This window comes from Centroberyx gerrardi, chromosome 12, assembly GCF_048128805.1.
Source record: "Centroberyx gerrardi isolate f3 chromosome 12, fCenGer3.hap1.cur.20231027, whole genome shotgun sequence".
Classification (NCBI taxonomy): domain Eukaryota; kingdom Metazoa; phylum Chordata; class Actinopteri; order Beryciformes; family Berycidae; genus Centroberyx; species Centroberyx gerrardi.
Window position 1 is genome coordinate 18,657,014 of NC_136008.1, and position 108,194 is coordinate 18,765,207.

The 108,194-nt window shown below is 41.9% G+C and overlaps 6 protein-coding genes and 1 long non-coding RNA gene across 8 annotated transcripts; 3 read left to right on the plus strand and 4 right to left on the minus strand.

The window, feature by feature from the left end:
- Nucleotides 1-22,749: 22,749 nt before the first annotated feature.
- zhx2a (zinc fingers and homeoboxes 2a) lies at nucleotides 22,750-53,098 on the plus strand. 2 transcript variants are annotated; one of them, XM_071895856.2, is made up of 13 exons: nucleotides 22,750-23,152; nucleotides 39,376-40,017; nucleotides 40,512-41,231; nucleotides 41,728-41,940; nucleotides 42,433-42,684; nucleotides 43,282-43,497; nucleotides 43,701-43,785; nucleotides 44,445-44,630; nucleotides 45,294-45,709; nucleotides 46,809-47,058; nucleotides 48,482-48,641; nucleotides 49,796-49,915; nucleotides 51,156-53,098. In XM_071895856.2, the coding sequence occupies exons 2-12, from the start codon at nucleotides 39,919-39,921 to the stop codon at nucleotides 49,911-49,913; spliced, it is 2,715 nt and encodes a 904-aa protein (XP_071751957.1). In that variant the 5' UTR covers nucleotides 22,750-23,152; nucleotides 39,376-39,918; the 3' UTR covers nucleotides 49,914-49,915; nucleotides 51,156-53,098. The 2 variants fall into 2 exon arrangements, with proteins under 2 accessions (XP_071751957.1, XP_071751958.1); XM_071895857.2 differs by lacking the exon at nucleotides 22,750-23,152 and adding an exon at nucleotides 23,559-23,689.
- Nucleotides 53,099-53,171: 73 nt separating this feature from the next.
- Nucleotides 53,172-62,641, minus strand: derl1 (derlin 1). Its single transcript, XM_071895858.2, has 8 exons — nucleotides 62,333-62,641; nucleotides 58,943-59,054; nucleotides 58,771-58,835; nucleotides 57,758-57,784; nucleotides 57,257-57,352; nucleotides 56,759-56,811; nucleotides 56,525-56,635; nucleotides 53,172-56,242 (listed from the first exon to the last, which is right to left on the minus strand). Exons 1-8 carry the CDS (start codon nucleotides 62,483-62,485, stop codon nucleotides 56,059-56,061), a joined length of 801 nt encoding a protein of 266 aa, XP_071751959.1. The 5' UTR covers nucleotides 62,486-62,641; the 3' UTR covers nucleotides 53,172-56,058.
- A 1,004-nt stretch (nucleotides 62,642-63,645) lies between these two features.
- tbc1d31 (TBC1 domain family, member 31) lies at nucleotides 63,646-78,659 on the plus strand. The gene is made up of 23 exons (XM_071895855.2): nucleotides 63,646-63,716; nucleotides 64,495-64,635; nucleotides 64,955-65,070; nucleotides 65,771-65,949; nucleotides 66,535-66,686; nucleotides 67,792-67,951; nucleotides 68,257-68,457; nucleotides 68,728-68,901; nucleotides 69,991-70,070; nucleotides 70,494-70,640; nucleotides 70,830-70,963; nucleotides 71,716-71,849; nucleotides 72,627-72,806; nucleotides 73,045-73,277; nucleotides 73,479-73,551; nucleotides 73,827-73,906; nucleotides 74,019-74,154; nucleotides 74,392-74,484; nucleotides 74,782-74,910; nucleotides 75,186-75,380; nucleotides 76,566-76,635; nucleotides 77,215-77,448; nucleotides 77,970-78,659. Exons 1-23 carry the CDS (start codon nucleotides 63,646-63,648, stop codon nucleotides 78,122-78,124), a joined length of 3,267 nt encoding a protein of 1,088 aa, XP_071751956.2. The 3' UTR covers nucleotides 78,125-78,659.
- A 2,609-nt stretch (nucleotides 78,660-81,268) lies between these two features.
- Nucleotides 81,269-86,438, plus strand: fam83a (family with sequence similarity 83 member A). The gene is made up of 8 exons (XM_078287100.1): nucleotides 81,269-81,575; nucleotides 82,003-82,056; nucleotides 82,542-82,660; nucleotides 82,888-83,055; nucleotides 84,512-84,636; nucleotides 84,966-85,162; nucleotides 86,079-86,156; nucleotides 86,254-86,438. The coding sequence occupies exons 1-8, from the start codon at nucleotides 81,269-81,271 to the stop codon at nucleotides 86,436-86,438; spliced, it is 1,233 nt and encodes a 410-aa protein (XP_078143226.1).
- A 3,974-nt stretch (nucleotides 86,439-90,412) lies between these two features.
- Nucleotides 90,413-96,563, minus strand: c12h8orf76 (chromosome 12 C8orf76 homolog). Its single transcript, XM_071905007.2, has 8 exons — nucleotides 96,394-96,563; nucleotides 95,568-95,669; nucleotides 94,441-94,584; nucleotides 93,885-93,935; nucleotides 93,574-93,718; nucleotides 92,402-92,561; nucleotides 91,693-91,825; nucleotides 90,413-91,541 (listed from the first exon to the last, which is right to left on the minus strand). Exons 1-8 carry the CDS (start codon nucleotides 96,496-96,498, stop codon nucleotides 91,365-91,367), a joined length of 1,017 nt encoding a protein of 338 aa, XP_071761108.2. The 5' UTR covers nucleotides 96,499-96,563; the 3' UTR covers nucleotides 90,413-91,364.
- A 504-nt stretch (nucleotides 96,564-97,067) lies between these two features.
- Nucleotides 97,068-101,430, minus strand: LOC139916206 (uncharacterized). Its single transcript, XM_071905008.2, has 5 exons — nucleotides 101,347-101,430; nucleotides 100,314-100,468; nucleotides 98,748-99,115; nucleotides 98,615-98,648; nucleotides 97,068-97,542 (listed from the first exon to the last, which is right to left on the minus strand). The coding sequence occupies exons 1-4, from the start codon at nucleotides 101,409-101,411 to the stop codon at nucleotides 98,637-98,639; spliced, it is 600 nt and encodes a 199-aa protein (XP_071761109.2). The 5' UTR covers nucleotides 101,412-101,430; the 3' UTR covers nucleotides 97,068-97,542; nucleotides 98,615-98,636.
- Nucleotides 101,431-101,606: 176 nt separating this feature from the next.
- On the minus strand, nucleotides 101,607-103,268 carry LOC139916202 (uncharacterized). Its single transcript, XR_011784846.2, has 3 exons — nucleotides 103,215-103,268; nucleotides 102,917-102,957; nucleotides 101,607-101,671 (listed from the first exon to the last, which is right to left on the minus strand). It is a non-coding gene; the product is annotated as an uncharacterized LOC139916202 (long non-coding RNA).
- Between the last annotated feature and the right edge of the window lie 4,926 nt (nucleotides 103,269-108,194).

Genomic DNA, 108,194 nt, shown 5'->3' on the forward strand with positions numbered 1-108,194 from the left:
TGTGTTTGGGGTATCTACACTGCAAAACTGGTCTATGTTTTGATCCCTGTTATAAGCCAGAAGTATTGCAACATCACCATGTAAGGCACACAATACACACACGTGCACAGTATCAGTTTCTTCACCAGTAATCCATCACTTATTGAATGTAGTTGAAGCCTCAGAGAAGAAGTGTTCCCACAAGAGGTTGATTTATCTGCCAGAAACACTCAATTTCTAACTTGGCTCCAATGTCCGAATGAACGTACATTATACTTCTGATTTACATGCCAGAGTCTGTCATGACTTCAACATTCAGTAGGTCAGCATATGGAAAACAATAGATATTCTTTTAGACGCTTTGGTTTTCTCACCATAATGCTGATAGACTGATAAACTTAAACAGGATGTCTTTTCTCCAACAAAAGAGAGATTGACAAATGCAAAACTCTGACGATGTCTGTATTTCATTTAGAGCTTACAATGTTTTATCATGTGTTGTATATTATTTTAAATAGTACACAATGAATGCCAAGAGCTGGAAAGTTGTACACGAATCATTGGCAGCGTTCTGGCCATTACCTTTGCTACTGTTTTGTAACTGATTTCAGCGCTAGTATTAGGAATATATCCCATATGTTGAAGCTGCATCCAACAGTTGCAGTGCAGGAGGGATAGGTCATTTAATATGTTACTTCTACTGATCAAACCTGTCAGAGGAGTACTTTTTGGCAAAAACTCTATTTTGCAACAAGAAGAGTGACATCAGTTCACCTCCGTATGGTTAGTATTCAGTACATTATGGTGCAATATGAAGCTAGTTTGTATCATAAACTGCACACAGATGGTTTGCAAACAGAGGTAACACTGCTATCAGTCTTTTCATTGCATGGCAGCAAGTTGATCAAAGAACTTATTTACGTTGGGGTACTCCTTTGAATCTGCCCCACATTCTATGATAGTTGCACAATAGAATCTGTGAAGCCATCGTGGAAATGCAGTTGACAGCATTTGAGACCCTGAAGGTACATTATGACTCACCTTCAAGACACTTAACACAGCTGCTTACACACTCAAGTTTCTTTTACCTATCTTTTATATGATTTTGATATTTTTTATACAGCCATAGTAGGGTATTTTGTTTTGTTTGATTTAGGCACTGTACTCTTCACCTGGATCATGAGACAAGCATAACAGGTATGCGTGCCTCACAGAAATCACTCAGGATTCACCTGCTGTGTGTGCATGTCTGTTGCTTCAAGTGTGTGTGTGTGTGTGTGTGTGTGTGTGTGTGTGTGTGTGTGTGTGTGTTTTCTGATTGTGTGCGTGTCAGCGATGTTAGCATTGTTGCCCGTTCCCCCCCATTACACAGGGGCCACTAGCATTAAGAGCTAGCAGGCTAATTAGTGTTTGGCTCTTGGTTGTTCTCTAACGACCCCCTGGCGCACTCTGTCCTGATTGGCTCTGACATGGCAGGCCAACAGCTAATTGGATCAACAGAATTACTCACATTCTTACCATGTTTAAAGTTGCTCTTGATGTATTGATTTGGGGCAAAATGTTACGGCACACTCCTGCACATACCCACACACAAACTTATGTACATACAGTATATCCAAATGCATATACCCAACTTTATATACAGTGAAACATACCTGTGTATTGTTGCATATGTCCACACAAAGGCTATTTTTTCTGTTATTTCTGAGTTCAATCTCATTATCAGTGGTCATACTATCAGGTGATGATAAGGTAAGTGGTTGGCAGTGAGTGGAAAACAGTTGTAATTTCATATGTTGAGCAAGTAGGGAGTTAAGATCAAGAGTCAGCTAAGTGTAGTGTTGACAGTTGGAGCTTATAGGAAATCTTGTTTCAACTCCAGTTTCATAACAGGAAAACCGACATGTCAAATATTTCAGTACCTCTCGCTCTTGACTGTTTTTACAACCCCTCACTTAGAACTTCTATTTAGCACTCTCCCCCCTCAGCTTCCTTTCTTCTCTCCTCTACAATTTCATGTTTTTGTTTTCACTCTTCCTCAATTTCTTTCTCTTGTACAAACATGTTTTCTCTTTCTTGCCCTACCTCTTGCACCTCTCTGTTTGTGTTTTAAGAATTATGATTTCAAAAGCAGTCTGAAGTTAAATCCATTCAAACTGTCACTGGAAGAGGAACTCTGTCACTTCCTCTCTGCTGCTGTTTACAGTCTGTTAGTCCTCCCTCGATATTAGTGGTTTGCAAACATTATTTTCTGGGGTTTCATGATTCCAAGTTATGTTTTAGGATACTAACCTTCTAGCTCAGTGTCTTATTCATACTTTACATCGTAAGGACCTGGGAAGCTGACAATATAACATCTTTAGGCTCCAGTTTCTTGAAGATAATTTGGAGACCCACTTTAATTTTTCTGCAGCCGACCCACCATGCTGCTTCATTGGAGTTATTAAACTTCTCATTTAAAATTAATATCTTGCTAGGGGGAAAAAAAACCCTCTGGACATAAGAGAAGTTAAAGACAACAATAACATATTTACCACATGATTTATATTTTCAACAACAACTCATGAGGGACAACGTTTGGGTTCAATTTGGGATTATTGATTGCAACCCATGGCACTTGTAGCGAGTTAAAGTATGTATTGAATTGAACAAAATTGAGCTCAGCATGAAATACTTTCATGGAGCTGTGAAATGAGTCAATACATCATGTGGAGAGAGTCAGGGAGATAAAAAAAACAAAAAAAAACAGCTAGATATAATAATAAAAAGACAGACAGAGAGGGAAACACTGAGAAAGAGAGAGAAAGAGAGTGTGTATGAGAGAGCTGTCCAATATATGTAGCAAACCACTCCAGTTCATCTGCTGTCCATTTGGCTCCAATTAGCAACCAGCCCCCCTAGTCCCAGCTTCCTCTTTCTCTACCTCCCTCCTTACCTCCTCTGTTCCCCCTTTCCATCTCCCCCCTTCCCTCTGCTTCCTACGCCACACATCTCCTCTGACACAATTACCTCCAGTAGCCTCTCTGCTCAGCCTCTGTGTATGGTTTCTATGTGTGTGTGTGTAAGAGAACAGAGGGAGAAAGTGCATGGATACACATGTGTATCTGCTTCCGTTTGTGGGTACGAACGTGTGTGTACCTAGCCTCCCGCTGCCTTTTTCCATAATAGGCCACCACCAAGGCAGACCCCCAGTCTCTTTTAAGGCACACACACACACATAAGCACACACACACACAGAATGAACAAAGCCCCCTCAGTGAGCCCGTCCATTGGACTGCGGAGGGGTTGGGGAGTGTAAATGGTTACATATTCCCTTAGCTGCATGGGTATAATGACCACTTCTGGGGATTTCAACATCTCAGATCAAAGATGGCTTTCTGGTGATGCTTTTTTTTCACAGGAAAGAAATGGAATTAGCGTTTGCCGTGCCGCAGAATGGTAAAATCTTACCACTGCAATAGTATTTCATTGCATCAGTGCTTCCTTTATGTTTATTCAGCAGTTTTAGGCCAAGACAGCAAGATATTTACCACTACTGCTAAAAGAAGTGAGTGTTAAATCACTAACAAAACAGGTCCAATATGCAGGACTGGTGCTTTTATCATAACAAAGTATCTAAATAACAACAGTTCTACGTACCTGTCAACCTAACAGTAATTGAAACAGGGAAATGGGTGTAACCTGGGTAACCCAACCCAATGTCACGCAGACACTGAAGCTGAAACATAACAGTAAATAACTTGGATAATCAGAAATGTGTGTAATTGAAAATATTATTTTCTTTAACATGTCAGTGTTGAAAAATTTGCAAATCCACTCTCAAGTCACATGTTTATGCACGTGGTCCATCGTTACGTCATCACGCTCAATTAAAATTTCACATGCTTTTCTCCACATGTGTGTGTGAGTGTTTATGTTACAGAACATGACTCCTGAAGTGATGCATCAGTTGGTTATTTTAACCGCGGTGACCCTCCATATCAAGGTGACATCACCCACGCGCACACACACACCATCATCCAGTCATTAATTCAGGTTGTCTCTTGGTCCCTGGTGTTTGTGCTCACTCTTGATTGGCTGGGGTCCCCTCAGGACGAGCTCTCATTGGGTAATTTGGAGTCCCTGTAGTTGAAGACCACCCAGGAGTGGTCCGTGCCCCAGTGGGTTGAGGTCCACACCAGTTAATGGTGACACACCACATGTGAGTCCAACTCCTGGCTTATGTCGCACTCCTGTATCTCTTCCCCATTCATTATTTAATTTAAAAAAGCCCCAAAACACTTGTTTTACATGTGGAGCACATATCACATCATATGGAGCATACACTCCAACCAGTAATACACAGTAAGCTTTCCACTGAGGTCTTCCACATCATGTCTAGTGTATAACCAACAATCTGGTTATATCCCTAAAGATCTTCAGTGGCCCATTCACTCTGTCCTCAACTAACAGACATGAAAAACAAACACATTTATTGATACATTTTTAGTGGATGTAAAAAATATGGTGTTGGCTCAGTAGCTTGGACAACTCTGCAGAACAAAGTCACATAGTTTTTCTGTAAAGGCTCAGTCTCTAGGAAGTTTTTAATTCCCGGGGAACAAACCTGAACATCCTCACTCAATTGACTGTAACTTCTCGCTCTGTATGTATAACTACAGACAAAGTTCATCTGACCCTCTGAACCTTCGAGGTCATTAGTGAGAAATCTGTTATCATTTAGATCCAAGATGAGTCAGTTTGAGTTGAGAAACTTGAATCCCCTGTTAGCAAAACATCCTCAAAGGACTCACTGGCAGCTAATGTAAGTGTTGTAGAGGCGATCCTAATGGTACTATATAATATCAACAGCTCACCTCACCTCCGTCCCAAGAGCTGAAGAGTTACTGATGAGACCACAGCTGATCTCCTCTGACTCATCTGCTTGTCACTGAGGACTCTCTAAGTTTTTGTCACAGAGCAGCAGGACTTTTTTTGTTAAACCTCTTTGCAGCACCTCAGAAATTATGGGTAATCTGAGATGCATTAGCAAATAAACTTGACCTTTTGCGCTTGAGCTTATTTGCCATTTGCAGAATATGCTTAACGGCCATCCTTTTGTTAGCCACTGAGCTTGTTTTACAATCCACTCATCAGAAGGTTTGCGGCTTTGTAAAAATCAGGAGAGCACAGGATCAGTAAGTGAATCACATTAGGCCCTTCCTAGACTGTGCAGTGAGGGAGTTTGTTAGCTGTACTGCGGTTGTGGATGAGTTGGGCGCATCCTGAGGACGTGGTCACATGAGTCCGTGGCAGCATCAGGGCTTAAGGCTGTAAGAGTTTGGTTTTCTGTCCACCTTAAGAAGTGAAGAGAAACCAGAGATCAACCACACAGATCTACTGTACAGATGTTCTACAAATGATTCCTTTGCTCCATGTCATTCTCCCAGCTATCCTTCCCTCCTCCCTTCATCCCCGCTCATCTTCTTTCAATGTTCTCGTCATTTTTTTTTGTCTGTTATTAATGTATTGTCTGTGGCTTCAGAAGTGGTCTGTGGTCTATAGGGGCTTTCACGCCATTGATATGTGTTCATGTCAGCACACTACTGATCCCCCTTTTTACAATGTGAAAAGGGGTGTGTGATCTGGATGTATGTAAAAAAAAAAAGAAATCATGATGGTTGCAAGTAGATGATTGTGGACACCTTGGAATTGTTATTGTACATCACCATGGTAAAAAAAAAAAAAACAATCTGACAATATATCACTGTGGAAATGGATTGTTCTATTGTTGCCATTCATTCTCAGTACAGTTGAATACATCATGTATGTGGATTATGACTGTAGAATGTAGGTAGTTGACAAGCTGCAAATGCTAGTGTGAAGGATGAGTTCCCTGGATACAGAGCCATATGGATTACGTCCACCTAGAGCATAGTGGGCTAGTGATATAGAGCCTGAGGAGCCACGAGGACGGAAAGGATGAGGAACAGATGAGGAAGTTTGGATCTACACCCATGTGATGATTGGAGGTCCTCGCTGAATTAAACTCGGAGGTAAACCCACTAAAGTTCAGTACTAAGTGATTCATCCTATAACTCTTTACTGTTGAGATTCCACAGAGTAAAAAGCCTTCGACCTATACCATGTTTACTCACAACTACAGTTTTCCCACAGTTCACATGGCTATGGTGTGTTAGTGTTATTATTGATCAGTGTTACAAGGCATTTAAAGCCAACAGCTTAAAACCGCCAGTGTGTCTCTGCTTGGTGTTTTGTCTATAGTGATGTCTTTACTTGTGTCTTGTTTGGGACAGAGCAGCTGTGGAGGAAGTGAAGGGAGTCAGCAGTGTCCAGCTGGCGAATTCCACCTAACAACAAGAGGAACAGGCGCTAAACAAAACCCCACTTTAGCTGGTCGGACACAGGTGGGACCTGGTCAGTCTGGTTTGGGGACAAGTCAGTCACAAGTCAAGTTTATTTATATAGCCCGACATCACAAGTATGTCTCATACCATATCATATATATGTCATATACCATACTACATCAAACACACTCACGGGCAATTTAGAGTCTCCTATTCATCTGACCTGCTTGTCTTTGGACTGTGGGAGGAAACTGGATCCCTTGGAGGAAACCCACGCAAACTCAGGGAGAACATGTAAACTTCACAAAAAGAAAGAAAGAACCAGAGCCTAAAACCCAAATCAGGTCTGTAGTTCTGATGTTGAGCAACAGGTAGAGAGCAGTTCGGCACAAATCCAGTTGATAAATTAGACTTTCTTCTCTCAAAATTAACGGAATGCAGCAAAGAAATATTAAGAGAAAAAACCCCATTTGAAAGAAAGGAAGGATCGGATTTGATTAGTCACAGGTGTCCCACTGGAGGATCCAAGCAAATCCCAACAAACAGTTAACTACTACAGGAAATCAGTGACATTTCTGCAATAGGAGCCACGTCAATTTTGTATCGACACTGACGTCATATGGTTTTCACCAGAAACAGATCCAAAGTAGCGTGTGTTCTGCTGGGGGCCAAGGCCATAATGAGGACAATGCCCAGAAGGCTTCCAGAGGCTGTCCATGATGGGTTTTACCAAATAAGGACCTGAATCACTCTTCTTCAACATTCACAAAGTGTAGTTAATTCAATGGTGAGTAAGCGCTTTGGATGAAAGAGCCCATCAACTGGCATAAACTGCTATGGCTCACAGATGGTGAAGGTAAAGCCGTGGTTCACCTTCTCAAAGCTGGCACAGATGTCCAGCGGTTTTTATTTCGGGTTAGAGTGGGGACAGAGGCTAACCAACTGACAGTTAACAAATGGTCCCCAGCTTTTATAGAGCCGTGGAAAGGAAACGAGAATGCCAGTCTGCTTCCTCTGGTTGCACCGCACACACACACACACACACACACACACACATACACACAGTACAGGCAGGCCACTAAAAAGTGATGAGGAGGGGACTGACTGCGGTCACATTTACAAGAAGAACGAACTCTACTCGACTGCAGCCTACAGTCTCAGTTTCCCATGCAGATTTATAAAGATTTATTGTTACATTTTGGGTAGTCAAACTTCTATTAGTACACACAAACAGTTTAGGACTAAGATAAACTCTATTCCAATCTTATCAGATCCTGTTACAGATTTGTGGTAAATGTCACAGTGACATCAGATATTAATGGCCATTCACTGATTTTTTTTCATTTTGTGTTACAAGGCTTGCTGAGTCATAAAAATCATATCATGTTATGATGGTGCCAACTGGATCAGGAGGCAAGAGATTTGAGTTCCTTAACTTTCCCACAATGGACTGTCGACTGTCCATTTCGACCACCGCAAACGAGCATGGACCCGCTCCGATCTTGATAATCAGTCATGATGGACAAACCTTTAGCCTTTTAGTTTTTCTGTGATAAGAAACATGATTAGAGACCAAAGACAGCTGCAACAGAAAAGCATTTTGCTGAACTTGTAGTGTAGTCAGTGTGTTATACAGGTATTTTGGAGTGTACTTTTTCTCTGTGGCATTCAAAGTGTACACACCTATCAGCCGAACTGCACTATACAAGCGGCTCAGGTCAACAGTAGAGGGTATCCCCCCCTCTAAGCAGTGTGGCCACCTCCTAAATGACCAGCCAAAACTGAACTTGTTACAAAACACCAAGAGGAAACAGCGTGAAACCAGGTAGCACTCCAAATCCCAAACTGGACATCAAACAATGTTCTGAGGGTTATGGCCAAGAGTTCAAACTATTTTCCCCTTCAGTGGCCACATCCATTCACTCCATGTTCTTTTCCATTATTCAGCGATTCTGTTCAACCTGAATCAGTGACCATGGGTCAGTCATTCAATTAAACCAGTAAATCTGAGTGAATCAAGCTGGAATAAATCCTGCTTCCCAGGTGAGTCCAATTCAAGTTGACCAGCTCAGGCTGGGGCCGCAGCAGTGCCCTGATGCACTCGTTTGCTGGGTTTGGTTCACTTGGCTGTAAACGGACACCATTAGCCGGTAGGGTCGTTAAGCCACTTTAGGCCAATTAACTTTCCTTTACACGCAACACGCCCAGCTGGAGGGCTCATGTTTGGGCTTTTGCAAAGAGAAGGAGAAAAGGGAAATACAGAAGTAGAGGGAAAGGAGAACAGGATGGGAAAATTATTACTGAATGCCGGACTGATATACTGATTCTCATGAACATGCTGAGGTGCTGAGGTGGACGCTTACTATGGTCCAATGCTGAGGTGTGGATGAGGAAAGGGTCGGGAGAGAAGGGAGGGATGGGGAAAGGGGGAGGAACAGAGGAGGAGAAAGGTCAGGTGGGGTGAGATGGAGAGAGGTGAAGCGAGGTGAGGAGGAGGAGGATTTTTTGGCACCCCAACATGCCTGAATTGACTTAATGTAAACCAGCGTTGTTCATCCAATATCTGCAAGATATAGAGAAGAGAAGAGAAGAGAAGAGAAGAGAAGAGAAGAGAAGAGAAGAGAAGAGAAGAGAAAAAACAGAATGAAGAGCTGCAAAGAGGAAAGGCAGGCATCTAGATAGGCCCATTAACTATAATGGCAGATAATACGATAGAGCCAGTGTTTACATACAGGCACGGTAGAAGCTTTGTGGGATGCCACTGAACCATAGGAGAACAGACGAATGGCGCGCGTGTGTGTGTGTGTGTGTGTGTGGGTGTGTGCGTCCTTATGTATTTAATTATACGTCATTAGCGCGGTCATGTTGAAATATTGCAGTCTGATAAATGTTGTTAATGCCTCAGTGAGTGCAGGCGCAGAAGTGAGAGAAGAGAGATAATACAGATGGCCTTTCAGCCATGTGTCTGCCTAGTAACGCTGGATCTTTTCCACTCTCCCCCTGCCCAGCTGAAAGTGTCCTTGCATCTCGTCGGCTGACATCACTGAAATCAGTTGTGAAAGTTGAAACTGTAAAAACAGACTCAAGACATCTGTAATCAGGGACCGAAAATGATGAGAGAGACTGACGGACAAAGTGCTGTAAAGTGCTGCGGCTTCCTAATAACAGAGGAGCGAGAAAGAGAGAGAGAGAGAGAGAGAGAGACTTTAATGATCAAATGAGAAATATATACAAAGAGAGAGCGAGAGAGGAAGAAGCGGCGAGAGAGAAAGGAAGATGCCGTGATGACGTAGCACTCTGTAGGAGATTATAGCCTTGCTGCCGAGCCCTGCAATAAAACCCTCATCTAAACCATTGAGCTCTTTATTTACTAAATGTATCCGCGGCACTGTTTACAGCTCTGTCCTCATTCCGCCGCTGCATGCATGTTAAGTTCCTACCAGACAAGCAAGGAGAGGCTTTCCGAAACTCTATATTCACAGAAATGAAAGGGGAAACATGACCCGTAATAGCCAGCACATTGCAACAGATTACACGTAGTCGGTCTTGTGTACTTGGATTACAGACCGAGGGCCCTAAGTGCATCGTGCATATGTAAACCACGGGATACACACACAAACCAAGGGAAGAGAGTGATATATGCACTTCCAAATGTCTTAATTAGATTCAGGAAACAAAGCATCAAACAATGACAGAGAGGATACATGCACAACAGAATAACGTGCCCCCTTTTGACTTCATTCAACACAATATTTCAACCGATGACTGGGTTTCGTCATGCATGTGTGTGGAGCTGCATTGACTAAACCACAGAGGGAGCACTACGGTGTGCAGGTTCGTTTCCTCCTATGCTGGGAACCACAATGAGGTAAACCTACTGCCTCATTTGGTACTGTCTACTACTACTGTCTATCTCTGCACTAAATACTGTCTACACAGGAAAATTAAGGTGCGAACCGGATCCGAAAATGGTTCTTTGGAGTGATGCCATAGAAGAACCAGAAAAACCTGCATTGTTTGCGTTTTTGTTTATCTGCCCTTGTATAGCCTCATTTGCAATTGCACAATATATACTATGGAGCGGTTTGGTTATTTTCCAAATTTATGGAACCACCGTCCAATAACTAACAATTAAGAACCTTTTAATATTAAAAACATTCTTGAAAGGTTCATGTACTGTATGTCTAAACACAAATTACACCATATAATGTCATATATATAGTGTCATATATCTCACGGACTGGGTGATTAAAAGTGATGCCAAAAACCCCACTGTCTGTTTGATGTGAGCTTATCTTTGTTGCTGTTGTTTTTGTTGCTGTTCATCATTGTCTTCTTCTTACTCTTCTCCCCTTTCATCTCCTTGGTTTCTTTTGACATGACAGCCTTATTTGCAGGTAAATAAAGTAGCAGCAATGGACAAAATCTTGACAAAATCTTGAGACCTTGGCAAGTTGTTTCATAGTGAATAAATACTCAAGAAAACAGTTTGTAAAGCGCTAAAGAAATGCAGACACACACCTTGAGTGCCAAACAGTTAAAAGACTAGGAAATAGATGACACCGTTACACTTTATTGCTGACAACTGAGAGCCTTAATAATTATAGAGGATTTTAAAAAGAAGCTACCTAGAAACAACTCTTTCTCTCTCTCTTCCCCTCTCTGTCCCTCTATCTCTCTTTAACTTTCCTCTTCTTTCTTTCCTCCCTTTAAAACATTTTTTCTCTCCTCTCTCTCCTCTCTTTTATTCTATCTCTCTATCTCTCTCTGCCCCCTGTTTCTTTATCTCTATCTCCCTCTCCATCTGTCTTTCTTTCCCTCTCTCCTGCCCCTCTCAATCTGTCTCTCTCACTCTATATGCCTCTTTTACTTTCTCCACACTCCCCCCTTTTTGCTCTGTCTCCACTATCTCTCCCTCCTTTCTCTCTCTTTCTTGAAGCCATATGGTCTAACTGTAACCATGTGTGTGTTTGATGATTACAGTGGTAGCTCTGTCAGACTCTGAGAAACTTTACTATAACACATAGAGGTGGCACAGGCAGACACACACACATGCTCACACACACACACACACACACATATTTAAATACAGGCATGCGTGCACACACACACACATGTGCGCACGTGTGCAGAAACAGAGACTCATACTTGCGTCACACCAGCAATGGCTCCAGAAAAACACCCGCTCTTTACACACAAAGAGGAAGTAACCTCCTCCCAATTCATGTCATTGTGGTAAATATTTTCATATCATGGTTTCGTGAAGTGACAATACGCTGAACCACATGGATAAGTGTTTCACAGAAATGCGGTGATGAATCGTGGGGTAAATGGCCCTCTTCCTCTTTCTGTGTGCCTTGGGGAAAACACAAAACAGCCAAGCTTTGTGCATTGTATTGCTGCTTCGCTTGATTAGAAAATATGCTGTTGTGTCTTGCAAAACAAAAGACATGTCTCGATGCGGACTCAAAGAAAGCCAAGACCGAGAGGAAGGAGTAGGAGAAGAAGAAGAACATTGATCTGGTGTGTGACTTCTAGGATTTCCAGGCCCCCGGACAAGAAGTGATACAGCAGATATCAGACTGTAGAACAATAAGAAAAGCTAAGCTGAGCTGTGGCATTTCTGCTCTTATTGCTTTGTTTCCCAAGCTTTCTGATTCACAGCCTCCTAACACGCTGTGACGCCTAATTGTCGTGATTTGTTGCAATCGTAAACATCCAGGCTGCTGAACACCATCCCAAAGATTTTTATTCACTTAATTATTGGAGGGAGCTTGGAGGTTTCAAGACTACAGTCATAGTGATTAATTTCTACAGAAGAAATACGTGTTTTCACATTCCATAAATCATTTTGCAACCCCAGAAACTCATCTCCCAGGGGGTCCTGACCCCCAGTTTGAGAACCGCTGCTCTTATTGAACAGTGTACAGAACAGTGAGGGGGAAGACATTGGACTGAGAATGGGATGACATGCCAAAGGTTGAGACCTGGATTGAAACTCCTCTGCTGAGCCAAGAAGACACTTAACAGGATTTCTTAAAAAGGAGAACTCCGTTGAAAAAAAGAACTTGGTCCAAGACTAGACCTGAGCATTTTCTGTGAAACTGGCCCTCAGTGATTCAGTGTATTTGCTAAATCTACCAGGCCTGTGAACTTAATTGACCTACAGAATGTCTGGTCTTAATTATGTCTTCCACATCTGTCTGTTGAGTGAGAGAGGGTTTGTGCAGCAGCCTTCTGCAGAAATCTACTCTGCTGTAGTCTAGTTGACTATGACTTTTCTTTTCTCTGCTCAAATTCATCCTGTTCTCAGTTCGGTATCTAGCTCAAGGACGCTTGATACTTTGCCAGGACGCAAAAAAGAAAAATCATAATTGCAGTATTTCTATGATGCTTGATGTGAATCCTCTCTTCTCTCATCGCTTCTTCACTCCTCCTCTCCAGTTTGCTCTTCTTTCCTTCCTACCCTTTCCCCTCCTCTTCCACTGCTATATCAAACAGCTGTGTCATGGTTGAACCTGAGCGTGGGAAGGGAAGTCAGTCTGAGGTTGCTGTGGTGATAACAGGATTTACAAAACCACAAGAAGAACTGTCTGTGAATCCATCTTTACCAAAACAGCTTCTTGAACACAATCCAGTCTACTGTCTGAATGGGCCAAGACTGCTGACCGGGGATATACGTGCACGCTATGCAGATAAGTGCGCTCATGTGCGCGCACACACACACACACACACACACACACACACACACAGACACACACACACACACAGAGTTTGTTGCCAAAGCTCATTTGAGCTACTTATCTTCTATTACATGGTGCACTCTACTGGCCTGTCAAACAAGGAAACAGTAAACCTGTCGTCCTCCACTAATGCTGCAGTTCCTTTCATGGCCAGTCAGTAACAGATATGTCACCTTGTTTTACCTGTAATTGTAGCACCCCCCTTTGGCCAATCAGTGCATATTTGAAGATGCTGGACTGCTGTGGTGAGATGCATAATTTCGTTTCGTCAAAATCTGATCAGTGGTGTCTGAGATATTGTGAATGACATGTGGACAAATTAATGAACGAACAATGTAGCGCCCCCCTTTGGGCCAGTCAGAGTTATTCTGAAAGAATTTGCAGAAATTCAATGGTGAGATGCATCATTCTCTCAACTGTCGTCAAAATCCGATCAGCGGTGTCTGAGATATCGCATGTGATGGACGAACGAATGAATGAACTAATGAACGGAAGCAGACCAATCCAGAGTGCTCCACCAGATTTCATCACGGGGACAAATATATATTAAAATTCCTCACTGTTTAATGAGGAGGAGAGGAGAGGAGAGGAGAGGAGAGGAGAGGTATTCCCTGTGTGTGTGTGTGTGTGTGTGTGTGTGTGTGTGTGTGCATGACACCAGTTCCAGTATGGGCCTAGCTAGCTTACTTCTGACCGCATGCCGACATTTATCTCTCAATAAACCACTGAGTCAGCATCCCTTCTACTTTAATCTACCTGCTTTGATTCTGCCTCTGTCCTTCCCTCCATCTCTCTCTCTCTTTCTCTCTCTCTCTCATTCTCTCACTCTCACACACACATCCCCTCACTCCCCTAACCCTCTTTCTCTCGATTCAGTCTTTTCAACTCTTCAAAATCAGCAATTAATTTTATTTCTCTGGCATAATTTTATAATGAATCATAATGAAGGGTGTTAAGAGGGAAAGGTTCATACATAAATTAAAAAATGTATTCCAAAATGAGATATCCACCATATGAAAATGTGACTCATACTCTTAAAACATTTTTGTTCGCACCAACTTTAAACACATTATGGCACTTTTTAAAAGCTAACCTATAGGCCTGTGGATGGTTGACAAAATCATTGACAGACTAAAGACTAAATCCTCTTTGTTTTATTGATGGTAGTTATTCATCTGCCTCATGATTATATAGATGCACTGAATGTCAAAATTACATGTAAAGTACAACAACTCAGTCATCAGTCAGGTTTAGGAGGTTGTTTGAGCGTCATACAGGAGTGATTATACAGCCATTTGGCGCCATCTAGTGCCACTTTATTTCAAGCACATCTGTCTTGAGGAAAAGTAATTCAATATGTTCCTACTATGATCTTGAACAGTTCAGCCTAGAATTGTGAACAAGTCTTTCCCAAAGCTACAAAACGAGCGATGAGTTGCAGGATAACTTAGTGGACACTGTGACAGTACCAAGGGTGACTCTCGGATATGGTTATGTTTTGTTTTTGTTTTTTTTATCATTACAAGACAAATCTCATTTGGATGGAAAAGCAGTCTGAGTCAACAAAGACAGACCTTTAAACTGTCTCTTTGCAGTCACTTCACAGATTAAGTGAGAATCGGGTAAGATCAGACACCTTTTACATTTTGTGCTACTATGGCATAAGATAAGATAAGATTGCACTTTATTGCTCCCCTGGAGAAAATTCAGGAACATAACATAACAATATAACAATAATTGTTGTGTGTACTTAAGGATGTTGGGCATCCAGGGAAATTAAAACATTTTCTATATCTAATACAGTTTTAGAGGTTAGAGGTTTAACACATTTTTTTTTAAATTGTCCTTCTGGCTCAATTTACTCCAGGGTGGGTTTAAGTTGAGACAGGGCAAGTTGAGTCCTGGTGGTAAAACATTACACAACTTAAAACCTTGATTTTTACATTGATTTTTAACTCTTTGACTAGAGCCTAACCATCATGCCACTAGTTTGGTTTCAGTAGTAGACAATCTTTCTCCATTCTGTCTCTGAGAATGCCGATAATGGTGATAATGTCTCTTATTTTTGAAAGGATAATAACACACAACTTGACTCAACACAACTGTCAACACAATGTTTGTGCTGTGTGTGTGTAGGTGTGGGTGTGTCTGTCATAGCCTGTACCTGGTACTTCTTTGTCGATTTTCTCAGTATATCTCTTCAGTGTCATTCTGTCTGTCTTCTGTTCCCTTTCCACTGATCAAATCGAGTTCCTTGGCTGCTCTTTTTTTAGATCCCGTGAGACGGCCGAACCCCTCTTTGTTTTGCATTCGTTGGCTTGGCATAATGATTATTGCTCTGTAATATTAGAAAATACCTCTTGAGCACATATGTGTTTAAATTAACTACATTTTAAGTCGAGAATATGAATGCAATTAGATTCAGATAAGCTGAGTGTTTTTTGTAAAACTGCTTCAATCACACAGGCTAGTCAGGCCTACAGTTATGCTAATTTTATGACTCCATATTTTACTTCATGAAGCCTTGAACTGATATATAAAAAAGCCTCAAACGTACAGTATATACTTCCATTTAGATACAAGAATCATGACATCTTTACCATGATGAAATAATTTGACATAGCAAAAATCAAATTTTTGACCTGGCTCTGCTTCCACTTTCTCCATTATGCTCTCCTCCGTCACATTTTAAGGGAAATGAATTGTTCTTCCCACATCTGTGATTACATAATTAATTTTGTGTATGGTTGCCTAGATACAAGGAGTGGCTCCTCTTACCCACAGGCTAAACTTAGCCCGTTCTCCCCTACAGTCACGCTTCTCTGGGTTCTAGCTTTGGAAGAGATTTGTCCATGTACACAAATATTACAATATTAATAATATCACATTTTATTTATAAAGCATTTTTCATGATACTATACTGGGCAACTGTCATCGGGTGGATTTCCACTTGAAAGATTTCACTGGTACTTTATAGGAAAAAAACTCTAGCTAACCTGAGGCACTGCAGTGACTCAGCAGGCAGAGGAATACACCATGCTATCAGGAGGTCAAGGATTCAATCCCAGCCTGTGACCTTTTGTTACCTTTCTTCCTCGAACCTCCAGTCCAAAAAAAAGCAGAAGACCCATAGAAATAACCTTTTATACTGCAGTAGATGTACACAACGCACCACAGCTGACTTGGCATTTGCCTCCGATTGTCATTTCTCACATATAGTTTATTCTAATATTAATATCTAAAACTATAGATGTGTCAATTACACTTTTTCTTATTTTGAAAGTTTGATATCAAATCATTAAGTCTCAAAATAAGATCAACCGGATTTGGATTGTTAAGTGACACAGGTTAACCTAATACTTTAAAAGATAGACCTATCTGTTCCATTAAATGATAAGAATCAAATATATATGTTCACTTTACATTCGGCATTTCAGGATATATCTAACTGCTAAGTTATTGCTACAAGTAGCAAAACTCACTGCAGGCAACATTTCAGTGACTGCTATATAACTGGCTAGCATCCAACTTTACAATGGCAACAATATGGGAGGATAGAGAATATGTCCCACCTCCTTGGCTTGGATATACCTGCTGGATAGAGTACATCCACTAAAAGGCAGGACACTTTTATTAGGCTTTACAGACAGTGATGCAGTAGTAGTTGTGCTTGTCTTGTACTTAAGAGGGCTGCAGTGGAAATGAGTCTCTTGACTTTTCTGTGTATTTATTGCTGAAGGTGATGCACTGTGGTTGTATAACTGTCATTGTTCTTGTCTGCCCTTTCATGAACTACATTTCAACTTTCAAATATATCTAATGGAATATTAACAACAATCTAAAGGAAGAAACACAGACTAAAAGGTATAGTTTTACAGTATACCATTAAGTCCTGGTGCGGTTTCAACATCACTTCCCTTTAGTTCTGTCTCACTGTCTTCTTCAGACGTTTATTTTCCATTTCTAGATACTTCTGGCATTACATGTAAGAACTGTGTGCTTATATGTTGTATTTGACATGACTGAAATTGTTGTTTTGATACTCTTAACTAATCTTGTTGTAACAATGTGGGCTAATATTGTTTTGAGTGTTGCCCACTCTACAGGCAGAGAGGGCATTAAAGCCAAGGTGAAGAGGGGCAGCGGTGTGGCTGATTTGCAGCACACAGCTTTTTATACAGCTTGATTGCTCTTACCTTTTCTTTGTTTGAGAATAGTGTTGATTATTTTCACTGTTCAACGCCATGTAAAGCCTGGAATAAATCATTCCCTGTCATTTTTTAAACCTCAATTCTGGACAGCAACATTGTCAGTCATAATCCCCCAGTCACCACAGTTACTTGAATATTAGACTAGGAGTTCCTGCCAAGAAAAGTCAATTCATTACATCATACAACACACATAAGCAGTAAGTGACCCTAGTCTGCATTTGCTAAATCACAGCACTAACTGACATTGTCCTCTCAAGTGTTGTTGTCATTTTGGGGCTTTCGGATTCTATCCGGATCCAATTTTTTTTTTCGCCTATGGTGAAAACAAATGGGATTTTTGGATCCTGTTTGCCAATGAGTTACTACATATTGTAACACATTCAAATATATTTTGTGTGGAATATTTTGTGTGGATGTTGCATTATTGTCACTTCACAAAGCCACAAAATGCTAAGTCTGGTTAGCGTTTGTTTTTTTTAATTGCAGCTTCAAAACCCATTAGAATCCACCTCAATATGTAAAGAAATGCATAATAGAAGGACCCTAGAAGTCAAAAATAATCAATAGTCAAGATCAGCATCAGACACTAGCGTTAAAGGCACTCATTTTATACCCCTATTCATTTTCACATTAGACTGAAAGGGGGGCGGAATCCGGAATGCCTTATTTGGGCCAAAAAATGATGTCACACTTGAGAGGACAATTCACAGACCAATTAACATACTGTATAGGCCTTTTCCAACGTGGAGTCAAGCATAGTTAAGAGTAGGGTACGACAAAATGGTCTGACAAAATCATATATGGTGTAAAGATAAGCCTTCTCTCCAATTTTGTACTGTGCCTGTCTGACTGCTAATGCCTTGTTGCTGTGAGCTGCGGAGATGAAGTCTGACCTCCTTGGCTGGCCTCAGCTATAGAGTGATGATGGTGTTTTTGCCTGTCTAGTCTCAGATGAAGAATTTATTTGGCTCTCACCGGCCTCCGGTAGGGAGCTGCTCTGTCCTGTCTGGCCTCAGTTCTGCTGAAAAGGAGCTTTGGACTGAGTGTGAGGATTGTAGATGACTTTTTTCATAGGTGGTGAAGGCTTGTGACACCTTGTAAGCTCCTTTGCCTTCCCCCACCTCTGAAAGAATATTCACAATGGGTGTAGTTTGTGTTTAAAAACAAAATAAAAATGGTCTACACTGCAAAAAAAACAGTCAATCTTAAGTCATTTAGTCTCATATTAAGCCATCAAATCATTTGTATTTTTCGTAAACCAAGAGAAAAATTCTGCCAGTGAGGTGCGATCACTCCACTTGTTTCCTGTGCAGGTTCACTTGTTTCAGGAATTTTCTAGAAGTGAGTGTCAATATCTTGAAACAAGTCCGAATAAGGCAGATCACTGCACTACTATCAAGAAAATGACATTTGATTCTACAAAATTCTTGAAAACAAATTGATTTGCATTGTAAACATGTGAAATTATCTAACGCCATTGGCAGATTTTTTCACTTTTTTTTAAGAAAATTATGATTTTAGGACTCAATAACAGACTAAGAATCCCTGGCCCTTTGGCGTCAAGGCAGATGCTCCTATTGCTTATGCTATACACTGTGGTTTGAAATGGTTTCATATAGGCCCTAGAGCTGGATAGATAAAGTATAGAAAGGAAGAGAATAGAACCAAAGACAATAGAATAGACAGATAGAGAGATATCCTGGAGGGAATTCAGTAACAGCAACAACCTTGAGAGAAATTTGGCTCACATGTTTTTCTTTCACATGATCTGCCAATTTAGAAATCACCAGTATAGATAATATATATGATAATGTGATGATCAGATAATATATATATAGATAATAGATAAAATACTTGCACTGATTGATTTGGATACCTCTTTGGGAAACAACATCTAGGGGACAGGTGGAGGACTTCATGCAAGACACAACTGTTTCCAGGACCAGGGGAGAAATGGCTTCAAAACAGCTGATCACAGCCAAATTACCAACAGTGATAGATAGGCCCTGTCAGTGAGAGGAACCTAATATGCTCTACTTATTTGGTAAAGAATACTAAAACATATTCACACTTTTCAGAGGAGGCATCAATACAGTGACAAGAGGAATTTCAGTTTCGGTGATGTTGAAAAGCAGCCTAGAGTTATGATGGTTCTTAGAAATCAGGCCAGAGAAATAAGCTGCTTGATCTTAACCACTTTCTGACATTTCAGCATTGCGTCCTTCATAATATTGTTGGGAGTTTATCATGTCTCTGTTTATGCTTTTCTACATCCTCTCTTCATGGCCTGAGCGTTATCATCTAGCCATGGCAGGAGGATTTTTCTGGATTTTTCTGGCCGTAAAGGGAGCAACAGCATTAGGAATACTCATGCAGAATATCAACGAAGTGCTTCCGCTCAACCCTTTCCTCTGACCCAAGCAATTTCTCTTTGTTAACATTCACCCTGCCGCATGGCACAAGGGATAGTTACACTAAATCCTGCATATCAGAAACTAAATAAATAATAGAAGATGGGATACACAATGACTACAAATCACATTCAAACACGTCGTTCAGAATCGACACAATTTAATTTCCCCACAGAGAAATGAACTTCTTATCTTCTAATTGTGCATTTATTGTAAATGGGAGCTGACATTGCCCATCACAATGCAGCAAACAATTCATGACCTTGGGATCATGATCCACATTTTAAAATCCATTGTAAAGTGACAACAATGTACGGACATCAACTGGAATATCAACCAGTACTGCTCAATTCCTGAAAAGTTATTTTTGGGGGATAATGAAAGCCTGTACAACTCTGATTGCATGCACAAAATGATTTGCATTTCAAATGAACCCAAACTCCCCAGCAGCCAGTAGTGGCTAGCTCAGCTAATGAATAATGGATTGACTGGAGATCAGTTGGCATTGCGGCACTGGTGACTGTATGCTGTTTGGACTCCACTTTAGACTAGACTAGACTAGACTACACTGGGCTAGACTAGACTAGACTGGGCTAGGTTAGGATTAGGTTAGACGAGACAAGATGAAATCAGAGGAGATTAGAAGAGAAGAGAAGAGAAGAGAAGAGAAGAGAAGAGAAGAGAAGAGAACTGTAGAATAGAATAGAATAGAATAGAATTCAACTTCATTACCTATTCCAATACACATTTTAGACTGGAGGTCAAGGTAATCAGAAAAGACAGGACATATATCATTATGCTGACTGACTAGAAATATCATTGTCCCTGTATAGTTAAGAAGACTGCTACCAACCTCCTATATACAGTAGCTATATATGACTTCAATTAGAAAGGTTAGTCAGACCTTGGCCTATAAACACAATACAACATTTTTGCAACACCTTCCTAATATTGCGTTTGTGCAAGTGACGTCTCAGTTATCTCAGTTGTCTCATTAGTCACAAGGCTTAAAAAGCCTTGTTTAATCTGTCTAATGTTTAATGAATCCTACTTTTCACCTGGATTCACCCGATATTCATTCTGTTTGAGGTTAAGAGTCAAGAGCAGGTATTTTTAATATTTTTTTTATACATATCAAGGACATGCTTTACTGAATCTGGGCTCCCTACCTCCACACACACACACACACACACACACACACACACACACACACACAATTAGAGCAGCATCACACTCAAAAATGGAATTCGGGTTTATATACTGTCATTTTAACAGTTTTAGTACAAAATGCACTACGGAAAGTCACTTGCACCAAAATAGAGATGGGTGCTGAACCCAATTGTGTATATATCAATTTCAATTAAATTCAGTTTCATCTTTGTTGCAGACTCATGGTCCATAGAAAAGAAAAGAAAAGAAAGAAATAAACAGTGTTTTACCAGTGTTTTATCAGGGTCTACACTGCAATATAGTATCTAATGGTCACGGTCAGTCCTAAAGGCCTACTCTGGTACAAACAGAAAGATCAATGAGTTAAAACAGTAATAATTTAAAAGAAAAATAAAATAAAATAAGGTAAAATAAATAAAAATAGAAACTTTGCATCTCCAAAAAAATCGTCCTCTAGCGAATTTAGGGAAACCAGCTGATTTTTTTCCACTGACATGCATGTATTTACAGGCGGGTTAGAGAAGCTGTCCAAAATCCAGAGGAGCTCGTCCGTCCTGCTGAAGTGTCCTTGAGCAAGACACTGAATCCCTACCAGCCCCAGAGCCACCGCTGTGTAACTGAACACCTTGATCTCCCTGTGGAGGAGAACAAATGAGAAGAGAGTTTCCCTGCAGGGATCAATAAAGTATCAAATTATCATCGGGGGTCATGAAACATTTCCTATTCACGAGAGACACTGAGAGACAGTTTTCATGGATAGTAAAGGCAAAATTGGAGATACAAATTTCCTGCATGACACCACCAATAGTATGATGTGTGCATGGGCCAAGGTCAGAATCAGTTGTTCTGAATTGGAGCCAGCGGAGGTCACTGTTGCGTGTGAGCTGTCAGACTCTGTGACTTCTGTGGTAGTTTCTCTCTCCAATATAAAGTTGAATGGATCTGCTGACCCAAGAGTCACCTCTGAAGATCCTGTCACGTGTTTGGTAGTGGTGGAAGAAAGAAAGGGAGGAGATGCAGGGAGAGAGACAGACAGAGAGAGAGAGAGAGAGAGAGAGAGAGAGAGTCAATGTGTGTGTGAGTGTGTCTGAGAGAGAGAGAGAGAGAGGTATATGGGTCTCAGTTTTCCCCTCTGCATAGGACAGTTTTCACCTGAGAAAGCACTGCAGCAACTCCACCTCGCCTCCTACGCACATACAGATAGGAGAGAGAGAGAGAGAGAGAGAGAGAGAGAGAGTGAGTGTGTTTACACAGTTCTCACTTATTTGTATTTATATGTTTTAACTGCAATGTCCACATTTTTCTATTTTTATTTTAAGTTATCTTTACTTATCTGTATATATATATATATATATATATATATATATTTTTTTTTTTTTTTTTTTTTAACAGCAAAAGCACAATGTTTCTGTTTGTATTTTTAAGGTAATTTTACCTATTCTTATTTATATATTTGATTGCAATGTTGCAATGTTACACAGCTCTGTTTACACATTTCTAGTATATCTTTAATTGTACGTACATTTTTATTTTTATTTCACACTTGCTTTGGCAATGTAAATGTATGTTTCCCAAGCCCCTTTGAATTGAATTGATTTGTGAGAGAGAGAGAGAGAGAGAGAGAGAGAGAGAGAGAGAGAGAGAGAGAGAGAGAGAGAGAGGAGAGAGAGAGAGAGAGAAGGGGGGGGGGGGGGGGGGGGGTGACAGTGAGACGGGGTGGGAGGGGCAGGGAGGGACTTCAGGGTAACAAACGCCCCCACTTTCCCTCTGTTCATTTAATATTCAATTAGCTCCAAGCAGAGAGAGAGAGAGAGCGAGAGAGAGAGAGAGAGAGAGAGAGAGAGAGAGCGAGGGAGGGAGAGAGAGAGCGAGCGCGAGCGATATCAACACAGGCACAACTTGACAGCAAGACGCAGTTCATTCATTTTTAAATCAGAAAGCATGGTTCCTAGACTAGCGCCCAGCACTCACCCAGCCGTGTGCACGGGGAGTTGGGTCACTTCCCCGAGCCTGTCTCTCAACTTTTCCGGGCTGTAACACCATGGACCCGCTGTGGACGGACACCGGCGCTCCGGTATGGCATGCAAATACGTACTCTGACGTCGGCGATCATGTGGCTTTTGGCGTAGATCCTCCTTGTGATCGCCAGTTTTTTCTTTCCTGTCGTCTGTTGTCTGGTCGGATATTGGACCGTCTCTAGAATATTACACGCGATTTGGCTTATTTTGTCGGTAAGCAGTCGGTTGGGGATTTACCGCGCCACCTGAGCATCGCACCAAATCGGCGGGCAGGTAAGAATTAGATAAACTCTTCCTCTGTTATTGCAGCGGCTAACACCCCCCCCCCCTTAAAAAAAACACAAGTCCCCTCAAGTTAAAACTGCATGTAGTTGTTTGTTTTCGCTCCTCTCCTGACGTACTACCTCTGCGTGGCTCACAAACAGCCACACGCCTCCGTATAAATATTTTAACTTGTCTAGCCGCATGAACTTTGCTTGCCCCTGTCGTTTACACCTGCGTACTGAGACAATGTGTCCGCCAAGTTGATAATTGGACGTTTTCGCCCCCGTGTTAAGTTTCACTTGAATACATTGTAACCGTGGTGGGGGAAGGCAGAGAGGGAGAACATCGTGTCTACTTTTCCTCCTCCCCGTGTCGACATAACCAGCAAAACATGGCCGTCCTTTGCCGACATGTTGTTACGTCGATGGCGAGAGGGGGAACATTTGGGAGAGTGTTTTTCTGCGCCCCTCTGTCACATCTCGGCTTGACCGGTGGAAATAACCACTAAACTCCGGTCGACGCCGGTGTACGCGTTCACCTTGACCGGTACGTTGTTTTGAGTGCAACTTTTTCAGTCCGACGTTGTTTATAGACTTTGATTTCTGTGACTATGTGATGTAGGCGTAACGTTACCCCAAGTGACGCCGCCTCCCCTCCGCGGCCACGGCCGTTATACTGCAGACAGACAGACAGGCAGACAGACAGGCAACGCTGACTGAGCGACAGACCGTGTATCCATTCGTCGCAGTAGGCCTATACTGTGGCTGTAACTGCTGTAAAAGTCAGGCGTGGTTGTTTTTAATTCAGAATTGCAACTTTGGTTGTGAGCCCAGTACCCTTCCTGCGCTGCCTGGCTGCCTGCATGGAGGCAGACTGAGTGCAGCACTGTACTGCACTGGAGTCAGTACACACACTTTGTTTCAACCAGGGTGTCTGCTTGTACGTGTGCCCTTGTGGGGAAGAAAAATAACTCTATCAGTCTAATAATACATTTTGGAAGGATACTCATTTGACTGATTGGTTTATTTCAGTGTCTTGCATCCAAAATGGTGCTTCTGAGACTCTGTTTATCCCTGAAGTCATTGAGAACAGGTACATACACAAACAGATATGGGGCAAGCATCAAACATAACGCATGGCACAACAATATACACATGATGCATAAACAATTACATTATTGGGTCCCATAATCCAAACAAATAATTCAGCTTGCCTTCGAATCCATTGCCTCAGCAACAAAACTGAAAGTCCAATGTACGTCACTTAATACTATGTATTGTAGTTTAACTCCATCATCAATATATGGTGATACACCAATCAAATATAACATATTTTATATCGTATAGGAATATTATAGGCAGACCATGGGAGAGAAAAAATGCCATAAAGGTCTTCTAAGGTAACTCACTATAGTAGACACAGTAGTCCCTCTAGGAATATTATAGTGATTTTTCACGAGGGTGGGACTTGCACGCAGCCATGATGATGACGACGATGATGATGATGAGCAAGGAAAAAGTAACACTTACAGGACTATCTGGCACTACCAAAACTGGATACACTCCAGGATGTTACACAGTAACACCAGCTGGACACCGATGCCAGTTACTATTAGATATCGACTCTGTCAGCATGGAGGTTAGGGGTAGAGTGCCACTTTGTATCTAACATGGTGTAGGTTATATAAAAGCTTTGACACTCAATTCACTGTGCAGCAGTTAAATGCACCTGCTAACTAGCATTAGCAGTCTGACCTCTGACAGGTCAAAACACTCAGTACCCGCTAGTGGCCCAAATAATAGAAAGAAACGAGTGTGTGTTATGGACATTGCTTTTTTTGTATAGCTGTCACCCAATCATTTTGAGATATTGTCTGTACTCAAACACATGTGTGATAAATACCTTGTTCATTACATTACATTCCCTTCACATTATTATGACTTTGCATTATTGAAAGCCTGCAAAGAGCTGTTAATGGCCTACTGTATGTCAAAGCACCTGGGACAACTTCTTATTTTACGGTTATAAACATTCTCCGATGAAGAGTGCCAGCGCTCCTGTAACAGATACGAGTCCGTGTCTGATCACAATGTGATTGCCCCTCCTGCAGTACCCGCTACCCAGAATGCCCCTGGGTATAAACTTGGCTACAGTCACTAAGCCACACATTCTTGCTTTTTCCATGTGGAGAGAAATTTGGCTCACATGTTTTTCCTTCATATGACTGCCACTCATGATCTGCCAATTTAGAGATCACCGATCAAATAATTTGTAATGACAACTGACTGATTTTGATTGGTGGCTGAGCAATCAGAGTATACCTGCTATTGATAAACATCACCTTTCAAATCATACACACAGTTACTTAGTTTATTGCGTAGCAAAGCTTAGAGAAAATGTATGGACACAGTACAGCCAAAGTTAGAGGACTTGGGCCCACAACTATTTAGAGTGTACTTGCCTTACACAGTGTGCACAATTTATTATATTTATCTTCTTCTTGAGAAGTTGTAAAACTCTTTGCCTGCCCATCATCCTCCTTGTTAAATATGAGCAAATCAACCACTGTATTTACCAAGTGTCTCAGCATGCTAGAGCAAACAGGTGAACGTAAGGGCAACAATTTACAATCCCTTTTGTTGTTGTCCAGTATCAGATATCATAAGACAGTATGATTCTATTGTTTTTACTGTGTGACAGATGCAAGATTAAGTCTGTGTTTAAATATTTTTTTGGAAATTATTCTCATTATTTCTATTGCTCAAGGGATTAGAGAAATGCGCAGATGTCACCATCCTATCATGTTCACAATATCAGTCTGTCCCATCATCGCTACTCAGTGATGACAGTGGAGAGAAAGGACACTTTAGCAGGGAGAGATTTTATACACATCCAAAGTTCATTTGGTTTATTTACAGTAAAGCGCTTTGCAAATGTTATTTTTGGAAAAGCAGGCTCTTACAAAAAATTAACTCTCCCCTCATTCAGTTACCTGTTTTCTCAGTCTTGCCGAACCACGCAGAGTTTCTCAACATACTGTGACCTCCTAGAATAACACAGCCAAAACATCCAAATGTGAGATGATTCGCTATATTTGTTCTTAGAGGCGTTAAGTTGTTTACTGTAGTCAGATGGTGGAAAATTAACAAGACTCAGTCTGTTAAATTCATTTAAATTGAAAATCACAATGCATCAAGAATTGTGATATTAAATTGTAACCCACAGGAATCAAATCAAAACATGAAGGTCTTAATTTCTGCAAGTTTATTGTGCACTTTGGCTTTGGATTGTACCAAATCAAAGCCAGTGGTTTGATTTTGAAGGTTATCTTGATGTCAGATTTAATGATTTATATTGATTTCCTCAAACTTTTCATAATACCAAAACCTATAACTAATCACCCGCCTCATTAGTGGCTGATTCTTTGAGACAAAACATTCTTCTGCGCTTCTACGATCGCATATGATTACAAATGTAATTGTAGCACTGGACGACTGACAGCCAATACATGATTATGTTACTCGACAGCCAAGACTGTCACAAATCTTGCTGTCAGTCAGCAATCACATTTCCAATCATTGTCTGCATGGAGGCGCTGTCAGCAAACGTTACCACCCACTATTCTCTCTTTGCACCCACAGTCCGCCACCACACTCAGTACATCTCATGTCATGTAGTACTCATACAGTAAGCTCACACTATTTGGAAAGCAAGTACCGGTCCTCTAAATGTGCCGACTCTTGCCTGGGGTGAACAAGCCATAGGAGAAGAGAGCAAATAAGTTTGGCCGTTGATGAAATTCAATATACTGCTGACTGAAGAAATAAGCACATTTTCTGACTATCTAAATCTCAAATGTGACTTTATAAGCAAATAAATAACTGGGACATAATGCTTGTTCAAGCCAAATTAGAAAAAATGTGACTGATGAATAATAAATGCAATGTTATGAGCATTTTAAGGACTGATTTGAATGTTTTCTGCATGGTTTTGTGCCTCAGTTATTATGGTGCAAAGAAGTGGCTGGTCAGTTTTTTCATCTACCTGCCGCTGTGGCTGGTGGAGAAAAAAGTTAATTTCAGACCCTTGTAAGTGGTCATGTTGGGATATTGTAGGAATAAGAAAATCTGTTAATGGATAATATCAGTGTTTTTGTGCCAGTCGTCTAGGTTGCCCCTCTCCTTTACATTATTCCTTGTGGTGTCTACACAAAGTCAGTGTAGTTGGATCAGAGCTTTTTTCCCTACCTCCAGAAGAAGCCTTTTGCTGCCATTCATTCTTGTAAGGTGTGAAAATCAACTTCCATGTTAGCGCTGAAAATTGGACCCGCTTATTCACAACAAGACAACAAGGCTGGATAGCTAGCTGTCGCAGCTAAAGGCCCTGACACACCAAACCGACTTCAAAGAACCAGCGGCGACGAAGGCTGACTGTTGCGTCGCCTCACGTCGCCTGCGTCTGGTCCAAAAAGTTGCACTTGAACACACCACAAAGACTACACCCGACGGCCAACTAGCACGTACGTTCTGCGCCTGCGTGAGGGGAAATAACTCTCCATACCTTATGTCTGATAAGAAGTTGCAAATGGCACTGGCGTTGTCAGCCCTTGGTCTTTTGGTTGTGGAAGAAGAAAGGAAGAGGCGGAGGCGAAAAATAAGGAGAAACCGCACTAGATGGGTGAAATCATGAATAACGTTACTCCAGCGACAGGCTCAAGGGGCTTTCCCGAACCTGTGTCGAGAGCTGGAGATAAATGAAACCTCCGATTAAAAAAATTTCGCTCGGCTCTTTCCTGTTCAGTTCCACATGTTGAAGGAATTTATCAGTCCAATCATCCAGAGGCAAAACACGAACTACCAATCAGAGTGATCTCTCTCACCGACGGCTCTGACGCCGATTCAACATGCTCAATCGGCCGAAAAGACGCCGACAGGGTCCGACTAGTGCCGACGGTGCGGGACACACCGCAAAAACTAGGGACACCGACGCTTACCGACGGCCCGACATTGCCCGATGGCCGACCGTCGGCCTGGTGTGTCAGGGCCTTTAACATTACCTCAAACCAGCCTACTCAGATGTTACATGATGCAGAGGTGCAAGGTGGTGAGTGTGATGCTAATATTAAAGCTGTTGATAATGGACTTTAGGAGATTTTAGGAGATAATACAGTGAATCCTAAGAAGCCATATCCCTTTTGATTATTACTCGTTTAGGCTACACTGACAGCCATAAGCTGCATGTGGCACAAAACCAGCCACGTATTGATCTTATAATTTCAGTGTATTCATCTTTTGCTCGCACTTATCCAGCTTACTTCACAATGTATTGCGGCTATTGCTGCAGCCATACCAGCCAGCCCGTGGTGGCTTTCAAACATGGCTGCGTCAGCGTGAGTCACAGGATGGCGGAAGGTGGAGGGAGGATGTTTTTATATTGTTCACATTTACAAGGAACTTCCAGCACTTCCAAACTACACATTACACCACCACATTCATCCCCAAGCTATTATAACGGCTGTCCATTCTCTTTGTGAAACATTGGTATGAGTCATCATGGGTTGGAGGACGGAGGATGTTGTCATCACGGCCTGGCGCGCTCAGCCTGGCTCTGTGATGATGTCACTAACATCTACGCCGTGCTTCGTTCGGTCCAGGTCCTCTCTGCTCTGCTCTGCTGCCTTCCTAGACGTGTTGTTAGGTGACTAAGGCAACCGAAGAGATGAGCTCATCACCTGTAGGTGGGACTGAGAGGGAGAGCGAGGGAGAGCGAGAGAGAGAGCGTGATGGAGGGGAAAGAGACAATTGGAGTGACAGAAGGAGAGGGACTATAAAATTTTGATTGCGTGAGAGTGAGTGTGAATGAGTCTGTGAGAGGGAGAGAGAAAGAGAGGGCAGAGTGAAAGAGTGGCAGAGCAAGAGCGATACAGAGGAAGAGGGAGAATGAGTGACAATGCGTGAGAGAGAGAGTGATATGAGTCAGGGAGAAAGAAGTGAGAAAGTGAGAGGCTGGCGGAGGCTGAGAGGGAGATTAACGGGAGACAGAGAAAGCGAGCGACAGTGTGAGAGCTAGAGAGGGAGAGTTACAAAGAAGAGACGAGAGAAAGGAGAGAGACAGAATGTCTGAGTGTGTGCGAACGGGAAACAAGAGACACCCTAAGAGTGAGAGAGTGCAAAAAAAAGTGTGTGTGGGGGGGGGTATGTTAATGAGTCTTACAGCATGACCTTGTTAACACCAGACCCCTCCATTAGTAGTGTATCTGCAGTCAGTCAATTCATAAGCAGTGGATCACTATGGATTTTAAAGACTTCACTGCTTCATTGCTGCATTGATTTTTTTTTTTCGTTCAGTGTCGCTGCATAGCAGTTTGTGCAGTAGTGTGCTTCTGCATGTATAAGCCTACTTGTCCGTGTACGCATGTGTATGTATACATATTAGGGCTTGAAATTTACACCATCCACCAGCCAAATCTTAATCCTAGTTAGTCTTTCAATTCTAATGGCCTCTTCAGTCTTTTATATGCTTAAAACTACTTTGGCGGCTGAGAAATTGTCTGGTGAAATTCTGAATACACTAGCCACTGCGGCCAATTGATGCAAAAGTTTGTTTCAGAAGCTAGTACACAGTAAGTGTCTGTGTGTCATTTTAGGTCATTCATGCCTGTGTTACTGTGTGTGTGTACAGTGGCTCCTCTTTTCTACCCATCCCACTGCGTCCTCCGTGTCTCAGGTTTGGGAAAAGGGGAAAGAGGGAGAGAGAGGGGGGGGGGGGAGGAAAGGAGAGAGAGCTTACTAAAGGCCTTTCTCCTCTGCACCACATCAACCAATCACAGAGTCAAGATACACCCTCCCCTCCCACCCCCTCTGTCAGCTTTGGACCAATCAGGAGAACCCAGAGACAATCCACAAGCCACACCCACTGCAGGAAAGGCAGAGATTGACAGGTGGGAAATCTGGTACCTCAGGGATACAGTATGTGCGCTGACACACAAAACAGAACTCCAAAGTCACCAGGATTTCTCAGTTGGACTCAACAAGATAATAAAAACATAGATCTCTCTCTCTCTCACACACATAAAGGAGACATGGAACAATATAAATGAATAATTCTCTATGTAAAGCATATGTCGCAATGCATTACAATGTGGTATCATTTGGAATTATTATAATGCGGTAACTGTTGGACTGACTTTTTGGCAGAACAGAGCCAGAATCCCCCCATGTCCCCTGTCATTATTGACCTAAGCTGCAGGTGGCTGGTTGTGTGCAAGATGACCCTTACCCTACTCATTGCTGTCCCGTAGAAACCTTGCATCTCCAGTTTGGTTTATTTACCTTAACTGACAACTGATATTTCCCCCGTCTGGTAAAACGTCCCCAACGACAAAACTGAATCATTGATAAAACATTAAACAGTGTTTCTCCGTTCCTGAAAAGTTGACCTTTTTGGAGTGCAGAATTTCTATGGGAGAGTGATGTGCTGTTATCAGTGTGGCACAACACCCTGGGTACAAGGCCATGAGGGGGGGAGAGAGAGAGAGAGAGGAGCGTAAAGCTGGACGGGGAGTGAAAAAGGAATATATATAGCATGTCAAGGGGGCCCATTATCAAGCAAGCTACACAAAAACACAAGTACAAAGTAGACAGCGTTGGGAATATTGGGGATACATTTTGTGTGTTGTAAAATGCCAAACATGTAGAAATGGTGATGCAGAGAGAGAGAAAAGTAGTGAAAGCCAGGTAGTAGAAGCTGTTGGAGTTTATTCTTGTAGTGTGTTACTCACTACGCTAGGTGAGATTTTTATGTAAAAAATACGCCTGTCTTATCAGCCTAAATCATAATGTGGGGCTCCAACAGAGAAAAATGTCTCGTCCCCGCTGATTGAGACCCATAGTTTCACCCTATTCGCCCACACAAAATGCTGTTATCGTAATTTCTCCGCCCACAGAAAGTGACGAATCAAAACCTAAGAGGGAAATACAAACCGTCTCCTGAACAGCAGCAAGTGAGCGCTCCGTCCAGAGAAAGCTGGACTCACCGACGTTAGGTCTTTAGCTTCTTTCTTTGGTATCCTTTGGTATGAAGTGATCACAGACCCGCCGGGTTAATAAACACGAGAGTGTCGTGTGCAGTTTATTCACGTCACGTCATATGATTTCTGTTTCTATTAGTTAGGTTTAGGTAGAGTATTTGCTGTAGTTTGAAACCTTATATACTGTGTAGCTGCACAGGTATTATAGCACAATTGCTCATATCTACTGCACTTAATGTTAAATGAACATAGAGATTCTGAGGGGTCTGATGACATCAAATATGTCACAGCAGATATGTGGCTAATATGGGAAATATTCAAGACGTCCCTATCAATGACGATGTAATGGGGCTGCCATCACAAAGTGGTGGCTCAACTTTGAATGTGTCATTCAGTTTCGACATGCTAATAGCGTAAAATAATTGTTAGAATCAGCAGATAGATTTTAAACATTTTGTGCACTGCTGTCGTGACTGATCGACCCCTGCTTGGTTTCCACTCCTAGATGCACACACACATGCACGCTTACTGTCTGTTGGCTACCTTGTTACCATAGTAACACAACCACCAGCCCGCACAGTTGGTGACGCTTGGATATTTTTATAGCATGCCCTGTGTGTGTGAGCGTGTGTCTGTGTCTGTGTGTCTGTGTGTGTTTAATGTCAAGTGAACCAGAATATTTGGAAGGCAGGCAACTTGATTGAATGCAGCATGGCTTACATGACAAAATGTCCACTCTATATAAACAACAAAGTCCTTTACAAGGTCTCTACATTGAAGAAGGTCAAGGCAATGATAACCAGTCTTGTTTCCTGGAACTTCCTTTTGAAAGTTTGCCAACTTCTTTGCCACAAAAGTTGATAGATTTGTGATATTGCAAAAACCCTCCAGAGTCCTTGCAGCTTCCAGTGGGCTGAATAAAATACTGCAGGCTAAAATGTTAGAAATCTAAAAAGGTGAAATGTTGCTAGACACACTACACAATAGCTAGAAAATCAATTTTGTGAAAATCTTTGTCTGATAGGGAGCAACGCAGAAATGTGTTTTGGTCACATTCTTTTCTGATGGACATGCTTGGTTTTCTTCTATTCCCCCATATTTCTTGATGTGGTGAAATAACTATCTTCATTATTTCCCCACTTTTTTATTATTTTGCCTTGATCCCAACCCTGCAAAAGTACCGCTGGCCTGTTGCTATGCAGACTAAATCACGCACTCTAACACAGTGCAGCACTTTGCTTTGCTCTAGAGGAGCCGGTTGATGAGATTTAAATTAATTCTGCGACGGTCCGAAATTCAGCCCCCGCCCTCCCTCTCTCACACACACACACCCCTGATGGGACGTGCTGTATAAGTAGTGGTGCCTCTCCGCCCCCACACAATTCTCTCTCACACACACACACACATTGTCCTCCAGATCACTGCAGTGGCTGACTTGTGGAACAAGCAGTCGAGAGTGAAAACAAACTCAAAACAGACGGACGCACGCAGGGCAACACACACCCACACACAACAATGCCAGCAAAAGCAGTGCGTGCCTTCCCTCCGTGCAATATGTTTGTATGTGTGTTTTTGTTACTTCTTGTGATTTAAAATTAAACGTGATGGCGTTTTCAAAGAGTCTCTCAGCTATTTCACTGTTGTAGTTGCATTGTAGTTTTGTACTGTTGCATTTGTTGATAGTGTTAATTTTATGCTGTTGTCGATGCAGTTCTTGTTGTTTTAGTGGTGATGTTGTCATTGCACTACTGCACTCTTGGTGCTGTTGATGCTGATGTGTAGTTATATTGATGTTGATGCTGCTCTTGTCATTGTTGTTGATGCAGTTGTTGTAGTCCTGCTGTTTTGATTTGTTTTCTGCTATAGATACACACAGGCCATCCGGGGAGTTGATACCAGTCTCTGTTAAAGCCTGTTAGCATGACAATGTTATTCATTTGTATCATGTCACAGTCTGTTAACAGCAGAGACAGCCGAATATGTGAAAGTGGACATGGTAAAAAATCATGACTGGCTGATAAAAATGCAACATAAGAGTCACTGACGATCTAAAATATGTAATATTGATCGGAATCTATGCTTTCCTGCTTATCTCACAACTTTTCCATTATTGCCAGTTCATTGAGATCAGACTGATCTATAATTTTTCCCCGCCGCACTTCGAGATGACGTTAGCTGTACCCAGAAATAGGGACTGACTGGAAACTCTGCTTCTTCCTGCTCTCAGTCTGTACTGTTCTGCTGTCCTGATCGTTTGTTCAGTGTCATCCTCCTCCCATTGCTGTTGGATAGATGTCCTTCCTAGCACCAGTATGTTTCTGTTTTATATATGTTATCCATCTGTCTTTATACATTAGACAGGCTCAATGGTACTGAGGAATTATATTGATCTCTCTGTATTCTTTCCAATATGTACTCCAGTATGTAGTCTAAATTGATTACTAGCTGATAAATGTATTTGCTGCCCGGCAGCATTAAACATAACTCTTTCAGAAAGATGGCTCCAGTGATATAATGCACCACACAGACAGACAGCCAGACAACAGGCGAGTACAGACAGACGGGCAGACAACTGGCTGCCAGGAGACTTCATACAAGTTTAATGAGCTTCCAGACAGTAGGGAGTTTTGGCTCCGGCACACAGCTCAGTCTCCAGACAGAAGCTAACTGGCTGACTAGGTTAGACACTAACTAACTGGGTGTAGAGACGCTAGTGAGTGTAGTTGCTGGAGAAGCTGAGTATACAAGGGCCACAATTAGTGCACGTTTTTCATATGTGGCAATGAAGTGACATTATAGAGATAAGGTGTGAAAATAAGTTATTTAAACAACTCAGAGGCTGACATGGGTCCAGCTCTCTGGAACATAAGTTTAGTTTGAGCGCATAGTGCTTTCTTTCACTTGTACTGCTGTGATGTTTGAAGCAAAACCGCTGAGCAGCAGCTCCCGGCACAAAGAATTCCTGTCCCAAGGTCACCGAACTTGTGTTTTTTTGTCCAAGAAACTTGACCCCGTTCAATTCAACATCGTACAACAGGGAAGCTTCAGTATGGGCCACTCTGTCTATTTAAGGTTGGGCTATATGTTGTATCACAGATATCCTAGTCTATCCCTAAAATGATTACTTTTTCAAGGAAATAAGCATTCTCGGAAAGTTCGAGTGTTTCACAAGATTGGCTGTTGAATGAAATTATACTTTGCCATGGTAACTCATCAGTCTCATGCACTGTACCAGGGCTCTTTTCCATGACGCCATTCAGTGCTCCCATGTAGCCAGTCGAGGCAGCAGAAGCACGGCCCATCCCTCCTCCACTGAAAATGATAGAGGAGAGAGAGGAAGGGCCTGCTGACACCAGTGGATCCTCAGTTTCCAGCACCCTTGACACGGGCCTTTCCCTTTCTAGTCTTTCAGCCAGTCAACTAACGCCAATTAAATCAACTTCAGTTTTGCCAGCAGTTTAGTCTGCAATTCAGCCTGCAAGTGTACAACTAATTAGTTTGTGATTATATGGCGGAAGATACCACCAGTTCCATAGCTTTGTTAGTTTCATTTTGTACACTCTTTTCACTAATTAATATGCAAACTTATGTATGATATCATCCAGTGACTTGTAGAAACGTTTTTAGGAGACAGTGGCAGCCTTTATGGGGAAAGCATTGGCAGCACTGACAACAGTAGCAAAAGTTCTATAGCAGTTATGTTGAGTGTACCAGCTGACTATTTACTAATGTTGATTAAAAATAGAGAGGAGAGAAGCCAGATCTGACCCGGTATGTTTTCTGTACAAATGAAAGCCGGAGAATACCAGGAGCAAATACCATGGTAACCATCTCGCACTACTCAGGCGTTCCATCACCAGCCTAGACCTAATGGTAAAGTCGAGTTTGAAGTATCAAGAGCCACTTGAGTTATTTCTCCACCTCGCCTCCTCAGTGTAAAGATGAAAAGCCAGGTTAAAGGCGAATAAATGTCAATGTAAACTGATTATGAAAAATAACCCGGCTCTCCCCCGGCTTTTCACCCCGGGTTTACTTCTTGCTCTGTGTAAAGACGGCTTTATTTAATAGATGTATCTTTTGCTTACTGGCTACAGCAGACTCACTGGAAGAATCGAAGAATTCTGGGCAAGGGCAGACTTTGTGTGTGCGTGTGTGTGTGTGTGTGTGTGTGTGTGTCTGTGTGCCTCCCCTTAGCAAAGGTTTTCATCTGGCCAAGCAGACACCTTTCTGTAACCCCTCCTACTCCCAGACATTGCTATGCGCTTTCCACGACTACTTGGGACTATTTTGGAAAATGGAACGTCTCCTTGTGACTGTTCCTTGCCCTTCTCCGTCGACAGTCTATGAGTGAGGCTGAGGAAACCTTACAAGTAAGGCATCACTCTAAGCAGCCTGCAGGGATGGGATTTATTTCAGGATTTTTGGACACACAGCCTGTCAGCTATTTGTAGAAGATTCCTATTTGCTTGAAGATTTCTGTTTTCCTGCCCCAGCCTTTAGTTCTTACTTCAAGTGCTGTCCTGATCACACGCCTGCCATCAGACCAAATGCAGTCCCGCATGCAGTTTGGTCATCACTGTATATACTCTGTATCAGTGACACTGATGCAGCAGCTACTTGACTACAGCGCTACGTCCACGGTTGCCATAGCGACACCATGGTAATGAGTCTGCATTCTAATGATGCCTCAGTGGGTTGTTTAAGGAGTTGAGATATCTTGGGACAATGAGTAGCCCAGCGAATGATGACCTTCAAGCCCTCAAAAGGTGTCAGTCGATACATATGTAGCTGTGGTAGAGGTCCAACTTTTTAAATGGCTTTTTGTGACGTTTCTGCTTTATTACAAAGTGTAGTCCAAGCCTGTCGAGCGGACAGAACGCCCTAAAGTCTCACTTTTCACTTGCTTGCTGAGCTGCTGCTGCTGAACTGTTGCCCCACCCTATTGCAGTGTCGAGTATTGTAGTCGGCAGCCTATTTTATTGCATTTCTGACTGTACAGTGCTTGGCACAAAAATATTTGTCTGAGCGTACTGCCAGATAGCATATTAGAGCTTCTTTGTTTGGTGAGGTTAAACCTATTATCTTCTTTCAATATTTACTCATAAACATCACATTATATTTATATAGCGTCTTACAAGGGAGATTTTAATTTAAAAGTGCAGGAAAAAGAGTTCCCCTCTGTCCCCCTTGCTGACTTGGAGCAGCCTATTGGTTTTATAGAGCCTCATTATGTCTTGATAGAAGAGCACTGCTGCTGCATAGACTCATTTAATTTTTTACTCGTGTGAATATGGGTATGAAGCTTCTGCATGAGGCCACCAGAATATCAATAGACTTTTTCAGTCTTTGTTAAATTAGCCTCTCTCTCCCCTCATTAGATTATTACCCTGGGAAAGTTGGGTTTTTCCTCTATGCTCTCTCCCTCAGCTTTCTGAATGTAGCTCCTTTTTAGTGATGTAGGTGTCATTTCATTGAACCCAAACAGAGCTCCTCCTGGCTTTTAAGTTATTGACCAAAGGCAACAGCAATTTTGTGCAATGAAATATTAATGATATTTCTTCTTATCAGAAAATGCTAAAAAAGAAAAAGTACTTTTTTCCTTGGTTCCTTGTTGCCAACACAATCTGTAGCACAGTGATCTATGAGTCGTCGATATCCCTAAAGGCAGCAGACCTGAAAACCTGTATGCATTTTGCGTACCAGTCTCTCATTTTGTTATCGAACTATGCTGGTATGAGTTGTCACAAGTTGTGGTTAAAATACGTCAAAAGAGGCCTGTTTGGGCGTCCTGCGGCTCAGTGGGCTAAGATGCATACCATGTAACCGCAAAATCCCGGCTTCTAATCTGTCCTGGGTCCTTTGTCGCATGTCATTCCGCACTTCTTTGCTGTCTCTCCTCACTATAGACTATCTAATAAATAGGCCTGTTTTTTTTCTAACGTAACTGATAAAAAACATTGAAGCTGAGGCATGAAGCTAGGTTGACTGACAGTGGTATTATGTAATTTTCCCAACCAATCAGCGTTCTTGACTTCGATGCTCAATGCTATTTAACGATCATTTTATTGTATCAATGCACATGACTTTTCCAGCCTTTTAGGTCAGTGTGAATGCTAACGCCCTTGTCAGTGTGTCACAGGTGTCTAATATAAGCTATGTTGTAAATACGTGTGGTTTGTGGGAATGCTAGACTAGACTTCCAATACACAGCGAGGCTTATTTAGTCAACCAGCTGTAGTCGGAGTAGAAATGAGAGTAGCTAATCATATCATCTCATTATAAAGAATGGAGGGTTATAAAACACAATGCTCAGAAGAGCCAAGTCTGTCTCACTTAGGAGGCCAAGCTGCAGAATCCAGCTGCCACCGGAACTGTGTTGGTCTCAGCTAAGTGAAACTGTAATCATACAGTATGCGTCAGGTGTGTACTTGAATGGGGGAAAGTCCAAATGGTTTAACAGAATGTCGTTATCTGTTCAAACTAAGTAAGACGTAGGTAGGTGGGTTTATGTTCCATTGATTGTGCAGCTGCTAGTTTGCCTATTTATTTTAATTTTATTTATTTATTAAACCTTTATAGCCAGTTTATGTTGAGCTGCTATAAATGGTCCAATATTTTTTTTCAGGTAAATGCACACAGACTTTTAGTGTCAGTGATGAAAGTGAAAGTATAGGGTATGTGTAAGTATTTTTGTAGCACACACATTGACACATGCTGAAAAAAAGTTAGTGGGCACTTGACGAAAAAACATAACAAAAACTAACAATTTATACAAGAGCCATTTGAACACTAATGATCAAGTATTTTAATATTCCCTCTCCTACACACAATGTCTCTTCCCTTCTCTCTGTCTCTGTTGTATTTCCCAGTTTTCTGATTGTTTTGAAATGGTGTGAAATACACAGAGTGTAGAAAACACTAGGGGCACCTTCCTGATATTGCCTTGCACCGCCCTTTGCCCTCAGAACAGCCTCAATTTGTTGGGGCACGGACTCAACAAGGTGTTGAAAGCGTTCCACAGGGATGCTGGCCCATGCTGACTACAGTACTTCCCACAGATGTGTTAGGTTGGCTGGAAGTGGATATCTACTCCGAATAGCTCATTCCATTTCATCCCAAAGATGTTCAATTGGATTGAGATCTGGTGGCTGGGCAGCCCACTGCGTTAAGCTGAGTTCATTGTGCTGTTGGTGGAACCGGTCCTGGACAGTCTTCGCCCTGTGGCACAGGACATTATCCTGCTGAAACAATCCATTCACAGATGGATACACTGCTGCTGTGAAGGGATGCACCTGATTGGCAGTGATGTTCAGTCATCCTGTGGCATTCAGACATTGCTCCACTTTTATCAAGGGGCCCAGTGTGTGCCATGAAAACACACCCCACCCCGTCACCCCACCACCAGCCTGCAGTGTTGAAACGCGACATGATGGATGCATGGACTCGTGGTTTTCTCCATACCCTAGTCCTCCCATCAGTGTGAAACAGCAGGAGCTGGGATTCATCAGACCAGCCAATGGTTTTCCAATCTTCCAGTGTCCAATGTTTTTGTTCCTTAGCCCACTGCAACCGCTGTTTCTTGTTTTTTGCTGAAGTCGAAGGTTGTCGGTTGCCGTTCCCCATTCATGTCAAGGTGCAACAAGCTGTGCGTTCTTTTCTGGGTTATGGTCTGGCACCTACTATCATCCCCCTTGCAAAGGCACTTGCATATTTTATTATTGCCCATCCTCCCTTACATACACAATCCACGCTACAATTGTCTCGTGCCTTAAAAATCCTTCTTTATCCTGTCTCCTCCCTTTCATCTACACTGATTGTAGTGGATTTAACAGGTGAAATCTATTAGGGATCCTAGCTTTCACCTGGATTCACCTGGTCAGTCTATTTCAAGTAAAGAGCAGGTGCCACTAATGTTTTGTGCTGAAATGTGAAAGCTACGGTCACTGATTGGTTTCACTTTTTAAATCCAATTCAGTCATGAAGGGGAGATGAAGAGGAAAGGGAGGAGACAGTTTAAAGAAGCGTTAGCAGAATTTATAAGCAAAAACTAGGTGCAGCCCGTCATTAGAAAGATCTACATATATAGTATAGTATAAAATATGATAAATATTTTGTACTTTTAATGTAAATACAGATTATTTGTATTATTTTGCTTTAATTTGTCCTTTTACTCTGGCTCCCCTCCCCCCTCTTTCCCATGCAGGTAGTGTCCTGTCATGCAGTTCCAAGAGGTCAGCCCCCTCTGGAGCTGACACTGTCAGCCAGCCAGCCAACACTACAACAGTCCCATCTCTGCCAGACCTTCACCTTCCACTGCCCTCCTCTCTCTACCCAGTAATCCTGTCCCAAGGGAAGGCTTCTCTCTGAAGTATCTGTGCCCCAGACTCCTTGGCTCCTCATTCCCTGTCCTTGGAACCTCTCTGAGGACAGGTCCTCCTACCCCAGTCCCAGGCCTGTCTTTTAAGTATTTCTAGCCTAGTACAAGCCAGTCTTCCTGGCTAGTCTTTAGCACCTTAGACTCTGTCTACCCAGCCACATCTGCCTGGCGATAGTCCCCCATCCTGGGCACCTCCCTCTAGCTGCAGGCCTTGGCACAAACGCCTCTCTCCCCAGCGTCTGTCAGCTCATTAGCCTCGGCCAAACGGTCGCCCCTCAGCCATAGCCTCCCTCACGGACGTTCCCTGGCCGAGCAGAAGCACCTAGTCGAGGCAGCAGTCCTTCAGGATAGACCCAGGGTCTGGCAACCATGTCTAGCCGACGGAAAGCCTCCACCCCCTGCATGATCCGACCAGAACAGACCCTGGTGGAGCTGGATGATGAGGCAGAGGAATCACAGGACATGGAGGTGCGTTGGATTGGATTAAGTTAAATGAATAAGATGGCAGTGTCCTGCTTGGTTGGCATGAAACTCTAATATATATTTGTGGCTTATTTTCATTGTTTTGATATTTTCTAAATACAAGCCCGAATTATATATGATAGGTAAAATTGAAAGCCTTGGATTGAATTCATGAATGGCTATATACTATTATATTACATATAATTTTTTATGTATTATGCTGCAGCTAAATTCATAATTTCCATTCATCTTGACAAATTTATCAATTGAACTTAAATTTCATGAAATAGTATTGACTGAATTGAGGTATGTGAATGCATGTATACTAATATGCACTGATTTTGATCTATTCCTCTCCTCATCCCAAAATTAATGAATTGAACCCATGAGATGGTACAGACACAAATAATAGATGGATGTGTGGATCATGTGTTCAAATACAACACAATTTCTAGTCACCATGACTTTTTCATCTGAAACCCTCCCTCTCCTTACCGCAGAAAACAGTGGAGAACCATGCAGAGGAGGGACCCATGGAGACAGATCTCTCCAGGGAGGCGCAGCCATGTGTGGACTTGGAACCGATGGTCAAGGCCCTGGACCCTCCAGCAGCTCCAGACAAACCAGCGGCAGAGCCACCAGACCTGTCCAAGCCTCAGCGTAGACAGCAGGGGGGCTACGAGTGCAAATACTGCCCCTTCTCCACCCAGAACCTCAACACCTTCAAAGAACACGTAGACGCCAACCACCCGAACGTCATCCTCAACCCTCTGTACCTGTGTGCCGTCTGCAACTTCAACACAAAGAAGTTTGATACCCTGACAGAACACAACGAGAGGTGTCACCCCGGGGAGAGCAACTTTAAATTCAAACGCATCAAACTGAACAATCAGACAATCTTAGAGCAGACGATCGAGGGGTTCAGTAACAACGCGGTTATTTACAACACGTCCAGTGCCACTTCTGGCAGAGGGGAGGAGCTAGGGACTCTACCTCTCAGCAAATCCACCACAGTCAAGATTGGCAAACCAAAAATGATCATATCGGATAATAAACGGACAGACTCTCAGTTGGGTAAACTGACCCCCGATCTGGCCAAGAAACCAATCACGGCGCTCAATGTTAACGGGACGGTCATCATCCCAGAGTCGACGCTCCTCAAAGCAGACAGCCTTTCCCACATCATGCCTTCCCTACAGCGGCCTCCAAACTACACCCAGGTAGGGGGCAGTGCTGGAAGGACACAGATTCTTTATTTAGGTGCCAGAACGGAAATGACAGAATTCCAAGATTATTCTTGTAAAGTCAAGTTCTGTCCAGCGGCCTCCAACTACACCCGTTGCCTGGAGCAGCATTTCCTCACGCTGGCTGGTCGTTTTGAAAGTTAACTGGTTTAAAGTGGGAAAGTTCATGATTTTTATCAACTTACTACTTGTTTTTTTAATGTCCTGCCACCATTGTACATGGTATATAGGAAAATATGTCACCATCTGTCTGTCTGTGTAGACACATTCCTGTGAACACAGTAACTCAAGAACAATGCATGATAGAAACTTCACACTTACAACACAGGTTTCAGAGTAGGTGATCTAATTTGATTTTGGAGCACCTTGCAGCATACATTTGCATATTAATGAGGGAAAATGGCATGACATTAGGCACCTCAAGTACCCCTTATTGACTGTTCACTTGCCATTGTTGACTGCATTATTCCAGGTGCCGAAGATCGCAGTGCCCCTCAACACAACCAAATACAACCCTTCGCTGGACGGCAACCTGACACTCATCTCGTCCTTCAACAAGTTCCCCTACCCAACACAGGCTGAGCTCTCTTGGCTCACCGCAGCCTCAAAACACCCCGAGGAGCAAATCAAAGTCTGGTTCACCACTCAGAGGCTCAAACAGGGCATTAGCTGGTCACCTGAGGAGGTACGAATTAGAATAATAACAATATGTGTGGCACTTTGTATTGAATTCTGTGTGCTTTAGTTTATTTTTCTAGGTTTGTTTTATCACACAGAGGCTTGAACAAGGCACCAGCTGGTTGGCTAAATAGGAAAAAAAATTTATAATAGTAATAAAAAAGGTTTATGTCTAACACCTGATATTTTGATTGTCTCACTTAGAATGTCCACTGTAGTTGAAAGTAATCAAGATGTTGATATAAGAAACAAAAAATGCAGTAAAATAATTTTGTTTCTCAAATCACTGTGATTAATAGTCATAATCACATCTCACAAAATAATTCTAACTTTATCCATAATTGTGCCACCTGATAATCTTGCTTACCTACCCAGATAATTGTTGGGGATTTATTTTTTTCTTTTTGTATTATCCTAATCAAATCCCTGCATATTTGCATTTGCATAAGTTTCTTAACAAATTTATACAAGTATAACAAGTCCTTCCCGCCCCTAACAGGTGGAAGAAGCCAGGAAGAAAATGTTCAATGGCACAATCTCATCTGTCCCTCAAACCTTCACCGTTGTAGCTCCTCAGCTCAACGCCCAGCAGTCCAGCTCTGCCTTGGCCTCAAAAGCCCTGCAGCCGGCCGCCTCTCTCCTCCAGTCTCTCCCCTGTCAGCTCCTGGGACAGACCAGCTTGGTGCTCACTCCCGTAGCGAACGGTTCGACAGTCACGTGCGCTCCGCTGGCTCTCACCGTGGCTAACCAGGTACAAACACCCAGACTCAAATGTAAGAAATCCAGACATGGGTACAGGGACATTTACATTTAGGCATACAGCTGACTGTGGGCAGTGGTAGCATCAAGGGTAGAGAAGCAGAATTGTGACCAGTAGGTTGTTGGTTCGAATCCTGGTCCATCTGGGAAAGTGACTGAATACCACTTTCCCCCTTCAACAAATGTTCACTCAGTAAATTGTCACCCGAATATGGGGGAAAAAAAAGAAATATACATGAATATGGTTTTATCTACTTTAAGTACTTGGTGTGAGAGGTAATTGGTTAAAGAGGTGTGCTTAAATTTATCTTGCTAGACACATAACTTGTGATAGAAGATAAAGAGCACACCCAGGTCTGGGACTCAGTGCTTCCAAGAATTATGGTACTGCTAAACAACATTTAGGCCAGTATGTCCATTGACTATACTCAACACAGTACTTATCATCAAATAAACTTTCATTTGTGTGCTCTACGTTATGTGTATGTGCACACACTCAGTTTTGACTATGTTATGATTATTCCCAGCAACTCAAATTCCCCAATTCGATTCCCCGAAGTATTAAAATTTTCCACTCCGACTACCACAGGTGGCGCAGTCTCTCAAACGACCCCTGGCATCTCCTGTGATCACCACAGACAGTAAACGACCCTCCATCATTCAAACCATCCAGACGCCCCTGGCCGTGTCCAAGCTGGCATCGCCCAAACTGCTGAGTTTCACTGTAGACCCCAATAAAACAGCTGAGCAGCTCTCTGTACTGAGGACCAGCTACACACACTGTCCGTTCCCTGAGGAGGATGAGGTAAGAATACGTGAAGGAATGAAATTGTAATTTTTGTGCCACATCAGTTCAAGAAGTATTATGATTTCAGTGGTTCAGGCTTTTTTTACACACCACTGCCATTGATTTGTAATGTTTTTTCTTTATTTCCGTATTCTTTGTGTTGACCTGATCAACACCCTTGCTTACTGTTTCACATCACATTGTCTCTTGTCATATGGCAGATCTACCGGCTGATAGAGACCACCGGGCTGTCCAGAGGAGAGATAAAGAAGTGGTTCAGCGAACAGAGACTCCTCAACCTCAAAGGTACTTGGTGCGATCCGAGCCCTATGATGAATGATGAAATGCTCTGGCTGTGATTAATCATACGTCTTTCTTTATGGCTTTACGACTTCATGGATTAGTATTTCAGTTCTCAGCGGTGTGTTTAAAATTATGTCTTCTTGCAAAAGCAATTAAAACACAAAGCATAGTATACTCATAAAATAAAATGTTCAAAAAGGCATTTTCTCCTCCACAGTACATTACATTATTTATTAAAAGAATTGCAGTTTGTGTTTTCATTTGGTTGAATTGAAAGTGAATGAACCCCAACCCTGGTGCACACAAACATGCTAAATGCCTTTTTAAAAGGCTCTGATTATTTTTTATTGTTTGGATGTGTTTGTCCTTTCCATTATAATACGTCCACTACTGTGTGCTAACCCAATTTCTCCACGGGGATCAATAAGACAATGATACATGGGCAACATAGAGGGCCAATAGGGCCTTCAGCATGGGAGTGAAATGGGATTTGGGACAAAATCAATGTGAGTAAGGAGGTGGACTATAAGGAACAACAGTATCATGAAAACAATACTGCTGGGTGTAATTTCTGGGAATATCACTCACCTGCATTGCCTTGAAATGTTAGCGGTATATCATGGCCTTTATAGTATCTCTCTCTCTCCGTTTCTCTCCCTAAGGTGTTCCTCCACCACCAGTGCTCGTGAAAGCAGAGGTGACGCCCGCATCTAAAGACGGTCCGGTGAAGAAAGCGGTCCCCAGCCAGTTTCCTCTGCTGGAGAGGGTGAAGGGCAAGTCGTCAGAGCAGCTGAAGGCGCTGGAGGAGAGTTTCCAGAGAAGCAGCTCTCCAACTGAGGCAGAGCTAGGTAAAGACTGGCAGTTTTTTTTTTTTTGTAAGATCATTCTTTTGGCCTTCTGCTTTGTCAGATGGTCTAAAAAGAAGAGTGACAGGAATGATGGGAGAGGGGGAAACGATATGTGGCAAAGGCGACGTGCTAAATTCAGATCCATGTTGTCAGCACATTGTATTTGCCTTCGCCCACTGAAACGCCAAGACAGGTCTCCTGCAGGTCTTGAGCTAACGAAGGCTTCCCAGAGAAATCTGCTGTTCAAGATAAGGAAACGTTTTGACCAAATTGTCAAACTAATTATCGAAAACTTTGTGGCTTGAACAGGACTAATTGGGTGGGAATCACAGCTGGCTAAATTAACACTTGGTCGCACACAGTTGGTCTTAACATCCATCTCTCAGCATCTCGTGAAAAGTCCAATTTCCTCACTTTGTAACCTAGATTAATTATTTTAAGAAATTTATCCCAGTCCAAAGCACTGGACAAGACATGAACCCCTTTTTTGTCTCAAAACGGGCTACAAACCTGTCTCTGGTGGGTGCCTGCATGACAAGAATAGCAGATATTGTTTTAATGAACCCATTTAAAGTCCCATGGAGAGAGAGTCCCTTGTTTGATTCCCAGGCTGCCAGAAAACCTTCCACTTATAGATAATACAACTCATCTGTTCCACTGTAGACCAGCTGGCCCAGGAGACCAGGCTCTCCAAGACTGAGGTGGACTGCTGGTTTTCGGAGCGCAGGGCGCTGAGGGACAACATGGAGAAGGCCTTGCTCACCATGGCTCCTAAGAGCGCAGAGGAGAGAGCGGACCGACCGGGAGCGCTGCTGAACGGGGCTTCTCACCACGAACCGGACGGAAAACCCCTCCGCTCCTCCCCTCACCCGCCTGTCCTCTCCTCCTCCTCCTCTTCCTCTTCCTCCTCCTCCCCTCCTGTGCTCGCAGCCTCCTCCCCTCATCCGCCAATCCTCTCCTCCTCGGTTTCTCCTCCCCTCCTCACCTCCTCCTCGTCCTCTTCCCCCCATCCCCCCGTCCTCTCAGCCTCCACAAGCCCCGCCCCCATCAGCAGCCGCTCCCTCACCCTGCTCAGAGAGGTAAGAAGAGACGAGGAAGGACCTCGGCATCACAGCTGATTAGATGATGTGGTGTTTGAATACGCCACAAGGTAGACCTTGAATGTAAGCTGTAATGAGATGCAGATGAAATGCTGCTTTAATTTCAGATGGGACGATATGGTACCTTCAGATGAGATTAATGAGGTGTTACTTTAGAGAGAGGAGTTGAGATGGTATTTAAATCATACGAGATTGTAGTTTAATATCACAAGACGAGATGGCACTTTGAGATGCAGTGTGGTGATGCTTTCAGATGAGATGAGGTGAGACTTTAATGTCGGAAGAAGTGAGGTAAGATTGAAGGTCAGATTTGACAAACGAAAGAGATGAAACGGTACATAAAAGTAAACGCTGTAGGATTTTTTTCTAAACGTAATTGTCAAATGAATTATAAGAGTGACAGTCAACCTACACTCTACAGCCGCTGTGAGCCGAACTGTGGCAATCACATTTTGTTTCCAGTAATAAGATGTGTCATCACAACTAGGTAAGAATAAATAAAGTAATAATAGGATAATGAGGCAAATAAAAAAAAAAAAAGAATATCCTACACTTCATATCTTATCATATTGTTGAACAGATATAAGCCTATCTCTAAACTGTCAATTCTGGCAAATGTCCTTGAAAAATGGAATCCCATCATGGAAAAACAGGCACATTGTTGGAGATATTTTTTGTCTTTCATAGCGCTGTTGTCCTGTGAAAAACATGTATCTCCAATTTTGGTGATTTTCATGTTTTCACTTCAGTTGAAGGATTACATGATCCTCAGAGGGCTGAGAAAATGATCAGACCTCTTGGGCTTATGAAACCAAAAGAAAATTCACAGGATACAGTCAAAAATGCCTTGTGGTCAAGCTAAAACAAGGCTGTTTTTCTTAATTCCTGAAAAGTTGACATTTTGGAGATACAGGGTTTTCACCTGACAGCGATTTAAAATTATGTAATGCATAGTAGGGCCAATAAAGCATTTTGTTTGAATTATGTATTGTTCAATCAAGTAAGTGCATTTTGATTAGACTTTTTCTGATGTCACATGGGTTAAATGATCCTGTGTCCCTGGTGTTTGTCTTGACAGGTGTTCAGCCGGACCCAGTGGCCGTCTCCTGAGGAGTACAGCCAGCTGGAGGTCCAAACGGGCCTGGGACGTACCGACATTGTCCGCTGGTTCAAAGACCACCGCTCGGCACTGAAGAATGGAGAAACACTGGACTGGATGGAAGGTTTCCAAAACCAGAATGCTGAGCAGCAGAAAGCGGGCCAGGAACAGAACGGGCAGAGCGCTGAGAAAAACCAGAACCCTTCCCTGGAAGCCAAGACCCTGAAAGGTAGGTTTGTAGGAAGAGATGGTAGTAATGATTTTTGCCAAAGGTTTTTTTTTTCCCCACAAAATTTTTCCCTGTTTGTGTTACATTTTGTGCTTTTTTTTGACAAAAAAAACTGTACAGAGGTGGAAAGTACATTTACTCAAGTGCTGTACTAAAGTACAGTTTTGTGGTATTGGCACTTGTACTTTTTACTCCACAGCATTTATCTGATGGCTGTAGTTACTGGTTACTTTGCAGAATAAGGTTTTACATGCAAAACATACAATAAAGTCATAAACTAATGTATTGTTGCTTTGTTAGACTTTAAACGTCCCCAACAGTATATGGAGCACTTAGACCGACATCATTAAAATACTTCTTACAGATTAATGCATCAAAAATGTAACACTCTGAAGGGGACCATTGTTCAGAACGAGTACTTCTACTTTTGATACTTAAGTACATTTTACTGCTAATACTTCTATACTTTTACTTTTGAATGCAGAACTTTAACTTTTATTATTTTTCCATTATGTTATTGGTACTTTTACTTAAGTAAAGGATTTGAGTACTTTTTCCACCACTGACACTATAGCATTACAACTATTGGTTAGGAGCCACAATGTGTAAAGGGTTTGCTTCTTCATGAGTATTAGCATCCTTTACTGTGTTAGTCTAGGGGCGGCTGTGGCTCAGGAGGAAGAGCGGGTTGTCCACTAATCAGAAGGTCGGTGGTTTGATCCCCAGCTCCTCCAGTCCGCATGTCGAAGTGTCCTTGGGCAAGATACTGAACCCCAAATTGCTCCCGATGGTTGTGCCAGCACCCTGCGTGGTAGCTTGCCGCCATCGGTGTATGAATGTGTATGTGAATGTAGGCATGTTGTAAAGCGCTTTGAGTGGTCGGTAGACTAGAAAAGCGCTATATAAATGCAGTCCATTTACCATTTACCATAGTCTAAGATAAGAATAAATTTGTTCAGTTTCACTCTTAGCCTGATAATGTTAAGAATCTCTGCTATTCATGTATCATGTGCAGCACTTCAGTCACGTGTGAAAAGGTAGTAAAGAGCACTGAATATTTGGAGGACAAACAAAAAAGGCTGGAACATTTCATTCAGCAAGCTTTTATCAGAGTATACACATGCACTCTCTTATTTCTCTTGAGATAATACAATAATTTTATTACGGCAAGCAGATCACCCTCGAAGCGTCCTGAAAGTATTTCACGCAAAACAAATTTGTTATGTACAAATGTGTATACCGTTGCATGTAGTTTTGTTTGTCAAAATGGAGCACTTACATTACACGTATAGCAGATTTACATGGTACTTAATACACAGAAAAGCACTGAACAAAATTAAAATCCCTTTCATTTAGCAAACACTTATGTGCCTTGTCTTTCTGCACACCCCGAAGAAATAAAATCTTTGTTGACCCCTCCTAGGCGCTGGGGAGGAGGCTGAGAGCCCAGCAGCGACAGAGCGCTCCAAGCTGTCCAACCAAGACATCGTCCAGTGGTTCACTGACAGACTGGGCCACAGCGTGACGGACCTGAGCCGGACCAGACCGGACCAGACCAGCCCCAACACCGCCGACAAAGGGAGGTGGGTGGAGAGAGAGGGGGGGGGGATAGAGATCTTTCACCTCATGTTCATTTTCTAATGTGAGATTCATGTAACACTGTAGATGAGAAGAGCACAAAAAAAAACACGACCAGCTCACTGTCCCAATATTTGCATTTTCAATAGAATATCTGAGAAATTATTTCATGATTTATTGAGACAACAGACTAAACTGTTATAACAGGCATAGCAAATTGTGCAAATGAGAAGAAAATGTCCAGATGGCTCTGTGAGGAATTTAACCAAAATTATGTCATGTTCTTTAATCTTCTATTACCAATCCTTGTACTTCATGTTGCACTCATGGTGATTCATTACTGCTGATTTATTCTACTCTTTGCACTTATTGTAAGCAGCTTCATAAGAGCGTCGACTAGATTGTTATGCATGGTTCACATGGCATCTCTCATAGAGCCACTCAAAGTGCAAAAAAAAAATTCCCCTCAATGATTTTGTTTTCCAGTTCCCTTAAAGGATAAGGCTGGTGTTTTTTAATGCATTGCTTACCGTCAACAAATCCTATGAAAATAACAAAATCAACAATGCGTTTCCTCTATCTCCCATTACTTTCTGACTTCCCACGTACCGTTTTTAGCCGTCAACCTGGAAGTCATTGGCTCCAATTGTAAGCTAAAAACCGTGAAATACAGCTCACAAAGACATAGTGTCAATTTTAAAAATCGCTAATTGTTACCACGAAAAGTCAAGCTGTTGTAGTTATTACCAAATCAAATTCAGATGGGAACAAATTCTTCATTACGCCGGGGACTATTTTCGGTGCTACGGAGCTACTTTCCTGAGATCGCAAAGTGTTTACAGCCAGCTTATTAAGTTGTTTGAGGAAAAAGTCGGCTGGCCCGGTGCATCGTGATGATGAAATATGTTGCCCAGAGCAGCGGCATGGCTCTGTGACGTGTTTTTAATCGTTTTTTTAATACAATGGAGTTCTATGGCTGCTGGGACATGGCTGCATTGGGCACCGGCTACATGGACGAGATTTGCTGGCAAAACATCATTGCTGATTTTGTTATTTTCATAGGATTTGTTGACGGTAAGCAATGCATTAAAAAACACCGGCCTTATTCTTTAAGGAGTTTTTAAGTGTTTTAGTGTTAAACTATCTGTGTCCTTGTCAGGTGGGTGAAGGTGACGGTGGCGGTGGGGGAGGAGAGTGACGGAGGAGTGGAGAGACAGAAGCTGGCGTCAGACACTGACGTTCTGGCCTTGGAGCATCCTGGAAGGGTCACTGGTTGATGGTAGGTTAAAGGAGGGAAATATCCCTTCAGATATAGCAGGTATTTACATAAATCACCTGGAAAAAAAGAGAATGAAGGGTATAGAAACGGAGACTAGCGTGAGACACTGATATATACTGAATGCCCAAAATATTAGGGACATTTACTGTTTTCATGAAGCGCACTGATGAGGTGAATCCAGGTAAAATCAATATCCCCCATTGATTTCCCTTATTAAATCTATACCAGTCTCAAAGGAGGAGATGGAGATAAAGAGAAGCAGACGAGTTAGAGAAGAGAGATTTTTAAGCTTTGAGACAATAGAGATGAGGATTGTGCAAAAGGGGCTGCAACTCAATATCAGGAAGATGATCCTATTATTTTGTACAGTCAGTGTAACAGTAACCTGCCAAGAGTCACTGCTTGCCTCTAGCAATTCCAAATCTGACTTTGGTCACATTCTGAGCTCTTTGTCAGAATACTGTACACCAGCTTTTGAGGATTTAGGGTCGAAGTAGATGTTATTAAGATAATTTAGACACTCCTATTTTGCAGCGTGGCTTGGCTTACTTTTGGAAATGGTGAACTGTCCCTTTAAGATGCCACAGCTGCAGCCTCCAGCTACCCAGGAAGTTATTAGCCTGTAATTAACTCTGATTGGTCCTTTTAAAAAGATGACATACTGGGCTGGCAGGATGATATTTGGACAACCTGATCACTAGAGACACACACACACACACACACACACACACACACACACACACACACACACACACACACACACAGGGTGTACATGTACGGTGCAAGTTACTGATTGCTCTTGTGGTTAAGATCAGATCTTTTAATTACTAATTGCATTCTTGGAGCTAATTCTTGTAGCTAATACGTTTTTGCTTCCACTGTGTATGCGCCACAGCCACATTAGCAGATGAGGATTTCTGAAGTTGTCAGTGACCAACATGAACATGAATTCATGAGAAATGGCAAGCAGGTCAACTGGCATTAACATAATGTTTTGTCAACACTGATTTCTCAAAGTCTTTTGTTGTTGAGACAAGCAACCTTGGGTAATATAAAGTGGTTAGTCAAAATAAATGCATTGTTATCCTCTGTCAACCTCATCATTATTCATAAAATGATGAAATGCATGCATGTAATCCTTTCATATGAGGGGGAAAAAATGTTTTGGCTAGTGGAAAGTGGCTGGTCACTCCAAAGAGTTCATTTCAAGCTGTGTTTCTGTTATTTCACTCTGTTTCAGATAGAGGGAATCATTGACTGCTGAGTCGCCGACCATCTTGAGATGACTCAAGACGGCCAAATCTGGAACCAATGATTATAACTGTCTGCCTGTGATGTCATCACAAAGCGCCGTGGACTTTGAAGTTCCACGGCTAAGCACTGATGTGTGGTGCAGATACCGACAGAAGAGTGCCAAAGCTGGACTTGATGCATTGTTCTTACTACTACTACTACACTTTTTTTAAAAAAAGGGCCCTTGTAAATATTTTTCTGTATCGCAAAAAAAAACAAAAAACAAAAAGCTTTGTACAGTTTTGCTGAGAGGGCAGGTTTTGTTACATTTTTAAAAAAGTCTTTGACTGGTGCCCCAAAACCTGGAATGTTTTTTTTTGTTTTTTTTTTCGTTGTTTTGAGATCAAAGTGTATATCAGTTAGTCAGTAATAATCGGTCATATTTTGGAAAATCAAACTGCGCACTACTCATTAAGAGTAGTCTTTGATGGCACTTATACCCCCATGGTAGTAATAGATATTCTCATGGTAGGCCGCCTCATCTCTATCTTAGTGGGAGGAGTTCACATTGTTAGGAGACTGCGACCTTTCCTTGCCTCTCGCAGCGTTCCCCTCGACTCGCCCCCTCGCAGAGTTTTGCCGGCGAAGGAACGAGACGCTCAGAAGTGGCAGAGGAGCGGCTACAAGGAAGGGAAAGGAAAGGTTTTAGGCGATCTGAACCCAGCCACAGCCTTACTGCTGAAAAGACGAGGCCAGAGGACGAACACAGACAGACAGACAGACAGACAGACAGACAGACCGGCACATGGGCAGACGAACAGCGTTAGGGCAGATGAACGAACACACTCTACATGTTAACTTTTACTATCTTTATAATCAGCTGGTGCTTTCTTGCATCAGTACCGGGAGCATGTTCAAGAGCGTTAAATGTTGCAGATTTTTTTTTTCCTCTCCAGATATAGAAATGATGCATTACATAGAGAAGAGAGCGGAGTGTCTGTTCCATCACACCATACTGCCTTTTCAGCTCTGTTATCTGACATTTCTTGTCTGCAATAGTGTAAACGTTTTCACTCTACTGCCTCAGAACTGGGTAAAGTACATATTGGTGATAAGTTCGATTGATCAATTCTTTGTTTTGAAAACTTGAAATATTCTTTGCTGAACTTGCCAAGCACTTTTTGGTGAAAATGTATCAACGCATGATAAAGTGGTTGAAGCTCCCTTTTTTGTTTTGAACCATTTCAAATGTCCATTTTACTCAGCTGTGATCTGTGAACACACCCCGTGTCTTCTCTCTAGGCTTTCTGGCTTTAGATAGGTCCTTCCATTCAAAGCAGGGTTGGGGTCAATTCATTTCTGTACAATCAGTTCAAAATTGTAAATTGATCAGTCAGAGGTTTTATGATTTTTACCGTGACCAAACATGATTTTTGCCGCTGATTTTCTGAAACACAGCAAAAGCAGTTGGTGGGATTTTGTTTTAATCTGTAAAAGTGATGGTTACAGCTGTCAAAGGACAAATTTGCGATGCATTGATTGCATGTGCTTAAAAAAAAATTAACTTGGTAAAATCACGTATTTTTTAATAAGATTCAAAGGGATTTTTGTGATTTATGGTCAAAATTGCAAGCCCTTCCAGTATTTGTGGGAAAACAGTGATTTGATGAAAAATCTTGCAGTGCAGTGGGACTGAATTGTATGATTCTTATTTCTCTCGGTAAAAAGTTGAGTTTTGAAGGGAAACTGAGACTTTGAATTGACGATAACCCTGGTTTGAACAGCGGTTGTATGACTATGCTGGCTGAATGTCTATTGCTGCTGCTTTAGTTTCATGTTCAAACAAGTATCTGGGATACTGTACTTTTGGTTGGCTAGTGTGGAATACTGCTTGCTTTTTCATTTTCTACATCAAGTCTGCTGTAACTCAATAAATACACAACCAACTGAAAAGCCCTTCTTGCTCATGTGTCACCGATGTAATGTCAACCTGGATTTGCAGGAAGAAGCACAGGGACACTGGTTTCGTTTGCTTGTTTACTCCAGTACAAAATGCTATTGTACAAAACAAGTGAAACAGACAGAGGCCTAGGGCAGAGAGTAAGCATACAACCAGCCTGAAGAGACACCACCGAGGGAGAGAAACCACTTACAGAGTGCAGAGAAGCCTGTCAGGTCACTTACCAGGAACTTTGTACAACTTTACATCCAGGCCTCGCTGAATAAACACAAGAAGCACTTTTGAGGCCATTTGAAGTATCCAGTTAAACCGAATGCACCTCAAATATTTCCATTTCAAAATGTCTTAGCCAACTGACCCTAATAGGTCTTGATTTTGACCAGGAGTAACCTAGTTTCACAGTTGAGTGTTAGTCCAACACAACAAAAGTATGCAATGTGATATTGCACACTTCGTTTACTAAGTTGCTGTTTGCAGAGTGAAATACAACTCTGAGAGAACTGTATAGCACATTTATAAGACTGCTTAAAACCAAGCTAACCTACCCATCAACAGCCGGCTTCCTATATAACATTATCCTAGGCTGCATTTACACATGAACAAAATAATCCTTTAACCTTTTGAGGCAGAAATATTGGCTTCTTATGGCTGTTTGAACAGAGAAGAATCACCTGGAATCTGATTTGTCGACTTAGCCAGATGCCTCACAGAGTTGATCAGTTTGTGCTCAGACCAGACAGTGCATTATCACTATGCAGACTGCCTCTTCAAAGTAATGGGATTGCACTCAACAAAAAAATATACTGCAATAATTATTTGACAAATAGGAAAACAAGTCCTGCACACTGCCATAACTTGCAAGAATTGCTTTATTCCAAATGAAAATGCATGCGGTTTGGGCTAGAAGAAAGTCTTCTAGACCTAAACGCATGCATTTTTTTTTACTTTTCCTATTTGTCTAAGCCTGGCTCCATTAGTCCCTTTGCTTCTGTCTCTAAGGCTTTAAGCCAGGAGTGCAGTAGCTGTTCTTTTCAGTTATTTGACAGACAGAACCTGTTCAGGCCTCCGACACCAATGAAGGCCAGAAGTCCAAAACTGCAGATTTTCTTTGTCCAGTACAAGAGTCCAAAAACAGTTTTTCTGTTCCTGTGTAAATGTAGCTTTCAACAGTCATTGAGCTGCATTCTGACACCCAACACTGATTTCCTAGCAGCCTTATGAACGGCACCGCTGATTAGAGCATGTTATTGATCATCATCACACAACTTCAGCTTGACTTGTTTCTGATCACTTCAGATCACACAACACGACAATTCTGCTTCTTTCTTATTTTTATGTGTACATTTTTCATACGCAGTTTAAGAATTCGACCAAAACTGAGAATCACAGCAGTGTCGTCATCAGAAGACATTTACATCACAAGCCCAATGAGCTGCAGATACACTGTGGAGAGTAGAGGCGAGTTGTGTGTGTAGAAAAAAGGTTTTTAATGTATTGTCACAGTGATTCTCAACCGGTGTGCCAGGACACGCTGGTGTGTGATCGGGTGAGCTCTCCTGTACCTTGAGGTTTTGTTCAAAATTAAGAAAATCGATGTCAAACAAATTAAATTAACTCCATTAAGGTCTAATGAAATCATAGTTTCTGCCATTCAAAGATAGTGCACTTTACTGCTTGGCCTAAAGCTCTTTACATTTTATTAGAATCACACTCTTGTATTATCATACTGGGATTTACAGGATATTTCCAAACAGGAATAACCGAAGTGCCTTGGTATTCTGCGTCTAACTGGCGTTGTGGCGATTAAGAAGGTTGAGAACCGCTGCTTTTTCAGATTCCTTGGTGTTGTATTAAGGAAACGGGGATAATAAGACAATTACACACCCAGACTCCCTCATCCTTTAAAGAAACGACTGATATATTTACAAATGAACAGCAAAAATCCCATTTTCACCTAACTGTGGTTAAGATCAGATCATGACGAGACTAAGATCAGGTCTGTGGCACAAATGATTAAGAAACAGATCTTTTTGTGCCCGGGTAAATCCAGACCTAGAAACAATGCTCTCTAAATAGCCTCATCTATGTTCTGCTGAGGGCTGGCTGGCTGTTTCAACAGCGCGCTCCCAGCAAGTTGGTAATTACAATGTAATCTGATATGGCATCACACAGAGAAAGAGAGGAGAGGAAGGAGGCAGGAGAAAGAGCGCACAAGAACACAAGAACCAACGAAATCAACAACGTGCTTGGTCTGCAGCTGCAACATCTCTCGTCTTGACAGTCCATTGGCAGGGTGTGGAGAGGAGGAGGAGGGGGAGGAGGAGGAGGAGGGGGGACGGAAAAAAGAAGAGAACAAAAAGGAGGGAAAGGAGGAAGGGGGAGCTTGAGAATCATCATATAAAATCCGTTTATTCTCGTTTTCTCCTGTCTGCCTTACATGGACACATCCGCAGTAGTAGTAGTAGTAGAAGCTGGCTCTACTTGGTGAGTAGAGCCTATAGCCAGAGTCTGAGTCCTGGTGTGCGCTGCTGTCTTGGTTAAAATGCGTGCTTCCTCAAATTCCCTCCCGTTGCTTCCTTTACGAATACACCTGGATGCCAGTTTCATGTTTTATCTTCAGGATTGCAGTCTTTGTTCAACACACAACAGATATTACAACAGATACTTCCATTTTCCTGTTTTTTTTTGTTTTGTTTTTGTTATTTTTTTCTTGATCACATCCCTGCCGGTACAGGTGCATGTCCCCAGGCTGCACAGTCCCTGACATGTAACACACTGCGACATGAATACTTCCTCTGTACTTAGGGACCATACAATTGAGCATATCCCTCAAACAAGAACAAGGGAGAATGTGAAGAAGCAAGCATTTTAACTCGGAACATCAATTGCACACCCCTTTGTGGTGGGAACAAGGGGGGAGGAGGGAGAACCCCGCTCCTCTTTTCTCCTCTCAGTCATCCCCCAGACGGAAGCCCTGGCCCCAGTTGTGACGCCCTCCTCCTCCCCCTCCTCCTCCGCCTCCTCCTCCTCCCCCTCCCCCACCTCCTCCTGCCTGCTCCTGGGGAGCTGGTCTCCTGGTGGGAGGGACTCCGAAGCCCGACACCCCTCCCCTCCTGTTGGGGAGGAACCGATACCTGGAGAGGAGAGGAGAGGAGAAAGGAGAGGGGCGTTATTAAACGGCATTACTGAAAACGAAAAGGATTCTCCAGAGCACTACCTTGCAAGCAGATGACCAAGCAACTATTCTTATGCTATTAGAGAAAATGTAGAAGTGCTGTTTATTGAAGTTAAGCCAGTTTCACCCTCAAATTGTTGTGCACTGCAACCCTCCCTTCCCCCTATCAATTCAAAGCTCTCGGTATAGGAGCCAGGTGACTGTATACAGTGCGTATACACACACACACACACACACTTACAGGAACTCTGGCGTGGAGAGGAAGGAGCGTCCTCCCAGGTCCATGGGGTATTTGAACATCAGGAAGAAGTAGAGGTGACCCACCAGGTTCCCTATCAGTTCGTTCACCACACTGGACAACAACACAGTGGAGAAGACTGACTGTTAGACTGACTCACTGAAGCTCACAGAGAGAACATTATGCAATCCAACTTTTAATTCCACTAATTGAATTTCAGAGGGAGGAGTTACTTACGAGCCGCCGATGATGTAGTTGAAGCCCAGGATGACCCAGGGTAGATAACACGCCTAGGAAACAGAACATACAATGAATAACATCATGATTATTAGGAATATTATGATTATCTTCATGATGAATAATGAATCATAACGATGATAAGTTTCACATTCAAGTTAACAAAGTAATATAACATGGTGATATGGGATAAGGATCACTCCTAAAAACAGGAGTTCTCATCTTAGATCACACACATTAAGTCTTGTTAATAAATAGTAATACTAACTTTATTGATCCCTGTAGGGAAATTCTCTTTGATTATTCATTTTTGATGGAGAATGACACTTATGGTAAGTACCATGAATCATGTTCCATACCAGATAAATATATTGTATTGTGTGTACTAATATCAGTGCTAATGGTAAATGTTGGGTACCTTGAATATTGTTGCATACCAGATAGAAATGTTGTACTATGAGTAATAACATGAGTGTTAAGAGGTAAAATGTCCGGTACCTTAAATCGTGTTCCGAACCAGAAGGACACAATCATGTCTCTGTTGAGTTGAGCCCAGACATACAGAACTGACATGATCAACGGGATCATCAGCAACTGGAAACAATAACAATATGAATCAATTAAAAATAACACACCTTAACAACAATGCAAGTCCAGACAAACCAACAAGACAAGAGGGGGTTTCCCTATCATCTTTACAGCATTGGTGGTTTTGGGTAATTTAGGTTTTGGTCACATCAAGCCCTGTTTTGCACCCAGTTTTGATCTTGTGCAAGTTGCACTCAAAGTTATTACTTTTTGAATACTTAACTATCATTAAAGTGTTAATTGGAACCCTTTGCCCTATGCTTTGTTTGTGTGGGAAACTGGGAATAACTGAGCATTTCTTTTCAATTTCCCATAATCTCTGGCAGTGTTGGTAATGTTGATGCTGTGGTGGCCTGCTGGTGGTCCACTGCTGCATGAATGTAGAGAAAACAGAGAGAGGAGGATTCTCACCTGCATGTCCATCATGAGCCCAGTTATCTACAGCGACAGAGTCAAGGACAACAACATCATGGCTCAATACGATCACAGCTGGAGCCCGAAGATTAGAGAGGCTGGTGACTGGAAGGTCGCCAGTTCAAAACCCCACACAGGCTGTGAAAACCTGAGGGGGGGAGTGGGAGTGAACTCACCCTCTCCCCTCCCACCTGCCCCTCTGCCTCCTCCCCACCATCAAAGTTCCCTTGAGCAAAGCATTTGACCTTGGTAGATCAAAGAGTGGGAGTGTGTGTGCGGGTGTGTGTAACCTCCCTTCCGTGCGACTGCTCCCCGAGGCTGTGGCTGCAAATACGAGTATGTTCTCAACGACTTGCCTCGGGTAACAAAAACTGCCCAGTCACCTGTGTGTGGAATTTAATTTGCAAACTGAGAGTAAAACTGGACAACTGAAAAAAGAAATATTGAACACATGGTCCAATTTAGGTGGAAAGACTATAGGATTTTCACAAATCTGTCTTGAAAGAATAAAAGACATGTCCAAGTTTATCTGAAATCCAATTTATGTGAAAATCCAGGTGAGTTGATGATCAGAACTGAACTCAGTGACAACCCAGAAAAGACTGTGAGTGTTCAGATGTGGGCTGGTCTGCACTGCTGGTGCTGTATGTGACCTAGATTAGGTTGCTCTGCTCTGCAGGGGTAGAATGCCACTGGGCCACTGGCATAGTGCCACCCTGACATGGCACACTGCTGCAGAGAGAGAGAGAGAGAGAGAGAGAGAGAGAGAGAGAGAGAGAGGAGCTATAGAGGGGTAAAGAGAGGAGAGCAGTAGAGAAGGAGAGTGAAAGGTAGAGAGGAAGAGAAGCTAACAGAGTTGTAAACTTGAATGATTAAGGGATGATCTAAGTAGATTATAACACAGCATGCCACCGGCTTAAACGGAAGGTTTAAAGGGTTTGGGATTTTAAGACGCTGGTCAGCGGTGTAGACCGGCAATGAAAATAAGGATGTAGGGTTGAGGAGGATACAACAATGCAGAGCCAGTTGAAGAAGAGCATGAAGACATAGTCTGCCGGTCTGCCATCGAACGCCCCTGGAAAACAAAATGAAGCAAGCATGAAAAAAACAGTATGATAAGCCTCCAATGTATTTGAGTGTATGAGTGTAAACCACAGAGGTCACAGCCGACAGTAGTCTCACCTGTCTCTAGCCTAGTGGAGTACTGATAGAGGAAATACAGGTTGACCAGGTACAGAAACCCAGTGCCAGGGCCGACTGGGAAATACAGGGTGGAAGTCACCGGTCTCCAGAGCTGAAACAAACACAAGAGACATTTGTCGCATAGTCTTACAGTATGTAATGTATAGATGGCTTACTGGGAAACACAAGGTGGATGCCACTGGCCTCCAGATCTGACACAAACATGAGTAATGCCTTCACAAAGCGTCATATAATAGTTTATAGTCGGACTATAGGTTTAAAATAATAAGAGTCCACTAGGAGTCACAGAGTGGACATCACTGGTCTCCAGATATGAAATCATACGCAAACAGAAAAACTGTGCATATAAAGATACAACAGGGGGAGACACCAGATCTAAAACACAACACAGAGAAAGACATACAGCTTGGCAGTGTAGTGTAGTCTATGTAGCCTAGAGACTAAGGTAGGCACAGACTGAGACTAGGCTGAGGACCAAGGCCTAGTGGGACGAGTCGATGCCACCGACCTCCAGATCTCAAACAGAACATACATCACATAAGCCAAAAGGTCAATTCAGTCGAAGGATGTTTAACTGCACTCCACACAGCATGTATCAGCTCAGGTCTATGGCCAAGGGAGTCAAAGACAAACAGCCGTGATGAAAGAAGGGAAGGAGATCAGAGTCCTGCTGGGTGCAGGAATAATACAAGTTAAGGATTTCTTGTGCTGATGGGCTACACAAAAAACATCAGCTCATTTGACAAAACAGTGCAGCTCGACACACAGTCTCAAGGAGGACATCTGCTGTCCAATAAAGGTTTTTGTAATGCATTCATTGTCAATTATTTTCCAACTCAGAGCTCTTGGCCTCGGTGGAAGTGTGTCCTATTGTGTTATGGTGCGAGCTCAAAACTACTGTAATACTGTTGTTCCTAAGCAACATAAACAATTTGTTCATCAAGCCTAAATAAACAGACACATGGATCAGCTGAGGGAATTATATGGGAATAAAATGCATATGAATCATTTAGCTGCAGTAAGAATAAAAGGCTGAGAATAGGCTGATGTGTAGCACTTATCACCAGGCTACTCTGGGTGTGTGATCAAAATCATTTTCAGGCAGAGAAGGCATCAACATAGCTGAGGTGCCAGACTTTAACGCTTTAACATACAGCCATGTGATGGTGCCACATACAACTAGGCCTCTTATCACATGCTTTTTACATTTGATAACTCCGAGCACTCACAAAGTGGCACTTGTAAGTCTAGTTGTCATCCCGGGACAGTCTCCATTAACCCCCATTCAAATTCAAAGAGCATTTTGATTCATGGTAGCTGAGGTAGAGTCAATAAAACCTTCAAGGGATGATTTGGGGGGTGATGAAATGAGGCGGCATCATCCTTGTTAAATTATGAAATGCATTCCCACTATTTAAAAGGGAAAATTGTCAGATTACAATTATATATGTTCCTGGTGTTGAACTTGAACATAACTTACTCTGCCTAGTAGAGCTGAACAATTAATCGAGAAGAAAAAAAAAACGAAATCACAGTATGAAGAGAGAGGAGCATCCAAAATGAATTTCTGAACAAGGTGTTTTAGAGCTCCAGGTAATCTTTGGTCCATGAATCAAAACCTTTCATCTTACTCACATCCTGCACACTGACACAAAATCACTTGTCTTTAAACAATTATAAACTTCTAAAACAATTTATGACAAGAAAAACTTGTGGTGATATGAATCACAGTTTAAATCGCAATTGCAATATTGTGTCAAGTTCAAGTTCAAGTTTGTTTATTTATATAGTCCTTTATCACAAGTATGTCTCAGAGGACTTTACAGAGAATGAGCCTAGCTCGGTCTAACTAAACAAAATCAGTGGTGAACAGAAAGATATAGGACAAGCATAGTGAAAAGCACAAGGTAGACAAGAGGAGATTTTAGCAAGACAAACAATCTAGCCTAACCTACCCGGCACCGCCAGCCTTAGACCCTAAATGCACACAAGGAAAAACTCCCAAGAAAAACCTAGTAGGAAAAACTTGGAAGAAATCTTGGGCGGGCTGAGGCCGAGAATAATAGCAATTTAGGTTATAGCTAGAGACATAGGCTATTTCAGGTCAATTAACTTATTCACTTTAAATCCAATCAAAATGTAAACAGCTACTCGTTCTCAATTGCTCAATTATTTCTAAATAGATTGGATATGACCGCCAGATGTCTACAGTTTTTCAGTATTTGCATCTTGAAAAAAGTGCCACTTCCTGAATGGACTGAACTGAAAGTGAGCTGAGCTGACACCCATAGCTGGTTTGAAAAGGCGGCCCTGTGTGCTCTGTCTCTCCTGTGCTGGTCTGTGACAGCGGGGCAGATACAGTGATGCTGTCAGGACAGCCTACTGCTGTACTGACAGGCCTGCTGGGACCTAAACAGGATAGGAGCTCCTTTTCATTTTTCACTAGAGAGAGAGTAGGCAGTGACAGATATTCTGAATCAAAGGTTCTCAGAAATGGAGTTCACCTCAAGGGTCTCTGAGGGAGATTCAGGAGGTTGACACTAAAATAAAGAATGGCTTTATTTCACTACTAATACTATAAATCAGCACAATAATATGTTGCATAGGAATGATAACATATTTCACTGTTATCTCTCCTCCTACAGACCCTCTAGAATGATGAGTCTGAATTACAACCAGATAAATAACATATTCAAGAGTCTGGGTCACATAGTGAGACTGAATTTCTTATTTGGGTGCCAGGCTGCAAAATGTAACAACTCCCAGTAAATACAGTTAGAACATGATGTGCTAAATCATATCAAATCGAGCACTGCCTGTGTTTCTCTGAGATATCAGGGCAGCCATATTGTAGCTGTCACGACAGCTTACTGGCTGGCAGGTTGGAAATATTACAGGGGCAGCTCTGTTTCATTTAGCATTAGAGAGAGAGTAGCTGGGTACAGTTTTAGTAGCCAACCCTGTATGTCAGCTGTGTGTGTGTTCCCAAAATACTGTCACCGCCTGGTGGCCTGCACAACAGGAACACGAGCTACTTAAAACTATAAACCTTAATCCGACCAAATACTTAGACATTCAACGTTTCGGTCACGTTAACATCTACAGCGTTTAAACTGATATTTTGGTGTAGCTACTGTAGTTAGTTCTTACTTAACTAAACTTAGAAACACACATTTGTCTTAGCATTTTGACAGCATCCGGAAGTCCTAACCTTGGTTCTTGCTCCTCGCTTTCTGATTGGCTGTTAATGTACACGACAAAGGCCTGCGTGAGCCTTGCTAGCCACCTGCTAAGCTAGGCTATCAAAAACACAACAACCACACATACAATTCCAACCGACACAAACCAATACAGCTAAACAAAACTTACTTGAAATTTGTGGAAGAAATTTTCCGGCCATAGTACAAGGTACATAGGACTAATCAATCCCAGTTTCCCAATCAAGGGAACAGCAATCGACCCAGCAAACCAATACCGGGTGATGAAGGGGATGCTTTTGAACCAGTCCCCGATATCTGACATCTTTCCATATGATCGCGGCCGTGTGATAGCTGTGAAGTAGAAGTCCCCCTGTAAAAATGAACTAATTTACAAACAACTGCGACCTCCCGATGCTATAATTTCAGAACTGCTCCACTGCTAACTTTACATGACGTGGCTAATCACAAGAAGCTAGCTCTCTATCTAATCAAACTCCCGAGAATATCGCAGTTACTTCCGGTTAAGTCTTTTCAAAATAAAGGCAAGTTTTTACATATGCGACAAACTTACAGATGATATTTCAAAGTGCAAAAACAATGTTGAAGGCCTTTTCACAGTTTATACATCTCACCAATTTGTTGGCTTCACGGCTTTAGAAAAACGTTGTTTTAGGAAAGTCGATTTATATAATTAGCCTTTATTTTACCAGGACGTCCCATTGAGATTCAAAATCTCCTTTCCGAGGGAGAACTGAATTATGTCACGCTCTTAGTTTGAAGGAAAATCTTAGAACCGGATGTCGTTTACTTAACATTTTTTAGCCTTGCTTTGCTTACTTCCTGTCAAATTTGCACAGGCACTGAGTCAACCAGCCAGAGGCAGCCAGCAACAGAAAGGGGCGTATCAATAGATGATGGTGTAACAGTGTGCAACTTTACTGAAAATATTCATACCAACTGCATGATTATGGCGATCTGCATATATAACGGCTGTAATAAAAGTGGCTTTAGTGAGGAATCAACATAGTGTTTAGTCTAAATTATCGCTGAATCATAGGTACAGGTATCTCGAACTACAGCTCCCACAATGCACAGCTCTATTTACCTGCGCTACGTACTCTTTATGCGACAAAATAACCGCCTTGAAAACAAATGAAAAAATCTCTGCCGAACTTTTAACAGAAGATAGATATTAACGTCATGTTTGTTGAATTTTACGATAATTTGTGGTTTTCAGAGTAACGCAGAATGATGCTGAACTTTTGTCAGTGTTTTCTGGGGTTTCTCACACCGCAAAGTATAAATTGTTCTTTCAAATTTCGCGCTGTTCACTCCGCCACACGATAGGCTGCCGAGGGAGAGATTAGCTGGCTAGCAAACATTAGCTAGCCCCTTTACTGATCTCCTAATCTGGCGCAGAAGCGCTGAGTAGGGAGATCATCCTCTATTTTATTGTCTCAGTCTCTACAGTCGTGTTGAAAAATGCAGGTGACAGACATAGGAAACAAAGAGGAGGGGAAAGTCTGGCATCGAAAACCAGCACCAGGCAAAGGGTAGGTGTGAAATCAATGTTAAGTTACTGCCTGAGCAGCTTTCATGTGCACCTGATGTTGTTGTCATTGTCTCTCTTGAGTACTGTGGTTTACCTGGATTGTGTAAAATCTGTTTATGACATAATAATTTTGAGTTTAAAACATCTTACAGCCGATTGCTAGCAGATCGTACCTTCAGTCAACACAACACCCACTTGTTGCGCTTGTCAGTCTTTATTCATCCCAAACCTTTTCATGTCAACGACCCCATCATAGATACACAGTATAGACTCCCAATTTGTCCCAGGGATCCACCATTGTTTAGTTTGCTGCATAACTGCCTATACTCTAGGTGGGCAGATAAAGGTGGGGAAAGTGAAACCTCTGATCCGAAAAGTCATTCTCTTAACGTACTAACCTCACGTGAATGAAATATTAACCAAAATAAAACTATTCCTCATGTGGGAAGAAGTGGGTAAGTGACCAGAAGGTTGTCAGTTTGAATCCCCAGAACGGCTGGGGAAATCTGGGCAGGGAAAATGTTTAAGTAATGGCCTTCCTTTGTGGAGATGCTAGTAAGTAAAGCGCTTCTGCAGCTGCACCCAACTGAGCACTGAGCGGCAGCCAAGTGTGTTTGATCTGTTGTGGGAAAACAGCATGTTCGCTCAGCAAATATTCCCTGGGTAAATTTTAACCACTAGAGAGCAGCTGTGATTCACGCAAACATCTTGATTTTCAGCTGGAAAAATAGTATGTGTGTGTAGTTTCCCTTTTAATGTGTGTTGTTTGTCTTTCTCAGTATCTTGGTGACAGTGGTCCGCAGTGCTCAACAGGCCAAGACAGTGCGTTTCCTCCATGTGACCTTTGACACCACCGGAGATTCCTTCCTGGCTGGAGATTACCATGGCAACATCTACGTCTTTGACATCAGTCGAAACAGGTCAGTTATTGTACACTCCAACCCCCAAAACAATGTCCAATGTTGTTGGTGTTGTTTTGTTTTTTTGTCTTTTGCTTGGATTAATGCATTTTAACATGTTCTGGCCAGAGTTGGTTCTATGTGAATTCAGACATTATCACAACTATGATCCACTCACTGCTAGTCAAGCCATATTGTCCTGAAATGCCTCCGCTCCCCCCTGGACTCATTCCATCTAGTGCAGAGCCTCGTCTGTAATTGACCTGCCCTGCCCGTCAAACTCAGCAGGTTTTCTCATCGATCTGACCTTTTGTTTTACTTTGCCTCTCTCCTGGCACAGGTTCCGTCTGGTGCAGAAGACCGGTCAGGCCAGCACTGCTCTAGCATTCAACCTCCGCAGGACCACAGAGTTCCTCGTGGCCCTGGCTGACTACTCCATCAAATGCTTTGACAAAGGTAGGACGGATACTTCTACACAGACAGACAGACCTTTTCTCTCAAAAGGAGTTTCATTTGAACTACACACCACTTTGACACGCACTGCAATATCTTTCAAATTAATTAGCCTAAGCTCCAAAATGTGTTTTCTTAGACAAATTATTCAGGTCAGAGAGCTACAATAAAGACTCTGAATAACATGGGGTGCATCCCCGGGTTGTACCTGCATTTTGACTACTGTTACTGTTTCTACTCATCTTCATTGTCTTCCCACAGATGACATTGTGTGTGGTGCTTCCTGGCAGAAGGCAATCTTACATGCTTTTAATTGTATTTCTTTATTAGGGATATGAGTTTGGAGGATTTCATTTTTTTAGGGGGCGCGCAAGTTCATTTTCAATGAAAATTCCTGTTTTGCTGCACCTTTCTGCCATTTGATAATGCTCTCTTGTTTTGTCCTAATTATATTCTTAACAATAATTTAATGGGAGCACTTCCTCCAATCACTCATTAGTCAATATTATCTGTTTCTCTCAGACAACAAGCTGCTGGTCAGTTTGACGCAGAGCCATGAGGGGGTGTGTCGTCCGTTTCTGTCCACTGCTCAGGCTGCTGCCCAATCACCACCTCTGACTCCCCTGACTGCACAGCACAATAAATTACCTATAAATAAACTGAGCTGCGCTCTTCTGTTCTGTCCTCATTTTTTTTTTAACAGACACAAAGCAGCTAGTCAGTTGGATGCGCGGTCACGAGGGAGCGGTTTCATCTATCTCTGTCCACAGTTCAGGCCGCTACGCCATCACCACCTCCTCAGACACGGCCCAGCTCTGGGACCTGGACTCCTTCCAGAGGAAGAGGAAGCTCAATATCAGACAGTCTGTTGGCATACAAAGGGTAAGGAAGCAGACGTACTACTAGCTAAGTTACTACTACATGCATGGTAAGATAATGATAATTGCCTACATTTTAACTTTATTCAGATTTGTCAGCGAAGAGTTTCCAAAACACTATACATCCATTTTGGAAAAAAAAACGTTAATTTACAATTAGTCTTTTTATGCAGTTCATCGTTCACTCCTTCTAGAATACAGAGAATTCAGTTTGTAAAAGTGTCATTTTGTCAACTAAGGATTTAATTTATCTACCATCCTCTGAAAAGGATATCATCATTTGTTTTAATTTTGTGAGAGTAGGTGTCAGTGTTTTCAAATGGTCCATATCTGATTTTGGAACAAAACTCTTTAATAATATTCTGTTGGCATACAGAGGTTATATTCACGGACAGATAATCATGATAGAATCAATTTACATTCCGACTCTATATCAGATTTATGGTAGAAACTCAACAGTCATATGGCATACAGAGTGTAAAACCCCAGTTAAAAGATCCATTTAAACTAAAGGAATACACAGAGTTATTTACATTGTTGTCGTTGTTGTTGTCATCGTCATGGCAACATTATTGTTTGTGTTTTTCAGGTGTTTTTCCTGCCCCTCAGTAACACCATCCTCAGCTGTTTCAGCGATGACTCCATCTTTGCTTGGGAGAGCGACACGCTGTTCTGCAAATACCAACTACCTGTCCCTGAGAGTGGGCCCAGGATCTACTACAAGGCCTTTGCTGTCACACGGTGGGTCTTCTAGATCGCTACCAGATAAATAACCAGCTAACCAACTAACTATGTAGGCCTTCGCTGTATTTCTTTTGTTGTGTTCCTCTTCATATCTGCTCTTCTCCTGACTCACCCCATCGACTCTAGTAAATTAATAGCAACTTACTGTAATATGAACAGTATAAATGTTTGACTGTCATTAACAGTGATGGTAAGACCTCATCTGCTGCGGGTCATCCTGCTCCACCTGTGGCATCTAGTTGTTTTGGTTCTTACATCTTTTTAAAAAGAAAAGTCAAGAGAAATCATAAAACAAGCACTTTCTGACAAACATGTGTGACTGTATCTGGCCATTGACAGTAAGACCTTTACTATCCAGTAATATACATAAGTTGAAATGACTTGACAGTGATGGTAAGACCCTTACTATTAGGATCTACTGTTGCTATTAGGACTATATGGACAGGAAACACACTGACAGGTGGATTCCAAAAATTCATTAGCCAATTTGGCTGCTACAGTAGGCAAACATTCCAGCAGTACTGAGAACAAATATTTATTTTAGAACCTGCACATTTTGGCACATGGCCTTCATCAGGGTTTGTAAAACAATTAATTCAAAAGCATGCGTACACAAAAACACAATAAAATCAATCAGTAGAAAAAGAGACAATGGATTTATCAGCCAGTAGATTACAGACACAAACAGCCTCATTGAGCCATAGAAAACCAGAGGATGTGGTCATGTGACAAACCACAAGCACTCCCATTTGTTACCTGCAAGTTACAGCAGCTTGGTAAAGACCTTTCTCATCCAACCTATATAGTTGCAGCTCCACAGGTTCCCACTGGCAGATTAGAGTCAAAAACAGAGGGAACAAAGGCACAGAGACTCAATAAAACGCCACAGGAACTCTTTGATTGAAAAATCCTCGTTCATGCCCTCTGGCAATAAACTTATCAGATAAAATGTGTTCTAATGTGGTCAACATTACCGCCTCTTTTAATCTCTACCTGTGAAAAAGGAGGAAATGTTGTGGTTGGCTTACCCTCCAAACACTGTATAATAAGAGGCTTTGGTAAGGCTTTACCAAACACTGACAGAACTGGCTTTTGTTGACAGTGATGGTAAGAGCCTTGCAGCGGGCGGGCGCTCCAACCTGCTCCACCTGTGGTGTCTGGACAGCAGACAGCTGGTCAGGGTGGTGCAGATGCCCACCCAGGTCCGAACCGTCAGACAGCTGGAATTCCTGCCAGACAGCTTCGACGGAGGAGCCAGCCAGGTACGCAGACAGCAGGACTGGTGGACTTTTAGCCTGTCTGGGGCTTTCTTTCTGTTTGTTTGGGGGCTTTTTTTTCTGTTCTTCTCATCGCGCCTCTCCTGCTCCCCTGCTGTGGAGTGGAGTGTGTGTCTGTGTGTCAGTTTGAGGTGTGTTTAATGCCGTTTGTCTTGTCAAACTCAGGATTGAGTCACGGTCATTTTTGTTGTGCGTGTGTATGTGTGTGTGTATGTCTGTCTGTATATGTTCAATTCGTTCTGCCATAAGTGTCTGCATCACGTGTGTTAATGCCTATTTTGTCTCGGCAGACTCTGGGTGTACTGAGCCAGGATGGCGTGATGCGCTTCATCAACATTCACACCTGCAAGCTGCTCTTCCACATGGGCTCCCATGATGATGCCATCACCTCGGCGACAGTCAGCCCTAATGGACGCCATGTTGTGGCCATCATGGATAATGGCAGTATCAATGTCTACAGTGTCCAGAGTCTCACACAGGAATATAACAAGGTAATGAGGTATGTGTGTGTGTGTGTGGCTGTGATGGATATAATAAGGTATTGGGCTGTATATGTTTCTGCATGTGTGTGTGATGATGGATAATAGCTGCATTTGTGTCTGTCACTTTTATCTTAACATGTAGCTCTCTCTCTCTCTCTCACGCTCTCTCTCACGCTCTCTCTCTCTCACGCTCTCTCTCTCTCTCTCTCTCTCACGCTCTCTCTCACGCTCTCTCTCTCTCTCTCTCTCTCTCTCTCTCTCTCTCTCTCTCTTTCTCAGCCTCCTCCTCCCCAGGTTGCAGTAGTTTCAGGCGGTGAGGCTGATCATGACTCCTCTAACCTAAAGGTCAAGGTCAGGTCAGAGATTGTTCAGAGGCCGGCCAAGACCTCCGGCAGGCGGATGCAGACCAAGGTCCTCAGACCCCCCGCTGGGTCTGCAGCAGAGGACAAAGAGGTAGGACCAACACACACACACACACATACACATATGCCAGAGGGTGGTCTTAGGACTCAGGGTTATTATAGTTTTTTATTTATTTAATTTTCAGTTTTTGTTTCAGTTTTTGTTTTAATTAGTTTCAGTGCGGGTGTGGTAGTTGGTTTAGCTTATTTTATTTTATTTTATTTTATTTTATTTCTTTCAAGAAATGTTTAGTTTTAATTTCGTTTTTATTCAGTTTCAGTTCTAGTTTTTAGTATTTTGGTACAGGTGTTATTTTTAAAGATATGAGTTCAGAACAGGCATTGTATATATTTGCAACAGGTATTGTGTAATACAAACCATACAAATCATAAATTCTGAATTGGATTTATTAATTTTTCAATTGGCATTCAGTAAAAATAGCCCAAAATTTTGCCCAAAATAATTTGCTTTTTTACCCTGCACATAAACAAAAAAAAATAAAAATGAAATGAAAAACATTTCACCTGTATTTTCTGTATTTTACTTTTACAAGTAGACAAAATAGTTTTAGTTTTGTTAGTCTTGTTTTTATTTTTATTTCAGTTCCACAACAATGATTTTAACTACTATTTTTAAAAGCTTTTCTAGTTTTTGTCTTAGTTTTAGTTTACAATAACTTTGATAAGACAAGGTAGTGATTTGAGAGGAGCTGAAAGGTGATTGCATCCTAGCCTGGTAAGACCATCCTGATCACGTGACTTCACATTCTGTTTCGCTCGTCACGTGATCAGGATGGTCTTACCAGGCTAATGGCATCCCCCCTCTTAACACAGTTGACAACATTAGTATGTCATGTCTACTCATTTAATATAGGGATGCATCATGTCACTTACTTTAGGAAATTGATGATGAAAATAATATGCTGTTCCTCCACCCTTGTTAAATTTGAACCAAAGCTCCACTGATTAGGACACACTCATATCGGTTAAACATACACACAAACACCAAGGTTCTCTGAACATCAATTGTAAACTATGGCAACGGTTAAATATGTAGAGACAGACACACTAAGTGTTTTCCTTCCTCCTGTTAGATGCAGCGAGTGTGTAAGTTGATGGTTTTGTGTCTGTCTCTCAACAGAATGAACTACCAGCTGGTCTGAATAAGAAGAGACTGGTGGCTCTACTCAAGGCCTTTGGAGAATATCCTGCTAAATACAGGTAAAGGCAGATTGCTTTCATAAAAGGAGGATTCAAAACTTTAGTTTAACACTAAATGAGGTCAAATGTAGTACTTTTGCATCAAACCTTTTCAGAGGACCTGTCTAAGGATTTGCTGAAGGGATGTGATCTTTTTCCCCCTTTCTTTCTTTATAAGGATTTCAAGCTTTTTAAACACAACACTCCCATAAGTTTCTATTTCCCGTTTCCACATTCTGTTCCCCCTTCCTTGTTATTTTGTGCTGTGTTGACCACATCCTTATCAATACCCAATATCTTTGTCCAAAATTGTCATCTTAGAAATGTGCATAACATGTTTATAGATGTAATCAACAGTAAAGCTGCTAATAAGAGATAGGTGAAAAAACATGTCTTTCTTTATGTTTAATGTGTGTGTGTGTGTGCGTGTGTGTGTATATGCAGGATGTTTGTGTGGCGGTCTTTGTTGTGTCTCCCAGAGAACCACGCAGCCTACAGCAGTCTGACGGATAAAGGCCTACATTCAGCCTACCTCACTCTGCATGATAAATACCCCATCAAAAGTCACAAGCTACAGAGGGGACTGCAGAGGTATACACACACACACACACGCGCACACACACACACATTCACACACACACGCACACAGGCACTCTCACTTCACAAATGCTGCTCATAATGATTCTTTATTGTTCTTCATTGATGAACATAAGAAATTAAACTAAATGTATTTTCTTAAGCACACTTTGAAAACAGATTTGTCTCTCCTCCCCTCTGCAGAGTCTTGTCTGCCTTAGCCCACTGGGCGGCCATCTTTGGAGAGACGGACTACCTTCCCCTGGTGGCCTTCCCCTTCGTCAAGCTGTTCCAGAACAATCCGCTGCTCTGCTTTGAGGTGGTGGCCACCGTCATAGGTACAGGTTGATTGGGATGGCCGTACTCTCAATAAACACAAAGTTGAGGAGAACCGGGGCTTTTTCACCTCTACTCATCACAGAACTGGTTCATTAAAGCTTCTGAAATATTTTATCTGCACATCTTGAAAGCTTGGGACTGTTTTGAGCTGCCATGCTGAGTGTAGCACCTTTAACTACTACTGGTTCTGTGTAGTTTCATGGGTAGAGCATGACACTGCTACCATCTTAGGCACAAGATAATAGCAAAAACTACTGGTGCTCAATGAGTGCAGCCAAAATCTTTAAGAGTTGTGACACTGAAGGATTTGGAGCTATTTTAAGTCTCAAGTAATCCAGTTTTTACTTCTTGGCACGATTGGTTGGATGTTTTGAATGTCTGGCAATATCAGCTTATTAAACATTCTAGCATTATGGTTTTGGTTAGAGAGTGGCACTGCCAACATCATAGGTTCAGAAAGCCAACAAATACTGCTGGTTGTATGAATCTGAGTGGATGGAGCCAGACAGGGTTTGACTCAATTCAGGAAATCAGGTTTTCTTCAGCATTCAAAAACTTGGACATCTTTTACCCTCAAAGTTTTTTATATCCAGTCTATAAAGAACAGACTGTGAATAAAGTTTGTATTATTTCATGTGAATGCAGTTTCAGTTTACCTTTTGAATTGAGAGAAATGAAAGTTAATTCTGGAGCAATTGCAATCTTAAGAGGTCTGGAGCTATTTTACTGACTCATATATTCGGTCTCACAGTGAACTGGTGCCAGCATTGGTTTGAGTATTTCCCCAACCCTCCTCTGAACATCCTGAGCATGGCAGAGAACGTCCTCGCTCATCACGACAAGGAGCTGCTGCAGCACCTGGTGGACTGCGGCGTCACCTCGCAGGTAACGGCACGCAGGTGCAGATACCTGGAGCGGCGGGGCGGACTAGTACTTAGAGAGGCTGTCCTGTAACTGGAGGGTGACCTTATGTCTCTGTCCCGTGCAAGTGTCCTGGAATAAGACACTGAATCCCCACCAGCTGCATGGACGCTGCACTTTGGCTGACCAGCTGCTCTGACCTGCCTGTGGAGGCAACAAGATGAATTTCCACCTGAGTTCAGTAGATTATCACAGCATCAATATAAAGTGTCTTGATAGGCTGTGTTAGGCCATCATGGTTCAGAACCTGAGAGCACCTTGGCATATGTTTGACATTTGAGCTCCAAAATCTGCTGTGTAGTAACAGCCCTCTGTAACAGCCTGGAATACTATTGCTATTTCTATCAGGAAGACAATTGTATCATTAACTGTAGAGCCACATAGTAAAAGAGCCTTTTTTTTTTTTTTTGTAATACATTTGAAATTTGTTCCAGGTGATGCCTACTTTTCCAAAAACAGAATAGGCACACAATTATGACAAATTGATCAATTGCACTAAACTAGAATAACAAATTGTACCTTTTTAAAATAATTTAGGAAAGACAACATAGGTTTATAACGCTTTAATAGAATGGATCCTCAGTATTTGGGATATTGAATGGCTAACTTCAAGTAATGATTTTCTTTTACAAAAAGGACATATATTATATTGTTTTGGAATTGAACTCCTCATTTGGAGGACAGGTGGTGTAGTTAAAGTATATTTTTACTGTTAAACCAATGTGTGTCCATCTCTCCCAGCTGTACGTGTGGCCCCTGCTGGAGACCTTGTTCTCTGAGGTGCTGACTCGTGATGAGTGGCTCTGTCTGTTTGACAACGTGTTCTCCAACCATCCATCTTTCCTCCTCATGGCCTGCGTGGCCTACGTCATCTGCTGCCGCGAGCCTCTGCTGCTCTGCTCCCAGAAACAGGACTTTGAGGTAAACTCTTCTCCTCTCTCCTCTCTCCTCTCCTCTCCTCTCCTCTCCTCTCCTCTCCTCTCCTCTCCTCTCCTCTCCCAGAGTTGGTATCCAGATGAAGGACAGATATAGAAGACCTTTTTAACACTGTCTTTTCCTTGCTCCCTTCCTTCTCTTTAGTTTCCTCTTTTAAACTGTCAATCTTCCTAACTACTTCCATCTCATCCTCTCTCATCTGTGCTCCTTCCCTTCTCCTCAGTATTTCTTTCACCATCGTAACAACCTGGACATGGGAGCCATGATAAAGGAGGCCTATCGGCTGATGGGCAGCACGCCGGCAGACCTCCACCCCAGGACCATGCTGTCTGACTTTACACCGCTGACCAAGGGCCAGTACCCCGTGTTCAACCACTACCCAGAGTTCATAGTGGAGTACCAGAGCCGGGAGAGGGAGAGGATACGACTGCAGGAGATGGAGTACCTCCGAGAGAGGTGAGATTAAAGATAGGATAATTGACAATCATAATAATATAGGCATAAATCTGAAAATCATTATACAAATTAGTTAAAATAGATACGATCTTAGATATTAGAATATCAAACCTAGAAAGAAGATATATCTCTCCAGGCAAGCAGTGCCTGTGTTATAGTGTGTGTGTGTGTGTGTGTGTGTGTGTGTGTTTCACTCATCAGGCAGGAAGTATCAGAGCTTCGTGCAGATTGTGTGCGTCGCCAAGCTGAAGAGGAGGCCTATTATGCACAACAGGTAGATGGGATAGAAACATTTTTTGAATAATTAATCTTACACATAGGATGAATCTTCTTACATGATAATATATATTTTTGGCTCCAGAGTTTACCTGTATATGAAACACAAGCTCTCAGTGTGTTTTCCCCCTTTTCTAATGAAGATCTATCCCACTGACCCCATTCGCCCTGAACTGAATTGCACTGAAATTAATCGAGTTGAAATGAATTTTATTTAAATGGTTTTGAATGGAAACAAAGTGAACTGAAGTGAATTGAACGGTTCGAAAACAGGAGCTGCTGCAGCAGGCAGAGGAACAGCGCAGACACATCCTGGCACAAGAAGAGGAGAAACTAACACAACAAAGGACCAAGTAAATACACTCGCACCTCCTTAATTACATTTTTTAAGAGAGACAAATAAATGATTTAGTACAGTTGGTCATTACTGTCTCTTCCCTAATGACACTGCTCTGTCCTCTCCAGGTTGGCAGCCATGAAGAGAGAGCTGAAGGTGAAGGAGTTACAGCTGTTGGATGCAGCTAGAAGACGCTTCCTCAAACACCAACAGGACCTCAGAGCCTCACAGATACAAAAACTAGACCAGGAGATTAGTAGAAAGGTACACACCTGTCTGTTGCAGGGTCCAGGGTATACCTTGTTTAATACACATTTGTTGGAAATAATAACTCATTAGGAGAAATTTTACATCAAGCCCAATGTGGCAATTCTGTTACTGTATACGACTTTCTGTGAGCTCATTTTACTTTACTAGACAGCAGCAGCACATATAACCATGAACCATATAACCGTACCTTGTAATCTTCATTCATGATTATGTCACCATGCTCTGCTACAGATGGATCTGCGTGAACGGGAAACAGCCACAGCAGTCCAGGATCTGGAAGTCAGACAGATGGAGCTGGAGGCTCAGAGGAAATTACTTGAACAGGTGACAAACTCCTCACACCCATCCTTCCTTCCTTCCTCCCTCCCAGCCTCTTCCTTCCTTCCCTCTTTGTGGCTTCCTTTATATCTTCAGTACTTCCTCCCTCCTTCCATTCGTTCTTTTCTTCTTATCTTTGTTCAAATAAATACCATTCAGCTGGTACCGGTTTAAAGAGTTCTGGTCCCAGTGTTGGTCCCACGAACAGTGACTTTCCACCATGCGATGACATCACTGTCCAGTCCTTCATTCTGGTGCTGATTGTGACAGTTTTGTTTTCTTTCCCCCAACCATTTCCCTCAGCAACTGTTTAAGGAGCAGGAGCGCGTGGGTCGGGAGGTTGAGGAGGAGGTGGAGATGAGGACGAGGAGGGCGGAAAGAGAGGAGGACAGCTACAGAGAGCTGCTGCACAACACAGACACAAACCTGCAGGTTGGTGATGTACTGTGTGTGTATACACTCACGGAAGAGGAAGGGGAAGAGAGAGCTGATAAACACGGATAAACAACAACAGCTGGGATAATAATTTTGCCATATGTCAGCCCATGATATTGACGTGGCAGTATATCCATTAGAGCTTTACAAGAAAACATCAAGGCCGTGAAGTCATACAAAGTCATATGGCGGCATAGACGCGTGCGATCCTCTCCTCCCGTATCCTTTACCTTCCTCTGCGTGCACACACTCATGCAAACCCACTCCCACAGGGCCTGGAGGAGTCCCTGGCGGAGGCGTGCCAGCTGGGCTTGGAGTCAGACTGGCAGCGAGAGGTGGCAGAGCGCCTGGAGCGGGTCGACGCGGAGCAGGAGAGGAAAAGACACAGACTGGCAGAGCTTCACAGGCAAACCCTGGCCCAGGAGGAAAGACTGACGAACACCCTGAGAGATGTGGCGGGGAGGAAGGTGAGAGAAGAACAAGTGTGTGTGTTTGTTTTCAATTCAGTTTACATGCTCTATTGGCTTGAGTGGTGCTTTTAAAACCAAAGCAGTTCCCAAGATAAAGACTGATATTGACATCATATTTTCTATTTTGACTTTGAGTATTTACTACTAGTATTTACTACTATTTTGACTTTCGAGTATTTACTACTAATAAAACAATAAATCTGACCTTATGGCTGAAATATGTGTTCAATATTATTACTTATGAATTGAAGGAACACACTGGGCCCTATCTTACACCCGGCGCAAAGCGCAGCGCAAGTGTCATTGCTAGTTTCCGACCGACGCAGTTGTCATTTTCACGTCCAGCGCCCACGTTGTTTAAATAGCAAATGTAGGCCTACTTGCGCCCATCTTTGCGCCCATGGGCGTGTTGGTCTTAAAATGAGGTGTGGTCAGGCGCATTGTTGGCGCATTGCTATCTTGAGGCAGCGGAAAGCGATTGCGCCATTGACCAACAAAAACCTGATCTAGAGTCTGGCGCACTATTTAAAGGGCGCATTATTCAGATAGTAAGATGCGTGTCTCTCTCTCTCTCTCTCTCTCTCTCTCTCTCTCTCTCTCTCTCTCTCTCTCTCTCTCTCTCTCTCTCTCTCTCTCTCTCTCTCTCTCTCTCTCTCTCTCTCTCTCTCTCTCTCTCTCTCTCAAACACACACACACACACACAATGTTACCATGCAAAATAGAAAAATAGGATCATCTACTATGAAATTGTGCACTTTACTTCATTCCTGACATGTATTTTGTTGCCAAACTGCCATATGCTTTCACCATTACACAGTGCCAAATGCACAACGTACATGTCCCGTTAACCATCATCACACATTGCCAATTGCTAAATAATTCATGTTAGGCCCAAAACACACCTATGATTAATTATGACTTAGTACAACCCCTTTGCGCCTTGCGCCTTACTTTGCGCCCACATTGTGTGTCGTTTAACTAGCAATTTGGATTTGGACACGCCCTAAATGCACTTGCGCCATGCGCTTTAGACCATGTGCCATGGATCGTTTAAATAGGGCCCACTGACTTTTTGACAAATAAGCTCCTCGGTCAACTAGTTTGTTAGGGTGATAACAGTTTCACAAACAGTCCAATGTATTCCTTTAATGAATGTGTGCTCATTGTGCCTTTGTGCTGCAGTGGGATGAAGTAATGAGTACCAGAGCCCAGTTACAGGAGCAGCGCCAGCCCTTGTCTTCAGCAGACACAGGTATTACTCAACACACACACACACACACACATACACAGATTCCTATATCTGCAGTCCAATGTCAGATACCCGAGCCTGAGTAGTAAGTGCATGGCAAGGATTTCCTTTCCATTCCTTTCCTCCCCCACAAAAGGAGATTTCTTTTGTAGGCCTGTTGTAATGCCCACTGTGTTCCTTCTAACATAAATGTCACCGTCAGTCAACTAACTGTAATTATTCCAACACAATAGCATTGGTTGGAGTAACTGACTCCAACTGGTTTTAATGTTAAGCAATCTGCACAGTCATGAGTAGCCCACATGTTGTTTGGACTGTAGCAATAGTCAAAGCTTTGCACTGGAGGGAAATCCTTTACAGAGAACCAGAAGTTAGCATTAGTGAAGTTAACTGAATTTCCACTCAATCATACCATAAATGCTAACTTTTCGATTAAAACGTTTTTTTATTCATTTAGAAGTGACAGCTTCATAATGCAGCCTGAAAGAAAGACTGGTTCTCTTTGTAGCCAGTTAGCTGAACTCTCCCTGTTAGCCAGATGTGGATTTAGTATGGTAACTGACAATGTTTGCTTTCGGTCAGACGGCCAGACACAGATGAGGATAAGGTCGCCGTGTTCTACTAGAGGACTGCCCCATAGACCCGGTGCTACTGCTGCTGTTAACGCTGGAGCCAGTACAGCTGGTGCTCATACTGTTACTGGTGCTGCTATTGGTTCAGCAGCCCCCACCACCACTACCACCACCCCAAGGCAGGCAGGAGCCAGCATGGTGTGTCTCAACAACCAATCACCATCAGAGAGCGCCTCCACCAATTGTGAGTACATTCTCTGGCTCCATCAGTCAATAAACAAGTCAATTTAGATAGTGTGTTTCATTGAGCAAATGCAATTCAATGACTGATGATTGTATATATACAGCGAATACAGCGGAATAATTAGGTTTTATGTATTTTCTAAGTTATTCATTCCCCACTTGTTTTCTAAAGACATTTGGGTAAACGCCTCCACCACACAGCATATAAAGGATAGAGAGTTTTTCTATTGGGTTTAGAGTTGTCTTAATGAACAAGTGCAAATCTGCCAGTAGCGCGCAGCTGTGATGCATAATCAATGTTGCTGCAGCATAGCAAGATAGTGATTCATGATAGTATCCATAGAGCCAGTGTAGCAAGATAGCGATCCGTCATCCCGCTAAAAAACGAGTTTCAAGGCATTCACCCTTCCACTCTTCCTCTGTCATTAAGCATATTGTTTTCCTGTTTGATGATCTTTTTTTTTCATCAATGTTTTGCAGCAATAAAGCGTCTGTATGTTCTTTTTCTTCGTACTGTCTCAGTTTCTCTGGACCGGGGCCGGGCCCAGCTGGACAGCAGCGAGAGAGAACTAATGAGGGACATCAGAGAACTGAGACAGAAGCTGGCAGCCAGAGCCAGAGAAGCCAGCACTGTCTCGTCACAGTCTGTCCAGTCGCTGTCCTCTGTCTCCCAGTGACTCAATCCTCTCACTCTCCGTAGTGGCAGGCACCACAAGCCTGTCCTCCCAAACTATACTATAACAACAGAAATGGCCAGCTCTCTAATATCGCAGTCTGTCTCCACCCTGTGCCAAGTGAGCTTTTCTATCTGCCTGTGTCCAGAGTGACACCCAATAGTTGTGTCGAACTTGGTCAGCCTGTATGGTGGAACATCGTTTAGTTCTTCACTCTGTCATATGTCACATGTTCACAGTCATGCAAAGATATATTTTACAAGTCTGGACATGACAGATTCCATGTTGGCGCCCAAGTCTTTCTCCACACCCATTGCAAAGTAACTGGTGATTCTGTACCTGCTGATTTTGTAGGCAGCTATTTGGCACAGTACAATATAACATCTTTTAACAATGGTGCACAATAGAAAAAAATATATATATACCTCCGAGGTTATCATACAACATTGTAATATCTGCCCTCTCTCTCTGATATTCAGTTGCACATATTATTCATGGTTTTCATAATCTCCTTAGAGTCATATGGATAACAGCTCAGTTTATCAAATACCTGCAATAAAGCTCCGTTTTGGATTTTAATTTAGATGTATTTTATATGATTTGTCTTATTTAAAACCTGTTTTTGATAAAAAAAATGTTTTTTTAAAATCACAAATTAACCCTCTCCTGTGTCTCATTGTGCCATTTAAGATATACATGCATAATTTCTGCTTATATCTCTGGAGGATTCTTTTGTAAGCGGTAATAGTAACAATGTATTTGTATTACAGTTCAGTGTGCCTTTAACACTACAGGGTAATTTATACAGTTGTGTGCAGGAAAGGACCACATGCAGTCATTTCCTCTTTCTACAGTATATGTAAATCAGCTATTGTATTACAAATTAGACAACCGCAACATGCAAATCCATCTCCCAAGTGATTGGCATCCCAGGCTTTACCTGTGTTACAGTTTAGATGAGACAAGGCGTGTTGGGGATTGAACATTTTGGGGCTTTGTTTTAGGGCGCTCATGATCTTAAACGGCTCCACAATCCTCCATCCTCACAAGTCATACTGTGTGTACAGGTGTTATGACAGGTTATGTGTATTTAAAAAGACAGATGTGTATGAAAAAAGACAGATGACAGTGTGTGAGAGAGAGAGTGTCAGAGTCTAGGCTGGACTCTACTTTCAAGGTCCAGAAGTCCTCACAAATAAAGTGAGATTACTACCCAACTTATCAGGACTTGTGTGTTTGCAGCTCATGGCTGCTTTGCATGGGTGTGCCTGTAACTGTGTGTTTCTGCCCCTTGACCCTGTTAGATATCCAGGTGTTAGGTTTGACATGAGTCGACATGACAGCCATCCGCACTCCTGTCACTCATTCCTTTCTCTCCCTCCCCCTCCACCCATCTTTCATCCGTGCTCACTTGCCCTCGGCCTCTCTCTGTCTCGGGGGCTGGGAGGGAACGGGCAAAATCGCTTGTTTGATTATCAACCAAAAGCTACAACCTGTCTCCTCGCAGAAGCATAAGCGTACATCTCTTGAACACACATTTCAGAAAACAACCTATCCCTGCACACACACACACACACAAACATTCGCTTCACGTTTTAGTTGACACAGAACACACGCCTCTCACCTCTCACGTGTAACTGTTAACGCATATTAGCTCCATCCATACAAACAAACACACCTAACCTCACCAATGTTGTTTTCACTGTGGCAGATGTGACACATGGGGTAGTTTGCATTTCTGACATATTTCTTAAGCAACTATCCTCAAGCAAGGTAAAGCAGTTTGATATGACTGGATAAGCGTGACAGTGTATTCTCATAACCCCAACTTTAAAATAATTTGCATTGCAGCCAGACATATACACAGACAGCATCTCCTTAATCACACATCGACATCTCCTTTACCTGTCAACCACAACCCCACTCGCTGTGTAATACATATAATTACTTGCCTGTTTTTTCTCAGCTCACCTGTCACCTGTCTTGAGTAACCTTACCCTGAGGGGTGGGGGGGTGGGGGGGTGGGTCTCTTGTTTTCTCTTTATGTCTCTCTCTCTCTTTCTCTCTCTCTTTCTCTCTCTCTGTCAACCACTATTTCTGTCTTACAGGACAGAGAAATGCAGATAACTCATTTCGTTCAGGCTCTGAGGATCATGCACAGCTGAAGCGTCAGCCTGTTTGTGGTTCAACTAAATCTCTGATGGAGACAACAGGCTGCTCGTCTCTCTTCTGTTTCCTGGAATATCCTGCACAAGAGGTTCTTTTAATCGCCTTTCCTATACCTTCAGATTTGAACTGCTGCCTCTGAATGGGACTAGAGAGTATGGGGAACTGGGAACTGCATGGCATCTGTCCTCCTTTTTAAGTTTTTTTTCAGTTTTATTGTTTTATTTCGTTTCTGAAGGGTCTAAGGGGAAAGGAGATGACTCAAGCCTGTTTATGTGTATTTGTTCTTCAGTGTAGTGACAGGAAGACAGGAAAGAAAGAGAACGGATGCAAGCCAGACTCAAACAACAGGCAGCTGTGTGACCATTGTTCCTCAGTTCAGCTTTTGTCTTTGGGAGATGTATGATCTCAACACATCCTGAGACTGAACCCAAATGTGCACAGCCTTGTTGACTGACAGACAGCATGCTTGTCCTTGCAGCAGCAGCCTGGGAGAGTAGTTTGACAGGGAGGGAGATACAATCCAAAGGCATTTGACGTTATACTGCAAAGAGTTGTGTCTCAGACTCCGCTGCAACTTGGACTGAGATTCAGACCACAGCATTAAGGAGCTTGGACTTGACCGGGACTCAAGGTAAAGTGACTTGACAACAACTGGACTCAAACACCAAGGATTTCAGTGTGGAAACAAACTCAGACTTGAGCACTTAAGGAATCGGGACTGGACTAGAACTCAAGGTTCAATGACTCTCTGTCTACTCTCTTTCTCCTTTTCCTCCCCTGCAATTTCAACTTCCAACAGCACTTTCCCTGCTTCCCTCTCTCAGGAAAGCTTAGTAATATAACAGCTTTTCTATGTAGGCTCATTTTTTTTCTCTAATAACATGTTTTGTCATTACACCTTCACTCCTTTCCTGTATAAAAAATGAACTACAGTAAACAAGACTTGTAGCTCAACCAGAATTTGAATCCCACAGAGCAATGGATGCCAACGGCCTCTCTGTGCTGTGGTACATGAGGTCAAAGCCTGTGGGGAAGGTCAGGCGACGGGTTCAAGACCTCCGCAGCCCCTCCTCCTCCTTTTACTCTGATCCGTTAGCCAGCAAATCCGCACCGGACCTGAGCCACAACGAGAGCGTCCGGCTGGCGGCGGACTCCCTGCTCAGCCAGGGGTTGGTGGGATACCAGGAGGTGCTAAACGCAGAGGGAGAGGTGGACTTTCTGTCGGAGCAGGAGAAGAATTACATCCTGGCAAATAGCAGAGATGGAAACACAGGTTGTATGTTTTGTGTGTGTTCATATGTTTGTATTTTGTTGTTTATTATAATTGGTCACACTGGCACATATAAAGTGTGCATTTTTCTTGTAACACAAACTGCCCTTTGCAGACTATTGTTGAAGTGACAACATAACATTGCCAAGAGCTTAACTTTTAATATCAATACTCCTGAATAATTTGGGCACTCACATGTCTTTGATTTTATTTGAATTTATTCTATTTCCCATCACACTTTTTTTACACTCTTGTAATTAATTGTGTGATATATATAAATAATGTGATGATTTGTTATTGTTGTTATTGCTATTATTATTGATCATAACCTCTTATAGATGGCTTTACTCAGCAGCAGATGCTGGTACAGCTGATGATGATGATGATGAAGAGTTAGAGAGGTTTTCTGTGGACTCCCAGTCTCCCACCCGATGCCCTGCAGTGTCCACAGACAGCGACCCCTCAGTTCAGGGTTTGGACCTTGGCAGCCTAAACGGTACAACAGGAGTAGACTTGGGCATAATACTGCTGTAGTCAAATACATTTAGGGCTGGTTGTTCGGACATGGATTAAGACTAGTACTAGACTAAGATTTAATTTTCAGTGGAGATCTACATTGGCGTAAACTTTTTTGTCTTGCCGTAATCCATGTCCGAGCAACCAGGCCTTAGTGTTTTACATTTTAACAGTTGAGATACTTGAGATGTGCTTGATTTGATGGTAGCAGTAATTTTTTTTTTCTTCAAATATTTGGAAAGTCCCGCAGTATTAATGCATGATACTGTAGATGCTTAGGGGACGACAAAAAGCAAAAATAAAAACACTATTAAACACACGCTCAGGTTCTGTCTCATATTATCCGAAATGTATTTTCATTGAGGCGTACAGTGAAGGGAGCCTCTTCTCAATCAGCCCAGTGTCGTGGTTTACTTTTCTGCTCTCCTCCACTCTCATCTCCAATATTGTTTTTGCCCCATCCAGGTGTGGAGAGGAGAGATCCGGCGCTGGCTCAGCCCAGTGTGGAAGTCTATTTCCAGTCTGACAGCAGGGCAGCCAGCGTCAAAGACCTGGTCAGAGAGTTTATCAGAAAGGCTTCAACGGTACGCTGGGAGGTGTCTGTGTGTGTGAGGAGGTTTGTTTGTGTGTGTGTGTTTGTGTATGTTTGTGTGTGTGTGTTTGTGCGTGTGTGCATGCACGTGCTGTCTGTGTCTTTACGTGCATGTGTTTGCGTGTGAAAGAGAATCTGTATACATGCCCATACATGTGAGCAAATATGAACATTATGATTTGTGTGTGTGTGTGTGTGTGTGTGTGTGTGTGTGTGTAGGCCCTGGCCATTGTGATGGATACCTTTAGTGACGTAGAGCTGCTGTGTGATCTTCTGGAGGCCAGCAGGAAGAGGAATGTGTCTGTTCATCTCCTGTTGGACCATCTGAACCTCAACCTGTTCCTCAGCATGTGGCAGGAGCTCAACCTCAACAGCAAACACTTTCCTGTGAGTCTCTCTCTCTCTCTCTCTCTCTCTCTCTCTCTCTCTCTCTCTCACACACAACATTATATAACACCTTAAAATACATACTGCATAAAAATCCTTTGTCAATTTCAATACCTTGTATCGAATCATCACAACAAGTTTCCCTCTGAGTCCTAGCACTACACCACCTTTTACCAAAAAGTCTTTAGGCTACATGCTGTCTCTCCCCAAACACACACACACACACACACACACACACACACACACACACAGGCACTAAAAAAGACAATGAATAAACCTGAGTTGTTGTTTTTTTTTATATAAGATGCACAATGCCTTTTTAACAAGTCTCATGAGCCCTGGGTTTATGAAACTTGCTCAGCACAGCAAGGACAACATAAACCTTCATCCACTGAAAACCTCCAGTTTTTGGGTGGATGTGACAGCAGCTCGAACCCTCCATCCACCCAAGGTCATTAGTGGCCTTTAGTCATCCTCTCCCTCTGGTCCTGCTCTGGCCACCAGACAGCCATAAACCTGACCACCAGACAGCCATTAACCAAAACTCCCCTGCCACAGCAGGAGCACTAGACAGCACAAACAGACTGTTGGCTGCCTGCCAAACGCCACTAGACACTAGACACATACACAGAAAGCAGCTTTGCCAGGTTGTACATGAGCGCCATGTTGCTGCCCTCTTTGTCTGTTCAGATGTCTCTGGTCTTTGGTGGCTTCCACAAACCAGACCTTGATCTTAAGCAAGGCTTTCCATACATAGGCCTAACTGTGCCTTTGGAAAAGCAGAGGACTTTTTTGGAATCAATCCTGGGTCAGTTTCCTTGATTACAGCTATGCTCACCACAATACCACTAATGCATGTAAACCAAATGACTGATCACAGCTGTTGCCGATCCATCAACTGGACCAGGACTTGTGCTGATTGCAAGCAAACCCAGGAGGTTTGCCAGGAAGTCAATGGTCTAGGGCAGCGTTTCTTAAACCATGGGTTGGGATCCAAATGGGTCACAGGCCAATTTTGTTTAGGTCTCAGTGTGTCAATAGTACTTCAAGTGTTTTCATTTGTCCATGTACTGAAGTACATTGATATATACAATATATTCCATTTTATGGAGCAATGGAGCGAAAGCCCATTGTAATTTACTATAGTCAACACATACTATGTCAATGGTCAAAAAATCAAACTACTGTGCCATTACAGCTTCTCAGCTACTTAGCTTGCTATATTGCCTAGCAAGGGTAAAATCTATCTATTTTCTGCTTGCACAGGTGAAAAAGTAACAGATGATAAAGTTTGACACTTAAAATGTATTATAAGCACACTGTGCTGTTGTACATTACCAGTGATATAAAGGAGCAGGGAGCAGAGCATCTTGACTTGATTACTGTCTTCACAACACTAAATCTCTCTCTCTCTCTCTCTGTCTGTCTCTTTCTGTCTCTCTCTCTCTCTGTATAGAAACTGTCAGTACGTAGTGTGGATGGACAGACTTACTGCGCCAAGACAGGCAAGAAGCTGACTGGTCAGATCACTGAGAGATTTATCATCACTGACTGGAATGAGGTGCTGACTGGCTCATACAGGTATGTATGCACACACACACACACACACACACACACACACACACACAAACATACTGTATGTACATGCGAACACTCTTGTGCATAAATGCCCGCACCTAAACAAACCCACGCTCACACAAACACAGTGGAGTCAAGGCTGGCAAAGATACAAGTGTTATCTGATTAATATGCATGCTTTGAGTTTAATAGTTTTATTATGTATTGGCATGTCTAAACTGTGTTCACTTCTCTTCTGTCTCTTCTCTCCTCAGTTTGTCAGCTCCACCAGAGCCATCAATGGCACTCTAATCTGTGTGTGTGTGTGTGTGTGTGTGTGTGTCTCTCCTCAGTTTCTCCTGGCTGTCCTGGCAGATCCACCGAGGTCTTGCCGTCCTTTTCAAGGGCAGTACAGTCACACCCTTCCATCAGGAATTCCAGAGGCTCTACACCAGCTCCAAGCCCGTCCCCGCCTTCTTCCCCGGGCCTCACCATCCCCCTCCTCCTCCTCACCCTCTTACATCACACACAGTGCAAAAGGATCCCTCTGGTATCGGCAGTTCGAGACCAAGCCAGACCACAACAATTTGCCACTGGACTGTGAGTGAAGAAAGACAGCCTGTAGATGCTCTAAACACTCAGACGCAAGCGAAAACGCCTGCAGATGTCCAGCATACTGCTCCTGGTTTATCCGAACCCCAAAGCACAGAATTGGAGTATAGCAGAACAGGTATTGTCCACTCTACCCAACCTGTGTATCAGACACAAACACATACAAAACCTCTGGTTCAGACCCAAATCCAGACACAAATGCATCCAAAACTTCTGGTTCAGACCCAGTCCCCTCTTGGTACGCCTGGCACTTCTACCCTAAGAATACTGCAGAATATATCTGTGGAGAACCCAAGGCGCACTGCTTGTGGTCTATCCACCCAGCAGGCACAAACAAATCTGGAACCTCTAGAGCAGAACCGAAACCAGACACAAGCTCAGCCAAAACCTCTGGCTCAGACTCCAAACCGGATACAGAGTTACTTAAAACCTCTTGGTCGGACCCAAGCCCCGTATCTTCAGTCGTGGTTCTCTGGCCTTACTATCACGACAGCTGAAAAGACAGTGAAGGTACAGGACATACGTAGTCAATCCACCTCCAAGACAAATTCAAACCTTCATGTTCCTGCTCACCATGACATGGGGACTGCAGGCCTATTCTCTCAAGAAAGAAGCAGGAACAGCAGACTGATAAAGGGTTCTGGGACTGCTGTAGGCCCGAACATAACAAGAGGACAACAAAATTGCTCACGAACCTTCATTCCACAGATAGACCTTCTACTTACTAATTCCCAAGTACTATCCTCCTCCGCCTCACAGCAAAAACAAGCAAAGGCTGGCTCTCCATGCCCCTTTACCCACCTAAGAGGCCACACATCTGGGCTAGAAACCCAAGTGTCCTCTCTGAGAACCAGGCAAGCTCAACTCCAACGGCACCTCCAATCCCCACTTCAGTCACATCCAAAAGTGGAGTCCCCAGATCCAAAGTCATCGTCAGCAAGAACGGGAACTAATCTGAAGTCTCAGCTCCAGCTCCAGCCGGACTCCAAATTGTTCTCACCAGGTCTGGGAACCAATCTGTATCTCCAGCCCCACACGTCCCGGCCGTTTACGCCCCCTCCAAGGCTGCACTGGATGCCCCAGAGGCACGCTGCCGGACTCACACCAGTGGTTCGCCAGAGGTCCTTTTCCACTGCCTATGGGACAGGACAGAAGGCGGGAGGACAGCTCGGCTGCAGGCCGTTTCAGAGCAGCATGATGATGTCACTGGGTAGGAGCAACAGCCTGACTGACAGACACTCAGCTCTCCTTAAAGGATCAGTCCTGAATCTAAACATAACCAAGACCTAACATACTACTCTGTATAGAACATGGAAACATGTGAATTCAACCTTTGGCATTATATATATTTTACTGATTCAGTGTTAGAGACATTTTGATTTGCCCATATACACAGGCACATAGGAGGTTTAATCATACAGGTGAAATACATATTGCACCGTAGATCAGTCACAGCAAAAAGATAAACTTTGGTTCTTCTGTGACCTTTAAGTGCAATAGGAGAAAGATCTCCAGCATTATGAGCAGTAGGAAGTACATCGGTTACATACAAAATATCTAACCACATACAACTGCTCACCAAGACAAATGTTTGGCATGAAAATAATGCATTACATCTTTATCATGAAAGAGAGATTGAAAAAATACTCCAAACTCAAATATTAAGAAATAGCACAGAATTCAGAATAAAATAGCCTTTGTAATACTATACTATTCAAAACAACCTCATCAGATTTTCTGTGCACAGTCATTACTTTATTTAGAATGAAGGTCTACCCACATAACTACTCAATCTCCATTCTCTATGCAAAACCTATTCATGGTATCGCTCAGTCATGATGTTATCTACTGTTAACAAATGACCAGTAGCATCTTTCTGCTCCAAACCGTTTGCCATCTCAATTGTTGCTAAAAGATAAGAGCTGCTGCCTGTGTCCATGACTGTCATGGAAAAACATTTAAACTTGTTCCTTATTTGCCAAGATACAGCTGGCAAGCTCAGCACTGAGCTAGTTTTCACTTCTTACTTTACAGTTTTTTACGATCGCTAGCAAGCGTTTTTCAATACTTATAATACTTTTTCTAAACTCTTCACACACCAACTCACCTACAACACACAGTTGGCAAAACAGTTAATTTTATGCTCAAAATCACATATTGTAAACTAAACACCAACACTAATTTTCAAAATGCAAGAATACTTTGTCAAAATACACTAACTCTACCAAAACACTGCAAACATGTCTCAAAATCAAATAATTCTTTCAAAACTCTAGCACGTTTTCTTCCAACAGGAACATTTAGTCAATCACAGCACAATGACATACAAAATACTAACAGCAGATGGTATTACAGAAAATGCATTACTTTACATGTGTCAGTTCTACCCTTATACAATAGACAGTATATTGATAATCAATTGTTTTTCGCACTGCAGTTACTTTTGAAGTCACTCTACATTTTTCTTTTGTTGAGTGTAGTAAATGTTTTGCAAACATTCTATATCAGAAGTGAATGACTCATCTTTACTTTATAGAATGTACAGTATATGAAAAAGGAATAAGTTACAGAATTGCTGCAGTAAAGGCTTTATTTGCTATAGGAAATTACTGCAAGAGATCAACAAAAATCTGCAGTATAGCTGCTGGTTACAGTTGTGTAAAAATAAAATATACAAACAGAAAAAGGCACAGAAGAAAAAAAAAAGAAAAATACACAGTCCTTTTCTAATCTACCCGGTCTTCTGCATTTGGCCACATGTTCTCGTCCACATCACTCCTTATATTTTCTCTGGCTATGCACTTTGGGAAGTATCTTTTGGCGTGCCTTATCCACTCCTGGCAGTGTTCAGCTGTGATTGGTCTATTTGCATAACTTCAATCAGCTGTTTCTCACTAGCAATAAAAAAAAAATATAGGACATATATTTGTGTTTCAATATACAATGTGAACTGCTGTTCACTTCAACTTTAGCCTATAAGTTAGGTTTAGAACATGAGGTTATCTGTTCTGACATACAGTGTGAAAGCATTTGTAAATTTGGCAGTAAAAATCCATAGTTTTGGTCTTGGTTGAGCTTGTGTGTAAAAGAAATTCAAGAGTTTTTAAAATGTGTTCAGTGAATGCATTTTGTGTCAAAGGAACAAGAAATGTGTTAATGGTATGGCCCGCAACAGACCGATGTTGTGCTAACTGTGTTAAGAGTTATGAAAATGTGACTACAGAACTGATAAAAGGTTGCTAGCAATCGTAAAAAACTGTAATATAGTGTTTGCAGCAGCTATTGACTACGAAACTTTGTTGTCTAAAATGCTTTCCAGTAGTCCAGTATGTAGATTTGGTGTGGGAGAATTAGAAACAGTGGACCATCTGCTTTATTCTGCACCCAATTTATAAGACGTGAGAGTAGTTTTACAGCAGAATTAATGTTGGCATGGTTTGAAAAGACCTAACTCATTATTAGATAAAAGTTGTTTTATTATTGTTTTAGAGCCATGGACACTGAATCACTATACAAATCACTACAAATGAAATAATGTTAGTACATAAAACTATACATGAGCTTGGGGACAGATGGCTCACCATGAGAACAGCTGGAGGGAAGAATTAAAACTGAGTTATCGAGTTATGTGTTGGGTGTTTTGTGAGTATAGCTGAATCTGAAAGATGCAATTATTTCCCATTAGCAAGCTATACCCATGACTTATAAGCTCAGAAAATCTGTGAAATGGAATGATGGATAAATGAACACCCCACATGCTTCCACCTTACTTTTAGGGTAAAACGGTTCCATGATAAAAGCAGTGAGTCAAGGTGTGGAAATGTGTGGCAAATGTGTGAGAACGTGTGAAAGAAATGAAATTTGACTGTGCATGCTAATAAGGGTGAATTCCTCTCCCAGCCATCATCCACCTTGATAAAGCCTCAGTGAACACGACAGGCTAATGTTGTGATACCATCAGAACTGCTTCATCATGAGAACTTTATAGAGCTGAAGCCTTTAGATCTAGAGACATTCAAGTTTGAGATTTGGACCTTAGTTTGGAGAAATGGGTCAAATCAGTTGAGAAAAGCCATAAAGGCAGAAGAGGTTGTGTAGTAGTTGTGTAGTTTCTCATTCACTTTTAAATGACTGAAATTTACTGCACAACTGCAAATCCGTTGGTTGTTTCAAGATTTCCAAAACACATTTGTGCCGTTCTTCATCTTAGTGTTTCATAATGACTGAAAGGCAGAGTCTGCACATAGCTGTAAGGTGAATATAAACGCTCTTTGGGAGCATCATATTTGTTTTCTCTCTTTTTTCCTTTCACTCACATGTTCACAGAAGTTGGATGTCTGTCTGGGGAAAAGGGGGAAAACGTCATATAACCAGTCAGTCCCTCTAGGATTAGGTAGAATTTAGTTGTCTAATAAACTCCAAGACACTTAGTATTGTTTTTTGTGTCAATGTACAGTAAAACTCGATGGACTAGTAAATATGGCATATATTGAGTCAGTGAGTCATGGTACTGAGTCAGTGTCTCTGCTACGGTTTCGCTCTTAGTTTTCCAACTGTCTCAATGAAAAATACAGGGAGTAGACTGCAGTCTACAAAAATTGAAATGATTTGTGAAAATTACAGTTGTTTTTTTTTTTTTTGATAGAATGAAAGAGATTTTATGTGTTAAAACTATAGGGAAATGTCAAAATTGCAAAGCCTTGCAATATTTGTTGCAAAGCTGATTTTGCAAACCAAGAATACAAATCCCTGGATGGGCTGTAGACTTTATCATAAAATGAGCCGACTTTTTTAAACACCAAGAATAAAATGAGATTACATTACATGCACATGCCTTTAAATGAGTTCATGAATGGTTAACCACCAAAAATGGCTGCTATGGAGACCCACAACACCACTTTTTAAAACTTAAAACTTTAAAAGTGATTTCCAAAACATAGCCAACAAATTGTACTTCTATCACATTTACAAAAAAGAGAATGTGGATCCAGGTGATTTCATTCTATCTCCCAGATCACATTTTTCAAGAGGTAATACTGTTCTGTTCATAATCTCTAAAATATAGAGGATCCAGTCTGTAAATGTGTCATCAGTTTGTCAACCAATGACTCTAGTTACCAACTGTGCTTTAAAGTTAAGTATGAAAGTATTAATACTTAACTAGGTAAGTAAAGTACTAAATACCATTATTTCTTTTAATATTGTGCTACAAAACCTGTGAGAAATGGCAATGTTTTATTACAATTCTTTTTACAATATAAACATGTAAAGGCATAACTTACATTTTTAGTAGAACATCAAAGAATATAAAATATCTGACTTTGTTTCCTGTCTCAGTCAGTTCAGGATGGAATCAATGAGGAAATATATTTCACACAGTGTGAAGTGGGTGACAATCAGTGGGTGACACAATCAGTTGCGTATATGTATGTGCTTTGGTCTGTGTATCCAGAGTAACCATCCTGTGTAACCATCACCACCGTGCAGTTCTCCCAAGGTGCTTGAATTAAGTGAACGGAACAAAAGGAAGAATTCAGCTACATTTTGGGAACAATAGATGAAGTAACTTTAATTACAAAACCAATTTGTTCTGGCTCATGTCAACTTCATCATGGTAAAACCAAAACACTTTGGTTTTGTTGCTTCATCTTCTGTTCAGAAAGTGCAGCTGAATTCTTTCTTTTGTTTTTACACAATGTGCAGAGGACAGACAAAGGCTTGTAAGGCTTTTGATTAATTTGTTTTTTGGAAATTCTACCCATGTACCGTGTTTTTTGCAATGGAAAGTCACTTATAAATACTTATGAATATTCTGCATTTTGTTTTAAAATTCATGATGTGTGATTATAATCCATTTGCAGCATTAAAGACTGACATTTGACCTCCAGTCATGAATATTCAGGAACATGTCTGAAGACTTGTTCTGATATCACTAGCTTGCACTAGTGTCTTTTGAGCCGAATCGGGCTTGCCATCCAGTCCGTTCCCTTGCTCTTTGTAGAAGATACATTCTATACAATGTTTCACAAAAATATGCTTGAACCTCCTTCAAGATATTCTTTAGTCCCTTGCTGTCTGCCATCTTTCCTGTCAACATGTAATAAAGCAGAAATGTTCAATGTCAATTCAGTCTTGGAAGTTCAGGGCTTTGCGTCCGTCTGTCTCTGTCGTTGAGGTCCATCAGTCTCTAGTAGTCCCGTCAGTACGATCTTGTTCCACCAGCGCTCTCCGAAGCTCTGCATGCAGAGACCGGCCAGACTCTCCCCGTCCTGGTTTTCTTCCCTCATCTTCTCTGGGATCAGGTCCTCTGACATCACCTGAAACAAGGGGGAGAGATGCAGATGGACAGCGGTTGTTTTACTGCACCCTAACCGTGACGTAGGCATTTTCTCTTGTGCTGGTTTTGATGGCAGTGGGAGGAGGTTGGGAATCATGGGCACAGACACAAAACCAGGAGCAAGTGCTCACCTCGGTGAGGGTCTGCAGTGTGTTTTCTTTGAGATGTAGTCGCTGTAACGCCTCATCTGTCCTCTGGAGGACGCTCTCACTACGCTGCAGCACGAAGGAGGACTGCTGCTGCCGAAGGATTCTCAACAAGAGTCTGAGGGCGGGAGAAGAGAGAGGGAGACAAATAGACTCACACCTTCAATGGAGAAAGACTGCTGAAGACACAGGTGCTCCATACAGACTTAAATATCCAATCTGTAATCTGAGCATAGATTCAACTGTTGCACTACATCACCCTGTGACTGACTATGTTTATTTCATTGGATTGAAGAAATATTGGTTCACTCTCAGATTAACTAACTGAGCTTCCACTGCATGGGCTGACTGATTAACATGAGGTTTTAATGTATTTTGAGTCTGTCGCTTGCTTGTTTACATTTACATTGCTGGGATCTGAAAGTTTTGAGATTATTTTCCACCTGTCTTTGTGTACAAAATATAAGGGCCAGCTGCTCCTTCCATTAAATGGACTGACCAGGCTCATTTCACCTAAATTTATTATATCATAACCTATTCATTTTGGAAAGGTGGTTCTGACATTTTGTACACTGAGTGTATGAGGAAAGTATGTGTACATAGTGGATACAGTCACACACTGAACATGAGTTGAGACTAATTCCCACATCCATCCAGCTCTCTATGGTTTCCTCTTCTCCCCTCTGAACGGTACCTTGTCCTGATGAAACACATGCAGGCCTTCAGCCAGATTCTCTCCTCCTCCTCTCTGCTCTCCTCCCTCTCCTCCCCTGCCTCCTCCTGTTGCTCCTCAGTCTGTCTGACGCTCCGCTCTCCTGCTGATTCACACTTCTGTGGGGAACAGGATGCTGGAACTGTTGGCAAAGGCAATTACAGCAAATCATTTGCATGTTATCAACAACAGGCAGACATAAACAGCAATGCCGGCCAATCGTTTACATCTACTTGTCTGTTTAGCTTTATGTAGCTTGGGCCACGGCTAGGAGAACTGGCAATGAGGCGGATTTACAACTACGTAATAAATTAACTTTGACAATAAAAAAAATGCAAAAACCGACTACTATCTTACACAAATTTACAATAACTTCAACAGCCCAAGGACATTTTTGGAAAACCCTTAAGTCTTTATCTGCCAGGTGTGGGGGCGGAGAGCTGCCCCCAGGCTTTATCAAGGACTCAGTCTACTACTGATAAATATTCAATGTTAGACTGGTTTAATGAGCATTTTGTTGCCTCTGGCTCTTCGTTTGACTCTACTCATCCTACTACTGTGAACTCTATTAATGTGAGCCTGTGAAGTTCTGCCTTGCACCATTTACTGTTGCAGAGGTACATAAAGCCCTGAAATGCCTTGATAGAGCAATACCTTTTAAAGTTAGCGTCTGGTTTTATTGCCCAGCCTATAACACATTTGTTTAATCTCACCTTAGTTGTACACAAGATACCTTGCATTTAGAGCTGTGCCTATGTCCTCCCTCTGTTAACAGGAGGGGATCCCTCACTTTTAAACAACTACAGACCTGTTTCTAAACTGCTTCAAGATTCTTGAAACCTTAGTGAGTGAACAGCTGAAAGAGTTTCTATGCTCAAACAATATCTTATCCTCTTGAATGAGTCTCTCTCACCCTGTCTGCAACTTTCTGTTTTGCCGCTGCCTTGGCCAGGCCTCTTTGAAAAACAGATTTCAAATCGCAAAGGCTTCTACCCGGTTAAATAAAGGGTAAATAAATAAACTAAGCTGCAAATAAGGCTTGCTGAAAAATATGCTCATTCACCCTAGCATTTAAAAAAAAAATCCACGTAGATCAAATATTCACTTGCTGGAGTGACTTGCATGTAATAAAATGGAAGCGACCTCCAACCTACCTCTGGCTCTGCCGGTCTCCACCAGTTCCAGGCACGTCTGGCCCAGGTTGTACCAGTGCCAGGGGTTGAAGGGCAGCAGGCTACACAGCTGCTGCAGAGACGCCATCTTGGATCCCATGGCTCCAAAGTGCTGGTGGATGCTGACCTTTTTAAAAAAATGTATGTTTCATGTAAATAGTGTTTCTTTCCGTTACTTATGTGGTACAGAGCTTAGTATTTGTTACATGCTGCACTGAAACATAGTTCAAAAATATGAAAACTGTGTGTGTCTGTGTGTGTGTGTGTGTGTGTGTGTTCTGGTCGATGCTGACCTTAAGCAGCAGCAGGCTGGTCAGGTGACAGGTGTTGGAGGCGTCTTTGCTCTGTAGGGAGAGAGAGACACAGACAGGTATTTCTTAAACTCCTTTTACGTATGATGTGCTTGGCAAAGGGGATTCCTATGGGGCGACATGTAACGGTGAACTCTACCTCGTTAGGCTAGTATTCAACTCTCACATCAGACAAAAAAAATCTGATGACATCTGCAAAGGTGCTGTTTTATTCTCTTTAACGGTAGTAGATGTAGAAAAGGATCGACAATTTAGGATACGTCAGGATACGCCTTTTTTGCCCATGTGAGGTGGCTGATTTTGCTCTACTAACTACTAACGTCTACCACAAACTGACAGTATTCCATTAAAGTAACCGCAAATGTAATGGTAAAGCATTTGGATAAACCAAATACCAATCAGTGCAATTTATTTTTTTCTTGACACCAAGGCTGTCAAGTGTTATCCAAATGATTTCACAATGATAACAGTTAAAACCGCCTGTATGTACGTCATGTATGGAAAACCTTATATTGGGACCAGATGCTAGGAGCAGTACCAGTGAGTCGGCCACGTCCAGGGCCCTCTCCCTCTGCCCCAGGCCGGTGCAGCATCGGGCCATTCCCTCCAGCACGTCTCTTCTGATGGTCAGGTTGTTGTCCGGGATCCATTCCAGGCAGCTGCTGTACGCATCCAGGGCTTTCTGAACCACACACAGCATGACAAACAGGGCTGTTCTCAAACACTTTCTGCTGTTTAGCATCGAAATGCCCTGCCGGAGGAGCTCAGGCTAGCCAGATCAGTTCTATTTTATGTTATTTTAGTTTTATTCTCATGTCTGGTTTCCGTTGTATCTACTTTTGTTTCCAGGTGTATGTACTCTTATTGTGTTCATTTATCTTATTTGTCTTGGAAAGCACTTTGTAACAGTTGTTTATAAAAGTGCTATATAAATAAAGTTTATTATTATTATTGTTGTTGTTTTATGCATTATAGTGTACATTGAAAAGTGGTAGAAATGATAGTAGGGAGAGAGGATATGTGGCAGAGGTTATGAGCCGGATTCAAACCCACAAAGTGGCCCGAAGCCAGCAGGACGCCACTGAGTCGTTTCTAATTCTACAGGCTTCTGCTGCTGTTATTACTGTTAAACTACTTTAAAACAAACTACTGTAATTTGTCTTCAGAGAGAGAGTAAAGTGTTTGTTAGGGATCCCTTGGCGGCTGTGCGCATTCAGTGCTTTCTGAAACTCACATAGGGTCGTAGGAGAAACTGTTAACATAGGCTACTATTTAATATCTCCACAATTCAGTCTATGTTGATTTCAAGCTGCCAAGAAATGCTTCTGTGGGAAACACTGCTATTAATAATGATGATACTATAATAATGATATAGACTTGTCAAGAAATCATTACCTTCATCCTTGTCTTTTTGGATTGTGTAGTGTAGTGTGACAGAAACTGAACCACAGATATTTTGTTAATGATATGTGTTGCAGTCCTATTTGGTTGCCACCAACTGCAAACATTCAAAGGAGGAGGGGTGCATGCATATCACCATTTGCGCACGCTGATGGGAATAACTCGACATCTACCAACCTCACTGTCAACTTGTTACTTATCATTGGAAAATCACAATGATGAAACATTTGAAATCAGCCTAACATTGTTTTTTTGTTCAAATACCTGGTAGTCCCCTTGCCTCAAGGCCAAGTCACCTCTGAACTTATAGACCTTTTGCTTCTCCAAAGAATCCTCTGTATCCAGAGCTGCACTCTCACAAAACCACTGGGGAAAGAAAGAGGAGAGAAGTTGAGGACCATTTAACATCGATTCCTCTAGCGATTTGAGCTGTGGCTGCTGCATTTCAGAGTTTTGCCAGTAAACAGATGGAAACTCTTCCTGTCTCTTATTGTGTTTTATAATGCACTGCACAGTCCGTCTGTAATTAGGCCTATACTAAGCAAAGCATAACAAACATGGCAAAGCAGCTTTGACACAGGGGTTATATAATGCGATATAATGCCAGTGATAGTAATTTGCATTTTTTACAGAAAACAGAAAGAAGCACATTTCGCATATACTTCAGAATATGTTTCAAAATATACTAAAAGGGAGAGTTTTGAGTGGCCAAAACATATATTAGATATACTTGAAGACAACAGTGGATAGTGGACAGTGTATTTTCAGTGTTCCAAACTATATTCCAAATGAATGCAATCTGCATGTGTACAAATACATGTTGAGCCAATCTGTGTGTATATTCTGAAACATATCTCTAAACATAGTCTATTATGTGTGAAATGTATGTTTGCAGTGTGGCGAGGAAAGCACAGCCAGCAGCAGCAGCATTACTTTATGCTTTCTCCTCATAACTCTCCATGTTATTCAAGTCACACTGATTCGGTCCCAGCGTCCCCGTCGTTATCCATACCGACATGCTTCCCTGTCTGTAACCTATATATCTAATACATCCATGGTGTATATGCTAAGCTTTATGGACACAGCTCACCTCTGGCTCACAGAACTTGGCGTTGTAGGACGACAGAGCGACAGACACTCTGTCTCTGGCCTCCGCAAACACAGAGTCGTCAAACGTGCTTCCAAATATCTCCATTAGGCGCTGGGATATGTGAATAATGCAAGTTATATGTGCGACAGTGACAGATATGCTCGCTGCAGTTTTTTTGTTTATGTTGACACCCACGTGGCTACGCAGTACTTCACTGTAATCCGCACGACGAGCACACACAATCGAGTGACTGTGGTTCCGGGCGGATTAGTTCCTATAGATACAAATCCACGCCTTGAATGAATGACCGAAACAAACACACAAACACACACACACACACACACACACACACACACATACACACACACACACACACACACACACACACACACACATTCAGTTGCATCAAGACAGACAAAGATTTAGAATTAAGTTCAATTTTTACTCTTTAATTTACTTTTAGACTTCAGACATGTAAGACAGAGACATCCAAATGCATGGGTTGCAAAAGATGACTTGCTTGTAGCTAACCCTAAAACCAACAGTCAAGAAAAACAAACCTGAATTGTTTTAAGTAGTCTATGCAGTGGATTTTGGATATTTTCCAAATAACCTCATGCAAAAGAATCTACTGCACAACATTTCTTTAAGGTACATTTCTTTTCTCTTTTTTTGCCATTGTGACACATTTTGAGATTCACACTTATTAAATGGACATGTGTCACTATTAGGTGCATTTTATCCTTTTCTTAAATATTTGCATCACTTATGCAATTCTACATTCCAAGACCCATTACCTTACATTGCATTACAGTACATTACATTACATTATGTCATTTAGCAGACGTGTTTGTCCAAAGCAACTCAACAGTAAGTCAAACTGACCATATATGACTTCATCAGCTAAGAGGAATAAGTAGCAATTGTTGAATCAGAGAGTTCAGAGAGATCCTTTGATAGAGAATATTCACTTCAGAGATCAATATGTCAATGCTAGATATAGGAAAATAATTGTTCAAAAAAAAATAAAAAAAAATAATGATTATGCTCAAAAGTTAACAATTTTGCAATTTTCTGCATTTGTCCTCTGGATGAGGCCTCACAATCAGGACCTGGGTTGGGTGGCGATGGTGAGCAACCCACCTTGTTCTGGAAGAATGAAACAAAACAGAAAAAAGGGAGATGATACATTTTGATATTCAAGAACATCGCTGTTTTTTACATACTTCAAAACATAGTTTGAACTTTTTTTTCATTATTTCATGAGCATTTGTGCTTTTTAATCTTGTCGTGGAATTTGTTCCAAAGTTGATGAGAGTGTTGAGTCTCTAAGAGATTACCACTATCACAGGTTCAAGATGTGATGAGACAAAGTTCTTTATTTGAGAGCTCTCAGAGAAGTCGGGTTAACAAGTTACCACAGTGTGCATTGCCACCCCAGTTCTGAAGGGTGATTTCTCCTCTCTATCTTTATACTGTAGAAAAACAAAACTCTTTCCCATGGGAGTCATCGCAGCATGACAATAACCAAAGCACCTGGAACATTTCCATACATCGTTAGAGAACAAGACACTTCTGTAAGCTTCAGCTAGTTTACTCAAATCTGTGACCTTCGGCCTCATCTGCTAGTGGTCACAGCCTGGTACACGGCTTCTCATAATTAGTTGAACACACATATAATATTCTCACACTAGAAGGATACATAGTAGTTACACACATATGATATAGGACTTCGTTACTATGAAATCTGAAATAAGTATTTTTCTCTCACAAATCTACAGGATTATAAATGCACCTTGGATATCTCAAAAATCACAACTTTTTTGAACAAGAGGCACCTGAGCTGCCTGATGTCCCGTCATAATCACCATGATATATTAATCATAACCAGTTTTGCTGATGAGGTAATCAATTAAGCTAATTAATGCATTAATTAGCAAATATTTCTATGTCAACATACTTGTCTTCACATTACACACGGGTGGTATTAATATGAACTCTGTATTTTAAAGCATTAAGGAATTATCCTCATTAATATGCAAATGTATGCAGGAAGGCGCTCCAAAATCGAATTCGATCATCTGTATTGGGCATATCTGTGGTGTAAGTATGAAGTTTCTGTCATGTATTGTTGTTGTGTCTACACACAGACAGACACACGGACAGGCATCACCATGGCGACCATGTGCCACTGGCGGGACAAAAAAAACACCATGCTAACCTCTGAGTTGCTCCATCGGGCCTCAAGTCATCATCTACAGAGGAGTAAGAGGAGAATTTGTTAGAGCACAATGGAACCACTATTAACACCCTCTCCTGATGAAAAAAAAGAAAAGAGAAAAAGAAAACATTACTTTTTTCTTTTTTTCTTTTTGTTCACAGATGAAATTAAACTTGTTGGTATCCGGCTGGCTGACCCAGCGGTGCTCTCCTCCTCTCTCCATGGCACCGCTCATGTCACACTCCTCCTCTCTGCTCCCATTCCCTGGAGCCCAGTTGTCATAACCGAAGCACTTGTTGCTGACCCAGAACCAGAAGTCCAGGGTGCAGGTGTAGCGAAGGCCCAGCCACACAAGGGCAGAATTGGCCTCCCTGGCCTCCAGCTCCGCCCACACCTGGCTGTCATCGGTGGGGATGGAGGCCAGGTCCTGGTAGTGCCTCCTGCAGTAGTCCACGGCTTTTTCCCACGTTTTGTTCTTTTTGACCAGGACCAGGGGCGAGTCTAGGTTGAAAGAAAAAAAATATAGATATATTTTCTATAGTTTAATGTGTCGGCAGGGCAGATGTTTGTTGACCCACATTGTTTTTTTGGGGGCATTTTTTGCCTTTTTATTAGTGGAAAGTGGGGAGAGAGAGGGGGTTGACACGCGACAAAGGTCTTGAGCCGGATTTGAGCCCAGGACGTCACATGGTATGTGCCTTAGACCACTGAGCCACCGGGACGCCTCAAAGGACAGTGTCTTTAACCACTCTGCTACCCATTTGATGGAGAACAGTAGAGTAATTATTATATAGAGTGTTGTTCTCTTGTTCTTTGACCGGGAACAGGGGCTGATACTAGGATTTCAAGCAGGTGGAGATTTGAGCAAGATTTTAGGAGTAAAGTGGCAGAAATGCTTTACTTCCCACTTAAATTTGAAAATAATACAAATGAAAAAAAAAAAAAAAACAGCCTTTATGGTCAGATCATAACCTTTTTTGTTTTGTTGTTTCTTTTAGCAGGGGAGTTCTTAGTCTTTTCAATGACTCAACCTAAGTTAACATATTGACTATAGAGAGAAACGTGGAGAAATGACCATTAGACAAAATGCTTTTGTCTAGGATTTAGCATCACTGAGACTTTGTTTCTGGTTGGCAATTGTCCTGAAACAGACTAGCGTCAGCCTTCAACTAAATAAGTTAAATGTGAGCTTCAGCCTTCATATATGATATACTGTATATTGTTGTTGTTTGTTGTCATACTCCTACCCCTATTGTTATAGGGAAATACTGACTGTCATCTCCCAGAAACCCAGTCTGGGTAAAATCTCAAACAGGACAGAGTGGAAATGCAGAATGCATTGCTCTGAAAAGGGACCCATGTTAAAATGCAACAAGAACTTACGGTGCTGCAACTACACATTTTCCAAATTGTTATGCATCGTTCTTAAATTCATTCGAGTACAATTTGGTTGGACAGTTCATTTGGGAGAGCTGAAAACCAGGCAACATTAGCTGAAATACTGTTTATTGCTTGCAATATATCATTAGAATGACGTCTGTTCTGGTAAAAATACACTTTCCACATATAACTGTGGAGGAAACATTTGAGTAAGGCTTCATCACAATAGTGCACTCTGATGGCCATCAATTGATTACTGTAAAAATATGCTGAATATGATGTACAATATTGATATTTTGCAGGTCACACTTCCTTGTACCTTTTTTTCTGCCACAGATCTCCACCTCACACAGAACAAGCTGCTTCTCTTTACGATCCCAAGGAAGATGCACGTTGACGTAGCGCCCCTTTATCGGTTTATCACACTGGAATACTTTGGCTTCTCCTGCCTTGATGGATTGAATGGTCGCACACCTGGAAGAGAGAGAGAGAGAGAGAGAGAGAGAGAGAGAGAGAGAGAGAGATAGATCGATAGATAGATAGAATTACAAAACATGGGTATAAGATCCCAAAAAAACAACTGCATGTTGAGATCTGAAAGCACTTTCTTTATATCATCAGAAACTCCTCTAATCTGGTTTACAGTTTTTACAGATTTACAGAGTTTTACAGATTAACAACTGCTTGCAACTCAGAGAGGAGTTTGGAAGTTCTAGACTCACCTTTACGTCGCACAGTAACAAGTAACCCCTAACATCGACTGGCCCTAATAATGTAGATATATACCCAAAGAGCAACGTTTAAACAAATTAGAAGGAATAGCAAAATTAACTCCTCACTGGCAAAATGAAATGAGCAAAATTCAGTTAGTTAGTTAAGTTAGTTATGATGATCTACGGAGAGAATACCAACTTGCAGACAGGACAGTAAAACAAAGACGAATTCTAACAGTATCAGTGACTTTACTCTTGCCATCGAAATAGGGCGTCATGAAAAGACTTGGCTGGCCAAAGAAAACTAGGCTCCCACTGCTCACTTCTTGCTGTCTGATGAAACTTCAAAGGAAATCAGAGACTTGTAACCTTCCAAACATTACCAGAGAGATTCCAGTTTACCAGTTATCGGCCGAAGCAGCAAAGTTGGTATTAAATGTCACCAGAAACATGAGAAACTAAAATGAATTATGAACAGCAAAACTCTCCCCTAACTTTTTTTTTTTTTTTTTTTTCCTGAGGCCAATCACAGACACGTTACAGAACCTGACTTATCTCGAAACATATCGGACCTGCTGGAAGTTGACTGGTGTGAAACCGTGTCAAATAAAATGACTCAAAGTAAGGCGAAGACATTACAAGCTGTTCCCGCTGCCGTTGTTCTCCCGAGAGTTCCCAATGCGGATCTCGGCACCAATCAGCATTCTGTCATCGTTGCTTTCTCTGTTGGTGACACTGACAGAAGTGACCTCGTAGACACCCAGCAGGTCCACTCTCCACCAGGGGTTGGACTCTATATCGGTGTGGGCACAGAGGTCGTTCCTCCCATCAAAAGCTCTCGTGGAGTTGTATTTTACACCATCTTCATCCTCATAGTCTGATGACTGAGAGGTTTCCCCTTTCAATCCCACGTTCTTCCTACCTTTATTCATACCTCCTTCAGTGTTAATTAAGTGTACAGCTCCTGTGAAAACATAATGTTACATTACATAACAATGTTACAGCATCTGAACTGAGTGTGAATTGTGAAGGGTATAAAAATAACACGAGAATAAGGTAACAGCAAAATTACTACAATTATGTTTTGGGCTTTTTTTTCGTTTTTTTAATCAACTTTTTATTGAGAGCAAAGTAGAGGTGACAGACATATAGAAACAACATGTTTTTTGATTTTTCAAAGAACACAATAACAACTCCCATCCCATCCCACCAAATCCCTGATAGTGCATCCAAATATGAAAAAAATAAAAAAATAAAAAGTAGTTGTTGTTTTTTTGTGACGCTGTTAGTCCCCAACCTTTAATATCAAGTGGCATGTATTCACCACTGGCATATGAACCAAATTCTCTTTAGAAATAATTGTAAACAGGCAACAGTTGAAAAAGAAGAAACAGTAACAATAACAATAATAATAATAATAATAATAATATTTAGGTCAATCTGCATTAGTCCACACATTGTGTTAATATTATTTTCAGACTACTGAATAGACTATTAAAAGGGAAAGCAAAAGGTTTTAACCAAAGTGAAATATTACTTTTAAACAGTTCTAGTGTTGGAACCCTGCTGGTTTTTATCATATCTTTATATTTTAACTTTTCTCCATCATGACAGAGGTCATGGCCACAGGCCAGGTATTCAAAACGTTGGGGATAGCTGAAACTCTATAGTTCTCTGAAACTCTATAGTTTAATCAATATAATAATAATAATAACAATAATAATAATAATAGCTTTATCTATATAGCACTTTTCTAAAAACAGGTCACAAAGTGCTTTAAAGACCATCATAAGATGATACAGTGGTACCACCTTCCAATTAAACTCCACTGCAGTTAAACTCTACAGTTTAATTACGATATAATTTAAAGTCCTCCCATCTTCATAACACCAAGTAAAGCAGAATTAATGACCAGTGTGCTGAGGACCCCGGACCACCAAGGGCCCTGAAAGACCTGGGTTCAGATACATTTGTAATAACTCACTCTGTGCTGTTGATGGCTGTGGTCCATATAGGATTTTGGAGCTAATATGACAGCCATTGAAAATTATTCATATTTTGTGAATCTGCCCTATGATTTTGAATCTAGTTGCCATGACAGAAGCATGGCATCATTAACAGCACTCGTTCTGTACAGCCCTTACATAAAAGATAACAGCACAGCAACGCATGTCCATAAGGAGCACAGCAGATGAACTGCGTCACTTACCTATCAGACAGAGGACAAATGGACTCCACTGCATCTTCACTCTGGAAGACAAAACCAACATTAGCCAATCATCATTCCTTATTCGCCCAGGGAAACAATTTAAATACGAAATCAAGTTAATATTTTAGACACATAAACGCATTAATGGAGACAGACAAGTATAGAAGTAAACTTTTAAACAGATTTGTTTAAAAGTCCTCCTACATCCAACAAAAAGACAAATGAGGCTGTTTGAGCGCTCTGTAAGACTGCGAAAGTGAAAAAGTGACAACATGTAGGCCGTAGTGACATCACTCACCTTGTCGGTCTACCTGTCTGCGCTGGGCCACTGGTCTCTGCTGTGATGTTCCTCACCCTCCTGCTAACTATATTTCTACCTGCCTCTCCATGCACTTACAAGCAACATCTATCATGGAAGCCTTTCAAAACCCAGGAATTATTTCAATATTCAAAGTAATACTATTTGCACAATGACAAAGCCCAGCTACAGGACCGGTGAAAGGAAGTCACAGTGAGGAGATGTATGTGGATGTTTCTCTGGAAACAACATCAGGTTCGTGTCACGACCAAAAGCCTTTTCTCATCGTCTGATCAGAGACATGCAAACCTGCAAATTTCATGGTTTGTCTTGGGCCAAGGGTCATGAATCATTTTGAATATGCAAAACATAATGTCCGAGATCATCACCATAACAATAACAATAATGAAAATATAGCCACAATTTCCATGTCATTTTCTTAGTTTGATAGGTAAGATGAGAACCAGTCAGTCCCAGAGAAAGCAACACTATTTTCAGTCTATCCATTGCAAGAATAATCAACTGTGGCAAAGACTCAGGATTTACTAATGCAGAGCACTTAGGTTTACCTGAATTGTTCAGTACAGTAAAAAGCTAGACTCTAGGTTTTTATAGATTTTATATTTTTATATATGCACTGATCTCTGCTCTGTCAAATGTTTTTAGTCCAGCTAGGCTCCCAGTATTGGTTTCATTTTAAGCGAAACACACAGCAGGCTACTCACAAGCGCACATCTTTTGATCAAAATTTATTGGATTTTGTCCTCAAACAAGTATAAAATATAAATCTTTTCTAAATCAAGCTAAAATCAAGCCACAGCCTCAAAAACAGTTGGGATTTAAATTAATAACATTGCACAAATTGTCTGCCTCGGGGCTGGTAGCTAAAGCTCATGTTCGCGGGGGGCACAGAAGGAGTTTACAGCTCTGTATAGCAAGCCTGCAGAAGTGACCACACACCCCTTGTTTTATCACACAAAGCTTACGAGTCACTCTCTTGTCTTTTGACACATCTTGGATACACAGGCGGTGAGTAAAAAGATGCTTCTGGGAGATGGAAAGGTCAGTTCCACAGACACAGAATAAGCCTAATCCTAAATGTTTAGCAGAGGAGCTTCGTCAGGAACCTGGACTCAAACTTTTTGGGGCAGGAAAAAAGTCCCACCAGAACCCCCTCTAATGGCCAATTAGAGGGACTGGGTAAGACCTGTCAGTTGATGGTGGGTTCCTACATGGCAGAGATCCCAGCCTGTTTTAATAAGCCTGAATCCAAGGGACTGGGCCTGTCTGGAGGATTTCTGAGATTTCTGAGATTTCATTTAGTCTCAGAGAGGACAATATAGACAGACACCCAGAAGAAAATCACTTGGACATCAGTTGGAGTGGTTTACGGAGAAAATTGAATTAAGGCTGAAAATCAGAAGCATCATTATTTTAAGATATCCCAGTAAATATTTGTTGTAGTTTTGAAATGACAGAGTGTTGGCCTTCTCCACTTTATCCTGTTTTTATATTAAAGGTTGCACGTCTTATTTAGGGTAGCAAGTGGAGTTAGATCATGGGCTTCTTTCCACAGTATCTGTGTCCAGGGAACCAACTGCAACTGTTGACACTTGTTATTACATACAGCAGGTGACTGAGAGACCACTATTATCATTCAATAAAACAGGTGTGGTAATATGAGCTGTGTTGAAGCAGAAAAACAAGAGAAAACCATTTGTGGTTAATGTTTGTAAAGTCTGTACAAAAAAACAAAAACAAAAAAAAAAACCTCTTCTACAATGGCCGGTCACCAAAGCACGCTCAGAACAAGCAATGACTTGGAGTAAAAATTTTCAATGGGTAAGGATTAGATTAGAAAATCCCATTGTCAATGAGTGATGGAAAGTGGGAAAACTCCACTGTAAAAAAGAATGGAAAATTCCATTAAAATATTATTACAATTCTGACAAGGCCTAATTTTTGCCAAAGAAACCGGCTGCTAAATAGTGAAACCGTTTGAATCTCTGACTGCTGTCAGCAACATTCAACCAACTATCTGTCTAGATACAGAAAACAAGTGAGGACTATAGAGAAATAGCAGAAGTATAGCAAAGGATACAGATATGATGCATAATAGGACAGCAGGTAACTACTCAGATCACAATGTTAGCTCTTAGCTCTACTGCACAAGGTTAACTGGGATACATGATGAGTGTCGGATATAAAATCAGAACTCATGGAGCAGACATGGCACCTCAGCAGACCTAGGGAAAATACATTTGAATATGGGGTAAAGCTTTAGATTATAGCTCCCTTTTCTCGGATATTACAATGTAATTAGACAGTTACGTAATCTAACAAAACAGGACCAAGCTGGTTCTGTTACTACCAACAGGCCTGTCCTCCACCTGCCTTGACTGAATATTATTTTCTTACAGTTTGAGACAAATAAACCATGACTAAAAGTCAGAACATCAGAGCCTAGTCTCCTCGTCTTTGCTGTGCTTGTGGTTTCTGGATAATAACTCAGAATTTACCATAGATTTGGGATTTTGCAGACTTGCACCATAATGACGAAAAAAACGGAATTTAAAGAGCTGCTGAATATGGTTTTAAATACTACTACAGGTGCATTTAATGTATCTTAGCAGACACTTTATGGAGCCTCAAAAGTGTTTTTTTGAGGCTGAGTGTTTTTTTCCCCCAAAATACCAAAATATACATTTTATATCCGCTATTTTTCCCAGGTCTGCACTTCAGAGTGACTTGAGCCGGTACTCCACAGACAGCCGTCGGTTAGCCACACTTTCCAGTTCTTTCAAGTCATTGCATGTCTTTCTATTGAGTTCTGATTCTATGTTATTTGCACAGAGTGCAACCAAAGTACCAAAAAGCCACGTGGGCAACACTGACTGAGCTCTAAAACTGAATCTATTTCAAAAACACTATTCTATTGTACATATTGTATGAGTCTGTATTGTTAACAAGCAATCCATTGATGTCTGGACAGAGTTGTAATGACATGATTTTCATAAATAGAAACATATAAAACCATTTAAAACAGACTGTCTAGTAATACAGAGAGAGCACACTGTAAAAGACCATGGGCTGAATACCTGGGGGAAGGATTAAGCCTAATCTATGGGCTAAGAAAAATTAAATGTGGATAACCAGATAACCAACACATGAAGGACGGGCTTCACAAACATGGATTAATCTTTCCCCAAGTTAACTGAACCAAATGCTTTCTACGGGTAGTGATAACATCGAGTCCTGGCAAAGGATTCCTAGACTAAAATGTTGCTCAAAATGGAGAACTCCATTGAAAGAAACTTCTGAAATCCATAACTAAGCCTAGACAACGTCTGTGACATAAGCCCCTCCAGGATAACAGTGATAAAGCTCTTAATAAATGTGTCTACACAGTCCATGACTTGGGAAACAAGGGTTGGACAATATAGCCACCATTTATACAAGAACATGGATTCATTGTACTACAGTAAACGTGGTACTGAAATGCCTATTACAGTAAATGTTTTTATAAAGCTACAATGCTTGTTTAGCCTAGACTAGGCTTCCCCTGTGCCAAGTATACCAGCCCCAATACTGTATGTACAAAATGAGCAGTTGATCGTCTTGGTTATTGCATGCAGTACTAGATTAAAGGTATACCTTAACATTTTTAATTTCAGTCTGTTCTTTCTCATTGCCAGGCACTTATTGCCGTCACATTACGGTGTAAAGATTTCAACAGCTTTCCTTCAGCTTCTACAAAAAAATGACTTTTTAGGATTCCTCACTGAAACCACTGGCTAACGTCATCCGCAACCTAGCCAGTTAGCGCACAGCTAGCAGAACACATTGTTTTTAATTCATGAAACGCTTTTCTGATAACTAAAGGTGCCAATTCAAGGCCTTTTCCGTAGAGTGACAAGTGCCTGGTGAAGAAATACAATAAAATTCAAAACGCCAAGGTATCCGTTTAAGGACATACAGAAGTCTCCGATGTCAACTTCAGAGTATCTAGGCATCGTTTAGCGTCGGCAGAAAGCAGAGCTCGGTCATGCATCACAACTTGGTTTGTTTCCGTACAGAATGAAGATATTACCCAACAATATCTGATGTCCATATGATTCACAATTTCTCCCTCATCATCTGTCAAGAGTTGGTGAAATTCTGCTCAAACAACAACAGCCATGTAGGCACATAGGTTTATCTTTTCAAAGCTTCATCAGCGTCCATCCACTATCGGTGAAGAACTGCAGTTCAGACAGCTTTCCATCTGTCGTCTTCGCCATCCGAACACAGTAAAGCGTGGTGAGAACAGTTAGAGAGAGGAACAGTATTTGGTAGACTTCCCACCACAGTAAGGTGAGGGGAATGCTGTGCTGTTCCTTCAGGCACCACAACACATTTTAAACATTTCCTTCCACAAAGAAGATACTCCAAGAACGTCTAATGTCCAAATTGTCTGAACAGGACACAAGTTTTAACCATCAGTCTGTTGAAAATGTCCCCATAGCCCTGTCTGTCTATCTGTCTGCCTGTGGATTCACAGCTTCAGAAGACAGAGAGCCAGCAGGACACTGCTAACGCGTATGGAAACTCGTCTTGGGAAGTGCACATCTTTAAACTTGGCATGAATATTACAACAGTGGACTGGAGGAGAAGGGTAAAGTCTCGGGAGGGGGGCGGAAGAGAGATGGGGGAGAATTACCTTGTATTAAAGTAACAAGACAAAAAACAAAAAATAAAAAAAATAAAAACACATGCACATTTCCAACAGGAGCGAAGTTTAAAAATGGGACTCTCATTGTGCAATTTAGTTGAAAGAAAGTGGGCGATTGTTCCAGAAGAGTTTTTTGAGACATATAAACATCCAGCTCCCAAACAATACATATTATTAGAAAAGTGGGGAAATTGGTAAGATCCCTCCTCCTGAAAACACAGCAAGGCTAAAAAAGGCAAAATACTGGTTTAGTTTGTAGTCATATAAAA

Coding starts and splice junctions, on each gene's coding strand:
- zhx2a (XM_071895856.2), top strand. CDS start 39,919: ATGTCTAGCCGACGGAAAGCCTCCACCCCCTGCATGATCCGACCAGAA. Junction 42,685..43,281: donor CTCTCACCGTGGCTAACCAG/GTACAAACACCC, acceptor CGACTACCACAG/GTGGCGCAGTCTCTCAAACG. Junction 43,498..43,700: donor CGTTCCCTGAGGAGGATGAG/GTAAGAATACGT, acceptor GTCATATGGCAG/ATCTACCGGCTGATAGAGAC.
- tbc1d31 (XM_071895855.2), top strand. CDS start 63,646: ATGCAGGTGACAGACATAGGAAACAAAGAGGAGGGGAAAGTCTGGCAT. Junction 68,458..68,727: donor TCACACAGGAATATAACAAG/GTAATGAGGTAT, acceptor TCTCTTTCTCAG/CCTCCTCCTCCCCAGGTTGC. Junction 73,552..73,826: donor AGGCCTATTATGCACAACAG/GTAGATGGGATA, acceptor GTTCGAAAACAG/GAGCTGCTGCAGCAGGCAGA.
- c12h8orf76 (XM_071905007.2), bottom strand. CDS start 96,498: ATGGAGATATTTGGAAGCACGTTTGACGACTCTGTGTTTGCGGAGGCC. Junction 95,670..96,393: donor CCAAGTTCTGTGAGCCAGAG/GTGAGCTGTGTC, acceptor TTCTTTCCCCAG/TGGTTTTGTGAGAGTGCAGC. Junction 91,542..91,692: donor CACTGCAGACCCTCACCGAG/GTGAGCACTTGC, acceptor CCCTTGTTTCAG/GTGATGTCAGAGGACCTGAT.
- fam83a (XM_078287100.1), top strand. CDS start 81,269: ATGGATGCCAACGGCCTCTCTGTGCTGTGGTACATGAGGTCAAAGCCT. Junction 81,576..82,002: donor AAACACAGGTTGTATGTTTT/GTGTGTGTTCAT, acceptor GATGCCCTGCAG/TGTCCACAGACAGCGACCCC. Junction 86,157..86,253: donor TCCCCAGATCCAAAGTCATC/GTCAGCAAGAAC, acceptor CTGTATCTCCAG/CCCCACACGTCCCGGCCGTT.
- LOC139916206 (XM_071905008.2), bottom strand. CDS start 101,411: ATGCTGATTGGTGCCGAGATCCGCATTGGGAACTCTCGGGAGAACAAC. Junction 100,469..101,346: donor AACGGCAGCGGGAACAGCTT/GTAATGTCTTCG, acceptor TCTCTCTTCCAG/GTGTGCGACCATTCAATCCA. Junction 99,116..100,313: donor GATCTGTGGCAGAAAAAAAG/GTACAAGGAAGT, acceptor CTTTCAACCTAG/ACTCGCCCCTGGTCCTGGTC.
- derl1 (XM_071895858.2), bottom strand. CDS start 62,485: ATGTCAGATATCGGGGACTGGTTCAAAAGCATCCCCTTCATCACCCGG. Junction 59,055..62,332: donor ATTTCTTCCACAAATTTCAA/GTAAGTTTTGTT, acceptor TGTTTGTTTCAG/CTCTGGAGACCGGTGACTTC. Junction 57,785..58,770: donor TCAACTGGCTCTGCATTGTT/GTATCCTCCTCA, acceptor CTGTCGCTGTAG/ATAACTGGGCTCATGATGGA.